At 42.5% G+C, this 125438-nt stretch overlaps 1 protein-coding gene across 1 annotated transcript; it reads right to left on the reverse strand.

Moving 5' to 3' along the window:
* Positions 1-26630: 26630 nt before the first annotated feature.
* Positions 26631-118992, reverse strand: LOC134350156 (suppressor of cytokine signaling 6). Its single transcript, XM_063055112.1, has 2 exons — positions 118483-118992; positions 26631-30683 (listed from the first exon to the last, which is right to left on the reverse strand). The coding sequence occupies exon 2, from the start codon at positions 30561-30563 to the stop codon at positions 28950-28952; it is 1614 nt and encodes a 537-aa protein (XP_062911182.1). The 5' UTR covers positions 30564-30683; positions 118483-118992; the 3' UTR covers positions 26631-28949.
* Positions 118993-125438: the final 6446 nt, after the last annotated feature.

Below are 125438 nucleotides of genomic sequence, written 5' to 3' on the forward strand. Positions count from 1 at the left end.
AGTAATTTTAACTCCACATCTGTCTTCATCCTTCTACAACGCTAAACACTAACTCCAATGCCATCTCATATTCCACTGCGTAGCCATTTTTTTTCAGTGTGATCACTTGAGTCAGGTGTTACAGTCTAAGGGGTTGGCTATTGGTAGATCCTCAGGTGGCAGAGACTGATCTGGAATCCACATATCCAGGATATTATGGTGGAATCCCTGAATAAAGAATGTTGTGCATGACTTTGCTTAGCATATGCACCACCACACAAACTGGGGTCAGGGTTCAGCAGCATGGAATGCAAGACAACTAGGGACCCTTCACGGCTACAGCCTTCTTCCACCTGTACAACTGTTTGTTGTGTCCTCATCTTCCACCAGCTCAACCGTTGAGGTCTCGGTTAGATTACTCCATGTCTGGAACTTTCCCCTTGACCTTGCCACCAAGGCTGAATTGCAGACAGTATCACTCTCTGGATCTCAGGAGCTCACAAGCCTGTCCAGCACAGGAAGGTGACAATCCTCCGAGAAGATTGGGTGGACTATAGAACAATGACATCAACATTGAAAGTACCAGTTTTAGATAACCCACACCCCCTGCGTTCCTTTCAGACTCCTACCAGCCCACCCAGTATCCCTCTTCCATTTTCCATCTTTTCCATTCAACTCCCCAGGCTACCTTCTTACCAAGACCTGTTAGCCTCTCAAAGGTGGTTCCAATTGCCCATCAGTCACCTAGGTCTCTTTTCCATTGGTTCTCCTTTCTTAACCCCTTCCCTCCTGTTTCTATCTGACCGTAATTCCATCTAACCTCACACTCTAGCTTATTGTGATCTTGCACCAAGCTCAAGGATACCTCCTACCCAGCTAGTGTGAGAACATTGAATGGGTTCTGAGTTCTTCACCTCACTATCTTCTTCTTATTGATCTTACGCCTTACTGTCTACTTGCACTGCACTTTCTCTGTAGCTGTTCCATTTTATTCTGTATCATTTTACTTTGTTCTACCTCAACACACTGTGTAATGATTTGATCTGTATGAATGTTAGGCAAGACAAGCTTTTGACAGTACCTTAAAACATGTGACAATAACCTTGTACCTGAGTCCGCGAGTGTCTGCAGATCTGCTGGGGGAGTCGAAGGTGCAATGTTTTTGATCCTCCAGTATGCAGGAAGCAGGAGGCTGGAGAAAACAGCCTCATCCTGGAGTTGGAGGACTGTATATTCACACCACAAGGGTGGTGTGGAAATTGCAGCAAGGCAAGGGTTAACATAATGACCAGGCAAGGATAGAATGCAGATAGAGTGCAGACAGCCCGGGCAAGAAATTTCTTTGAAAAACATAGCTTCCCTTTGCACAGCAGGTTACCAGAGCCATTTTGCTTACGGAGATGAGATAAGAATGTAGCAGGAGGATGCAAACCACACAGACAAACTAAGGGGCAATTACTTTACTAATGGCAGGATATAAACAGTTATCAGCTTGTAGATTCTACTGGCTTTTAACAACTCTATTGTAAACGGCGATTGATGTTGCAAAAAAGGAACTTAAACATACACAGTTCACCAAATGGTCACCGTCCATAACTGTTCGTCCAATCTGTATAAAAATAGCATTCTCCTTGTGCACAAGTAAAATCAAGTGTGATTGAGGAACGAGTGTGAGTTTTCAGAGTGCGGTTACTCGGTGACAAAAATGGATGGTTGGCATGGTGGAGTGGGGCTTGTTTTGATGTTGTTGCTTTGTAGCTTGTTGTGTTCTGTGATGTTCTACTAAGCAAGATGGGTGCGCTATGTTGGAACCAGAATGTGTTTCTGCTGCAAATCTTTCGATTACGCTGGTAGTTAACTCAATCAACATACTGTATTTCACTATATTAAACACACATAAAATGCTGGAGGGACTCAGAGGTCGGACAGCTTCTATGGAAAAGAGTGAACAGTCGATGTTTCAGGCCAAGTTCCTTCATCAGGTGTGGGTTGTTTAGCATTTCCAGCATCTGCAGATTTTCTCATGTTTGTGATATTTCACCAAATGCTTTGATGTACTGTACATAATAAATAAACATGAATCTGAATTAATCTGAATAATAAATAAATTCCAGTTTCCTTATCTGTTTCCCCTCTTACCTACTGACCTCAGTCTCAATACTCCCTCTCTCCTCTATATTTGGCTCTCATCCCTTTACGCCCTCAGTCTAAGGATCGCGACCCAAAATGTCAACCATCCCTTAGCCTCCACATCTGCTGTTTGACCTGCTGAGTTCTTCTAGCACTTTAAGTTTTGCTGCTGACGTCCTGCAGATTTAGCTTGGCTTGATCTTCAATTGAACTTTCAACAGCACATCCATTATTCAGAAAATAATAACCTTCCAGAAGAACTCAAAGGGCTAAGCTGTATTTATGGAAGTGAAAAGATGGTTAACATTGTTAGATTAGGGTGCAGTATTCTGCTTTTTTCTTGTTGATTTCTTGTAGTTTATATTTCCTACACATGCTTGTATTACAGCATCACCTATACACATGAAACTGTTCAGTGAATTTTCCAGTAATTACGATAGTTGTCTTGTATTTGATCAAGAAACTTCTTAGTTTTCAGTAACAGGCGTCGGGAAACTTGGATCTGCCAATTTACAGATTATTTTGTTATTACTCGAACTTTGGTCATCTCTAGCCTGAGTATGAGATGACCACACCTTATTTTTCCACTTTTTATTTTATTTATTCTCTTTGCTCCTCTTCCTTGTTTGTTTCCCATTCCTGTAACATCTAATAAAACGATTGTAAGTATTAAACGTTATGCTTATTCTTGACTTCTGAAGAACCTTTGGAATAGAAAAGCATCAGGATACAACAACATGGAGTTGACACTTCGGCCATAGAATCTATTATCCAGATTATCTAACTATTCCCTGAGGAAGTCCCTTAGGATGGACTCTAAGATAACTAGTAAGAACTGGACAAATGTGCTCAATAGGAAAGATGAGGTGATGCATTCCTGTCATTTATGTCAGGCTTCTGTGTATGCATAATTCTGAGGTCTGAATGCCATATCAAATCCTCCTCCTCCATTCTGATTAATCATTCGCCATGAATTCCCAAGAATCATTGAGAATGTTGGATTTTTTGAATCAGTTTTCAAAATACATCTAATTTTTAAAAAAATTTTTCTATATCCATCCAGTAATTTCTTTCTCAGAGAATAGGATAGAATGTCATGTTTGTCAGGCAGATGAATAATGTGCTTTGTAAAACATGAACATGAAAGGTAATTGGGGACTTTGGGCTGGGAGAGGACACTGACATTATCTTGCTGATTCTTGCAGTGGGTTTCTATATCTATCCAGTGCCTTAAGGCCACAGTCCAGATAGACCTGGTCTAGAAAGTATATACAGTACAAGGGCAGGGATCATTGGTGCCTGGTAGATCATTCACTTTGTACTAGGCTTGAGATCTTGACATAGTGATAGTTTTACAGGACAGAAAAGGGTCCTTCACCCCATCACACCTACGTTGCTCTTTGTGACCGTACTAGATCTTAATTCTTCTAGCCTTTGTCTTTCACATAAAGTGTAAAAGGGAGGTGAGAATGAATATTGGACCACTGGAAAATGATGCTGGTTGGTAGTAATGGGAGGAAAATGAAATGGTGGATGAACTGATGAAGTATTTTGCATCAGCCTTCACTCTGGCAGTCTAAGGCACTAGCAGTCTGGTAGAAGTTGCAGGTGTCAGGGGGCATGAAGTGTATGAAATTACCACAACCAGACAGAAGGTTCTTGAAAGGTAAATAAGTCACCTGGACCAGATGATGTACACCCCAGAGTTGTGCAAGAAGTAGCTGAAGAGATTCTGGAGGCATTAGTAATGATCTTTCAAGAATCACTAGATTCTGAAATGGCTCTGGAAGACTGTAAAGTTGCAAAGGTCTCTCCACCCTTCAAGAAGGGACAGAGGCAAAAGAAAGGAAACTGTAGACCAGTTAGTCTGATCTCAGCGGTTGGGAAAAAGTTGGGGTTGATTATTAAAGATGAAGTCTCAGGGTGCTTGGAGGCACATGATAAAATAGGTCGTAGTCAACATGGTTTCCTCAAGGGAATATCTTGCCTGACATGAATGATTTGGATGATGGAATTGATGGCTTTGTTGCAAAGTTTGCAGACAGTATGAAGATAAGTGGAGGTGCAGGTAGTTTTGAGGAAGTAGAGTGGCTACAGAAGGATTTAGATTGGGCGAAGAAGTGGCAGATTGAATACACTGTTGTAAAGTGTATGGTCATGCAATGCAGTAGAAGAAATGAAAGGGTACACAATTTTCTAAATGGTGAATATTACTCCACTGTATAGTTTTACACAAGGGGAGCAGGTACAGACTGGAATTCTGATCACCTTGTTCCAAGAGGTTGGTTGCCTTCAGTGTAATTTCAAAAACCTGTATTTTCACCTTTCTGAAATAACTTCCTGTAAATGAACAATGCTGGGAGCAATTATAAGGGGTAGATTAGAAAGATCTGCAGTCCTTTCCTTGACTATCATTTAATAAGATTTAATACATTCAATGCTTCAACACTCTGTACTATCAAAAGCAAGCAGAATGAAGCAGCCAAAGCGCTACTCCCCTGCTGAGTCACATTGGGATGTGCTCAAGAATCTGGAAAACTGATTGAAAAAACAGGAACTGCTTTTACAAAACATCATAACGTAATCCTGAGTAACCAGTCTCGTCTTGTTAAATAATTGATCTAACAGGCCCTCTTAAGAATCCTTTATTAAATCAGTGCCAATTAATCATACATTGGATAATATGCTTCATGGAGTTCTTGGAACGTCAGACATTCTCCATGTGACCGCGCTGGTTTCTTCCAGGTGCTCTGGTTTCCTGTTGGTAGGTTCATTAGTTGATGTAAATTGTCCTGTGCTTAGGCTGAGATTAAATCAGGGGATTACTGGATGGCATGGCTCTAGGGGCCAGAGGGGCCCATTCTGTGCTGTATCTCAATAAACAAATAAAACTATGGAGTGACATTGGTTAAAGGACAGAAAACAACGAGGAAGAATTAATGGGTCATTTTCAGGCTGGCAAACTGACCACAGGGGCTTTGCTACGCAGATCCGTTGGGGACCCTCACCCTATATATTAATATCAATGAAATGTTGAAATATAATGAACTTAAATGCACAGATTAGACAAAACTGGTTGAGAAAGTAAGCAATGAAGAGTCTGCGCAAAGATAATGGGCTCTGGGGAAAGTTGCAGAAGAATGAAGTATTTGATGTTGTGCATTTTGAAAGGAAGAATAGGAAAACAAGACAACGATGAGAAGCCTTTGGACAGAGAAAGACCTTGGTACTAGGTCCATGAGACACTAGAGGGTAAAGGGGAAGTAATTAGGAGAGCAAATACTTTGCTGGCTCTAACTGCAGGGGATCTGGAATACAAAAATGCTCTAACATTTCCTCTAGACTTTGGTTAATGCTGTGTGCAATTCTAATTTCAATACCAAAAGGAGGGAGTACTGGCCTTACGGAACCAGCAGATTTATTCCCGAAGTTTTGAGCTTGAAGAGAGATTAATTTATTTTTACTGTATATTTAAAGATACAGTACAGGATAGGCTCTTCTGGTCCAATGAGCCGAGACACCTAGCAACCCACCCATTTAACCCTAGCCTAATCATGGGACAATTTACAATTACCAGTTAACCTACTAACTTGTACAACTGTGGGAGGAGATCAGCGCTGTCAAAGGAAACCCATGTGGTCACGGGGAGAACGTACAAACTCCTTACAGACGGTGCCAGTATTGAACTCTGAACTCCAACACTCTGATCTGTAATAGCATCGCGCTAACCACTTGCTGGAAGTATCGAAGAATGTAAGTTGATCTCAAAGGGACAAAGGATGTCAAACTTGACACAATGGGGGCTGAATGCTTTCCGTTAACTGGAGACAACAGAAAAGAGATGAGGGGAACTACACAGAGGCAGAGCATTGCGAATGTTTGCCGTTCTCATCCAGAGGGGGCTGTAGCTATTCAGTTGTTGTGAACAGAGGGGTGTGATAGATAGAACTTTGCAAAGTGGGAGATCAGATGAAATAGGCATGCAGCAGAGAAGTGAATGAGCCATGGGCTTAATAAACAGCAGAGATAACCTTCACAAGGCAATGCCTCAACAAGACGGTATCCATCATTAAGGACCCTCCTGCCCATTCACCCAGGACATGCCTTCTTCTCATTTCTACCACCAGAGAGGTGATATTGGAGCCTGAAGACGCACACTCAATGTTTTGGGGACAGCTTCTTCCCTTCCACTATCAGAATTCTGAATGAGCAATGAATCCATGAGCCTCATCAATTTTTTACTTTCTTTTTGCGCTAACTTAACTTCTGATATATATTTATTATTATAATTTATTGCACTTTTTATGTATTGCACTGTACTGCTCCCACAAAACAACAAATTTCATAACACATGTCAGAATAACAAACCTGATTCTGATTCTGACCATATGATGAACCTAACAGAGAGAAAAAAGAAATTCTGGAACTAATCCAAAGATAATGTCGAAATCTCCAGGAGATTCAGTACTCTAGAGCATTGACAGATCCATTCTCCCACGAGATCAGTGTTGAACGAGGGGAAGAAAGGGATAAAACAATATACTGACAGTGTGAGAGGAAGTAAAGAGGCACGGACATGTGGAAGTTAACCATTAATGAATACTTTTGCTCTTGTTATGCCTCTACTGCACCAGCTTGTCAAGTTTGCTATTGAAAGCAGCAGCTGGTAAATTTATACTCACAACACATCTCTGATAACCTATTTCCAACATTTAATGATTCTGTAACAAGAAATCGATATCATCCAAAACTGATTTCACATTTTATGCTACCGCATTTTTGTATTCTTGTCCACAATAATCTGTCTATCCAGACAGAGTCCGTTCCTACCTCAGCTGGTGGAATTTATCCCACAATGAATGGTCCACTGGAGAAAACAAAACTTGAGTGGTACATAACATCCTAAACCATAAAATGTAGGAGCAGAATTAGGTAATCTGGTCCACCATTCCATCATGGTTGATTATTACAACTCTCAACACAATTCTCTTGCCTTCCCCCCATAACCTTTGACACCCTTGGTAATCAAGAGCCTATCAACCAACACTTTAAATATACCCAATGACTTGGTCTCCTTGACCTTCCATGGCAATGAATTCCATAGATTCACTGACCTCTGATAAAGAAACTCCTCCTCGCCTCCCGCACTGGCCCTAGACTCTCCCACTATTGGAAATATCCTCTCTCCATCAACTCTATTCAGGCCTTTCAATATTTGCTAGGCTTCAATGAGATCCCCCCTCATTCTTCTGAACCAGCGAGTACAGGGGCTTAGAACCATTAAACACTTGTTAATCTTCTCATTCCTGAGATCATTCTCGTGAGCCTCCTATCAAATGCCTCCATTGCCAGCACTTGCTTTCTTAGATAGCGGGCCAAAAACTGCTCACAATACTCTAAATATGGTCTGACCAATGTCTATTAAAGCTTCAACTCCCTCCTGAGGTTTTGGAGGAGGTAGGATTTGACATTAGAATAAAAGAGGAATCATATGAAGATCTTTATACTAGGGTCTTTAGTCAAAATGTATATACTTAAAATAAGCAATAGGGCAACGTGGACCTGAAGAAATGTTAAAAATATTCATGTAGACAGATGTTAGTGCACATGTTCCTTTGTGATGATTCAGCAACATAAAACTTCTGGGAAACTGGCCAGATTTGGGATATTGAAATAACAAAGTTAAGAATTGGGTAAAAGATTTGAAGTTTGCAGGCACGGTTAAAGAACATCAGTTGACTTTGCTATCTTCAATAGATCTGATGACTACTCTAAGGCATCATTTTTTATGACGTGTTTATCACAACCAGGCAAAATTGGGTCATGGTGATTTCTGTCCCATCAGCAAGATTCAACACCTCTGCTCAAAGATATAGGCAGCAATGGAAGCAACAAAAATAATTAGCTTTACCTTTAGATGAACCTTAGACCAGAGGTGACAAACTCAAGTACAATTATGAAGTAAACAAGTTAGTATACTAATACAATCACATCAATGTGGAGTTGAATGACCTCAAAACAGTGGAGACGCATATCAGCTTCAGGAGAAATGAGTCTCCTCTCCACCCACTCATCATCAACAACTCTACGGTTAGCACTGCTTCAACATTCAGGTTTCTGAGTGTCATTATTTCCCAGGACCTCATGTGGGAGTAACAAAAAGGTTCAGCAGAGGATGCACTTCTTGCAGCAGTTGGTAAAATTTCATCTTCCCCAGAACTTACTGGTACAATTCTACACTGCCGTCATAGAGAGCATCTTCACATCAGCCATTACTGTCTGGTTTGGAGCAGTGTCTTCTCACATTGTACAAAACTATAGTGGATTGCTAGGATAACAGAAAAGAACACTGGCTGCAGTCTACCATCACCGCAGGACTTGTACATATCCAGGACAATGAAGCAGGCAGTAAAAATCTTCGTGGATACTCTTTCCAAGTTGCTTTTTCCCTTCTGGAAGATGCTACAAGGCTATTGAAACAAAAACTTCACATCCCTTTAAAGCTTCTTTTAATCAGTTAATCTGATCAACCATTTTAGTTTGCCCCCCACCCCCATCCACTTATTGCCCCTGTCACTGCACTGGACTGTAAATACTGGTCCTGACGAAGGGTCTCGGCCCGAAACATCGACTGTACCTCTTCCTATAAATGCTGCCTGGCCTGCTGCGTTCACCAGCAACTTTGATGTGCGTTGCTTGAAATTCCAGCATCTGCAGATTTCCTCGTGTTTGCGTCTGTAAATACTAAATCAGGTTTTATAATATTATTTACATTGTTAATGCATGCTGGCAGTTTGGTATTTATGCACATTTTATTCCACATCACTTCTAACTTTATTTTTATATAGTATTTTATAATTGTTGAATGCTGTTGTTCTTTTTATTGCATGCAATGTCAACAGAGAATGGTGGCATCTCGATCAAAGGAGGTGCAATGCACTTCTTCCCTCCACTAGCCTGCAGATCGCCCTTAAGGTGTGGCAGCTGCTTAGCCCCAAGATCAGGGTCACGAGAAGCCAAGGGAGCAAGTGTTGAATGGTTGTATGAGCAACTGGTGCATATCACAAGTTCTCTTTATGTAACCACTGACGTCAGGCAGACAGTCTCTGAAGAGTATTGATAATGGCTGGGGTCACCCATTTTGTTAAGACACTACCCAGAAGACGACAATGGAAAATGAGTTCTGTAGAAAAGTTTGCCAAGAACAATCATGGTCATGGATAGACTATGATCGCCCACATGGCAACACGGAATGTAATGATGCTGAAGAATGCCACCACACCACAGCAATCTCCTAACACATGTAAATGTATATGACGAATAAAGTTGATCCTTAACCATAAAGAAAATAATTCAGGGTTCAAACATCAATAGAGGCCTCCAATCACAACTGAATGCAGTAATTCATTTCATTTATATGGGACACTTATGTCTGGAAGTTTCACTGCACACTTTGGAGTGCAACAGAGTATGGGTGAAAGATATCCAGAATCTGGTTATTGACTCACTGCATCTGAAAATGTGTTGTCCTCACACCAAGATGGGGCTGTGGCTAGAAGTGGCCTTGCTGGTGGGAATGTGATCAGCACAAGAACATATGTGCTTATGTCTGCTTGGACAAGTTTATTGTTGTTTTGTGATCTCAGAGAATAGGTTAGCTGTGAATATCCAATATAAACCACAGATTCCACACTGATATCAACTGCACCTCTTCCTATCCTATAAGAACTCTATTCCACAGTTCACAGCACATTTATTATTGAAGCATGCATGCAGTATAAAATTTGTCTTCCCACAGGCAACAACGCAACAAAGAAATGCCATGGAATCCATTCAAAGGGAACATCAAACACTCAATGCACAAAAAAAGAACAAAGTGCACAAACAGTAACAAACAGGTGATTAACACACAAAATATTAAACTTCAAACAGAGAACTTGAAACAGCCCAGGAATGTTCAGTTCAGTTTAGTACTGTGTCACTCATTGACCTCAGGCTGTCGAGTCGGTCCACTCTGATCAAAATGGTGCAAAATAGCAATAAAATGAGAGTAACCACAAATCAGAAACACATATAACATGAACTGCAGAATCCTCTAAAAATGAGTCCAATCCACAAAACACACCGATCAAAAGTTGCCCAATACCCAAGACTCTGACACCTTTCTCTGGCAGCAGCGAGCAAGAGGGAGAGGGAGACCAGTTAAACGCAGGCACCTGCTCACCTTCTGCACTCATCCTTGTGGACTTCAATCTTCATGGACTCCTAGGTTCCTTTGCACCATGGATTTTTGAATTTTCTCCTGGTTTAGAAAATAGATGACACCTTCTACCAAAGGGCATAACCATACACTTCCCCAAACTGTATTGCATGTGCCATTTCTTTGCCCATTCTCCTAATCTGTTTAAGTTCTTCTGTAGCCTCTCTACTTTCTCAAAACTACCTGCCCCTCCACCTATCTTCATATCATCTGCAAACTTTGCAACAAAACCATCAATTCCATCACCTAAGTCAGGGCTCCCTAACCTTTTTTATGCCATGAACCCCTATCATTAACTGAGGGGTCTGTAGACACCAGGTTTGGAATCCCTGACCTAAATTATTGATGTAAACTTATAAAGAATCAGTCCCAACACAGACCCCTATGGAACACTAGACACTGCCATCCAGTAAAGGCTCCCTTTATTCCCATTCCTTTCTCCTGTAAATTAGCCACGGCTTTATCCATGCTATCCATGAGCTCATAGCTTGTTAAACAGTCTCATGTGTAGCACCTTATCAAAGACCTGAAAATCCAAGTACACAACATCAACAGATTCTCCTTTATCTGAATGCCTGTTATTTCTTCAAAGAATTCCAATAGATTTATCAGGCAAGATTTTTCCTTGAAGAAACCATGCTGATTATGACCTTAATTATCAAGTACCCTGAAACCACATCCTTAATAATCGACTCCAACGTCTTCCTAACCATTGAGGTTAGACAAACTGGCCTATAATTTCCTTTTTTCTTCTGTCTCCCTCCCTTCTTGAAGAGTGGAGTGATATTTGCAATTTTCTCATCCTCCAAAACTGTGCCAAAATCTAGTAATTCTTGAAAGATCATTACTAATGCCTCTATAATCTCTTCAGCCACATCTTGCAGAAAGCTGGGGTGTACACCATCTGGTCCAGATGACTTATCTACCTTCAGACCTTTCACTTTCCCAAGCACCTTCTCTCTAGTAACGGCACCTTCACACACTTCTCACCCCTGACACTCTCAAATCTCCAACATATTGCTAGTGCTTCACTGTAGAAGACTGATACAAAATACTTATTCAGTTCATCCTGCATTTCCTTGTCCCTCATTACTACCTCTCCAGCAGTCTGGTATCTACTCTCACCTCTCTTTTGCATTTTATATATCTGAAAAAAAAGCTTTTGGTGTCTTCTTATATTATCGGCTAGCTTACCTGCACATTTCACCTTTAACCTCCTTATGGCTTTTTTTAGCTACCTTCTGTTAGTTTTTAAAAAGCTTCCCACTGACTTTTGCTCAATTATATGCCTTCTCTTTTGCTTTTACGTTGGCGTTGACTTCCCTGTCAGCCATGATTGCGTCTCCAGTTTTTAGAGTACTACTTCATCTTTGGGATGTATTTATCCAGTGCCTTCTGAATTGCTCCCCGAAACTCCAGCCACTGTTGCTCTGCTGTCATCCTTACCAGTTCACCCTTCCAATCAATTTTTGCCAACTTCTCTCTCATGCCTCTGTAATTTCCTTTAGTCCACTGGAATACTGATACATTTGACTTTGGCTTCTTCGTCTCAAACTGCAGGGTGAATTCTATCATATTGTGATCACTTTCCCCTAATGGTTACTTTACCTTAAACTATCTAATCTATTCTGGTTTATTACACAATACCCAATCCAGAATAGCTGATCCCATAGCGGGCTCAACCACAAGCTGCTCGAAAAGCCATCCCGGAGTCATTACACAAGTTCTCTCTCTTCGGATCCAAAATCAGCACCAATCTGATTTTCCCAATCTACCTGCATATTGAAATCCTCCATGACTATCATAACATTGCCCTTTTGACATGCATTTTCTATCTATTTTTATTTGTAGCCTTCATCCTGGCGACTGTTAGGAGGCAGATTATAACTTCAATCAGGATGTTTTTACCCCTGCAGTTTTTTAACTCCACAGATGACAATTATACATCTTCTGCATCTATATCTCCTCTTTCTAAGGATTTGATTTAATTTTTTTACCAACAGAGCCACACCACCCTTTCTGCCTATCTGCTTGTCCTTCGGATACAATGTGTATCCTTAGATATTAAGCTCCCAGCTATAATTGTTTTCAGCCTCGACTCAGTGATGTCCATAACTTCATATCTGTCAATTCCTAACTGCACCACAAGATCATCTACCCTTATTCCATATACCATGTGCATTCAGTCCTGTAATCATCTCTCATATCGATTTTGTACCTGTTATACTGCAACTCATCCCACTGACTGTAATGTTTCAATATCATCTGCTTGTCCTTCCTGACCGTATCACCACGCTCCGCTTCTGCTTGTATGCCAGCTGTCCCATCATCAGCCCTATCACTGAGCTTCCCACCCCCTGCCAAATTAGTTTAAACCCCTCCCCCACCCCAACTGCTTTAGCAAACCAGCCCACAAGGATATTGGTCTTCCTTGGGTTCAGGTGTAACCCGTTCCTCTTGTGGCCCATAGCCACTAGAAATGGTACACTTGCTCATTTCCCTCTTCTCTTCCTTCCAGCCAGGGCCCCAAATAATCCTTCCAGCTAATGCAGCAATTCACTTGCACTTTCTCCAGTTTAGCGTACTTATTTTTAAATTTTATTTATTTATTTTTATTTCAAGATACAGTGCAGAACAGGCCCTTCAGGCCCAATGAGCCTTGCCACCCAGCAACCCACCTATTTAGTACTAGCCTAAACACAGGACAATTTACAACCACCAATTAACCATCCGGACAGCAAAGATGCATACATCAGGATGCTCTTTATTGATTACAGCTCGGCCTCAATACTATCATCCACACAGAAGTAATCAATAGGCTTCAACACCTAGGCCTCAATACCTCCTTGTGCAATTGGATCTTCAAGTTCCTCACATGCAGATGTCAGTCAGTTTGGCTTAGCAACATCTCCTCCACAGTCTCCATCAGCACAGGTGCACCACAAGATTGTGTGCTTATTCCCTGCTCTACTCACTTTATACTTATTACTGTGAGGATAAACACAGCTCCAATGGTATATTTTAATTTGCTGATGACAATGCTGTTGTTGGCTGAATCAAATGTGATGGTGAATCAGCATATGGGGGCGGGGGGAGATTGAAAATCTGGCTGAGTGATGCCTCTTACTCAATGTCAACTGGACTGATTATTGACCCGCAGGAGGAAACCAGAGGTCCATGAGCCAGTCCTCATCAGAGGATCAGAGCTGGAGAGGGTCAGCAACTTTAAGTCCCTTGGCGTTATCATTTCAGAGGATCTATTCTGGGTCCAGCACACAAGTGCAGTTATGAAGAAAGCACGACAGTGCCTCTACTCCCTTAGAAGTTTGTGAAGATTCAGCATGACATCTGAAACTTTGACCAACCTCTCTAGATGGTATTGGAGAGTATATTGACTGGTGACATCACGGCCTGGTATTGAACACCAATGCCTTTGAATGGAAAATCCTACAGAAAGTGGTGGATATGGCCCAGTCCATCACAGGTAAAGCCCTCCCCACTACTGTGCACATTAACATGGAGTGTTGTTGCAGGAAAGCAGCATCCATCATCAAGGCCCCCATCACTAAAGCCATGCTCTCTTCTCACTGTTGCCATCAGGAAAAAGGTACAGGAGCCTCACCACCAAGATCGGGAACAGTTATTACTCCTCAGTAATCAGGCTCTTGAACCAGAGGGGATAATTTCAATGAACTTCACTTGCCCCATCACCAAAGTGTTCCTACAACCCATGGACTCACTTCCACGGGCTCTTCATCTCATGTTCTCGATATTTATTACACACTTATTTATTTTTTCTTTTGTATTTGCAATTTGGCCATTTGTCTATCCTGTTGGGTGTTGTTTTTCATTGATTCTATTTTCATTGAAAGAAAATGAATCTCAGGTTGTTTATGATAACATATATGTACTTTGTTAATAAACTTACTTTGAACTTCGATAAATTTGAATATCGAGTGCTTAAGATGTGAACTTGTTTTCCCCTCCACAAATGTGGCTATGCCTTTGTTTCAAATTATTTCTTTTTTTTTACCTAATTAATGTTTTAAACTAATAGTTGCATTGACTACTTAGGTTTGCATTCTTTCAACTTAAAATACACTTGTTTGCTCAATTTTCTGATTCCAATGCAGTCACTGAGTAAACCGTTTCTTCCCTGTGAATGCTTCCTGCCCTGCCGACTGCTCCTATCAATTTTCATTTTGGCTTTGCATTTTAAGCATCTGCAGTTTTTGTTGCAAAGTGAAATGTTGTCATTGTGAACAGAATAAAGAACAAGCTTTGAAATGCATAATTCTGTAAAAATAAATTCCATTTAACAACTGAATTTTCAGACAATACCCATTTGAAAATACAGTCCCTCACTGTGTTCCAGAGAGGTTGGCACAAACAGGTTATCTTGTTCAAATGCAGCTTCAGTTCAAGTAAGGTTAAGGGGTCGGTACAATTGGACCTGACTGAAGAAGAGGAAAGAAAAGGTTGTGAAGAAGTTTAGGGAGAATGGAGAAAAAAATAGGGAAGGAAAATAGGGGAGAATTAGAGTGTAAAGAATAAAAAATTATCCAAGGAGGATAGCGTCAAGATCTATCCTGGGACATGGAAAGTGGCGTGAAGGGGCAGGTGGAGTCAATTGGTTGTCTTTATTGCATTGAGACATGCACTTGACTTTATAGCCCTCTGTTAAATCCAGTACTTTATTAATTTGCATTAGGACTGTTTTTAACTAATTCCAAATGCAAGAAGAACATGGAATCCATGTCCTCTCTTTATACTGCTCCAAACTTCCACACATTTGGCCAATGAGAAATGAACATCTTGGAATAACTTACAGCAGACTGAGAAAAGTGACATGTTGGATTGAAGTGGAGTCCAGCAAGCTATAATGGAAGGAGAGAGTTTGAACAGCTTTCTAAATTCATTTACACTTCAATATTTGCCTTATTTATTTAGGCTACAGCCACGGTGTAGTGTTTTGGTCATTTTGAGATGGTGAGACGAGTGTTAAGACAAAGGACCTATTTCCATTAGCAGGGAAGTCAGTAACAAGAGGGCATAGGTTTAAGTAAATAAGCAAAAAGATTAGCAGGTAATCACAAAGAAAAAGAATTCAATGAGCGATGGTCATCTAGAACGCACCGCCTAGGGAGTGGAATTAACCCAAAGTTGTTCTCGACTAGCGTGCGCTCACTGACCACAAATTTATGAGATTCAATATTTTAGTTGCATTCAACTCTTGGTGTATCAAATAGTTCCTCTTGAATTAGCAGCTAATTTATAATATCAAAAAAGGTTAATGTTGACTATTGGGAGCAGCACAGCGGTGTAGTAGTTAGCATAGTGCTAGTTTAGCACCAACTGCATTGATTGGAGTTGGATTCCTGCTCCCGCTCCTGTCTGAAAGGAACTTACACGTTTTCTTTGTAACTTCATGGGTTTCCTCCTTATGCTCCTGTTTCCTCCCACATTCCAAAGATGTAAGATAAGGGTTAGTGAGCTGTGAGCCATTCCAATGTGTTCATCAAAAAAAAAACTACATCTGCTCCTCTTTTCTTCTCAACTTAAACCCCTCTGCTCTTTTTATCTTTGGCGATAATGGGTCGAGGTGAGGTAGGTTGCCTGTGTAGAATACAGACAGGAGGTATGTGTGTAAGGCAGGTGTTCTGTGGCCGGTGTCAGATGTGGGAAGTCCTAGAGACTCCCAGCCTCCTGGACGGCCACGTCTGCCCCAGGTGCGTCGAGCTGCAGCTCCTTAGGGACCGGGCTAGGGAAACAGAAATGCAGCTCAATGACCTTCGTCTGGTCAGGGAGAGTGAGGTGGTGATAGATAGGAACTATAGACAGGTAGTCACACTAGGGTCTGGGGAGACAGATAAGTGGGTAACAGTCAGGAGAGGGAAGGGCAGAAGTCAGAGGCTAGAGAGTAACCCAGTGGCTGTCCCCCTCAACAATAAATACTTCTGCTTGAGTACTGTTGGGGGGACAGCAACAGTGGCCTCACCTCTGGCACAGAGTCTGTTTGGTAGTTTGCCTCCCAGGTGCCAGGGTTCAGGATGTTTCTGATCATGTCCACGATATCCTGAAGTGGGAAGGAGAACAGCCAGAGGTTATGGTACATATTGGTACCAACGACATAGGTAGGAATAGGGAGGAGGTCCTGAAAGCAGACTACATGGAGTTAGGAAGGAAGTTGAAAAGCAGGACAACAAAGATAGTAAGTTCAGGATTACTGCCAGTGCCACATGACAGTAAGTATAGGAATAGAATCGGGCAGAGGACAAATGCATGGCCAAGGGATTGGAGGAGGGGTCAGAGATTCAGATTCCTGAATTATTGGGACCTCGTTTGGGGTAGGTGTGACCTGTACAAAAAGGACGGGTTGCACTTGAATCCCAGGGGGACCAATATCCTGGCGGGGAGGTTTGCTAAGGTTATTGGGGAAGAGTTTAAACTAGGATTTCTGGGGGGTGGGAATTGAACTGAAGAGACGGCGATAGGGAGGATAGGCAGGTGAGAGAGAAGGGACGCGCTCAAACCAATAGTTAGAGATGTATCTATTTTAATGTAAGGAGTATTATGAACAAAGCGGATGAGCTTTGAGCGTGGATCAGTTTTGGAGCTATGATGTTGTGGCCATAACAGACTTGGATGGTGCAGGGGCAGGAATGGTTACTTCGAATGCCAAGCTTTAGATGTTTCAGAAAGAACAGGGAGAGAGGCAAGAGGTGGGGGCATAGCACTGTTGATCAGAGATAGTGTCACGGCTGCAGAAAAGGAGGAAATCATGGAGAGATTGTCTACGGAGTCTCTGTGGGTGGAAGTTAGGAGGAGGAAGGGGTCAATAACTCTATTGGGTGTTTTTTTTAAATAGTAACAGGGACATCAAGGACCAGATAGGTAAACAGATCCTGGAAGGGTGTAATAACAACAGGGCTGTTGTGGTGGGAGGTTTTAATTTCCCAAATATCGAGTGGCATGTCCCCAGAGTGAGGGGTTTAGATGGGGTGGAGTTTGTTAAGTGTGTTCAGGAAGGTTTCTTGACACAATATGTAGATAAGCCTACAAGGGGAGAGGCTGGACATGATCTGGTATTGGGAAATTAACCTGGTCAGGTGTCAGATCTCCCGCTTGGAGAGTATTTTAGAGATAGTGATCACAATTCTATCTCCTTTACCATAGCTTTGGAGAGGGATAGGAACAGACAAGTTAAGAAAGCGTTTAATTGGAGTAAGGGGAAATATGATGCAATCGGGCAGGAACTTGGAAGCATAAATTGGGAACAGATGTTCTCAGGGAAACGTAAGGAAGAAATGTGGCAGAGCTTCAGGGGATATTTGCGTGGAGTTCTGCATAGGTACGTTCCAATGAGACAGGGAAGGGATGGTAGGGTACAAGAACCGTGGTGTACAAAGGCTGTTGTAAATCTAGTCAAGAAGAGCTTACGAAAGGTTCAAAAAACTAGGTAACGATAGAGGTCTAGGAGATTATAAACCTAGCAGGAAGGAGCTTAAGAATGGAATTAGGAGAGCCAGAAGGGGCCATAAGAAGGCCTTGGTGGACAGGATTAAGGAAAACCCCAAGGCATTCTACAAGTATGTGAAGAGCAAGAGAATAAGATGTGAGAGAATAGGCAATCAAGTGTGACAGTAGAAAAGTGTGTGCGGAACCAGACGAGACAGCAGAGGTACTTAATGAATACTTTGCTTCAGTATTTACTACGGAAAAGGATCTTGGCGATTGTAGGGATGACTTACAGCTCACAGAAAAGCTTGAGCATGTAGATATTAAGGAAGAGGATGTGCTAGAGCTTTTGGAAAACTTCAAGTTGGATAAGTAACCAGAACCAGACGAGATGTACCCCAGGCTACTGTGGGAGGCCAGGGAGGAGATTGCTGAGCATCTGGTGATGATCTTTGCATCATCAATGGGGACAGGAGAGGTTCCGGAGGATTGGAGGGTTGTGGATGTTGTTCCCTTATTCAAGAAAGGGAGTAGAGATAGCCCAGGAATTTATAGACCAGTGAGTCTTACTTCAGTGGTTGGTAAGTTGATGGAGAAGATCCTGAGGCAGGATTTACGAACATTTGGAAAGGCATAATATGATTAGGAATAGTCAGTATGGCTTTGTGAAAGGGAGGCCATGCCTTACGAGCCTGATTTAATTTTTTGAGGATGTGACTAAACACATTGATGAAGGTACAGCAGTAGATGTAATGTATATGGATTTCAGCAAGGCATTTGATAAGGTACCCCATGCAAGGCTTATTGAGAAAGTAAGGAGGCATGGGATCCAAGGAGACATTGCTTTGTGGATCCAGAACTGGCTTGCCCACAGAATGCAAAGACTGGTTGTAGATGGGTCATATGCTGCATGGAAGTTAGTCACCAGTGGTGTGCATCAGGGATCTGTTCTGGGACTCCTACTCTGTGATTTTTATAAACGACCCGGATGAGGAAGTGGAGGGATGGGTTAGTAAATTTGCTGATGACACAAAGGTTGGGAGTGTTGTGGATAGTATGGAGGACTGTCAGAGGTTAGAGCGGGAGACTGATAGGATGCAAAACTGGGCTGAAAAGTGGCAGATGGAGTTCAACCCAGATAAGTGTGAGGTGGTTCATTTTGGTAGGTCAAATATAATGGCAGAATATAGTATTAATGGTAAGACTGTTGGCAGTGTGGAGGATCAGAGGGATCTTGGGGTCTGAGTCCATTGCACACTCAAAGCTGCTCAGTAGGTTAACTCTGTGGTTAAGAAGGCATGATGAAGGTGCATTGGCCTTCATCAATCATGGGATTGAGTTTAGGAGCCGAGTGGTAATGTTGCAGCTGTACAGGACCCTGGTCAGACCCCACCTGGAGTACCGTGCTCAATTCTGGTCACCTCACTACAGAAAGGATGTGGAAACTATAGAAAGGGTGCAGAGAAGATTTACAAGGATGTTGCCTGGATTGGGGATCATATCTTATGAGAATAGGTTGAGTGAACTCAGCCTTTTCTCCTTGGAGTGATGGAGGATGAGAGGTGACCTGATAGAGGTGTATAAAATGGAGAGGCATTGATCTGTGGATAGTCAGAGGCTTTTTCCCAGGGCTGAAATGGCTAGCACGAGAGGGCACAGTTTTATGGTGCTTGGAAGTAGGTATAGAGATGTCAGGGGTAAGTTTTTTTTTTAAAACGCAGACAATGATGAGTGTGTGGAATGGGCTGCCAGCGACGGTGGTGGAGGTGGATATAACAGGGTCTTTTAAAAGACTCCTGGATAGGTACATGGAGCTTAGAAAAATAGAAGGCTATGGGTAACCCGAGGTAATTTCTGAGGGAAGGACATGTTCTGCACAGCTTTGGTTTTCTATGTGTCTATGTTTCCTTATCCTACAAGAACCTGAAACCCCATTTCTGCTTTTGGTTTCCTTGTATTGTTTCAAAGCAACAAACAGCATTATGTTGGATGTTTCAACATAAATCCTTATAACGGTTTCTCTCTCCAAACGTACTGTTTGACTTGAATAGCTCCAGTATTCCTTTCATTGCAAGTCTTACATGGTTTTAAAACTAACATTCAAAAGCAGCACAAATACTGCAATAAATGCAAAATGCTGGAGGAACTCAGCAGGTTTGGCACCATCTACAGAGATGATTCTGGCTGAGAACCTTCATTCGGATTGAAAAGGGGTGGGGGTGGGGAAGACTCCAGGAAAAGAAGGTGGATGTGGGTGGAGGGGAGGGAAAGGAGTACAAGTTAGCAGGTGATAGGTGAAACCAGGTGAGAAGAAAGATGGATGGGTGGGGCAGGGAGATGAAGTGAAAAGCAGGGAGATGATAGGTGGTAGAATGGCTGAGGGAGAAGGAACTGATAGGAGAGGTCATGGTAGAAAGAGGAGAGGGAGGGGCACCAGTGGGAGGTGATAGTCAGGTGAGAGGGAAAAGGTTAAGATGGGAGCCAGAACGAATGGGAAAAAAGGGCAGGGGAGGGTGACCATAGAGGCAGCCACAGACTGACGTGTCAGGATAGCATCCTGATGTACTGGAAATACTATTAACACAGCTGGGTTCCTAAGCACCGGAGCATAGAAACCACCTTCAAAATAGAATAATCTATCAAATGATAATGTTATATTTTAGCACAAACCATTGTAAGCTGTTTTGAAATTCTTTCCTCTCCAGACCGCTTATAGATGGATGCTTACATCTACTGGAAACTTAGTCAGTCAACACCAATGATGAAATTTTTGTGTAGTTATTATTTGCATTCAGTCAATGAAACCTACATTTAAATAAAGCTGATAATAAGCATCACCCTTGGTCAAGCACAATAATATTTAAGGAACTTCTCATTTGTTTCTTGTTGCAATGACTTCATTTTTGGTACTGGAGGTTGCCATACCTTGGTCTCTCTTAACCTTCTGGTATTCTGCAGCTGAAATCTTGTAGCTTGCAAGGATCACCAGATTTACAATGATTTGGAGTGGATTTTTAACAATGTATGAGCTTGCAACATAGGTCAAAAGCCCTTGAAGCATCTGTTCAAAGATTCAAAATTCAAGATTATTTGTCATGTGTGCATTGAAAAATGTGTCATTTGAGTTAACAACCAACAGACCTGAGGGTGTGCTGTGGGCAGCCTGAGCGTGTTGCCACACATTCTGGCACTGGCATAGCAGGCCCACAATGCTCAGCAGAATAACAAAGACCACGAGCAACTACACAACAGCAAAAACAAGCCTTGTTCCTTCCTTCCACAAACACAGTCCTTTAACACCAGGTCAGGCCTCCAGCAAACATGACTCAGACCTGAAGATACCGGACTTCGACCTCTCCAGCAAACACACAGAGACTCAGATAATGGGGCAAAATGATCAACCTACTTGTGGTAAATAGGAAATGAATGAATCTACACCCTGTGGCCACCTTCTTGTTAGTGCAAATATCTAATCAGCCAATCATATGGAAGCAACTCAATGCACAGCAGCATACAGACATGGTCAAGAGGTTCAGTTATTGTTCAGACCAAACATCAGAATGGGGGAAAAATGTGACCTCAATGATTCTGGGCTGAACTTGAATCAGAGGATGTTTGACAGCAGTGGCAGGGCTTGAATGCTATCACCTCCTACAAAGAGAAGGCAATTGACATAGGTGACCACAATGCTTCACTTCCATATGAGCTCAATGCCTTCTTTGCTTGTGTAAGGGGGTTTCGTCTTTTATGTTACTGCGTAGGCTAATTAAAATGGCTTCTTTGTTATGTTAAACGCTGAGAAAGTTCTTGCGCTAGCAGCTTGTTTTGGGTTAGACTGTGATAAGAAGATGCTACGAACCAATTGGGATAGTTGTTATGTTTTTGGTGTATCTGAAGATATTGTATGCGCGGGGTTTTGGGGGAGAAGGCGGGAGAGAGAGAGAGAGAGAGAGAGAGAGAGGATGGACCAGGTGCAGTGAGTCCGCTAACGGGGTCGGACCCCGAGCGGGGCATTGGGCGAGGACAGGAGACGGAGACGGACTCGTGTGGAGCGTCTGGTCGACCACCGTTGTTGGTCCCAGGCAGCCGGTCGAGGTGGTCCAAGGGGTCGCAGGGTGAAGAAGGGTCCTGAGCTCCAACTGTTTGTGCACGAAGAGATTGAACTTTGATACATGTGGCACCTTTTATTTTTTATTTTCTATTAATTATATAGTTCCAGTAATATCTATAAACTGTAAATCATTTAATCATATCTGGTGTATGGTCTGTTATTTGGGCGGGGTGGGGTACATCACACAGCATACACGCGAACTAATTACCCAGTTTGCCGGGGCCGAGGGATGCTTCCCTAGATGACAGTGAGCCAAGCGACCCGGAGGCTGGCCGGGGGCGGGGGGGGGGGCTACACTTGCTTTGACCATTAAAGCATGGAGGAACCATCACGAACTCCGAACTCCTACAGCCAATGATCCTGTGATTTTAGCCTCTGAAGCCAACGCAAGAGCATCCCTCAGAAGGGTGACCCCACAGAAAGCATCCAGTCTAGATGGGATACCTAGCCAAGTACAATAGACCTGTGCTTGATCTACTGGCTGGTGTGTTACTGAGATCTTTAACTCTCACTTCTGCAGTCTGAGGTACCCACCTGTTTTAAGCAGTCTTCAGTCCTACCAGTGCCCACAGAGAAACTGGTAACTTGCCTCAATAGCTATTATCCAGTAGCACTTACATACAGAGTCATGAAGGGTTTTGAGAGGTTGGTAATAAGACATATCAACTCCTGCCGGAGAAGGGAGATTGAAAATCTTGCTAAGTGGCCCCACAGCTACCTCGCACAGCAGCACTTCAACTTCCTTAGGAGTTTGTAAAGATCCTGTACATCTATAACTTCGTCAAATTTCAATGGGTGTGTGGTGGAGAGTATATTGACTGGCTGCACCACAGCCTGGTATGGAAACACCAATGCTCTTGAATGTAAAATCCTACAAAAAGTAGTGGACATGGCCTAGCCCATCATGGGTAAAGACCCCCCCCCCACTGGGCACAGCAGCACAGAGTATTGTCACAGCAAAGCAGCATCCATCATCATTCACCCCCACCACCCAGGTCATATTTTCTTCTCATCCCTGCCATCAGGAAGGTACAGGAGCCTACCAGGTTTTAGGAACCGTTCTTACCCATCAACCCTAAGGCTTTTGAACCTGAGGAGATAAGTTCACTCAATCCATCACTTAACTGTTCCAACTAACCTTGATTCAATTTCAAGGACTCTTCATCTGATGTTCTCGATATGTATTGCATATTTATTTAATATTATGTTTTTACCTTTCATATTTGCATTTTGCTGCCTTTTGCATACTGGTTGTCTGCCCTGTTGGTGTTGTCTTTCATTGATCTAATATGGTTACAGATATGTACTTGGATAAAAATTTACTTTGAACTTTATGTAATGATTGCTGGTGCCAGATGAGGTGGTTTGAGTACACAACTCAAAAATCGCTGATCTCCTGGGATTTTCATGCATGGTAGCTTCTAGTTTACAGAGAATGGTGCAAAAAACAAAAAAAATATTCAGAGAGCGGCAGATCTGTGGGTGAAAATGCCTTGTTAATGAGGGAGGTCAGAGGAGAATGACCAGACTGGATCAAGCTGACAGGAAGGATTCAGTAACTCAGATAACCACACATATGAACAATGGTGTGTAGAAGAGCATCTCTGAATGCACAACTTATCAAACCTTGAAATGGTTGGACTACTGCAATGGAAGAGCACAAATATATACTCAGTGGCCACTTCATTATGTACAGGAGTTACTTAATAAAGTGGTCACTGAATGTCTTTTTAATTAAACTTATGCTTTGGAATGAAGCAAAACTGTTTAAATTGTTTAATGAATTTGTCAGAATTATATCGTAATTGCTATTGCAGCAACACAATCAACACAGGCAGCTGAGGAATAAAGTTAAATGTCTTCTCCATCTACCCAGTTACTCGCTACAGGTTGTAAATATTAATAAAGAATAATTACTGAAAGCAGAAAATGTGAAAACGTGGTCTACGGGAGTTAAGCAGCAAGCAGAAGGGAAAATGAGGATCTGACAGTGATGAGGAAATTCCAGAGGCCAAAGTTAGGAGATGACTGTTGTCCGGTGGGGCCCATCTCAGAACAATGAATAGCAGAAGATGGAACAAATGGCTGAAATTGAGTGAGGCTAAGAAGTTGTGAACAAATTTTCCAATGGACTGGAAAACTTAATAGTTCACTGAATAAAAACACACAGCAGGTCAGATAGCAACTGTGGAAAGAGAACAAAATCAATTTCAGCGGAATCTAACAAGGGGTCCACTATATCCAGCATTTTGTTTTGATTTCAGCGTTCCAACATCTGCAGGTTTTGAAAACACAAGAGATTCCACAGATGCTGGAACTCCAGAATAACACACACTAAATGCTAAAGGGACTCAGTAGGTCGGGCAGCATTTATGGACCAAAACAAACAGTCCACATTTCAGACCGAGATCTCTTATCAGGACTTCTGTTCTTGGCCTGAAATATCGACTGCTTATTCCTTTCCATAGATGCCCTCTGACCTGCCGAGTTCCTTCAACTTTTTGTGTGCGTTATTCTGCAGGTTTTGATTCTGATGGTCACCATAGCTCCCTGATTAAATCAAATGCCTCAACTAACATTTTGCTAACAGGTGATTAAATAAGTGGGGTGGGATGGAGAGGGCTCGGGTATTGTTCCAACTTTAACTTTAATTGAATATTGGTCCTCTTCAAAGCATATCACACGCTCTCTTTCACATAAGAAACTCAATCCCATTTTGCATGGTGGTGATGGGAAACTTAAAAGCCATTCTTGAACAAGAAGGAAAAATCTGAAAAAGCAACAGATGAATTTAATTTAGATTTTTTTTAAAGTGTAAAAGTTGCAGAAAATAGACTTGCTTGTGATTCGGAAATGATTTCCATTACATGGACCTGCAAAAGTGATTGAAACCAATAATGTTACTCCTTAATCTGCAATTTGATTAGAATGGAATGTTCCAACATACCTCTAAGTCAATGCAGTCAGAACAAAATAAAACTGAAGGTGGCCTGTACTGGAGATGAAGGTTTGCCTATGTGGGTATACGAGTCGGTGGGAGGGAGGAAAGGGGCTTGTTTTGCTGTTGTTGTTCAGTTGCTCGTTGTGCTTTGGTTTGTTCTTTGTCATTGTGCGATGATGCTATATTGGCGTTGGTATGTGTGGTGACACTTACGGGCTGCCCCCAGCACAGTGTGCTGGTTGTTAATGTAAACAGCGCACTTCCCTGGATGTTTTGATGTAAATGTGATGAATAAATTTGAATCTTGAATCTTTTGCTGTGTGCTGATACTTACAGAACAAGTTAATGTCTTCAAGCTAAACATAGAAGATTTGAAAGTCGCTGAAAAAAATACACTTGGTTATGAGAAAGAACAGGGAGAAAATCAATATTGGATACTTTTCTACTACCCAAAATCATGTGGAGGGGTAATCATACCCTTGGTCACTTTAGGGTATGATTACAAGTATCAGTTGCTCTTTTATTTTGGTACTTCATTACAGATATAGGAAAAAAATGTCACTGTAAAAAGTTAGGATGTATCCTTTTTTAATGATCTTCCTTCTCTATCCATTGGGAATGTCATTTTTCTTTGTAATAAAGCTCAAATAATGCTGATCTTTTAGCAATTGTATCCATTATTGTTTTTCCTCAGATCACTATCGATCAACAATCACAGATTCAATGTCAATGAAGATTGAGACGTATACTGACACTTCTGGAATTTTGAGTACGAGTATCTTCCTTATGCCTTTCAGCTAAGTAATCTGGCAGCACCATTAGTCACCAGTACAACACCTTTTTTTTGTGTACCTGCACTATAAATAGGTGAAATTATGGTTCACTAATAATTTAATAGACACTCTGTCACCCTTGCCACTGCACTGCAGAGCAGGAGTACTGTAAAGACTTGGAATTTTTTAAATTTGATATCTTAATAATGTAAGAATCAAAGAGCACTACAGCACAAAAAGATGCCATTCAGTCCATCTACTCCATGCCAAAATATTCTTTGCCTAGTCCCATCAATTTACACCCGAATCATAACCCTCCAAACCTCTCCCATCATTCACCTATCCAAATTTTTCTAAAATTTTGAAATCAAACCCACATCCACCACTTCTGACAGCTTGTTGAACCCTCCGAGTGAAAAACTTCCCCCTCATGTTCCTCTTAAATATTTATCCCTTCACCCTTAACCCATGACTTCTAGTTGTAGTCACACCCAAGCTCGGCAGAAAAAAACCTGCTTACATTTACCCCATCTATACCCTTCATAATTTTGTACACCTCTATCAAAGCTCCCCACCAACATGAATTATCCGGTGGACTACTTTGTTGATCACCTCTGCTCCATCTGTCAAAAGCAGAATTTCCCAGTGGCCAGTCATTTTAATTCCTATCCCCATTCCCATAGTGACATGTCAGTGTATGGCATCCTCTTTTGCCACATTAATGCCACTCTAAGGGTGGAGGAGCAACACCTCCTATTCCGTCCTGCTCTTTCCAGTAACCTTTCCCCCTTCCCCCACCCTCTTCTTCCATTCCTCACTCTGGTCTCTTTCCCCTTCTCCTCACTTGCCTATCAGCTTCCTCCTTGTGCCCCTCCTTCTTCTCTTCCTCCCATTGTCCACTCTCCTCTGCTAACAGATTCCTTCTTCTCTATCCCTCCCTTCCCCTCTCCCCACCTTCGTATTCTAGCATCTTCCCCCTTCATTTCCAGGTAGGTAGGCAGGTGGGTGTGGGAGAGGGATGAAAGAGAATGATGAGAGAAGCTAGGAGGTTACAGACAAAGAGGCAAAGGGCTGAAAAAGGAGTCTGTCAGCCCCTTCCTATCCAGTCCCGATGAAGGGTCTCAGCCCTGAACATCAACTGCTTATTCATTTCGATCGATGCTGCCTGAACTGCTACGTTTGTGTGTGCTGATCTGGATTTCCAGCATCTGCAGAATCTTTTGTGTTTTCTTAATTATCCCAATTATAGTTGAATTAAAAAAAAAGGAAACTGTGGGTATAAAAATTGCTAAATTAATAATTCAAAGCTGAATGTTACTGGGCACTGAACATTTTGCGGAGTGAATTCCAAAGCACCCAGTCTGGTTAAGCCGCAGATATCATTTTCCAGCTGACTGGCTCTAATCCTGTGATTTCAGATTTGATAATACTTGAATATACAAAATGGCTTATTACTTATGTCACTCACAGGACATAGAGGAAGACCAATCAGAAACTGTTATACTGAGTGACGAATGACAATGCACACTAAGAAATGGTATATTATGAATGATTTTATCGGGACAATTTTGCCTGTACACTACAGAGATTTTTCTATATGGCAATACAGGGAAATGTGAAACTGAACACAACCTAAAAGTGCACAAAGTACATGAACAAAAGGAGGAAAAATAAAGGAAGGAAATTATTGATAAATTTCAGCCAACTGGTCTATTGAAATACAAATGAACTACAGGAATAATATGCCAACTGATTAAAAGAGAACACAAAAAAACATTCAATTTATCTCATTGGCATGATTAATCAATCTTTACCTGATGTCTACAAGGACACAGGGACATGAAGCAATTACTCAAAGTCCTCAATCATGATTTCCAAATTACAATTCGTGTAACTGAAAACAAAGGAATTCATAAAATTCTGTATTACCTCAAAGAAATGAATGCTGGTGCCCTACACCTTTCATCCAAAATGCACAGAATTTGAAGTATGCACATAAAGCTCAATAGTTCCCTTTAAAACCAGGGACAATACTTATCAATATTTACTGATTTCTATGTGGTGTCCCACTGGATTTTAAACTATTACTCAAAATACTGGCATAACAGCCTTTTACAAAATTGGTCCTGGGCTCACAAGCACAAACTGGCACAAGAACCTGATGTGCCAACCAGGGTGATTCAAAATAAATCTACATTGTGCTCTACCTTAAAAACACAATTGGAGACAATGTTTTGAATCAAACACAAAATATGAACAAATTTAAAATGCAAAAAGGACAAATGTTGGAATAATGTTTTTAAACTCTGAGGAGGAATTTTTAAGGAAAATAATTCCAATCGAAGAAATAGGGTTTGGACTTGCACAGAGGTCTGTACAAAAAAATTATGTAAGAAAGAGAAACAGAGTACAGTACATTGTCTGAAGGGTAAGTGGCACAAGGTGTGATCTTTCAGCCTGCCAGCAACTGTTTAGCTTAATATGCCAAACAGAAATAAAGAGCAAATTGCACATGGATTTATGAGCCCCTCTACCATCTGCTGAATTGAACACATTGTGTTGTTGTTTTTCTCCATTAAGCATTTTTGTTTTTAATTAAAAACAAATCCTAGCTTGATTTTAAAGCAGATAAATTGCCCAGGTACTACCTTATTTGGTGCACTTTTCCCTGGGAGGTCACTTGTCTTTGAGCACAGCTAATTTTGAATAGAAGCACTGACGTTAACATAGTGGGACTAGATTTTTTAAATGTAATATATCGAGAATATACCAAGATATTTATTCAATTTCAATGTATAAATGTACAGCTAAATAATTAATGACCAAAGCTTCAATATCATTCATATCATTACCAATTAGTGGGAGTTCAACAAAAGGTGTTGAGAAGCAAAATGTTGAGTTCCAATCATTGCTTTTAGTTATCTGATAGGTCCTGGGAGTTTATTCCACTGATTCTTTTATAGATCTGGATGGCAAGGATAGAAATCTGGAGTTAATAGTGTAAAATGTACAAAGATTAGGCGTGGACAAGCTTCAGTACTTTTTCCACAGATGAGAAAATACTGCTAGACCTCGACAACTTTACTTTGTAAATAGGCTGGACTTAGTTTTAGATGGGTACACGGTGGAAGGACTGGGGGGAGATTAACGAATAGAGGCCTGTGATTACAAAATGAAGGAACACCTTCAAATAAACAATGATTTTTTTTCAGCTAATTTTCGATAAATTATATTTAAAAAAAATATTCCAATGCATTCCAGTTCTGAAAAGTGCAATCTGCAAGACTTCAAAACTTCTCAGTAGTGCTTTTCCTGCAAATAATCCTTCATTTTGTTTGGCAGAGGCAATTTTTGAATTAAGTCTATTCGAGTGTATTGACGGATAACGAAACGGCACAGATATTGTAGTGAACGGACTTGCATGAACCGGGAAACTGGATTTGTTAGTCTTACAGGATACGTTGCAGAGCCAGGTAGGCGAGACCTAGAATAGCAAAATGCTCCATTTTCAGAGTCTTTAATTGAATGCTCAATCAGCTCTACAATGGATGTGTGTCCTTCCACATCTGGCTGTTCATAAAAGCTAAACCTGCCATTTGAGTGTTCTATTCTAGTGTGAAGAGTTTTGCCTTGGGAACGAAAACTCAGGCTTAAAAGATATCGGTCATCAGAACTATCACGCACAAGAAAAGATCCGTCAGGCACATTGGCGAGCTTCTCCTCTGCCTCCCACCGTGTTATGGGGCCCCAGTACCATCCTTGCTTTGCAAGTTTTTTCAGCTCCTCTGTGAGACTTGTAACCACCATCGGACCGTTATTTTGTACAGAGTCATAAACTCTTCCCACTCCTGGTGCAGAATTTGGATCAAAGTTTAGATGATGGCGTACTCTTTCTGCTACATGAGCTGCTGTACCGACAAATCCCGGAAACGTCAACTGCATTTGATTGGAGCCTGGAGGTAGGAGTGGAGACAGTGGAGGGATATCAGTGTGGTTGGAGCTTGAGTTCTGCAAGAGAACACCTGTAGTACCAATCAAAAGACCATTAACAGGGGGGTCCAAGAAGATATCAGAGGCAACCACTAAATCTGGAACTATATGTCCTTCATCTGTCTGTAGTGTGCTACTGCATACATGGGATGGCACTGAAGCAATTTCCATTGGCAATGGATTGTCAAGACAATAACTACGTGACCCTTCCATAGGATACATTCCCTCATCTAAAGGCATTGTGTATTGAATGTAGTTCTGAGGCATTAATCCAATTACAACAGGGACATGACAAGATTCATCAATATTTGGATGGGAGTTGCCATTTTGAGAGTCAATTTCCTTGACTGTGTTGCTCTGTTCTTGAAACATATGGTCCGTCTGCATGTCATGGAACTCTTTACGAACTCCATTTAATGCCTGATTCGGGCTATTATTATGAACCAATGCCTTAACTTTACCCTCCATCTTAATACAGGTCTCTTCAGAGCTAGTCGATCGCAATGGCCAAGGGGTAGGACTGTAATGGTGGCCACGAAGCGATGTGGACCTTAAGGGTCTTTGCGCTTTTAAATCATTAATGCTTGCAGGGGTCGAAGAGGAGGAAAATCGATCATCCTCCACAAAGCCGACAGAAGGAGAACTTCCTTTAGGCTTCTGCTTCTGCTTTGCAGAAAGCCTCCTTTTCAGCGTACCCATCAACCCTTCACCTTTTGTTTTATTTTTTGGTCCTTTGTCATCCTCGTCGGATTTGTTTATATCGTTACCAGTCAGATCTTTCCCATAACAACTAAACAGGGAATCTTCCTTCCCAAAGTCATTCACAAGCGACGATGGCTGGACGACCACAAATTCGTTTTCATCTTTGCCTTTGCTCAAATTGAAGGATTTTTTGATGGTTTTAAGGCTGATTTTCTTCATCCTGGCGAAGGTGTGCAATTCCTTTTGCACAGTAATGGCCTCAGTGATGCTCTTTGGATCAATCTAGCTAACGTTCTTTTCTTCTTCTAAATCACAGGTGAACATCATGACCTCCATATCCTGCAGAAGAACACAAAGACTTCATTACATTATACCATTTAAATATTTAAAAAATTAGGATATAATGAGCAGGTTTAGAGCATGTCATAGTGTCAAACCTATTCCTAGCATTAAATACAACAATACACAAAGTTAAATTAAATCTAATACTAGAGGGTAGGCATTTAAAGTGAGAAGGGGAAGTTCAAATAAGTTTGGGGCATGCTATTCTTGTTTTACACAGAATTTGTTGGGTGCCGTGTTGGAATGCACTGTCAGGGATGGCAATAGAGGCAGATGCAACAGAGGCTCTTAGATAGGTTTATAAATGTGCAGAGAATGCAGGGGTATGGACCACATGCAAGCAGGAGGGATTAGTTTAATTAGTTGTCATTAATTAATTTGGTGATGATATATATATACACACACACACAAATTTACAAACTCACTCTCTGCTCCGAGTTGACAATTATAGTACTGTGCAAAAATCTCAGCATCTGAGCTATTTACGTGTGCCTAAGACTTTCCCACAGTACTGTACATACACACTCTCAGCTTCTTCACACTACTTCATATCTTAAGACTTTGCTTTACATACAACTGTTCCAGGCCCAGAGGATAGGATATTGACCAGAATAAGTGGCCACTTTATTAGGTACACCCATACGCCCACTTGTTATTGTAAATATCTAATCAGCCAAACATATGGCAGCAACTCATTGCATAAAAGAATGTAGACACGGTCAAGGGATACACTGGCTGTTCAGACCAAACATCAGAATGGGGAGGACTGAGTGACTTTGACCATGACATGATGCTGGTGCCGGATAGGGTGGTTTTAGTATCTCAAGAAACTGCTGATCTCCTGGGATTTTGCACACAACAGTGTCTAAGGCTTACAGAGAATGGTGCAAAAAAAAAGAAATCCAGTAAGAGGCAGTTCTCCGAGAGAAAATGCCTTACTAATGAGAGAGGTCCATGGGGAATGGCCAGACTGGTTAAAGCTGACAGGAAAGTAAGATTAACTCAAATAACCATGCATTACAACAGTGTTGTGCAGAAGAGCGCCTTTGAACACAAATTACAACAGCAAAAGACCATGAACATACACTCAGTGGCACTTCATTTGGTAAAGTAGTGCAAAAAGACAGCAAAAATAGTGAGTTAGTGTTCATCAGTTTACTGTCAGTTCAGAAATCTGATTGTGGAGAGGAAGAAGCTGTTCCTATATTGTAGAGTGTGTGTCTTCAGGCTCCTGTACGCCTTTCTAATGGTAGTAACGAGATGAGGGCTTTGGACAGTAAAATGAATACACACTAGATTAGAGGTGGCGTATATTATCAAAGCAAACTTTCTACATAAATGACTGTGTCTAAAGGAATCTCTAATAATATAACATTAAAGAATAAACCAAACCAACTCAATTGGTAAACATAGCCAGTTCACATGAGGTAGGAGCATTTTTGTTACCTAAAATGAGAGCAGAACTCTTCAAGAATAAATCTTCTGCAGCTCAAACAACAGATGCCACAAGACAATCAGCTGAGAGGAAGTGAATAGGTTGCCAGCATGATAAACCTCAACTTGCCTGCAGCAATGAAAGATGTCTGCTCCGAAACCAGTGCAATGTGTTCAGTGCCGACAAGAGTCAAAAAGCAAATTTAAAACAAATGCTGTTTGCTGGATTAAATATAGTAATTATGTCAACTGTGCCTGAACCCTTAACAAACTTGTCTCACCAAGGAGTTACAAAGGGTTCAGTGACTAACAAAAGATACAGCAAGCTATATTTTTTTGGTTCACAATAATACATGTTTGGGTATTTACAGAAAGAATAATTTAGTCTTCATCAATCACACACATTCTGCTTTGAGTGAACCTGACAACTGCCTGACCCCCGCTCTCTGTCTCCCCAACTTTTTTTTAGTGAATTGAATGCAAAGGAGAGTTGTGAATGGAACTGCTACGTGCTGGGAAACAGGCTGTCGTGGACGTGATCACACAGACAGACTTTCATTGCATTCAAGAGACTCTGCAGATGCTGGAAATGTAGAGCAACACACACAAAATGCTGGAGGAACTCAGTGGGTTCAGCAGCTTCTATGGAGGTGAATAAAGAGTCAATGTTTCGGGCCACGACCCTTTATCAGGACTGGAAAGAAAGGGGGTAGAAACCAGAGTAGGAAGACTGGGGGGAGGGTGCGGGGGGGGGGGGTGGGGGAGAGCAGAATAGAAATACAAACTGGTAGGTGATAGGCGAAACCAGATGAGGAGGAAAGAAGGTGGGTGGGGAAAGAGGGATGAAGTGAGAACCTGGGAGGTGATAGGTGGAAGAAGGAGGAATCTGATAGGAAAGAACTGGTTATGGGAGAAAGCGAAAGAGGAGGCACACCAGAGGGAGGTGATGGGTTGAACAGTTTCCCAGCAGTGAAACTGATTGATAAATGACTCGGTGTAATCATGGAATGGCAACATCCAAAGTAAATGTCCAATCACTGCAAATTATTCTTTGAAGTATATACTCAGTGGCCTCTTTATTAAGTACACCTGCTCATTAATGCAAATATCCAATCAGCCAATCAAGTGGCAGCAACTCGGTGCATGAAAGCATGCAGCCCTTGTCAAGAGGTGCAGTTGTTGTTCAGACCAAACATCAGAATGGGAAAGAAATGTGATCTAAGTGACTTTGACTGTGGAATGATTGTTGGTGCCAGGTGGGGTGGTTTGAGGATATCAGAAACTGCTGATCTCCTGGTGTTTTCACGTATAGCAGTCTCCAGAGTTTACAGAGAATGATACACAAAAAAAAAACAAACAAAAAAAATCCAATAAGCAGCAATGAGAGAGGACAGAGGAGAATAGACAGACCATTTCAAGCTGACAGGAAAGCGACAGTAACTCAAATAACCGTACGTTACAACAGTAGTGTGCAGAAGACTACACCGGGTGCTACTCCTGTATCTAATAAAGAAGCCTTTAAGTAGACAGGTCATTTTTGCGGTGACTGAAACACAGCGCTTTCTCTACAATTGCAACAAGAAGTACATGCCATATAGAAGAGTTCCAATAAATAAGTGGAGCAGCAGAACATTAGTTACACAGAAATCAGATTCCTTTATTCTGGCAACAGTGAGGACAGGATAGGTGGATCAGGTGATAGAGTCCTCGCACATCTGAATCATCAATTGACAGCACTTAAGTGTCTAGATGAACACCCGAATCTCCTGGGCACAGAAGATTAGGATTAATATGGATGAGCATCTAGCAATGAGCATGTGGTGGGCCGAATGGCCAGCTTCCATGCTGTATTGACCCCACCTACATGTGGATCAATTCTCCACAAACATAGAATTTTACAGCTTTGAAACAAGCCCTCCGCCCATCTCATCCATGCTGACCACATTGTCATAGAACACAGAACAGGACCTTTAGGCCCACAATGTTATGCTGAACCTGCTAAAAAGTAAATTAAAAAAAAAACAAAAACTAATCACTCCTACCTACACAATGTCCATATACTTCTATCTTCCTCTAGTTCATGTGCCTATCTAAATGACTTTAAAAGCATCTAATGTGTTCGTCTTTGCCAACATACTAGGTAGTACATTCCAGGTATCCACCACTCTGAGTAAAACACCTACCCCTCACATCCCCTTTGAACTAGTCCCATTTCATGATGTTTGGTCCATATCAACTTGAACCTTTCTTATCCATGTATTTTAGGCAAATCCAAATGCATTTTAAATTAATTATTTAATTTATTTATTTATTTAGAGATAAAGTGAGAAACAGCCCCTTCCAACTCATTGACCCTTACTGCCTAGCAACCCACCTCTTTAACTCTCACCTAATCATAGGACAACTTACAATGACCAATTAACCTACTTACCAGTACATCTTTGGAATGTCGCAGGAATCCAGAGAACCTAGAGGAAACCCTCGTGAACACGGGGAGGACGTACAAATCCCTTACAGACAGCACCAGAATTCAACAGCCCTGCCCTGTAAAAACATTGTGCTAACTACCATACTACCGTAGCACCCTTCAACAGTTAAGTTTACAGCAGGAACACGAAGTGTAGCTACTGTAAACTTAACTGTTGAGGGTTCCTCATATTCGAAGCACACAACTCATCCAATTTGCATCTGTGCTTATTCTGGGAACATAATAAAATGCAACACGTCACGAATGCGACTGAAGAATTCACGCTAATTCAGCTGGAGGTCTGCTCTCCCGTTCAAGGGAGCAGCTTGCAACTCTGAAGGAACAGCAATCTGCTACATTGAACATCTTGGTGTCGTCATCAAGGAAGTGCCGTCCTAAGTAGTGAGATGCCATCAATGATTTCGGCTCTTAGTGAGCACACAATGCAACCTATAAATGTCTTGTGGTTGTCCACAGGAAAATGTGGATTTGTTGCACATTAGTACCTAGATGTCAATGAAACAATGCCAATTTAGGGCTAATTATTCTTTGCTCCTGGAGAGAAGATACTTAAATTTTCCTCTATTGGGGCAAAGACAAACTGCACCATGCTTTGACTCCCACTTGTAACCTTTTCTAATGTGAACAGAGTACTACTCAGATTGTGCAGAGATAACAGAGAAACTGGACTAGGCACTGTCTAGTTGCTAAATATGCAGATGCCACATCAAAAGCATCAAATCCCCTGCCATTACAACACCTTCAGCAACTGTGAGCCACAGACAGATGAGGCACCGGGTAGCAGTCTGAGGTCAGATCAAGGGAACAAGCTTTATATATGTTGTCACCAACATCTAATCAGACTCACAAATGAAAGCATTTCCAGCATTCAAACTACTGTTAGGCTGAAGATTCTGTGACTGAGCATTAGGACTGTGAAACTCACATAGTGTATAAGGTAGTGAAACCGAAAAGGAACCAAGTTCTGTCATTGTAGTGAAAACCATTAAAGTAAAACAACTGTTGAAAAATGTAATCTGTTTTTTCCTGTTATAAATGTTTCTGAGTTCAGTCAGGCAATTGGGATGTATCAATGTTCAAGGCAAGACATACCTTTTAGTATTCAGAAATAAATGACACTAATGTTGTGGCTTCTGGCTTAGACCATAAGACCATAAGACAGTGGAGCACAATTAGGCCATTAGGCCCATTGAATCTGCACCGCCATTCCATCATGGCTGATTTACTTTCACCCTCAAATCATTTCCCTGCCTTATCCCTGTGACATCCTACTAATCAAGAACCTATCAACCTCCTCTTTAAATATACCCAATGACTGGGCTGCCACAGCTGCCTGTAGTAATGAATTCTCCAGATTCACCAACCTCTGGCTAAAGAAATTCCTCCACATCTCTGTTCTAAAGGGATGTCCTTGTACTCTGAGGCTGTGCATTCTTGTCCTAGACTCTCCACGTCAACTTTATCTTGGCTTTTCAATATTTGGTAGTTTTCAATGAAATCCACACCCCTCCCATTCTTTAAAACTCCAGTGAGTACAGACCCATCGCCATCAAATGCTCCTCATATGTTAACCCTTTCATTCCCAGCATCATTTGCATGAAATCTGCTCTGGACCCTCTCCACTGGTAGCACACCCTTTCCTAGATAACGGGTCCAAAACCATTCATAATAATCAAAGCCAATGCACTAAGGCTTTGCTGTAAACCTTGCCTTGCCTCAGAGAAGAAAAGTTGTTAATGTTCTGCTGTTGGCTGTATCTATACTGAAGCAGACACGACTGAATTTGTCTAACTGCAGAAAGAAAAAAAAACGCATCCTCTTAATTTGTGTACACTGTGTGAACTTTGAAAGCCTTTTGAGCAGCACGCAGCGGGATCTGGAATTGTTCAGTCATGCTTCCTAAAGTCAGCGGCGTACTTTTAAGCAAACAAACTTAACGATAATGCAAAGGAGAACAAACAGAAAATGCTAGAAATGCTCAGCATGTCAGGTTACAACGAAGATAAACAGAGCCCATGTTTCAGATCAATTACAAACAAAAATACCTAGTCCAATTTTCCTGATGGGCACATTTCATTGGAAAAGATAACTAGCACAATCTATTATTTATTATTGGCACAGTTCCTCTCTTTTACACACTGGTTGTTTGTCAGTCTTTGCTTATGCATAGTTTTTCAAAGTTCTACTGTACTTTTTTTTATTTTCCTGCAAATGCCTGCAAGAAAATGAATCTCAGGGTAGTACATAGTGGCATATACATACTTCAATAATAAATTTACTATGAACTTTGAATTAACTTGGATCAATTTTCTCCTGGACTAGCTCATAAAATACTGGCAATGATGTGTCAGATTTTGGGGCATGTATGTGTTGAATGAAAATCCTGAACAACGTCTCTCATCTTTTTTTTCTATTCAGGTTTTGGACCTGCTGTGCAATTTAAACATTTTCAAATTTGATCTTATGGAAAGTAGTAATGTTTATTTTAACTCTTATTTTAACACTGCCTCTCAATATTCACTTCATTCATTTAGTAATGCTGCCACTGGCTAATAGATACAACTTTACCTGTTTCTAAAATATTCAATATGATAAAAGTCAGATTAATTCCTTGGGGGAATAGGCCAAATAAATTTTTAAACAACTCAGCTATGCCCCTCCCACAATGATATGAAGGTCAGCCCTCTACTCTTTCCCTGAAACCGTACATCCATACCTCTGATCAATCCTCACATTACAAACTTTCCTTCCCGCTTTGCCAGTCCACCCATCACCATCGCACATGTCTGACTGTGCTGGGGATCATTTTCTTGCCTGGTGCTTTGCTCAGTTAGAAGCTTCTTGCTTTTCAGGTGTCTTGATGTGCAGAAAAAAAATATTGGCAGATTCTGAATCTCCAAAATGGGAACTTGCATTCTGAAGTACTGACTGAGTTTTTAAGTTCCTAGTGCTGTAATGAGGAATTCTTTATCTGGAAGCGGTCTGTGTTTCTCTCTCCACGGAGCTGCCCCCCTTCAAAGCATCCCCAGCAGCCTCTGCTTTTATTTCGAACATAACAGAGCTTTTGCCATCGAATGCTACTAAAACTCTCATGCTCTGTCTGTCTGTTTGTGACCTCCAATTAGCGCAAACGGTGCATTACAGCGGCACTTTTTTTTGGCTAAATCGAATTAAAATGCGCTAATTTACAGAATGCAGGCAAAGTTCACGGTTATATATTCGTATAAAATTGCTCATTCGCCGAAATAAACAGGCTCCCTTTTAACCCGAGACCCGATTGGCCATCATGGAAATCGGGACGCGACAGCCCGACGCATGCACACGGGCAGTCTCAGCAGCGACACCTACCGGAGCAAAAGGGCAGGGCAGCTCTATTTCACAGGGTCACATTCTGCTAGTCACCACCATCAGCATGTGCAGGATTGGGACAGATCTAACTGCCATCCATCAATAAGAGATAATTAAATCTTACTGTAATGACATACTTCGAGACACCCATATAACCCTTGGCTGCAGTCAAAGGACAGCGGTGACTATATCACATCCATTTAGGAGAGCACCAACCACATCATCAAGAATAATCAGATTCCTTTGGTGTTACTGCTTCATATCTTCTATCCAGCATTAGGGTAAAAAAAAGTGGTCAGCCTAATTATGCCACGTGGTAAGGGAAGGGGGACATTATGGTCAAGAGATGACATCAAACGTCGTCGGGAAGCAGCAAGGAGAGGGAGAGAACAAGAATCGGATGAGGCCAGGGCCGCACGACTCCAGGATCAAACAGTCAGGACAAAATCAGATGAGAGAAGAAGAGACAGAGGAGGAGAGGCATGCACGTCTCCAGGATCAAAGATAAACAACAAACAGCAGAAGAGATGAAGAGACGCGGGGATGAAAGGGCTGCATGTCTCCAGAATGACAAGGAGAGGCACAAGGGTGGCAGATAAACCAGAAATGATGCCATCAAACGTGTCCTTTGTTAAATGAGGAGCAGCTATATTTGCTTTGCTACGTGTCGTTCTTCTTAAATAAACTGAGGTTTTCTACTTCAGTTTCCAAAGCAAAGCGATACCAATAGCAATCAGGAAAATTTAATGTTCATTCTGGTCACATCAGACTGCACTACCCTTCTCTCAAAGGGTGCCCCAACAGGTCACGCTGTTGTCTAGTTTTACTTAAATCTACAAAGCACAAATCCTATCCAGCCAGCAAATAAACTGGTAAACAAGAGCAGGATTTCAGTCACCCGAGTAAAGACAGGATGTCAGCAGGGGATGGGTGAACAGTAAAGCATTGTCGTGATTCCCCCCTCACAAGCACCACCCCACACCTACCACTGGGTCCACAAGGAAATCAGTTTTAAAAAATTGAAAATGAGTCTCCTATGGACCTCTTTGTTTTTTCTGCAAAAATGTACTCACATACAAATGAACCAACATATTTCTTAAAACAGGCAGGAAGAGGGATGAGGTCCTGAAGTGTGAGTTTCGGGAACTAGGTAGAAGGCTGAAGAACAGGACCTCAAGGGTGGCGTTCTCAGGATTGCTGCCAGTGCTACATGACAGTGATGGTAAGAAATGGAGGAGATGGCAGTTGAATGCGTGGCTGAGGAGTTGGTGCAGGGGGCAGGGTTTTAGATTTTTCTATCATTGGGATCTCTTCTGGGGAAGGTGTGACCTGTGCAGATTGGATGGGTCACACCTGAACTCAAGGGGGAGCAATATCTTTGCAGGTAGGTTTGCCAGCATGGTTCGGCAGGGTTTAAACTAATTTGCTAGAGGGATGGGACCCAGAGCGATAGAGCAGTGGAAGAAGTGCATGGAGTAAAGCTAGATCTAACATATAGAGAGGCTTTGAGGAAAGTGAAGCAGAATAAAGGGTGTAAAGGTAGTAAGGTAAAATGGCTAAAGTGCGTATACTTCAATGCAAAAAGCATCAGTAACAAAGGTGATGAACTGAGGGCTTGGATACATACATGGAATTATGATGTAGTGGCCATTACAGAGACTTGGCTGGCACCAGGGAAGGAGTGGATTCTCAATATTCCTGGATTTCAGTGCTTTAAAAGGGATAGAGGTGGAGGGGGGGGAAGGGGAGGAGGGGTGACATTACTGGTCAGGGGATACTATTACAGCTACAGAAAGGGCGGGTAATGTAGCAGCATCCTTTTTTGAGTCAGTATGGGTGGAAGTCAGGAACAGGAAGGGAGCGGTTACTCTATTGGGAGTATTCTATAGGCCCCCTGGTACCGCAGAGATACCGAGGAGCAGATTGGGAGGTAGATTTTGGAAAGGTGCAAAAATAACAGTGTTGTTATCATGGGTGACTTTAACTTCCCTAATATTGATTGGCACCTGATTAGTTCCAATGGTTCAGATGGGGCAGAGTTTGTTAAGTGTGTCCAGGACAGTATGTTGACAGGCCGACTAGGGGGAATGCCGTACTAGACCTAGTATTAGGTAACGAACTGGGTCAGGTCACAGAACTCTCAGTGGGTGAGCATCTGGGGGACAGTGACCACTGCTCCCTGGCCTTCACCGTTATCATGGAAAAGGATAGAATCAGAGAGGACAGGAAAATTTTTAATTGGGAAAGGGCAAATTATGAGGCTATAAGGCTAGAACTTATGGGTGTGAATTGGGACAACACCATCAAAGTTGCTGGTGAACGCAGCAGGCCAGGTAGCATCTCTAGGAAGAGGTACAGTCGACGTTTCAGGCTGAGACCCTTCGTGTGTTGCTTGAATTTCCAGCATCTGCAGAATTTCTCATGTTTGCGGTGTGAATTGGGATATGTTTTTGCAGGGAAATCTTACTATGGACATGTGGTCGATGTTTAGGGATTTCTCGCAGGATGTTACGGATAAATTTGTCCCGGTGAGGAAGATAAAGAATGGTAGGGTGAAGGAACCATGGGTGACAAGTGAGGTGGAAAATCTAGTCAGGTGGAAGAAGACAGCATACATGAGGTTTAGGAAGCAAGGATCAGAGGGGTCTATTGAGGAATATAGGGTAGCAAGAAAGGAGCTTAAGAAGGGGCTGACGAGAGCAAGAATGGGGCATGAGAAGGCCTTGGCAAGTAGGGTAAAGGAAAACCCCAAGGCATTCTTCAATTATGTAAAGAACAAAAGGATGACAGGAGTGAAGGTAGGACCGATTAGAGATAAAGGTGGGAAGATGTGCCTGGAGGCTGTGGAAGTGGAAGTTCCTCAATGAATACTTCTCTTCGGTATTCACCAATGAGAGGGAACTTGATGATGGTGAGGACAATATGAGTGAGGTTGGTGTTCTAGAGCATGTTGATATTAAGGGAGAGGAGGTGTTGGAGTTGTTAAAATACATTAGGACGGGTAAGTCCCCAGGGCCTAACGGAATATTCCTCTGGCTGCTCCACGAGGTGAGGGAAGAGATTGCTGAGCCTCTGGCTAGGATCTTTATGTCCTCATTGTCCACGGGAATGGTACTGGAAGATTGGAGGGAGGCGAATGTTGCCCCCTTGTTCAAAAAAGATAGTAGGGATAGTCCAGGTAATGATAGACCAGTTAGCCTTACGTCTGTGGTGGGAAAGCTGTTGGAACAGATTTGTAGAGTTAGGAACTATGGGCAGTTAGAGAATCATGGTCTGATCAGGGACAGTCAGCATGGCTTTGTGAAGGGCAGATCGTGTCTAATAAGCCTGATAGAGTTCTTTGAGGAGGTGACCAAGCATATAGATGAGGGTAGTGCAGTGGATATGATCTACATGGATTTTAGTAAGGCATTTGACAAGGTTCCACACGGTAGGCTTATTCAGCAAGTCTGAAGGCACAGGATCCAGGGAAGTTTGGCCAGGCGGATTCAGAATTGGCTTGCCTGCAGAAAGCAAAGGGTCATGGTGGAGGGAGTACATTCGGATTGGAGGGTTGTGACTAGTGGGGTCCCACAAGGATCTGTTCTGGGACCTCTACTTTTCGTGATTTTTATTAACGACCTGGATGTGGGGTAGAAGGGTGGATTGGCAAGTTTGCAGATGACACAAAGGTTGTTGGTGTTGTGGATAGTGTAGAGGATTGTTGAAGATTGCAAAGAGACATTGATAGGATGCAGAAGTGGGCTGAGAAGTGGCAGATGGAGATCAACCCAGAGAAGTGTGAGGTGGTACACTTTGGAAGGACAAACTCCAAGGCAGAATACAAAGTAAATGGCAGGATACTAGGTAGTGTGGAGGAGCAGAGGGATCTGTGATTACATGTCCACAGATCCCTCAAAATTGCCTCACCAGTAGATAGGGTAGTTAAGAGAGCTTATGGGGTGTTAGATTTCATAAGTCGAGGGATAGAGTTTAAGAGTCGCGAGGTAATGATGCAGCTCTATAAAATTCTGGTTATGCCACACTTGGAGTACTGTGTCCAGTTCTGGTCGCCTCTCTATAGGAAGGATGTGGAAGCATTGGAAAGGGTACAGAGGAGATTTACCATGATGCTGCCTGGTTTAGAGAGTATGCATTATGATCAGAGATTAAGGGAGCTAGGGCTTTACTCTTTGGAGAAGGAGGATGAGAAGAGACATGATAGAGGTATACAAGATATTAAGAAGAATAAATAGAGTGGACAGCCAGTGCCTCTTCCCCAGGGCACCACTGCTCAATACAAGAGGACATGGCTTTCAGGTAAGGGGTGGGAAGTTCAAGGGAGATATTAGAGCAAGGTTTTTTTTAACTCATAGAGTGGTTGGTGGTGGAATGCACCGCCTGAGTCAATGGTGGAGGCAGATACACAGGTGAAATTTAAGAGACTACAAGACAGGTATATGGAGGAATTTAAGGTGGGGGGTTATATGGGAGGCAGGGTTTAAGGGTCAGCACAACATTGTGGGCCAAAAGGCCTGTACTGTGCTGTAGTATTCTATGTTCTATGTAATATTATTGCTCACTCACATGGTTCTTCTCTGTCTCTGCCAAGTAAAAGCTGAACAACAACTTCCTCCAACCCATCTTCTCAAGCACTGGTTAGATTTAAGAATTTAAAAAGAAATACTTTTATGCCCTTTTCTGCCAACTTTGCAATTACACATATATTTTTATAGAGAAGGCGTATGTTAATCCTACATTAAAAATGCAAACGTCTAACTTATGAAATTTGTTTATCAAGCTGTGCACTCTAGAAGAATTAAAAGTCAAAGTTGCTGTAGAATCGTCTGCCAACCAAAGACTACTTAAACAAAATCTGGATAAACCTTCAGATTCTTTGAATATGCTGGCACTTTCATTGAGATAAAATGGAACTCTCTACTTTTTTAAATTATGGAAAGGATCCATGACTGTCATACAATTCTCTAAAAGGCCCATCACAAAAGATCACCTTCATTAAAAAGGTGAAGGCACGTAAATTTATTTAGAAGTTAATATCCAGTAAAACTCTTAAGGCACAAATCAAACAGCAAAGCTTGTGTTAACTGTGGATCACTGTTAGAATTGTCATCCTGGAGACATTAACTCATGAGTTTGAAGATTTGAACATCAAATTTAGACCATAATACGATAAGGCCATAATGTTATCCTATCTTATCTTTTCAATAAGACATTAAAGGAACTTCTCCACCCAATTCAAAATAGATAACTCATGCCATTACTTTGGATAAATACAGTGCCTTGATAAAGTATTCAGCCCCCAAAATATTTTAAGGTTTTTGTGTTTCATTTTCTATTGTTAAGATATATTGAAGTCAGAGTTTTTGAGCTAATCTACAAAACATTGTGCATCATGTCAAATCAAAAGAGAAATTCCAATATCTGTTAACAACTTATGAAAAATTAAAAATCAAAATTGTGAGGCTGAAAAAGTATGCATCCCCTTTGTAATTACTGCACTAATTTTCCTTAGATGCAATATACATAATACCTTACCAACTCACCCAATTTGTTGATGTAGAAAATTGTAGGATCGCCTGTTTTCAAAGAATTCATAAGAATTCTCTTTGTAAGGTCCAACATCAATAGATTATCAATAGACCAAACCAAAATGAAGACAAAGGAGCATTCAAGACAGGTCAGGGAAATGGTATTAGAGAAGCACAAATCTAGGCAAGGATACAAGACCATCTTAAAAGCACTGAACATACCTCAGAGCCCAGTGTAATCCATCAAGAAAAAGTGGAAAAAAGTATGAAACCACAGCCACACTAAGAAGCCCCTATAAACTCAGTCGCTGGAGAAGAACGGTGCTTGTAAGAGAGGCTACTGTAACACCAACTGTCATTGGATGAGTTGCAGAAGTCAGTGGCTGCAACTGGAAATGAAGTTCATGGCTCCAAAATCTCTAAGGCCTTGCACAAAAATGGTATTTATGGAAGAGTGATAAGGAAGAAGCACTGGCTAAAAAAAGCACATCCTTGTTCGTAAAAACTTTGCAAAGCATCACTTAGAAGATATTGTTAAGATGTGGAAGAAGGACTTTGTGACCGGATGAGACTAAAGTGGAAATTTTGGCTTCAACACCAAACAGTTTGCATAGTAAATCTAATACTGAGCATCGACCAGCTAACACCATTCCCACTGTAAAGTATGGTGGAGGTAGCATTATGCTATGGCAATGCTTTTCAGCAGCAGGGTCTGGAAATCTGGCCAGGATTGATGGGAAGATGAGCAATCTTACAAGGAGGAATGGACAAACCTTGCTCTACCACATTGAACAAAGCTAATAGAGACTTATCCAAAAAGACTACTGCTTGTAATAGCTGAAAGAGGTGGTTCAACTAAGTACCGAGCAAAGCAGAATGAATACTTCTGAACTGCTGACATTTCAGTGTTTTGAATTTTTAGTTTTCATATTTTTACAGCTTTCCCTATTATTTTGGGCACTACTGTGAATAAAAGGAATGCAATTCACAAGTAAAAATTCTCAGTTAATTTGATCAAAATCCTTTTCTTTTTCAATCTTTTTATTAGTTTCACAAAATATAAACATGACAAAGTAGTAATACAAAGTTATTGGGAATACATTGTTATAATTAACATGATTAATTATAAAACTAAAAAATTAATTGACAAAACTCCCACTCATAAAGTATACCAATGGATAATACAGAACAAAGAAATAACTAGACAAAAATCATGAAAAAGGAAAAAAAAACCCTCCCCACCAAAATAAAACTAATCTAAACAGAATTAATCAACTAAACTAAAAAAAGACCTGGGCTGTTTTAACATCATAAAAAATGGGAGAAAAGAAAATCTTAGTGTCGACGACTCCATTCCTCTCAACCAACATTACAGAGAAGTAAAATAGGTTTGGAAATGGTCAAATTACATCATATGAAAATGCTGAATAAATGGCCTCCAAGTCTTTTTGAATTTAATGGAAGGGTCATAAACCATACTTCTAATTTTTTTCCAAATTTAAACACAACAGAGTTTGTGAAAACCAGTGAAGTATTGTAGGGGGGTTAATTTCTTTCCAATTCAGCAAAATGGATCTTCTAGCCATTAAAGTGAGAAGTGCAATCATCCGACGAGCTGAAGAGGTTAAATGATTTAATTCTATCATTGGTAGCCCAAAAATAGCAGTACTAGGTGAGCTTGTAAGTCTATATTCAAAACCGTTGAAATAATATCAAAAATGTCTTCCCAATATTTTTTCAACAAAGGACATGACCAAAACATGTGAGTTAAAGAAGCTATCTCGGAATGACATCTATCACATATAGGATTTATATGAGAGTAAGAACGAGATAGTTTATCTTTGGACATATGAGCCCTGTACACTACTTTAAACTGTATCAACGCATGCTTAGCACATACAGAGGATGAATTAACTAATTGAAGAATTTTTTCCCATTTTTGAATCAGTATAATAATCTTAAGTTCTCTTTCCCGATCAGTTTTAATTTTATTAGATACATCAGGACATAAATTCATAATTATATTATGAATAATTGCTACAACACCTTTCTGACAGAGATTCAAATCTAAATTTTTTCCCAAAATATCCATTGAATATGAGTGTGGAAAATTAGGAGAAACAGTAATTAAAAAGTTTCTAACCTGTAGATATCTAAAAAAGTGAGATCCGGGTAAAATTGTATCAAAATCCCTGTTGGTAATACTCATTCATGTGAACAAAGGGTTGGGGGCTGAACATTTTTACAAGGCACTATAGCTCAATCCACTATTGACTGGGTCAATGCCAATCCACTATTATCAGGAAATTATTTGACTAGTATCACATTGCTTTCAGCAGAACCTGGACTTGGGTAAATTGGCTGCCTCATATACTGTATAAAATAAGTAATGTTACTTCAAAAACAATCACCAGAACTTAATCTCATGTGCAGCTCCCCTGATCCTGTTCCAGTGCTCCCAAATGCTTCAGACCAAAAGTAAATATCCAATTCTTCTCAGAATGCTCCTATTGAGTCTGCTACCTCTACCCTTCTAAGTAGTACATTCCAGATCAAAATAATTTTCTGGGCCAGATCTGGTGAATTAACTGGCGAGTTGCCTGACCTCACTAGTTGCCTGCCTTGCAAATCCACACTGATCAGCAAACCACAAGCCCTAAACAAAACATATCCAAACTTAAGCAACATACATCAAAGTTGCTGGTGAACGCAGCAGGCCAAGCAGCATCTATAGGAAGAGGTGCAGTCGACGTTTCAGGCCGAGACCCTTCGTCAGGACTAACTGAAGGAAGAGTGAGTAAGGAATTTGAAAGCTGGAGGGGGAGGGGGAGATGCAAAATGATAGGAGAAGACAGGAGGGGGAGGGATAGAGCCGAGAGCTGGACAGGTGATAGGCAAAAGGGGATACGAGAGGATCATGGGACAGGAGGTCCGGGAAGAAAGACAAGGGGGGCAGGGGTGACCCAGAGGATGGGCAAGAGGTATATTCAGAGGGACAGAGGGAGAAAAAGGAGAGTGAGAGAAAGAATGTGTGCATAAAAATGAGTAACAGATGGGGTACGAGGGGGAGGTGGGGCCTTAGCGGAAGTTAGAGAAGTCAATGTTCATGCCATCAGGTTGGAGGCTACCCAGACGGAATATAAGGTGTTGTTCCTCCAACCTGAGTGTGGCTTCATCTTTACAGTAGAGGAGGCCGTGGATAGACATGTCAGAATGGGAATGGGATGCGGAATTAAAATGTGTGGCCACTGGGAGATCCTGCTTTCTCTGGCGGACAGAGCGTAGATGTTCAGCAAAGCGGTCTCCCAGTCTGCGTCGGGTCTCACCAATATATAAAAGGCCACATCGGGAGCACCGGACGCAGTATATCACCCCAGTCGACTCACAGGTGAAGTGATGCCTCACCTGGAAGGACTGTTTGGGGCCCTGAATGGCGGTAAGGGAGGAAGTGTAAGGGCATGTGTAGCACTTGTTCCGCTTACACGGATAAGTGCCAGGAGGGAGATCAGTGGGGAGGGATGGGGGGGACGAATGGACAAGGGAGTTGTGTAGGGAGCGATCCCTGCGGAATGCAGAGGGGGGGGGAGGGAAAGATGTGCTTAGTGGTGGGATTATATTCCGTCTGGGTAGCCTCCAACCTGATGGCATGAACATTGACTTCTCTAACTTCCGCTAAGGCCCCACCTCCCCCTCGTACCCCATCTGTTACTCATTTTTATGCACACATTCTTTCTCTCACTCTCCTTTTTCTCCCTCTGAATATACCTCTTGCCCATCCTCTGGGTCACCCCCGCCCCCCTTGTCTTTCTTCCCGGACCTCCTGTACCATGATCCTCTCGTATCCCCTTTTGCCTATCACCTGTCCAGCTCTCGGCTCTATCTCTCCCCCTCCTGTCTTCTCCTATCATTTTGCATCTCCCCCTCCCCCTCCCCCTCCAGCTTTCAAATCCCTTACTCACTCTTCCTTCAGTTAGTCCTGACGAAGGGTCTCGGCCTGAAACGTTGACTGCACCTCTTCCTATAGATGCTGCTTGGCCTGCTGCGTTCACCAGCAACTTTGATGTATGTTGCTTGAATTTCCAGCATCTGCAGAATTCCTGTTGTTTGCGTTTAAATATCCAAACTTAACAGGCACTGCATCCATTTGTCTAAAGTTCAAAGTTCAAATAAACCTATTATCACACTACATATGTGTCACCATATACTACCCTGAGATTTATTTTCTTGCAGGCATTCACAGTATGATAATAAAATTAAATAAAAACCACACACAAAGACTGACAAAAAAAATCAATGTACACAAGACAAACTGTGCAAATAAACAAAAAACAAATAATAGTACAGACAGATAGAACAGTACAATAGTACAGATAGGCATGTCAGCCAATAGCATCCCCCAATGGGAATAAGGAAAGAAGCTGGCAGGTGAGTGGAAAAGGCAAACAGCTGGAGAAGGAGGAATCTGATAGAAGAGTGGACAGCATCGTGGGAGAAAGGGAGAGAGTGGCACCAGGAGGAAGTGATAGGTAGGTGAAGATGCAAGATGCCAGAGTAAGGAAATGAAGTAGAGGGAAGGGGAGGGGAAAAATAACCAGAAGTTAGAGAAACTGATACTCATGCCATTAAATTGGACAGAATATAAGGTGCTGCTCCACCAACCTGAGAGTAGCCTCATCGGGGCAGAAGACGGGACTATGGACAAAGGGTTGGAATTGGAATGAGGATAGGAATTAAAATGATCGGCCACCAGAAAATTCCACTCTTTGCAGATGGAACTGATGTGTCTGACAAATCTACGTCAGCTCTAGCCACTGTAGAGGGAGGCCACATCGGGAACACCGGACACGGCAGACAACCCCAAAAGATTCGCAGGTGAAGTGTTGCCTCACCTGAAAAGGGTGTTTGGGGCCCTTAATGGGGGTGAAGGAGGAGGTGAATGGGCAGGTGCAGCACTTCTGCCACTTTCAGGGAATAGTGCCAGGAGAGAGATTAGAAATGGATCAGGGAATCATGGAGGGAGCAGTGGCTGCTGAAAGCAGAGAGTGGGGGAAGGTACAGATGTGTTTGGTGAATGATCACCGGAAAGTGATTACCCCTGATGGACCCCATGATGAGTCTGTTAAGAGTGCAGATTCCTCAAGAGTGGTGGTCAACTAAACAGAAGGCTTGATCTGAGGAATTCAAATCTCAGGTGGGCAGAAATTAGTTGTTCTGATTGAACAGCAAATCCATTGATTGAAAGTTCTAAATACTATCCACATTACCTTAATAGCTGTGACCCATAGTTAACCATGCATATAATACTTTACCCTGTCCATCAATCAAAATCCTGCAAAACTGCAAATCTCACCCTCCACCCTTAAAAGTATCTGCTGTAGTATTCCCAAAGCTGTCATAGCACTCAACATATTTTTGGTAGCATTCCAGTAAATCTCCCCTCTGCATTCTCTATGGCCATGGCAACTTTCTGCACTTGTGGTATGCAGAGTGTCCAGGTGCAAATTTATCAATGATTTTTTAAAGTTTCTTCTTGTACCCGATACCTCCGGTTCTGAAGTTTATAAAGGCAAAGAGATGTGATTTAAACAAAAGATTCAAGATACAAGTTTATTAGTCATGTATACATCAAAGTGTAGTGAAATACACTTGAGTGTGTTCTAAAATGCATCGCTTGCATTAACAACCAACACACCAGAGGATGTGCTGAGGGTAGCATAGTGTTGCCACACATTTCAGCACCAACATAGCGTGCCCACCATGCTCAACACGACAACACAAAACACAACAAGCAACAACAGTAGCAAATCTCTTTCACACACACTTTTAACCCTGGGACACACCTCCAGACATTGAACTTTAACCTCCCCAGTAGACTTGTAGTGATTCACAGACTCGGCTCCAGACAAAGGGCCTACACTTTCAGGCTTCCACTTCGTCTCTCTGACCTTAACCCTCAGCAATGATCCAAGGACACGCCGATAACTGAACACCAGGCCTCACACTCCAAACTTTCCAAAGACGGTACACCAATCACTAGGCATCAAGACCATTCTCACTAGTTCACAAACCCATGGCGGCAGTGGAAGTTGTTCCTCCTGCCCGCATGAATCCAACTCTGAATTCACCGACAACACACTGACCTGAAGGTGACACGATCCAAGTCCATGTGAGGTCACACGTCCATGTCACTGGCCTTCAAGCACAGACCGGAAACAGATTCCAGCCTGACCTCTAATATCCCCACATCCATGTCCCTAATCCCTCACTTGAGTCCTAACGCTCTTCTACATCCCCAAAATCATTCCGATGAAACCCCAAAAAAAACTGTTAAAATTAAACAATTAAAAAACAACTAAATCTGAGATGCAACTCAACAGATGTCACAATTCAGTGTCATCTTGAAACTTGGATTAAATGCCAAAGTTGCTGCTAAAAGACAGACTGTGAATTATAGTCTTCTTATGGCCCAGTGTGAAATAGTTGTTAACCACAACAGTTTTGTTTTTGTCTCTTATTCATTTTTGGAACCAAACTGCCAACAGCTCAAATTTCACTGAAGAAGGCATGTCAATAAATGGAAACCAAACACCTTTTGTTAGTTACTGTGATTACAGCATCTTCCTGAAACATCTTACGCACTGGAGGGACTCGAGTTTGTTAAACATGATTTGCCATTAATAAATCTGTTGGTTGTCATCTATTAATCCACATTTTTAAAAATTTTAATTTTGAAAAACTTGCCCATGGTTTTTTTTTTAATGACAATTACGATTTCTAATCCTCTTATCCATGAAGAATTGAGAAGTCAGATCAAGGTATTTGTTTTTCCCCTCAATTCTCATGGCAGCCCAGACTGCATTTCATACTAGTTAAGTGACTTTTCTACTACTGAGAACCTTCGTGAATCAGTTTGTATGCTATCCAATTTTTCTAACCTTTCTTTTCAGTAAATTTACATCTGCTTTAATGAGCTAAAAAAAGCATGTGCCGAAGTACAGATTTAACACCTCAACCTGCCTCTGCACGATTTCCTTTCTGGGTCTTAATGGGCTCCACCCTTCCTGTCACTGTCCTTCACCATATGCGTGTTTATGACATGCTTTACTGTCCCCAAAGATGCTTTTCTTCTTTTCTCTTTATTTCTTTTCTCACTTCCTCTCTGCACTTTCTAGATTTGCCTGTTCTTCGTGCTGAACCGTAAAATTTAGCCTTAGCCTCTCTTTTTGCGCTTTCATTGCAACTTGCTCTAAGTAGTTCAAGCGTTAAATGCAACACACATAAAAGTTGCTGGTGAACGCAGCAGGCCAGGCAGCATCTCTAGGAAGAGGTGCAGTCGACATTTCAGGCCGAGACCCTTCGGCAGGACTAACTAAATAAAGAGTGAGTAAGGGATTTTAAAGTTGGAGGGGGAGGGGGAGATCCAAAATGATAGGAGAAGACAGGAGGGGTAGGGATGGAGCCAAGAGCTGGACAGGTGATAGGCAAAAGGGGATACGAGAGGATCATGGGACAGGAGGTCCGGGAAGAAAGACAAGGGGTGGGGTGTGACCCAGAGGATGGGCAAGGGGTATATTCAAAGGGACAGAGGGAGAAAAAGGAGAGTGAGAGAAAGAATGTGTGTATAAAAATGAGTAACAGATGGGGTACGAGGGAGAGGTGGGGCATTAGCGGAAGTTAGAGAAGTCGATGTTCATGCCATCAGGTTGGAGGCTACCCAGACGGAATATAAGGTGTTGTTCCTCCAACCTGAGGGTGGCTTCATCTTTACAGTAGAGGAGGCCGTGGATAGACATGTCAGAATGGGAATGGGATGTGGAATTAAAATGTGTGGCCACTGTCTCTTGCAAAAACGCCATCCCCTTCTCGCAATTCCTCCGTCTCCGCCGCATCTGCTCTCAGGATGAGGCTTTTCATTCTAGGACGAGGGAGATGTCTTCCTTTTTTAAAGAAAGGGGCTTCCCTTCCTCCACTATCAACTCTGCTCTTAAACGCATCTCCCCCATTTCACGTACATCTGCTCTCACTCCATCCTCCCGCCACCCCACTAGGAATAGGGTTCCCCTGGTCCTCACCTACCACCCCACCAGCCTCCGGGTCCAACATATTATTCTCCGTAACTTCCGCCACCTCCAACGGGATCCCACCACTAAGCACATCTTTCCCTCCCCCCCCCTGCATTCCGCAGGGATCGCTCCCTACGCAACTCCCTTGTCCATTCGTCCTCCCCATCCCTCCCCACTGATCTCTCTCCTGGCACTTATCCGTGTAAGCGGAACAAGTGCTACACATGCCCTTACACTTCCTCCCTTAAAACCATTCAGGGCCACAAACAGTCCTTCCAGGTGAGGCAACACTTCACCTGTGAGCCGACTGGGGTGATATACTGCGTCCGGTGCTCCCGATGTGGCCTTTTATATATTGGCGAGACCCGACGCAGACTGGGAGACCGCTTTGCTGAACATCTACGCTCTGTCCGCCAGAGAAAGCAGGATCTCCCAGTGGCCACACATTTTAATTCCACATCCCATTCCCATTCTGACATGTCTATCCACCGCCTCCTCTACTGTAAAGATGAAGCCACACTCAGGTTGGAGGAACAACACCTTATATTCCGTCTGGGTAGCCTCCAACCTGATGGCATGAACATCGACTTCTCTAACTTCCGCTAATGCCCCACCTCCCCCTCGTACCCCATCTGTTACTTATTTTTATACACACATTCTTTCTCTCACTCTCCTTTTTCTCCCCTCTGTCCCTTTGAATATACCCCTTGCCCATCCTCTGGGTCCCCCCCCCAACCTCCTTGTCTTTCTTCCCGGACCTCCTGTCCCATGATCCTCTCGTATCCCTTTTGCCTATCACCTGTCCAGCTCTTGGCTCCATCCCTCCCCCTCCTGTCTTCTCCTATCATTTTGGATCTCCCCCTCCCCCTCCAACTTTAAAATCCCTTACTCACTCTTCCTTCAGTTAGTCCTGACGAAGGGTCTCGGCCTGAAACGTCGACTGCACCTCTTCCTAGAGATGCTGCCTGGCCTGCTGTGTTCCACCAGCAACTTTTATGTGTGTTGCTTGAATTTCCAGCATCTGCAGAATTCCTGTTGCAAGCGTTAAATGCCTTATCTTTTCCCATGAGCCCTTCACAGTAATTTGCCAAACATGTAAAGGAAGCATTTCTTCCATTAAGCCCTCCTATCAGTTTTATCTGATGGACTCTGATTGTATTCCACCTAGGTCAGACCTACTCTACATTAATGAATTGAGCCCTCGAGATTCGACACTTCCACTCTTCTACGCATCGCTTCACTTTGAATATCCCACTCATTTTTCGCACACGTTCCAAACTTAATGGTGTGTGATCAATATTTTTCAGATGTTCTCCAACCAGAACATGCTCCAACTATCCTACTTTCTAATATTAAAAATAACATTGTAAACTGATTTTTCTTTAATGCTTCTGAAAGTTCAGACACACAAAGGTTGTTCTAAAATGTTTTAATGCGATATTTAATTAAAGATTTCACAAACATCCATACTTCCAGATGGATGTGTCTGAAAGCTGATGGAACACGTGTTCCTTCCAATAAAACTAAAGCTGCTGTAGTGTATTTTCCAGTATACCATGGTATACCTGTCTGTGAATTGAGGTTCACATGATATCGATATCCAAGTCAACTAGAATGGTGAGCAGTTAGCCGTTGTTACTTGAGTGAATAGACAAAAAGCAATTGAAATTTGCAGTCATTAGTCCTGCTGTTCTCATGAAATCATGTTTTCCAAATATGGGTACAGCTATGAGTGTTACCACAGACATCACTAAACAATCTAAAACTGCGAGAAGGGAATGAAGGTTTTAAATTCAGAAACCTTACATGGGTAATACATTTATTTACACTTGGCAAGTGTGGCAAAGAACTGTTATTGGTTGTAGCTGAATCTTGGCTCCTATAAGGTATCCACGACACTGGTATGAACTGCAGCAAATGATTAACACAACAGCATCAATCACCTTCCACCAAAAATAAATATCCTTATTATAGTGACAAGGAGAGGTTGCATAAATTCATATCAATAGCATTCTCTCCAGTGTGCTTGGCAGCTTCGTGAAGACAGAAGACAGTGCTTTTTAATTACACCACAATATCATCTAGTAACTTGGTTTCCTTGGAGCATCTTGTTTGGAAATCCGATACTAATTATGTAATGCTGCAAGCTGCTGTGGCTTGAGTCAGTGATTAGAGAATCCAAAGTGACTATATCAGTTTTATGATGGTAACAATGTTAGGGATAATTCCAGAATTATGAAATTGTGTGTAATTCAAGCAAGAACCAGTCTTCAATTCTTAATGCACTGCAAGCAGAAATCAGTTTGAAGTTAAAAGTGCAGCACTGTCTACAGATTGCAGGCTGCTGGCCCACAGGTTTAAAAACTGAAGGGGCCACGAGGCATTCTCATCTGCATCAGTCAAGCATAAAACAATGGGGGTATGTTAATTGGCCTGCATCGAATCAGGCAACACTTGAGTTATTTGCACCAGTGTGACAAAGTTCAAGTTGGCAGACCAAACTGATGTTATCACTTAGCATATCGAATACGGTCACAGGTATATTCATCAATCAATTCACCCTATCCTCGTTATATGCGTCCTCACACAATGCAGAACCAGAGTTATGCTAGGAACCCATTTCTACCAATTTCTCATTATATGCGTCCAAAACTTAGTTATGCGAGGAGCACTGCTTTTCCAAAAATACAAGTCACGTGCGCACGCCTCACAGTCTCACTCCCGCATTGGTTTCGGCAACGTAAGGACGTGCAATCTTGCGCTCTTAAACTTTTGTGTTTTTACCTACGGTGCAGTGATTTTGTGCTTGAAATATTTAACTATGCCTCCTAAGCGTCCGATGTCAAGTCCTGGGCCATAAGCCAAGCGGCAGAGAACCGCTTTAACACTTGGAAAATAAGTTGGAAATTATAAACAGGGCAGCGTCAGGTGAAGTTAACACAGCTCTGGGACACTACCCTGTGCAGTTACTGGCTATGATAGCTGAATTAGGCATCATACCAAAGCAGGTGTTTAATGCAGACGAGACCGGGCTTTTTTGGAAGCGTATGGTGAAACACATTTACGTAAGTATGGATGAAAAAATGGCCTCAGGTTTCAAGGCAGCAAAGGATAGATTGACTTTGCTTATGTGTTCCAATGCCGAAGGAGACTGTAAGATGAAGCCTCTCTTAGTTTACCATTCACTAAACCCCCATGCCCTTAAGGGTTTGAGTAAGAATATGCTTCCTTAACAAGAAAGCATGGGTCACTGGTCAAATCTTTGAAGATTGGTTTGCTAATCATTTTGCTGTTGAGGCTGAACCCTACTGCCGGGAACAGAATCTTGCCTTTAAAGTTCTTTTGTTGCTTGACAATGCGCCAGCCCATCCTAAACATTTGGACAGCATTCATCCTAACATAACAGTGCGTTTCCTGCCGCCTAACACAACATCGCTGATTCAACCACTCGACCAAGGTGTGACATCCACATTCAAGGCGTTTTTTTTAACGGAGAACTGTCTCTCAGATGCTGCAAGGAACAGACCATTTTGAAAATCCTGGGAGTTTACCAACGGTGAGGGAATGGTGGAAGTCCTTCAACATCAGACATGCCATCAACAACGTTGATGAATCCTGGAAAGAGCCAGGTCTTCCACTCTGAAGCAACTGGCAGAATTTTTTTTAAGGCTGTGGAACACTTGGCACAAATGGCGATGGACATGGACCCAAGTTTAGAACGGAGTCAGCATTTCAGTCGTTCCCTGCAGTCAAGCTTTCTTCCCTACAAGCAAATTTATGCTGAAAAACAAAATGCTGCCAAGTAAACAGTCCTCAACCACTTTCTTCAAACTGGTGTCATCTCCTGTTGCCAGCAGTACTGAGAGTTTTGTGAGTCTTCCTTCACCCCTTGCTGTCCTTGATGATCCTGACGACAGACAACCATCCATCTCATCCATGTAAAGCTGCCCGACACCACAACAACCAGTCATCTCCCGGAGTCAACACACCTGCCACTGTTGGTGAGTACTGTACACCCTAGTATGTTAACTTTCTATGATTTATTACGTTGAATATGACCTTAAATTGATGAAATATAATACGAATATTGCCTTGTGGTACTGCTTTTGTGTCATATTGGTATGAAAATGTGAATAAATTACAGATAAAACATATTTAGGAAGCCCTCAAGAACGCATCCCTATTTTCTCTATTTAAATAATTATTCACATTCTGCATTTTCACATCATGCGTCGACTTCGAGAACATATTCCCCGCATATAACGAGGATAGGGTGTAGTTGGGCTACTTGAGTCAGCCCAGACAACATTAATTTTAGATGTTTGGAATCTTTTAGACCATCTGTGTGAATTACATTGCCCAAGCAAAGGTCTTTGAACTTCCAGAGATGTCTCCCACTGTAGATATGTGATTCAAAAGAAGCACCTGAAGTAAATAAGATCATTGCAATGATTGAAATTGCACTGAATCATCGGCTGTTATCGTTGATCTTTGGAGTTTCAAGTTTTGGAGACTATCAAGAGGGTGTCCGGGAGAATGCCTGCTTCTGATGAATCAAGGCCTTTAAATCACCAGCTTCAGTCTCTCTCTGGCGATTTCCAGTGCCTTTTAAAATTATTCAGCCCCCACAAATAGTTTCACATTATACAGTCTCATTTTCTAAATTTAAAATATATTGGAACTTTCCTCAGGTCCAATACTATATACTACCTTACCAACTCACCCAGTTTGTCGATGTTGACAATTGGAAGACCACCTGTTGTCAATGAATTCGTAAGAATAAATACCCTCTCTCTCAGTATGGTAGATTTTCAACAGACCAAACCAAGATGGCAACCTCAAGATTGCTGTCCACCGATGCTCCCCAACTAACCTGGCAGAGATTGAGAAATTTTGCAAGGAGGAATAGGCAAATCCTGCTCTATCACATTGTACAAAGCTAATAGAGATTTACCCAAAAAGACTACTGGCTGTAATAGCTGCAAGAGATGCTTCAACTAAGTACTGAGCAAAGGGGAGATGAATATTTTTGAACTGCTCTCATTTCAGCTTTTGAATTCTTATTTTGTGATGCTTTACAATTTTCCCTGGTTTTTTTCTTGGGCTCCACTGGGAAAAAGGAGCATATGATGTACAAAAAAAAATCTCAGTTATATTGATCAAAATCCCTGGCTGTTTCACATACCTTGGCGGTGATCATTGCTTGTGCCTCACAAAAACCTCCCACAGGTTCATAAAAACACATCGTAACACTGATTCCCATAATAAGTTCAATTTTGTCAGAGTATTTAGCAGTTCAGATATACATTCACATCATTTAATTTTCACATTGTGGCAATGAAGCCCCTTGAACACCTGCTTAAAAACAATGTGTGACGAGAATACACATAAAAATTAAGATGTTTGCTGGCCTGGGTTAGCATCAGTAACATCAGCAAGTGGTCTGCCACCTGCCCTCAGGGGAAGGAGAGATAAGGAACAATGGAGCAGTGTCTGGAGATGTGTAATGAAGGGACGTGGAAGAGAGAGAGCTGTCTGGAGCGGCTCCCCCTTTGAACCCTGAACTGTTTGAAGTGATGGACAGGCGATGCCCCAGCAGGGGGATAAAAAGGGACAGGTTCGCTAAGGCAAGACACACACGACACCCGAGGTAACGAGACCCTGGAAGCGGTGCGCCTCTCACGAGTGGGTGAGAAGTATCAGACAACGGCCAGGGTGGAAAGGTACAATCAGCGGGAACCCGGTGTGTGTCCGCCCTTGCCTGGGTGCCGGGTTCACTGCAGAGGATTGACCGCATCTGGAGGAGGGGTCACAGTCGGTGACCTCAGGTGACATCACCAAGGACCCGCCCAAAAGCTGCTTGTGAGCCATCTCGCCGGTCTGTGAGTGAAGCCGTGTCTGAATGATCAGTTGTTCCTGTTCTCTCTCTCTCCCCCCGCAGGTTGTCCATCGCCATGGCAACGATTACTGCGAACTGAACTACTAAAACTGGACTGAACTTTGAGTCACTTTGAAATTTGGTCATTTACCCCTAGACAACGATAGACCTTGATTGATGCTGTTATCTTAATTCTGTGCACATGTGTGTTTATCATCGCTGAACTGTTGCATTTATTATCCTTTCGATTACTGTGTTGCTTGTTTCTTTAATAAAACTTTCTTAGTTCTAGTACTCCAGACTCCAACTGAGTGATCCATTTCTGCTGGTTTGGCAACCCAGTTACGGGGTACGTAACAAATGTGAAAAAGTATCTGCTGCATTAACCACAAGTATGAAGAGATCATTTTGGTTATTGATATTGTATGCTCTCTAATGAAAACATGATTTCATATTAGCAACTTGGAAAACAACTGTGTATAGTGCATGCCTTTATCTGTGAAGTAATGTTGATTATCAATGTTTAACTGAACCTGTGTGCACTGTACGAGGTTGAGAGGAACTTGGCTGCTTACAGATCTGCAAAGAGATCATGAGATGTCAACATGGATATTGCTCACCACTGGCTACCCAGCTATGAGTAATTTTATGATCAACTCATAATCTCATTGCTTATCAGTCCTGGATACTGCCACAATTTGGATTGCCCATACGCTTTGGGTAACTTCCACCAAGACAGTTTTATTTTCTAATTTGTACTGCTCTACCTGTTTTTTTTTTCCAGTGAATATGGCAGAGGCCATGGTGTATAAGATCACTCTTATACCTTGCAGCTTATAACATCTGTGAATGTTTCTTTAAAAATCTCACTTCTATTGTGGAATGTACAATTTCAGAATATTCCCATGGACCCGAAACATACCCATCCAAGTGAGCTTCAGATTTCTTGGCCAACTTCTGCCTTGAAGCACTGTTGTTCGGTACATTCTGTCAAGCTAGCTAACTGAATTCTGGCTCCCTTCTCTTCTCCTCACCTGCCCACCACCTCCCACAGATGCTCCCTCCCCCCTCCCTTTCTTCCATGATCCACGCTTCACTCCTATTATTGGATTGCTTCTTCAGCCCTTTACCTCTTCTATTTATCCCTACCCAACTTCTCATTTAATCCCCACTCCCACCCAACTTCCCCCTCACGTGATTTCACCTATCACCGGCCAGCTTATACTCCTTCCCCTCCTACCTTCTTATTTTGGCTTCTTCCTTTCCAGTCTTGATGTAGGGTCTCAGACTGAGACTTTGACTGTCTATTCCCCTCCATAGATACTTCCTAACCTCCTGAGTTCCTCCAGTATTTTGACTGTGTTGCTCTAAATTTTCTCCTCTTGTTCTCTCTATGCAGGGCAAAACAATCAAGCAATGCATCAATTTACGTTTTTACCAAATGAATATTGATTTGTACTGCAATGTTAAAATTTCATTGCTTTCCATGAGTCGCACAGATGATGTACACCAATGGCTTTAAATATTTTTTTCCTGGATTTTCTTGTCATAAAGAACATTTTCTTGGAAGAGAATTCCCTTCATTGCACAGGTTGCATAAGCAGGCATGCTAGGAGCCACACTCACGTCCCCACCTACATCAACGGAGCTGTAGTGGAGCAGGAATCAAGCTTCAAATTCCTTGGTGTCCACAGTTCCAAGGATCTCACCTGATCCCTGAACTCCTCCATCCTGATCAACAAGGCGCAACAGTGCCTTTATTTCCTGTGGAGCATCAAGAAAGCTCACCTCTGTCCCAGAACACTGACGAACATTTACCGCTGTACAATTGAGAGCATACTCACCAACTGCATCTCAGTGTGGTATGGCAATTGTCCCGTATCGGACCGCAGAGCACTCCAGCATGTGGTGAAAACTGCCCAGCGAATTATCAGCACCCAATTGCCCACCATTGAGGACATCTACCATAAACGCTGCCTGGGCAGGGCGAAAAGCATTATCAAGGATTCATCTCACCTTAACCATGGACTTTTTACTCTCCTCCCATCTGGTAGGAGCTACAGGAGCCTCCACTCCCACACCAGCAGGCACAGGAAGAGCTTCTTCCTTGAGGCTCTGACCCGACTGAACCTCACATCACAACGCTAAGCAGTATTGCCCCATATTGTACTGTCTCAGTACTTTTATATTTGTGTGCTGTAGCACTTACTTTTTATTCACAGTTATTTTGTAAATAACACTCTTCTTTGCATTTCTGGTCAAATGCTAACTGCAATTCATTGGTTTTATATCTGTACTCAGCACAATGACAGTAAAGTTGAATCCAATCTAATAAGTAGCACTGCTCAGTTTAGCTGATCCGGGTCTGGATTTACATACTCTGCTGAATGCCCATTCACTCAGTCGGCCACCAGTACACCTGCTCAGTAACACAATCATCTAATCAGTTAATTATGTGGTAGCAAGTCATTGCATGTAAACGTGCAGATATGATTGAGAGGTTCAGTTGTTGTTCAGACCAAACATCAGAATGGGGAAGAAATATGATCTGAGAGACTTTAACTGTGGAATGTTTGTTGGTGCCAGACATGCTGGTTTGAATATCTCAGAAACTGCTGGTCTCCTGGAATTTTTACACATAACAGTCTGTAGAGATTACAGGGAATGGTGCAAAAAACCAAAAAATCTGGTAAACAGCAGTTCTGTGAGCGAAAACTGTCAGAGAATGGTCAGTTTGGTTCTAGCTGACTGGAATGGGACAGTAACTCAAAGAACCGCATGTTACAACAGTGGTGTGCAGAACAGCATCTCTGAATGCAGCAGATGATGAACGTACACTCACGCAAATCTGGCTACTTTATAGGTTAATTATTATCACTGGAATTTGCTGTTATCTCTACTCTGGTATAAGAAAACCATGACTTCCAAAGAGCCTTTAGATTGCAAAAGCATCAAGATCCAACATCATCATACATTAACAACTCCAGTGAATAGGTTACATTGTTTACATGCCAAATATCCAACTCCAGAAACAAACATATTAGGAATGATTTTCCATGAAAGCAAAGAGAGGTCTTCATTGCTGTTAAAGTTTCCTATAAAAATTGCAACATCCAAGCCAGTTTATGGGAATCTCTGGCCTCTTACTATCCATAATGGGAGATCAACAATTACTAAAGGCATAAAGAGTCTTCCTTGGGAGTATGGAAGGCCAGGCACAAAGTACAGAAGCCCAAAGCCTCCCAAACTACATGACTATCCAATCCACATGGCAAAATATGTGAATGAAATACAAGACTCTCCTGGTACCTCAGGACCATAAGCACTGGAGTGGAGGAAGTCACTTTTAACCCTGATGGGCTGACTCATAGTCCTGTGAAGAATATTCTTATTGCTTTCTAAGTATATAGGCGAAACCCTCCCAGTATTGATCACATCTATAACGAGCACTGCCATTAAGAAAGAAGCATGCATCATCAAGGACCCTGACTAACCAGGCCATGCACTCTTTTCACCACTACCATCAAGTCGGAGGTACAGGAGCCTTAACGATTATTACCCTACAACCATCAGACCCCTGAACCAGCATGAATAACTTCTCTCATCTCAACTCTGAACTGATTCCACAACCTACAGACTCACTTTCAAGGACTTGACACTTCATGTTCTCAGTATTAGTTTTTTTAATCTTCACAATTTGTCTTCTTTTGCACGTTGCTGGTTTGTCAGTCTTTGTGTATAGTTTTTCATAAATTCTATTGTATTTCTTTATTTTCCTGTAAAGATACTAGGTGATGACATATACGTACTTGGATAGTAAATTTTCTTTAACTTCCGTATACTTTCCAACATGCAGACAAAATCAATTTATGTACATCTGTAAATATGGAACCTGTTCATTACTATGGGTGGCTTGTATTTTTTTTAAATATATGGACCAACAACAATAGCACGCGATAATATAATCACCTTACTTATACATATTTACATTCGCCTATACACCATAAGAAAATGGCAGGAAGCAGTGGGCTATGACTATCAGATGACTAAAATTAGTTCAACTACAGCCATAACAAGACAAAGTCAAGGACATTGTTAAGAGCATCACCCAATATATATTGTTTGAGAAATATTGAGGTTTCACTATGACTTACCAAAAAGCACCAAATTTTTACTTTTGATAAACTGCTCCACAGTGTAAATGACCCAGAGTTGTTATGTTAAAAAAAACAGAAAATTCCAAAGATTCTTCACCTTTAGGAAGAAGTAATACCTGCATACTTTGTAAATGACTACACCCTTATCAGTGGAGGCATCAAAAATATTGAAAACTTTGTTCCAGTGCTAATATAATTTCTGCTTTTCCAAATTAAATTTCTTGGAAAACGGGAAGGAAATATAAATCTGATCAGACATAAAAAAGGAACTGACTAATGCTTGGTTTCCCTTCATATGACCGCTATCTTTTTATATCGACCTATAACTACACAGTGGGTAGCTTTGGAATATTGTAAAGTGATTCAATGACTAATATGAATTACTTGAAGACAAGATTATTCCAATGGACTCAACAAGGTTTCCCTTTTCTATTATATTAATTAATGCATGCCAGCACTTCAAACAGAACCTCAGCAAGTACATCTCAAATTGAAACTTGCAAGATAAATTGGCTACAACTAACTAACAGCATTTAACAGATTTAACACTGAATCCTGCTATACAGAATACTGAAACACAGCATACATCATATCTCAGTTTCTCATCTTCACCCTCCTGTATTCAGTTTGTTAACTATGCTCTACTTTGAAATTGTCAACACTTTTAAAGAAAACAATTACTTTGATTAATTCAAATTGGGCAAGATACTTATAAAAATTGATACAGATTTATTAGAACAAACACTTCCAAAGATTCAGTAACACAAGAAAGCCCCCGACAAAATAAATTACCATATACAGTGGATTCCGGTTAATTAGGACACATCGAGACCAGTACATTTTGGCCCCATTATGCAACTGCCCATTTAGCCAAAGTTTCATGGAAACAGATAAAATGGTATAAAAAAGACAAACTAAAGGTTTAAACATTTATTTATTACCAAAGTATGTACGCAGTATACAACTCTAAGATTTGTCTTCTCCAGATAGCCATGAAACACAGGAAACCACAGATGTTGTTCAAAGAAAATGATCACAGCACAAAAAAAGGGCAGTAAGAACATCAACCCCCCAAGCCGCCATCCCCAGCACAAAAAACTAACAAAATGCAACACAAATATCCACCCCCAAAACCCCTGCCCCTCACACAAAAAACCACCAAAACTGCACCACACAGCAATGAGAAAGAATGGGCGAATATAAAATCATAAGACTGAAAAAGTCCATAGTCCAATCCATAAATGCAGAACCTCGGTAACATCCCCTGACAACAGACAGAGAGAGACCACTTGAGCACAGAGGCCTACCCTCCAGCAACAGCAAGCAATAGACCGCCACACAGTCTCCTTCTCCGGCAGCACAGAGATCTGTCTCATCGCGACCAAAAGGCAGACAGTCGTCACTGAACCCTCGCTCGCCTTCCACACTCACCTTGATGCTTCAATTTTCGATGCTTTACTTGGCAATTAATGGATTGTTTAATCGGCAAAATGGAGTCTCAAAGCTTCATCGCCTCGAGGCCACTCAAGCTTGCGCTTGCTTCATTGAAGCTTCTTGGAGACAGCAAAGCACTAGATCACTCAGTTGATCTCCGAACTGTATATTGCAGGTCTTACAACTCCATAAACACATTTAAGATGACAAGCAGACATAAAAGAAGTGAAATAAGCAGTTTTTGGGACTATCTGGAAGATGTTGACCAAGGAAGCATTGTACACTTGAGTCATCGTGACTGGATTCAACTACTCTGACAAATTGTGTATTTAAATGAAATACAGAACAAATTACAAAACTACCAATATTGCTACTACAGTCTTATAGAACTGTCTATTGGTTCCTTATAGTAACCGATGGAAGAATTCAACTAGTATACACTGCCGTGTCCTCCTGTAAACGAACAAAATCAACGCGCACACTGAGTGTAGATAATGGACTACCTTCATACAATCCTATCAACAACTGCATCTTCTAAATCTTAATTTTCATTCTAACATTCAAACGATTGTCGATATTTTCAAATTCTTTGTAGTTCCTAACTTGCTGAAGCAGTGAAATAGTTTCATTTTCACTCCTGGCTGTTTCTGGCATCTCCAAGCCTGTATGCTTGAAACCGCAGTGAGCAAGACAGTTCTGAATTGTCTAACTGATTATTTCTCACCAACTATCAGTGATAAAATCACAGCTTTTTGAACACAAACACATGCAGCTGATGCTATTTAAAAACTGTTTGCTCTAAGCACGGTATAGTGTCTAACAGCCACGCAAGTGCCTGCGACTGATGCTAATTCAAAACTGTCCAGCAACAGTCTCCTGACCCAATTAAGTGGCATAGTGTCCCAAATAAACAAGGGAATCCCGGCAAATTTCTTGATTAGTTTTTGTTCTTTAAGATTTGTCCCAAGTGGCTGCTCCGATTAACCTATGGCCCAATTAACCAGAATCCACTGTACATTGAAATATGTTGTAAATAACAGTAGTATGATCACTTCAGTATGATGTTCTCCTAAAGGGTTATCTAATGTTGAGTCCTCAGGTGGCTCCATAGGCCATTCCAGGATCCACATATTTGGTGCTTTTTTGTGGGCATAGTAGGGTAATAAAAGAAGTCATGAAAAATGCATGACTGATTTGCTTCTCCACATATCTTTTTTTATGAAGCCCCAAAAGATAATTTAAAAAATTAACATTATCCAGCACATCATTCTCTGCAAAGTCTTCCACCTTCAATGCGATCCTACCACCAAACACATCTTTACCTCACTCCCATTCTCTGCTTTCCACAGGGATGACTCTCTCCACAACTCCCTTGGCCATTCATCCCTCCTCACTAACCTGGAACTCATCCTTGCAAGCAGAAGTGCTACACCTGCCTACTCACCTCCATTCAGGCCCCCAAACAGTCCTTCCAGGTGAGGAAACATTTCACCTGCAAATCTCTTGGGGTCCTATACTGTATCTGACGCTCCTGATACAGCCTCTGCTACTTTGATGACATTGGTTAAGGTGTTGGTCTAGTGATCTGAAGGTCGCCAGTTTGAGCCTCAGCTGAGGCAGCGTCTTGTGTCCTTGAGCAAGGCACTTAACCACACATTGCTCTACGACGACACCGATGCCAAGTTGTATCGGCCGTAGTGCCCTTCCCTTGGACAGCATCGGTGGCGTGGAGAGGGGAGACTTGCAGCATGGGCAACTGCTGGTCTTCCATACAACCTTGCCCAGGCCTGCACCTTCCAAGGCGCAAATCCATGGTCTCACGAGACTAACCGATGCAGACTGTTGAGCACCTTCAATCCCTCTGCAACGAGCAGGATTTTCTGATGGCCAAACATTATAATTCAACTCCACACTCCCATCCCAACAGGTTGGTTCATGGCTTCCTCTATAGCCACGATGAGGCCACGCATAGGAGAGACAACACCTGATATTACGTTTGGGGAACCTCCAACCTGATGGCATGAACAATGACTTCTCTCATTTCCGGTAATTTCTCACCCTCCCCCCTTCTTCCATTCCCCACTCTGGCTCCCCTCTTACCTCTTCTCACCTATCACCTCCCCCAAGTGTCCCACTTCCTTCCCTTTCTCTCATGTCCACTCTCCTCTCCTAACAGATTCCTTATTCTTCTTCCTCACTCCTATACCTTTTCCACTTATCACCTCCCACATCATTCCCCCTCCCCCATCCACTAGGCTCCACCTATCACCTGCTAGCTTGTACTCTTTCCCCTCCACTCACTTACTTATTCTGACTTCTTCCCCCTTCCTTTCCAGTCCTAATGAATTGTCTCAGCCGAAAATGACGATTGTTTATTCTCTTCCATAGATGTTACCTGACCTGCTGAGTTCCTTCACCATTTTGCTTGTTATACAACCATATAACAATTACAGCACGGAAACAGGCCATGACGGCCCTTCTAGTCCATGCCGAACGTTTACTCTCACCTAGTCCCACCAACCTGCACTCAGCCCATAACCCTCCATTCCTTTCCTGTCCATATAGCTGTCCAATTTAACATTAAATGACAATATCAAACCTGTCACAATCACTTCTGCTGGAAGCTCATTCCACACAGCTACTACTCTCTGAGTAAAGAAGTTACCCCTCATGTTACCCCTAAACTTTTGCCCTTTAAGTCTCAGCTCATGTCCTCTTGTTTGATTCTCCCCTACTCTCAATGGAAAAAACCTATCCACGTCAACTCTATCCCACTCAAAATTTTAAATACCTCTATCAAGTCCCCCCTCAACCTTCTATGCTCCAAAGAAATAAAGACCCAACTTGTTCAACCTTTCTCTGTAACTTAGGTGATGAAACCCAGGTAACATTCTAGTAAATCTTCTCTGTACTCTCTCTATTTTGTTGACATCTTTCCTATAATTCAGTAACCAGAATGGTACACAATACTCCAAATTTGGCCTTACCAATGCCTTGTACAATTTCAACATTACATCCAAACTCCTATACTCAATGCTCTGATTAATAAAGGCCAGCATACCAAAAGCTTTCTTCACCACCCAATCCAAATGAGTTTCCACCTTCAGGGAACTATGCACCATTATTCCTAGATCCCTCTGTTCTACTGCATTCTTCAATGCCCTACCATTTACCATGTATGTCCTATTTTGATTAGTCCTACCAAAATGTAGCACCTCACATTTATTCAGCATTAAACTCCATCTGCCATCTTTCAGCCCACTCTTCTAACTGGCCTAAATCTCTCTGCAAGCTTTAAAAATCTACTTCATTATCCACAACTCCACCTATCTTAGTATCATCTGCATACTTACTAATCCAATTTACCACCCCATCATCCAGATCATTAATGTATATGACAAACAACATTGGACCCAGTACAGATAACTGAGGCACACCACTAATCACTGGCCTCCAATATGACAAACAGTTATCCCACCACTACTCTCTGGCGTCTCCCATCCAGCCACTGCTGAATCCATTTTACTACTTCAATATTAATACCTAACGATTGAACCTTCCTAACTAACCTTCCGTGTGGAACCTTGTCAAAGGCCTTACTGAAGTTCATATAGACAACATCCACCACTTTACACTCGACAACTTTCCTAGTAAACTCTTCAAAAAATTCAATAAGGTTTGTCAAACATGACCTTCCATGCACAAATCGATGTTGACTGTTCCCAATCAGACCCCGTCTATCCAGATAATTATATGTATTATCTAAAAGAATAACTTCCATCAATTTACCCACCACTGACATCAAACTCACTGGCCGATAATTGCTAGGTTTACTCTTAGATCCCTTTTTAAACGATGGAACAACATGAGCAATACACCAATCCTCCGGCACCATCGCCGTTTCTAATGACATTTGAAATATTTCTGTCAGAGCCCCTGCTGTTTCTACACTAACTTCCCTCAAGGTCCTAGGGAATATCCTGTCAGGACCCAGAGACTTATCCACTTTTATATTCCCTAAAAGCGCCAGTACTTCCTCTTCTTTAACCATCATAATTTCCATAACTTACCTACCTGCTTCCCTTACCTTAGACAATTCAATATCCTCCTCCTTAGTGAATACCGAAGAAAAGAAATTGTTCAGAATCTCCCCCATCTCTTTTGGCTCCACACATAGCTGTCCACTCTGATTCTCTAAGGGACCAATTTTATCCCTCACTATCCTTTTGCTATTAATATAACTGTAGAAACCCTTTGGATTTATTTTCACCTAACTTGCCAAGGCAACCTCATATCTTCTTTTAGCTTTTCTAATTTCTTTCTTAAGATTCTCTTTACATTCTTTATATTCCTCGAGCACCTCGTTAACTCCATGCTGCCTATATTTATTGTAGATATCTTTCTTTTTCTGAACCAAGTTTCCAATATCCCTTGAAAATCATGGCTCTCTCAAACTTTTAACATTTCCTTTCAACCTAACAGGAATATGAAGATTCTGTATCCTCAAAATTTCACCTTTAAATGACCTCCATTTCTCTATTACATCCTTCCCATAAAACAAATTGTCCCAATCCACTCCTTCTAAATCCGTTCGTATCTCCTTAAAGTTAGCCTTTCTCCAATCAAAAATCTCAACTCTGGGTCCAGACCTATCTTTCTCCATAACTATATTGAAACTAATGACACTGTGATCACTGGACCCGAAGTGCTCCCCAACCCATACCTCGGTCACTTGACCTATCTCATTCCCTAACAGGAGATCTAACACTGCCCCTTCTCCAGTTGGTACCTCTAGTTGGTAGTTTCTGTTGTTGCAAAAAACTATCCTGCACAGATGTTACAAACTCCAAACCATCCAGCCCTTTTACAGTATGGGCTTCCCAATCTAAGAGTGGAAAATTAAAATCTCCCACAATCACAACCTTGTGCTTACTACAAATATCTGCTATCTCCTTACAAATTTACTCCTCCAATCCTCGCTCCCCATTTGGTGGTCTATAATACATCCCAGTAAGTGTAACTACACCTTTCCCATTCCTCAATTCCACCCAAATAGCCTCCCTAGATGAGCCCTCTAATCTATCCTGCCAGAGCACTGCTGTAATATTTTCTCTGATAAGCAATGCAACACCTCTCCCTCTTGTCCCTCTGATTCTATCACACCTGAAGCAATGAAATCCGGGAATATTTAGTTGCCAATCACACCCCTCCTGTAACCATGTTTCACTAATAGCTGCAACATCATACTTCCAGGTATCAATCCATGCTTTAAGCTCATCCACCTTTCTTATAATGCTCCTAGCATTAAAATAAATGCACTTAAGAAATTTTCCACCTCTTACTCTCTGTTTATCACTAACGGTGCAAACAACTTTACTATTTTCTTTTTCTTCCTTCTCCCCTACATCTGTTCCGACACTCTGGTTCCCCTCCCCCCTTGTATCCAGTTTAAATCCACTGGAGCCTCTCTAGCAAACCTACCTGCAAGAATATTTGTCCCCCTCGAGTTCATATGTAAACTGTCCTGCCGGAACAGGTCCCACGTTCCCTGGAAAACTGCCCAATTATCTATAAATCTGAAGCCCTCCCTCCTGCACTATGTCTTCAGACACATATGGATCTGCGCTATCTTACTATTTCTAAACCCGCCCGCACATGGCACTGGTAGCAATCCTGAGATTACTATCCTGGAGGTCCTATCCTTTAACTTGGCGCCTAACTCCGTAAACTCGCCTTTCAGGACTTCCTCACTCTTCCTCCCCATGTCATTGGTCCCTACATGGACCACGACATCCGGCTGCTCACCTTCCCTCTTGAGAATACTGAGAACTCGATCCGAGATATCGCAGACCTTGGCACCAGGGAAGCAACAGACCATCCAAGATTCTCAATCTCGTCCACGAAACCTCTTATCTGTCCCCCTAACTATCGAATTCCCTATCACTACTGGTCTCCTCTTTTCCCTCCTTCCCTTCTGAGCTGAGGGTCCTGTCTCGATGCCAGAGACGCAACCACTGCAACTTGTCCCTGGTAGGTCATCCCCATCAACAGTATCCAAACTGATATAAGACCATAAGACAAAAGAGCAAAGTCAGCCATTCGGCCCATCAAGTTTACTCCGCCATTTTATCATGAGCTGATCCATTCTCCCATTTAGTCCCAATCCCCCCGCCTTCTCACCATAACCTTTGATGCCCTGGCTACTCAGATACCTATCAATCTCTGCCTTAAATACACCCAATGACTTGGCCTCCACTGCCACCCGTGGCAACAAATTCTATAGATTCACCACCCTCTGGGTAAAAAAATTTCTTCGCATCTCTGTTCTGAATGGGCACCCTTCAATCCTTAAGTCATGCCCTCTCGTACTAGAATCCCCCATCATGGGAAACAACTTTGCCACATCCACTCTGTCCATGCCTTTCAACATTCCAAATGTTTCTATGAGGTCTCCACTCATTCTTCTAAACTCCAAGGAATACAGTCCAAGAGCGGACAAACGTTCCTCATATGTTAACCCTCTCATTCCCGGAATCATTCTAGTGAATCTTCTCTGTACCCTCTCCAACGTCAGCACATCCTTTCTTAAATAAGGAGACTAAAACTGCCCACAGTACTCCAAGTGAGGTCTCACCAGTGCCTTATAAAGCCTCAACATCACATCCCTGCTCCTATACTCTATTCCTCTAGAAATGAATGCCAACATTGCATTCCCCTTCTTCACCAGCGACTCAACCTGGAGGTTAACCTTAAGGGTATCCTGTACGAGGACTCCCAAGTCCCATTGCATCTCAGAACTTTGAATTCTCTCCCTATTTAAATAATAGTCTGCCCATTTATTTCTTCTGACAAAGTGCAGAACCATACACTTTCTAACATTGTATTTCATTTGCCACTTCTTTGCCCATTCTTCCAATCTATCCAGATCTCTCTACAGACTCTCTGTTTCCTCAGCACTACCGGCCCCTCCACCTATCTTCATATCGTCAGCAAACTTAGCCATAAAGCCATCTATTCCATAATCTAAATCGCTGATGTACAATGTAAAAAGAAGCAGCCCCAACACAGCCCCTTGTGGAATACCACTGGTAACCGGCAGCCAACCAGAATAGGATCTCTTTATTCCCACTCTCTCTTTCCTGCCAATCAGCCAATGCTCTATCCACGTATGTAACTTTCCCGTAGTTCCATGAGCTCTTATTTTGTTAAGTAGCCTCATGTGTGGCACCTTGTCAAAGGCCTTCTGAAAATCCAAATTTTCAAAATCCACTGCCTAGCCTACTTGTAATTTCCTCAAAAAACTGTAATAGGTTTGTCAGGCAGGATTTTCCTTTAAGGAATCCATGCTGAGTTCTGCCTATCTTGTCATATGCCTCCAGGTACTCTGTAACCTCATCCTTGACAATCGACTCCAACAACTTCCCAACCACCGATGTCAAGCTAACAGGTCTATAATTTCCTTTTTGCTTCCTTGCCCCCTTCTTAAATAGCAGAGTGACATTTGCAATCTTCCAGTCCTCCGGAACCATCGACTTTTGAAAGATCATCGCTAATGCCTCCACAATCTCCACAACTACTTCCTTCAGAACACGAGGGTGCATTCCATCTGGTCCGGGAGATTTATCTACCTTTAGACTATTCAGTTTCCTGAGTACTTTCTCTGTCATAATTGTGACCGCACACACTTCTCTTCCCTGCCACCCTTGAGTGTCCGGTATACCGCTGATGTCTTCCTTAGTGAAGACTGATGCAAAATACTCGTTCAGTTCCTCCGCCATCTCCTTACCTCCCATTGCAATTTCTCCAGCATCAGTTTCTATTGGTCCTTTATCTACTCTCATCTGTCTTTTACTCTTTATATACTTGAAAAAGCTTTTAGTATCTTATTCGATATTATTTGCTAGCTTCCTTTCATAGTTCAACTTATCCCTCTTAATGACCTTCTTAGTTTCCTTTTGTAAGCTTTTAAAAACTTCCCAATCCTCTGTCTTCTCACTAATTTTTGCTTCCTTGTATGCCCTCTCCTTTGCTTTAACTTTGGCTTTGACTTCTCTTGTCAGCCACGGTTGCATCCTTTTTCCATTCGAAAATTTCTTCTTTTTTGGAATATACCTGTCTTGCACCGTCTTCACTTCTCGCATAGACTCCAGCCGCTGCTGCTCTGCTGTCCTTCCCGCCAGTGTCCCTTTCCAGTCAACTTTGGCCAGTTCCTCTCTCATGCCACTGTAATTTCCTTTACTCCACTGAAATACCGACACATCAGATTTCGGCGTATCTTTTTCAAATTTCACAGTGAACTCAATCATGTTATGATCACTGCCTCCTAAGGGTTCCTTCACCTCAATCTCTCTAATCACCTCCGTTTCATTACACAATACCCAATCCAGTACAGCCGATCCCCTAGTGGGCTCAACAACAAGCTGTTCTAAAAAGCCATCTTGCAGACATTCTACAAATTCTCTCTCTTGAGATCCAGTGCCGACCTGAATTTCCCAATCCACTCGCATGTTAAAATCTCCCACAATTATCATAACACTGCCTTTCTGACAAGCCTTTTCTATTTCCTGTTGTAATTTGTAGTCCACATCACTGCAGCTGTTTGGAGGCCTATATATATAACTGCCATCAGGGTCCTTTTACCCCTGCGATTTCTCAGCTCAACCCATAAAGATTCTGCACCTTCTGATCCTATATCACTTCTTTCTAACGATTTAATATCATTTCTTCCCAATAAAGCTACGCCTCCCCCTCTGCCCACCTTCCTATCCTTCCGATACACCGTGTATCCTTGGACGTTCAGCTCCCAGAGACATGCATCCTTTAGCCACGTCTCAGTGATGGCCACAATATCATACCTGCCAATCTGTAGCTGTACGACAAGATCATCCACCTTATTCCTTACGCTGCGTGCATTTGAGTATAACACCTTAAGACCAGTATTAGGTACTGTTCACTTTGATTTCACTGCAACTTCATTGCACTGCAACTCATCCCAATGGCTGCAAATTTGCCCCACCACCTGCCTGTCTTTCCTGACATCTTTACTGCTCACTATCTTAGATTTAATTCTGTTTTCCCCTTCCTCTGCTCTATCATTCCGGTTCCCATCCCCCTGCCAAAATAGTTTAAACCCTCCCTAACAGCTCTATTAAACCTTCCCGCCTCCCAGAAGAGATCCCAATGATCCAGGAATCTGAAGCCCTGCCCCTGCACCAGTCTCTCAGCCATGCATTCATCTGCCTGATCCTACCATTCTTGCCCTCGCTAGCACGTGGCACAGGTAGCAATCCCGAGATTACTGCCCTGGACGTCCTGCTTCTCAGCTTCCTTCCTAACTCCTGGAAATCTCTCTTCAGGACTTCCTCCCTTGTCCTATCTATGTCATTGGTACCAACATGTACCAAGACAACTGGCTGCTCACCCTTCCCCTTCAGAACATTCAGGACCTGATCCGAGACATCCCGTACCTTGGCATCTGGGAGGCAACACACCATGCGGGTATCTCTATCAGGCTCACAGAATCTCCTGTTTGTTCCCCTGACTATGAAATCCCCTATAACTACCGCATTCCTCTTCTCCCTCCTTCACAACAGTGTCACGTTCAGTGCCAGAGACCCGGTCACCGTGGGTGTCCCCTGTCAGGTCATCCCCCTCAACAGCATCCAGAACAAGATACCTGTTGCTGAGCGGGACAGCCACAGGTGTGCTCTCCACTATCCGGGTAGTTTCCTTCTCTCTCCTGACAGTCACCTAATTTTCTGACCCCTGTAGCCTAGGGATGACTACCTGCCTGTTGCTCCTGTCTATCACCTCTTCCCACCGATAATAATATACTTATTGTTGGTGGGAACAGCCACAGGGGTGCTCTGCTCATTGCGTCTATTCCCCTCCCCTCTCTTGACAGTCACCCAGCTACCTGTCTCCTGACTCTTAGGGGTGACTATCTCCCTGTAACTCCTCTCTATTTCTGCCTCTGCCTCCTGAATGATCCGAAGTTCATCCAGCTCCAGCTCCAGTTCCCTAACTCGGTTTGTCAGGAGCTGTAGCTGGATGCACCTTTCACAGGTGTAGTTATCAGAGACAATTGTGCTGGCCCTGACTTCCCACATACTGCAAACAGAGCACTTGACTGCCCTAACTGATGCCTCCATTACCTACTCCTAAGGTAATTAAATTAATTTAAGGAACTTACCTGGTCTTACCTCACTTGGAGTGAAGCCAGTCCTCAGCCTCTGCTCACTGAAGTCTCTCAAGCCAAAGCCTTCCTACTCTGTCTCCCTCTGCTCCATTGTCCACTACAATATCACCCACTCCGTTAACCTGCTCGCTTTTTAAATCTCTCGCTGCCTCACGGTTCAACTTCCATGTGCTTGCGCAGTCGTGCCCCGTTCAACTGCCAAAGTTATTCTGCAGAATCTCATGTTTAACATTACAATCATATTTATTGTTTTATAGATAGATAGATATACTTTATTAATCCCAAGGGAAATTTGGTTTCGTTACAGCCGCACCAACCAAGAATAGAGCGTAAATATAGCAATACAAAAAACCCCAACAATCAAACAACAAAATACAAACTATGCCAGATGGAAAGTAAGTCCAGGACCAGTCTATTGGCTCAGGGTGTCTGACCCTCCACGGGAGTAGCTGCACGTTCGATGACTACAGGATAACCTACAAGTTTCTATCAGACTTTGACCCCCCAATGAACAATCTGCTGTATCCTGGAACTGGTTACAAGCCAAGCTTCCTTTTATAAGAGAGCTGTGAAGAAAGGAGCTACATCATTTCAGCAGAAACAGATAAGCAATTAAGTTATGCTACATTTTAACTCCACAATTAATCTTGATAATCTACTTTCCGCCATGGGTTAAACTTTCAACCATCTCAGAAAGCAACTGATTTCAGTTCTGCTAAAAGATGGCTCGTATGTGCATGAGTAACACACACAAAATGCCGGAGGAACTCAGCAGGTCAAACACCATCTATGGAGAGGAATAAACAGTCGACATTTTGGGCCAAAACCAAGACCCTTCATAAGAGGTTGGGGGGAGGGGGAGGAATGAGTACAAGCTGAAGGTGATAGGGGCAAAGGTAGGTGGGTGGAGGAGGGGAATGAAGTGAGAATCCAAGAGGTGCTGGATGGAAAAGGTAAAGGGCTCAAGCAGAAGAATCTGATAAACGAGATAGACCATAGACCATGGAAGAGAGGGAAGGAGCAGGTGATCAGTAGGTGAGGATGAGGAGTAAAGCCTGGTTTATACTTTTGCGTCAACACGTCGCCGTAAGGTCTCCGTCACCGCAAACCCTATGCAAAGCCGACGCGGAACCCTACGCGAGAGCCTGCGTTGCTGCGACATGCACCTCTCCCAAAATGTAACCGCGCGTCGCTGCAACGCAGAATGCAACAGCTGTGATTGGTCCGCTTGGTAACATCGCATTTCATCCTACACTGCAATAGTTTCCCATTGGGCGATTGAAGGGCAGGGAAGGAACTCTGGCTGCAATGCTTTCCATTAAGCTTTACAGACCTCCGAAATTATGGAGGACACATTTGCTTTTACGAAAAAAGACGCTCGCTTCTTGTTTACCCCAAGAAAGACTACCATGACCATGAAGCCTTGCGCGGGCAGGTGAGTGCACATGTGTGACGTGCGCAAATTGCAGAGCAGTGCAGACACACCAATGCACAAGTATAAATGCTCACAACGCGCGTAAGTCACTTGCGTAGGTTACGGCGTCCAGTTAACGCAGAAGCAGGCTTAAGAGGGCCTTATCGGGGAATGAGGAATCAAAAAACAGAAGAGGAAAGAGGGAAAAATTACCGGAAGCTAGAGAAATTGATGCTCATGCCATCAGACTGAAGTCCACCCAGAAAGAATGAAAGGTGTTGTTCCTCCAGGCCGAGGATGACCAACTTTTTCAACAACTGCAGAATCTCATGTTTATGATTTTCCAGTTAAGACATAGCCCACTGCACTGCATATTCAAGTGCAACTTATGGTCAAACAATATCTTTTTCACACAATTTACAAGTGTCCAGCATTACAAATTTAAACAAAGGAATTAGCTATAATTTTGTAAGCTTGCTGTCAACTTGCTCTCTGCAATAATGCTTTTGGAAAAACAAAATGTGCAGAAGAGATTAGAGAAACAAATGTCTCAAACTTCTTCCATGATTTAACGCTTAAATTCTGTGCTAATTATGGCATGTGATAAAGAAACAGGCTTTTAAACATCCATCCCACCTTTTCAGAATAAAAACTAGCTGCAAGCCAATTCAATATGTTTTTTGACTTCTCCAGTGCGTTCAACACAATCCACCCTGCTCTCCTGGGGGAGAAGCTGACAGCGATGCAGGTGGATGCTTCCCTGGTATCATGGATTCTTGATTACCTGACTGGCAGACCACAGTACGTGTGCTTGCAACACTGTGTGCCCGACAGAGTGATCAGCAGCACTGGGGCTCCACAGGGGACTGTCTTGTCTCCTTTTCTCTTCACCATTTACACCTCGGACTTCAACTACTGCACAGAGTCTTGTCATCTTCAGAAGTTTTCGGATGACTCTGCCATAGTTGGATGCATCAGCAAGGGAGATGAGGTTGAGTACAGGGCTACGGCAGGAAACTTTGTCACATGGTGTGAGCAGAATTATCTGCAGCTTAATGTGTAAAAGACTAAGGAGCTGTTGGTAGACCTGAGGAGAGCTAAGGTACCGGTGACCCCTGTTTCCATCCAGGGGGTCAGAGTGGACATGGTGGAGGATTACAAATACTTGGGGATACGAATTGGCAATAAACTGGACTGGTCTAAGAACACTGAGACCGTCTCCAAGAAGGGTCAGAGGCGTCTCTATTCCCTGAGGAGACTGAGGTCCTTTAACATCTGCCGGATGATGCTGAGGATGTTCTACGAGTCTGTGGTGGCCAGTGCCATCATGTTTGCTGTTGTGTGCTGGGGCAGCAGGCTGAGGGTAGCAGACACCAACAGAATCAACAAACTCATTCGTAAGGCCAGTGATGTTGTAGGGATGGAACTGGACTCTCTCACGGTGGTGTCTGAAAAGAGGATGCTGTCTTAAGTTGCATGGCATCTTGGACAATGTCTCCCATCCACTACATAATGTACTGGGTGGGCAGAGGAGTACATTCAGCCAGAAACTCATTCCTCCGAGATGCAGCACAGAGCATCATTCCTGCCTGTGGCCATCAAACTTTACAATTCCTCCCTTGGAGGGTCAGACACCCTGAGCCGATAGGCTGGTCCTGGACTTATTTCATAATTTACTGGCATAATTTACATATTACTATTTAACTATTTATGGTTCTATTACTATTTATTATTTATGGTGCAACTGTAACGAAAACCAATTTCCCCCGGGATCAATAAAGTATACTATGAAAATAATTCTCGCCTTTTCAAAAATGTAAATTACATAGCTTAGGTCGCAAGATATCCCAGATGACATTCTGGAAGCTCTTTTACATGCAAGCTTTTCTGGAAGAAAATAATGTATGTACAACTTCAACAGGAACGTGAACTAGGACACAACCACTGTCAAATCACTGCAGGATATCGCCAGTTCCTTACACTCCTCTATAAACAACATTCCTGATGCAAGCACTCACAATTTCTAAACTTTATTCAATTATTATTTCAAAACTGATGCATTAATTGCAACATTCTATGTTTGGGGAAGCTTGAAATTTGAATATTTCAATCCCTCTTTTTAAAAAACACGAGAGACTTTACAAATTAGTTATTAGACAAAATAATCCCAGATTATGGAGGCTTTTGGACTAATTTGATCATTAAATCATTATCCAAAAATCAACAACAAATTTGTGACATCCAAGGCTGTTGCTGCAGCATGGTTCCTGGAAGTTTAATACATATTTCCCCCCCAGGCGGACGTGGAGCGTGCTTTGAACATACTGTATGCCAACATCAGTGAACTTGAGACCAGGTATCCGGAGGCTTTGCTCATTACAGAAGGGGACTTTAACCAGGCCAACCTCAGAAAGGCGCTGCCAAAGTTATACCAACATGTCTCCTACCCCACTAGAGGCCCGAATATACTTGACCACAGCTACACAGCAGTCAAGGATGCCTACCGTTCCGTCCCACGACCTCACTTCAGAAAATCCGACCATCAGGCCATATTCCTCCTCCCGGCTTACAAACAGAAACTGAAGGAGGAGGTAATGGCGTCAAAAGTGGTGTCGCATTGGACGGAGGAAACAGATGAAGTCCTCTGTGACTGCTTTGAATCGGTGGACTAGTTAGTATTCAAGGACTCTGCAGCTAACCTTGATGAGTATGCCTCAGCTGTCATGGACTTTATTTGGAAATGCACGGAGGGCTGTGTGTCTCGCAAGATGATCCAGATATTCCTTAACCGGAAACCTTGGATGAATTATGAGGTCAAGTCCCTTTTAAAGGCTAGAGCTGCAGGTTTTAGGTCCGGGGATACCAGTCGCTACACGGAATCCAGGCGTGAACTCCGAAAAGCCATTAAGGGCGCCAAGAGTCAATATCGAGCCAAGTTGGAAGCCCAGGCTAACCAAAGGGATGCCAGTAGACTATGGCAGGGTCTAAATGAGATCACTGGGCGCTAAGAAAAGGCTGGGAATATCAATAACTGTGGTGCTTCTCTCCCTGACGAACTTAACGTATTCTACGCAAGATTTGAACAGAAGAGGAGCGTCCAGCTCCTTCCGGATGAACCGGACCTGGTGGCATCGAGATTCATCATCACCGAGGAGGATGTTAGAAGGGCCTTCCTGAAGATAAATCCAAGGAAGGCGACGGGCCCAGATGGCGTCCCAGGACGGGGTCTCCGGGCCTGTGCTAGCTAGCTAGCTGGAGTGTTTGCTGACATCTTCAACTGCTCCTTGCTTCAGTCTAAGATCCCCTCATGTTTGAAGAAGGCAATGATAATTCCAGTGCCAAAGAAGAGCAAGGTGGCATGCCTGAATGACTATCGACCTGTGGCTGTGACATCAATTGCTATAATGTGCTTCGAGAGATTGGTTATGGCACACATCAACAACAGCCTACCGGTCAACCTTGACGCTTTGCAATTCGCCTACTGGAGCAACAGGTCAACGGCAAAATTGATTTTTTAACATTCCTCCTTAGAACACCTGGAGAATAAAGACACATATATAAGGCTCCTTTTCATTGACTACAGCTCTGCCTTTAATACCATCATTCCAAATAAATTGATTCCTAAGCTCCGGAACCTGGGCCTTAGCACTCAGATCTGCAGCTAGATCTTCTACTTCCTCACAGACAGGACCCAGGCTGTAAAAATAGAGGACAAGCTCTCCTCTACAATCATTCTGAGCACTGGTGCCCCACAAGGCTGTGTACTCAGCCCCCTGCTGTACTCACTGTACACCCATGATTGTGTAGCCAAGTTTCTAAGTTTCCATCAAACTCAATATACAAGTTTGCTGATGACACAACAATTGTAGGCCGTATCTCAGGTAATGATGAGTTTGAGTACAGAGAGGAAATTAAGAACCCCGGCATGGTGTGAAGACAATAACCTCTCTCTCAATGTCAGCAAGACGAAGGAATTGGTTGTTGACTTCAGAAGGAGTAGCAGACCGCACGACCCAATTTACATCAGTGGTGCGCAAGTGGAATAGGTCAAAAGCTTTAAGTTCCTCGGGGTCAATATCACAAATGACCTGACTTGGTCCAACCAAGCAGAGTTCACTGCCAAGAAGGCCCACCAGTGCCTTTACTTCCTGAGAAAACTGAAGACATTTGGCCTGTTCCCTAAAACCATCACTAATTTTTATAGATGCACCGTAGAAAGCATTCTTCTAGGGTGCATCACAACCTGGTATGGAAGTTGTCCTGTCTAAGACCGAAAGAAGCTGCAGAAGATCGTGAACACAGCCCAGCACATCACACAAGCCAATCTTCCATCCGCGGACTCACTTTACACCGCACGCTGTCAGGGCAGTGCTGTCAGGATACTCAAGGACACGACCCACCCAGCCAACACAGGTTTCGTCCCTCTTCCCTCCCGGAGAAGGCTTAGGAGCTTGAAGACTCATACGGCCAGATTTGGGAACAGCTTCTTTCCAACTGTGATAAGACTGCTGAACGGATCCTGACCCAGATCTGGGCCGTATCCTCCAAATATCCGGACCTGCCTCTCGGTTTTTTTTGCACTACTTTACTTCCCATTGTTCTATTTTCTATTTATGATTTATAATTTAAATTTTTAATATTTACTAATTGTAACTATTTTAAATATTTTTAATATTTAATATTTGTAATCCAGGGAGTGGGAAGCGCAGAATCAGATATCGCTGTGATGATTGTACGTTCTAGTACCAATTGTTTGGCGACAATAAAGTACAAAGTATTTGGCCTAAATGATATTGAAACTATCACAAACAAGAACCAGCAAACAGTGTCAGTAACCACAATGTCCAGATTGTCAACATTTGGTTAGTTTAAAATTCACTGATATTTGCTGTGATTCAACAGGCCTCTACTGGATGCACTTTTATAAACATTCTCTATTGCAATCCGAAAAGGACACAACAGCAGATGTCGTTTAGGATATTCATACAGCAGTTCCCTGAAATATTATCCAGAAAATCCTATGCTTAATTAGTTGTATAAACAAATAATAATTACTGCAAACTACCTAAGAGCTAAATGAAAAAAATAGCAAATGTAAGTTCCCAACATAAATACTTAAAAAAAAAATTTTTAAACATTGCGCTTGTAAGACAGAAAACAAACTAGTGCAGCACAGTACGTGCCCTTTGGCCATGATGCTGTGTGACCTTTAAACCCATTCCACAATCAATCTAACCCAACATAGCCCATAACCCTCCAATTTACTTTTATCTGGATGTCATCTAAGAGCCTCTTAACGATCCCTAATGTATCTACCTCTACCACCACCCTTGGCAGTGCATTACAGGTCACCACTCTCTGTGTAAATAAAAACATCCTCCCCCAAACCTTCCTCCACTCACATTAAAAGGATATCTTCTAGTTTCAGCTATTGTATCCTCGGGAAAAAAGCTACTGACCGTCCTCTCCATGATGCTTCTTATAATCTCTATCAAGTCGTCTCTCATCCTTCTTCATTCCAAACAGAAAAGTTACAGCTCATTCAACACCTCTTCATAAGACATGCTCTCTAATCAAGCAACTAGAACTGAACAGAATATTCCAAGTGTGGCCTAATATAGAGGGTTTTATAGAGCTGCATGTTTCCTTAAAGTTGTTATAGCTGTACGCCCTACCTATAGCTCCCCCTACCTATTAAAAGCTCCGAATGGCACGCAATTCAAACAGCCTCTGACAACTAGGTCTAACACCTGGCCTTCACGGATGGCTTAGCAAACCTACTAAGCCCAGCAGAACTGTTTCTACTGACAGAAGAGGCAAAGGTGGAATACTGGTGCCTTAAAACCAGTTCCTTCAGGCAGATGTGGCTTGTCAGCTGTGGTTGGCAGCTCATCTAGAAGAAAAACTCTGATCTCAAACCTCCGCTGCCTTGTGGCTATACCCACTCGTGGGGAAGGCTTCAGGAGTGAACCATCAGGGACAAGTCAGTGATGCTGCTAGTGCCGAACTGTATCGGTCTCTGCCGTTCCTTTGGATTCATCATATGAGTGGAGAAGGGCAGCTTGCGACATATGCAACAGCTCGCTCTCCATATTGTACTACCCTGGCTCGGGTATCTAGACAGTGTTACGTACCCCGTAACTGGGTTGCCAAACTAGCAGAAATGGATCACTCAGTTGGAGTCTGGATTACTAGAACTAAGAAAGTTTTATTAAAGAAACAAGCAACACAGTACTCTAATCAAAAGGATAATAAATGCAACAGTTCAGCAATGATAAACACACATGTACACAGAATTAGGATAACAGGATCAATCAAGCTCTATCGTCGTCTAGGGGTAAATGACCAGTTTCAAAGTGACGCAAAATTCAGTTCAATTGAATTCAGTTCAGTTCGCAGTAATCACTGCCGTGGGAGATGGACAGTGGGGGGGAAGGAGAGAGAGCGCAAAACAAATGAACATTCAAACGGCTTCCACACAGACCTTCGATATTCTTCGCAGTCAGCTTTCGGGCGAGCCCTTTGTGATGTCTTCTGAGGTCACCGACCGTGACCCCTCCGTTTCCAGATACGATCATTTCTCTGCGGTGAACCTGGCACCCAGGCAAGGGCGGACACACACAGGTTCCCGCCGATCGTGCCTTTCCACCCTGTGCGTCTATGGCTTAGTCCCGCAACCAGCCTTCCAAAACTTCCCACCGACTTGTGGGAGACGCACCGCTTCCAGGGTCTCGTTTCCTCGGGATGTTGTGTGTGCCTTGCCTTAGCGAACCTGTCCCTTTTTATCCCCCTGCTGGGGTATCGCCTGTCCATCACTTCAAACAGTTCAGGGTTCAAAGGGGAAGCCGATCTTGACAGCTCTCCTTCCGTTACTCTCTCCCGTCCCTTCATTAACATCTCCAAATGCTGCTCCATTGTTTTCCTTATCTCTCTCTCTCCTGAAGACAGGTGGCAGACCAACTGCTAATCCCACTGGTGCCAGCACAGGACAGCTAACATCTCAATCTGTGTGTATTCTCGTCACAACAGCTAGGATACAATAGCCATGGTCAACCCTGACCAATTTAGCCCTCATATAGAGCTGCAAATGAACGCAGCAGGCCAGGCAGCATCTGTAGGAAGAGGTGCAGTCGACGTTTCAGGCCGAGACCCTTCGTCAGGACTAACTGAAGGAAGAGTGAGTAAGGGATTTGAAAGTTGGAGGGGGAGGGGGAGATCCAAAATGATAGGAGAAGACAGGAGGGGGAGGGATGGAGCCAAGAGCTGGACAGGTGATAGGCAAAAGGGGATACGAGAGGATCATGGGACAGGAGGTCCGGGAAGAAAGACAAAGGGAGGGGACCCAGAGGATGGGCAAGAGGTATATTCAGAGGGACAGAGGGAGAAAAAGGAAAGTGAGAGAAAGAATGGGTGCATAAAAATAAGTAACAGATGGGGTACGAGGGGGAGGTGGGGCATTAGCGGAAGTTAGAGAAGTCGATGTTCATGCCATCAGTTTGGAGGCTACCCAGACGGAATATAAGGTGTTGTTCCTCCAACCTGAGTGTGGCTTCATCTTTACAGTAGAGGAGGCAGTGGATAGACATGTCAGAATGGGAATGGGATGGGGAATTGAAATGTGTGGCCACTGGGAGATCCTGCTTTCTCTGGCGGACAGAGCGTAGATGTTCAGCAAAGCAGTCTCCCAGTCTGCGTCGGGTCTCGCCAATATATAAAAGGCCACATTGGGAGCACCGGACGCAGTATATCACCCCAGTCGACTCACAGGTGAAGTGTTGCCTCACCTGAAGGACTGTTTGGGGCCCTGCATGGTGGTAAGGGAGTAAGTGTAAGGGCATGTGTAGCACTTGTTCCGCTTACACGGATAAGTGCCAGGAGGGAGATCAGTGCCCTGAGGTGTTGGAGCCGGCGAGATCAATGGCAGGAGCCGCAATCTGAAGTTCATGCCTGCTAGTTTCAGGGCCAGCAGGCTCTGGAGTCCGTAGATGTAGGCCGGCTCCAACACCTCAGGGCATATTCAAAACCCGGACTCCAGCAACGACCATGGCCACCTTCACAGCGATTGCGCAACCACCAACTGCAACTCCAGCCTTGAACTCCAGGCCGGGTCTTTATGTGCTGCTGTTGTGACTCCCGTCTCCCCTTCCCCCACCACCACTCCACAGCCCCGTCTTCCTCAGATCCCACTGTCAACTCCTGGGCCCTCAGAGGCTCCATCTTCCTCTCACCCCAACCCTCCCCTCTCCATTGACACCCCCAGCCTCCCCCCTCCGATCCCAGCTCTCATCCGTGCCGGGTCTTTACCATCCCCTCTGACTTTCAACTGTCGGAGGCAGAACGCTCTGTTCTCAGTAAGGGCCTCACGTTTGTCCCCCTTCACCCACACCTCAGCGAGTTCCGTGTTTGCCACGATGCGGAACTTTTCTTCCGCCGTCTCCGTCTCCGAACCTACTACTTCGACAAGGACTCTTCCACCCCCACCGATGATCCCTTCTCCCGTCTTCAACCCTCCTCTTCTTCATGGACACCCCGCTCTGGTCTTCTGCCTGCTCTGGATCTCTTTATCGCTAACTGCCGACGGGACATCAACCGTCTCGACTTCACCGCACCTTGTCCCCATTCCAACCTCACTCCTTCGGAACGCTCTGCTCTCCACTCCCTCCGCACTAATCCTAACCCCATTATTAAACCCGCCGATGAGGGGGTCTGCTGTTGTAGTCTGGCGTACTGACCTCTACCTTGCCGAGGCACAGTGACAACTCGTGGATACCTCCTCTTATTTACCCCTCTATCGTGACCCCACTAAGGAGCACCAGGCCATTGTCTCCCACACCATCACCGACTTTATCCGCTCAGGGGATCTCCCATCCACTGCTACCAACCTTATAGTTCCCACACCCCGCACTTCCCGTTTCTACCTCCTACCCAAGATCCACAAACCTGCCTATCCTGGCCCACCTATTGTCTCAACTTGCTCCTGCCCCACCGAACTCGTTTCTGCATACCTCGACACGGTTTTATCACCCCTTGTTCAATCCCTTCTCACCTATGTTCGTGACACTTCTCACGCTCTTAAACTTTTCGATGATTTTAAGTTCCCTGGCCCCCACCGCTTTATTTTCACCATGGATGTCCAGTCCTTATATACTTCCATCCCCCATCAGGATGGTCTCAAAGCTCTACGCTTCTTTTTGGATTCCAGACCTAATCAGTTCCCCTCTACCACCACTCTGCTCCGTCTAGCGGAATTAGTCCTTACTCTTAATAATTTCTCCTTTGGCTCCTCCCACTTCCTCCAAACTAAAGGTGCAGCTATGGGCACTCGTATGGGTCCTAGCTATGCCTGCCTTTTTGTTGGGTTTGTGGAACAATCTATGTTCCATGCCTATTCTGGTATCCGTCCCCCACTTTTCCTTTGCTACATCGACGACTGCACTGGCGCTGCTTCCTGCACGCATGCAGAACTCGTTGACTTTACTAACTTTGCCTCCAACTTTCACCCTGCCCTCAAGTTTACCTGGTCCATTTCCGACACCTCCCTCCCCTTTCTAGATCTTTCTGTCTCTGTCTCTGGAGACAGCTTATCCACTGATGTCTACTATAAGCCTACTGACTCTCACAGCTATCTGGACTATTCCTCTTCTCACCCTGTCTCTTGCAAAAACGCCATCCCCTTCTCGCAATTCCTCCGTCTCCGCCGCATCTGCTCTCAGGATGAGGCTTTTCATTCTAGGACGAGGGAGATGTCTTCCTCTTTTAAAGAAAGGGGCTTCCCTTCCTCCACTATCAACTCTGCTCTTAAACACATCTCCCCCCTTTCACGTACATCTGCTCTCACTCCATTCTCCCGCCACCCCACTAGGAATAGGGTTCCCCTGGTCCTCACCTACCACCCCACCAGCCTCCGGGTCCAACATATTATTCTCCGTAACTTCCGCCACCTCCAACGGGATCCCACCACTAAGCACATCTTTCCCTCCCCCGCTCTCTCTGCATTCCGCAGGGATCGCTCCCTCCTCAACTCCCTTGTCCATTCGTCCTCCCCATCCCTCCCCACTGATCTCTCTCCTGGCACTTATCCGTGTAAGCGGAACAAGTGCTACACATGCCCTTACACTTCCTCCCTTACCACCATTCAGGGCCACAAACAGTCCTTCCAGGTGAGGCAACACTTCACCTGTGAGTCGACTGGGGTGATATATTGCGTCCGGTGCTCCCGATGTGGCCTTTTATATATTGGCGAGACCCGACGCAGACTGGGAGACCGCTTTGCTGAACATCTACGCTCTGTCTGCCAGAGAAAGCAGGATCTCCCAGTGGCCACACATTTTAATTCCACATCCCATTCCCATTCTGACATGTCTATCCACCGCCTCCTCTACTGTAAAGATGAAGCCACACTCAGGTTGGAGGAACAACACCTTATATTCCGTCTGGGTAGCCTCCAACCTGATGGCATGAACATCGACTTCTCTAACTTCCGCTAATGCCCCACCTCCCCCTCGTACCCCATCTGTTACTTATTTTTATGCACACATTCTTTCTCTCACTCTCCTTTTTCTCCCTCTGTCCCTCTGAATATACCTCTTGCCCATCCTCTGGGTCCCCCCCACCCCTTGTCTTTCTTCCCGGACCTCCTGTCCCATGATCCTCTCGTATCCCCTTTTGCCTATCACCTGTCCAGCTCTTCCCTCCCCCTCCTGTCTTCTCCTATCATTTTGGATCTCCCCCTCCCCCTCCAACTTTCAAATCCCTTACTCACTCTTCCTTCAGTTAGTCCTGACGAAGGGTCTCGGCCTGAAACATCGACTGCACCTCTTCCTACAGATGCTGCCTGGCCTGCTGCGTTCACCAGCAACTTTTATGCGTGTTGCTTGAATTTCCAGCATCTGCAGAATTCCTGTTGTTTATAGAGCTGCAATGTTACTTCGTGGGTCTTGAACTTGATTCCCCAAATAATGAAGGCTAACAAAGCCAACGCCTTCTCAAACACCCTATCAATTTGCACAACTTTCAGTGTATCCCCTTCTTCACACAGCTAAGAATTCTGCCATTAACATTGTATTCTGCTTCTGTATTAATCAAATATTTTTTTTATTCTGGTTAGAAAGCTATTAAAAACTGCTTTGTCCTATTTAAACTCTGGACTGAGTATGGCTAGCTGACCAGAAGCCTGATGATATTACAGGTGGTGGGCTCCCTTGAACTGATGCATGAAGTTCTTGTCACAGATTCTGCTAGATCTTTGTGGCAGAGTTTTCTCACATTCAGAAGCAAAGTGACAGCTGGCACTATTCATTGCAATTTTTGACTCAATGAATTTTTTATCTGATTGATTTTTTTTCCAGCTATCAGTGCACCAGTCCTAAGATCTGTTTGAATCTATATCACCTGAAATACTTATTATAATTGTGGGTAACATAATGCTGTTACAGCACCAGTGAATTGGGATCAATTTTTCTGATGCCTGTAAGTAGTTTGTACGTTCTCCCTGTTGTAACGTGAACAATATCACCTGACAGACACTAAAGCTAGTGGACATAGAAGTATTTTATTCAACAAAAACGAGCAACAGGCATAATATTGAGACACTCTTGGAGGAAGAGGCCTCTTGACCCAACATTACATGACTTTTATTATGCTAAAAGGTCAAAAGTAACAGCAGGACAATTCTATAGTTACAATGCTTCCTTTGAATTACATATAGTTCTTGCACACTTCCTTCTTCGCACCCACACTGCAGACACGCAAAATTGATGTTAATCAGCATTGCCTGGTTTGCAATCAACTCCATCCACAGATCCGGAAAAACTACTGTTCAGGGCTGCATTTTAAAATCAGGCTACAATCTACATTCATGTTTGAAGAGTGGTTGCTGGTGAAGTTAATATTTGCTATCTATCCTAACTCCAGAATATTTCCTAACACTCCCTGTGACCATGTAGATTTTCTCCAGATGTTCTGATTTCCTCCCACATTCCAAAGACATACGGTTAGGGGTAGTAAATTATGAGCATGCTATGTTGGCACCGGAAGTTTGGTGACACTTGTGGGCTGCCCCCAGCACAATCCTTGCTGATTTGATTTGACCCACAGACAGCACCTGAAGTCAGATCAAGACCACACGTGGAAGGGCATTCAAAGCACTCACCCTGCTCTATGTAAAAAAAAACAACTTGCCTCTGACATCTTGCAAACACAAGGAAATCTGCAGATGCTGGACCCAACGTAGACTGGGAGATCGTTTCGCTGAACACCTACGCTCTGTCCGCCACAGAAAACAGGATCTCCCAGTGGCCATACATTTTAATTCCGCATCCCATTCCCATTCTGATATGTCTATCCACAGCCTCCTCTACTGTAAAGATGAAGCCACACTCAGGTTGGAGGAACAACACCTTATATTCCGTCTGGGTAGCCTCCAACCTGATGGCATGAACATTGACTTCTCTAACTTCCGCTAATGCCCCACCTCCCCCTCATACCCCATCCGTTATTTATTTATTTATTTACACATTCTTTTTCTTTCTCTCCTTTTTCTCCCTCTGTCCCTCTCACTATACCCCTTGCCCATTCTCTGGGTTTCCCCCCTCCCCCTTTTCTTTCTCTCTAGGCCTCCTGTCCCATGATCCTCTCATACCCCTTTTGCCAATCAACTGTCCAGCTCTTGGCTCCATCCCTCCCCCTCCTGTCTTCTCCTATCATTTTGGATCTCCCCCTCCCCCTTCCACTTTCAAATCTCTTACTAGCTCTTCCTTCAGTTAGTCCTGACGAAGAGTCTCAGCTCGACTGTACCTCTGCCTAGAGATGCTGCCGGGCCTGCTGTGTTCACCAGCAACTTTGATGTGTCTGACATACTGCCTATACTCTCCTCCAATCACCTTAAAATTATGCCCTCTCGTATGAACAACTACTGCTTTGGGAAAAAGTCTCTGGCAAAACACACAATCTATGCGTCTTATCTTGTACATCTCTAAAAAATCATCTTTCATCCGCCTTCACTCAAAAGAGAAAAGCCCAATAAGACATGCACATATAGAATGTACCTTTATGAAAGGTACATTCAGGAAGTTAAATGCTCCATATTTCAATTTAAACTCACGGAATAAAGCTGCAGGCCAACCAGACTATTCTCAGTTTCCACAGGTTCAAGGCTTTTTATTCTTCCATGCTGCTCTGAGCAACTTACTTTCAGTTTAACTAACAAAGATTCCACTGCCATTTGGCAAGGTTTCCCAGCAATAAAGCTATTTCAGCATACTATGCACCCATGATAAAATGAACAATTAATAACACAGATGTTGTGCTACAATCAGAAGAAAGCATGACAAAATAAACACACAAAATTCTCTACGCTTTTGGAGATCAGCACAAATTTGTATATGAAGCTTTTTCATAGAAACACATTGTTAATATTATTTATGGCATAAACAGATAATCATTACCTTTCCTAAATTACACCAATGATGACACTTCCTTCGTTGGCAACAAAATGCTTTAGAATGACTTCTTGTAATAAAAGATGCTACAATGAACGTATACCTTGATCTCCTTCACATATTCCAGCTTATTCCTGAAAGCCCCGTCAGAGGAAGAACTACACTTCTGTTATGTTAAAGTAAAATTATTATCAAAGTACATATATGTCATCATATTCTACCCTGAAATAAATTTTCTTGTAGGTATTTGCATTAGAAAGAAATATAATGGAATCAGTGAAAAGCTACACACAGAGACTGACAAGCAACCAATGTGCAAAAGAAGACAAATTGCAAATACTGGATGGATGGATAGATATTGGATAGATAAATATTAGTTACACTAGCTAGGCTTAAATAGAGTACAGACTCTTATTCTGGATTGTTCTCAGGCAGTCTGTTGGGATAGAGGATAACTTCCTTGCATCCTGGTTTTTGGGTGGCCAATGCAGGAACCAGGGTGCAACTACTTCAAATGGGGCTTAAAGTGTCTGACAGAGCAGTCGGTAAAGTACTGCACTACTGCCTTTCAAGCTGGGCATTTCAGATACTGCATCAATAAACTGCTGTCCCAAAAGGTACAAATTAAATTTACTAGAATGGTACCTGGAAAGAGAGACTTCAGAAATGTTAATCTGGGAATCTTCTCATCAGAGAATGTTAAGTACAGATTTTATGAACACTTATACAATCTATGAAGGACTTTGACAGAAAATGATACCTTAGACCTATTCTTGTTCTCAGTTTCTATAAGGCATCATTTATTACATCAATAGGAAACAGAATTAATTTAATGATACACTAGAGTAAAGCACCAAGGAGAATGCACTAGTTTTGGATCACTGTTTGATTCAGAAATGAGAAAATTATTTTTTACTTAATAATGTAGATTAAGTCACACGGATGAAAGAAAAATGGAGAGCTATGTAGGAAGGTAGCGTTAGATTGATCTTCCAGTAGGTTAAAAAGTTGAGGCAGCATCATGACCTGAACAGCCTGTATTGTACTGCAGTGTTCCACTACATATACCAGTTTGAAATACCACTCTGGTAAGCTCATAACACAACAAAGCATTAGAATGGAACTTTCAATTCCCTGTACAGTAGCTTCTTATCTTTCATGCACAAATAATACCAAAACTCTGAATTGTCACAATAAGCTAATGAAAAAGAAAACTTAAAAATAAACATTTCAAAAATAAACTGAATGTCATGCAGGTCTGAGTTTCAGCCAAATTGTCTGGAATCCAGGAAATGCTCAGTGGCTGCAGGAACCAGAATGAGAAGGTCACAGGGCCCTGAGCATTATAATCAACTTTACCTCTATTTATGTATGTATCAGTGTATTTATTAATTAATTACAACTGCACTAACCAATCATTGCTGTGAGCATAAATGTGTTTATTTTTATATATTGGCCTGAAAAACTGTGTGGCAACAAAGGCTATGTACGCGAGAGCATTTCAGTTACTGCGTGGCCATGCACCCACACAGTGTAAAGGGAACAGTGATTATAATCGGGACTGACATTGCATTGCTCAGGATGCCATCCCTCAGATAACCCATATAACCAAATGCCCTCCTACTTGTGAAAATTATTATAAAAGATCCAAGGAAAAGCACAACTTCTATTTCTCAATAATGTCCCAGATTTATTAGTCATTACTACAATGCTGTTCAGTAGACTGGACCGCATGGTAGTGTCGTGGTTGGCATAGCACTATTACAGCACTAGTGACATGGGTTCAATTCCCACCACTGTCCGTAAGGAATTCTCCCCGGGACCATGTGGTTTTCCTCCAGGTGCCCCAATTTCCTCCCACATTCCAAAGGTGTGCAGGTTAGTAGATTAATTGGTCACATGTTAGTAATTGGGAAGCGTGAACTCGTTGGGTCTGTTATCCTGCCTTACCACAAAATAAATTTTAAAAAATACACTTTTCTATCGTATTTAACATCAGTAAGGGCTGGATCTCCCCAGTGATATAACTGTTACTTTGGTACATCTCCGGGACCCAAAAGGCATTTTATCAACGCACTTCCCTCCTCAAACGATTTCTTTTGCCAACAGAACATAATTTGTGGCTATTATTAGCAGCTCTAGCAGAGATACTTGTAAAATTCATTTAAAGAGAAGAGGTATAATCATGAAGATAGCCCTTAAAGACTAAAAATCAGGAATTAAAAATAGCCAGGGAAGTACTTCAGCCATCAGCAAAACCTTTAACTCAAGTGGTCAGAACAAACTGCCACTAACATCCTTACTCATTATTGGTCACAACGCAGTTTCTGGGGGAACATATGGTGCAGATTTGAACAATATGTCAATTTACTTGGCTCACATGAAAGTTGCTTTATCTTGAGGAATTTTGCTATGCTTTATAAACACAAACTATTATGTTAAAAAGTTATGTTTCCTGCACAGGTAACAGTTAAAAGGAAAGCTATAACTACAAGCCAACTCCCTCATTACAGCCTGCTCCAAAGGAAAAAAAACAATATGATCTCATTGGAATATGAAAGCATATATTTCACCTGTAGTGACATCAAGATAATCCTAATCCGCCGCTAACTGGTGTTTTGATTGTAAAACTGCAGGGTGTTTTAAATTCTTGGTGTTCTAATTCCCAGCTGCTGATCAGGACTCAAGTATGCTTTTAATCCTCCCTCAGAGATACAACATAAACAGAAATAACTTCGAAAGACAAATGTTGTGGAATTAAATTCAAAGAGTTTTAAGTTCAGCAACTGTGACCAAATGGAATAAAAATGTGCCACAAACCGGTGATTAGCATGATATATTTACCCCTGCTATATGTTACAAACAACAGAAACACCACAGGGCCAAAAGTCTGATTTTCTAACTGGAAATCACTTCACACTCCAACAATGTGAACGGTCATTATCAACTTCTTTCACCAATCCTGTCGAAGTCCCAGCAGGAGAACCCTCCAGGACCTTCTCTTGGACCAGGTTACTAAATACTCACATTATCAACCACAGGGTCATACTGTTGCCATTACACATTTGTACAGCCATCTGTCTTATGTGCAAAATTGAAACTTACATCCGAAAAACTGATAACAAATAACTAATGGTAAGGTGGAATAAAAATCAACAATCAAGTATTTCTAAAGAGTTCCAAAAGGCAGATGCTAACAGTACCCACGGGGCGGGGGTATAGCAACCAACTGATTTTTTTTTTAAACTTAGTTTCTCATGTTTGTGAACTTAATTTTCTATTTAAGCCGAGTACCACTACCACAAATTTTTTGTTTGAGTGAAACCAAAAATAGAAGCACTCAACCACAAAGGAGTAACCTCTGCTTCAAGCATGAACAGTTCCATATTTCACAAAAGTACCAAAATTAACCACTAGAATACACATGGCCTGATAATATTTCTACCACTTACCCAGTTATTTGAAATTCAATACACTGGGATCCAATGCATAAGAGCTTTAAATTTGTTCACCAAAGGTGTTGTTTTTCAGAGATGTGATATATCAATAGATAGAATCTGCACCGTAAACTCATACCATCCTTTTCTCATTTATATACGACTTCATGCTTATGACAAGCCCATTTACTGCCCACATTTATGTTATAAATCAAACTAAGATTTCCCATTCATCAATCTGAGTCACTCTTATCACTTACCGGAATACAAAACTAAGATGTGTTTACATAACCCTTTGGATCGAACGTTAGGCTTAGTCCACACTAAGTGCTGTACTCACAATTCCAACACTTTGAGTCACCAGATATTAATCTGTAAGATGTTTGCACAAAACAGCACAGCTAATAGCAACTGTGTGTAACAGAAGCAAGATCCTTGCTAAAACATACTCACTGGGACAATAGTTAGAAAAAGACTTTCATTTATATAGCACATGGCATTTACCTTTCAGCCAATGTATTCTCAAGTCATCATTGCTAACACAGTAAATGCAGCAGCCAATTTGCATGGAACAAACTCCCACCAACAGCAACACGGTAATCACCATCTGTTTTAGTAATATTAATTGAGGAATGAATAATGGTTTGGATTTACTTTAAACTCATAGGTTCCTACATTATATCAAAATGAGTAGACATAACCACAATTCAACATCTCACAAAAGGCAGTGATCAACATTCCACTGTAGTTTCTCTAGATTATTGTACTCAGAAGAATCCTACCAATTGAAACACAGCCGATACTCTGATACTAGGGGCAAAATAGTCAGGTTACATAGATAAATGTTCCATTCTCTTGAATATTGAAGATTAAGTGGTGATTGAACTCTAAAGCAGTTTGACAGATTTTATATGGTAGAGGGAATCTAATCCTTAGATTTGAGACTCCAGAACAAAGAAGCATAACCTGTTGAAGGGTGAGATATTGAAAAAAGACTTCGCACAGAGTGATAGAAATCTGGACCTCTGTCCAGTGAAAAATTATATGATCAAGCACACTTATGCCATAATGTTTTTCAATATGATAATGCAATTAAATTTGCAGAAACTTTTTAAAACATTGAGAATATTCCAATAGTTGCTTTACTTAGGATGCTTTTGGCCTATTTTTGAGTTTTCAGATTGTCGTATTTGACCGTATTATATTACCAGTTTTAATTGAACCATGAATTCTTGATGAAGGTTTTCTATGCCACTACCTGTCCATTTGCGATGTCTACTCTTTTGTTTAGTTCTTTTTTTAAAAATTAAAATCACAATCTCAGTTCCAGCTATGCCATCACTCATCCTTTCTGGACTCTCCCCAACAGGAATACATAAGCTCACTGGATTCCAAAGCTAAAATTAGCCAGTTAAACAGGGATGAAGGCCCAAATCAAGAAAACCTTCCTACTTGAAAGGGATGTGGAAACAGATTCAAGTAAAAACCTTCAAGACAATGTCTTAAGGGATAACAAGTGGAGGTAAAAGATCAGAGAAGTAGAGCTACTTATAAACACAAGTGATTCTGCAGATGCTGGAAACTCAGAACAACACACAATTTGGGCTGAGACTCTTGGTCAGTCAACGATTTGGGCTTCATCAATTGTCTGTTTATTCCTCTCCAGAGATGTTGCCTGACCTGCTGAGTACCTCCAGTATTTTGTGTTGCAGTAGATCGACTTATGTTTTTCAAAGAGATGGCACAGAACAATGGACCACATTTTCTATTATGCGGCATCATATTATGTTGCTAATAATTGCTGCAAAATAGGCTACTTAAAGGGTGGCATAAGGAATCTGATGTGATTATAAGAACCGATGATAATAAAAGGCCTGATTATGCCATGGGAAAACAAAAGAATGCCTGCACAATGGAATTTAACTCAAGGCCCATTGGTTCAGCAACTGAGCTTCAGAAGTCTCAATAAAATGTGTTTATCATACAATTTCACATTTTGACAGAACATTTATAACAAGAGCTTAGAGAAACACACTTGATATAGACTGTGCAAGTACAAGAAGTGACAGACAGTAATCATTAGCAATAACAGGGTTTCAGTTTACAATCCAAAAGCAGCCTGCGGCCCAATCAACTGCATTATAATTAGTTAATGAACATTTGAAAGATTATCACATTCAAATGATAACGTGAAGCCTGGAGTCATTACTAAGCTGATCTATTATTTATTACCATTACTTGAACAGACCAACTGGCAGACACTCAAGGAGGCTACCACAAATAGAACAGACACAGATCTTGAGGAATATGCCTCATCTGTCAGGAGCAACATTAGTAAGTGTGTAGATGACTTTGGTACCTCAAGAATGGGCAGCTCACAACCCAGCCAGAAGCACCGGCTGAATGCAGAGGTGCGCTCCCTAGTAAAGGCCTGGCACGCAGCCTTCTAGTCCGGTGACAGAACAGCTCTCAGAGCAGCCTGGAGAAGACAGTCTGCACACAAGAAATTCAGGAAAACTTGTCTGATAACCATCCCTGGGTATGTGGCTGGGTATCAAGGGCATTACTGACTACACAAGGAAAATCAGCGTCGGCTGAACCAGTGATGCCCCCCTCTCTAATGCTCTACCAACTGTTATGCATGCTTCGAGGCACGCAACACAATGCCAGATACAAAAGCCAGCCTCCTCTCCTGTGAGCAGCCACTATCTGTGACAGCAGCAGACGTGACAGGGACTGTGTAGAATCAACCCCTGTAAGGCAACTGAGCCAAACAACATCCCGGGGGGTGCACAACAGCTCACTGACTTCTTCATGGACATCATCTCCCTCCCGAACATCCTCAAAATGGGTGTCCTTGCAGCACAGTGTGCTGAGTCCATTTTGTTCACGTATGACTGCATGGCCAAAGACCAGAGCAATCACATTGTCAAGTTCACTGATGACAGGACAGTGGTCACACTCATCACCAACAATGATGAGACAGCCTACAGAGAGGAGGTGGAAGAGCATGAGGCTTGGTGCCAGGCAAATAACCTCTTCCTTAATGTCAACAAGACAAAAGAGATGGTTATCGACTTCAGAAGAACTCACACCATTTACATCCCTCTTTATATTGGTGACACAGCAGTGAAAACTGTAAGTAGTTTCAAACTCCTGGGAGTACACATCACACACACCCTCTCATGATCCCAGTAGTTAAGAAATCTCACCAACAACTCTACTTTCTGACGAGGCTGAAGACAGCCAGACTATGCACATCAATACGCACATCATTCTACAGATGCGCAGTAGCAAGCATTCCAACAAGCTGCATCACTGCATGGTTTGGAAACTGCACTGTGGCAGACAGGAATACTCTACAACAGGTAGTCAAAATTGCCCAATGCACTACTGGCACCTGCCTACCCACTATCAAGGACATATGTACAGAAAAGGTGTCGGAAAAGGGCCAGTAACATCATGAAGGACCCCCACATCCAGCTCATGGACTGTTTGTCCCACTCCCATCAGGGCAGAGGCTACGTAGCATTGACACCAGGACCACCAGACTCAAAAACAGATACTTTCAACACCTCTACCCACTAACTCTACCCTCTACCACTACTTCTTTTATTTCCCGTCAGGCACTTTATGTATATCCTAGCCTCACTTTATGGACATACAATCAATCTACGTCTATAAGCTATCTTATGTATTTACATTTATTGCGTTTTTTAAATTATTATTGTGTTCATTATATTGTGGGTTATTTTGTGGGGTTTTTTGTGCTGTGCCGGATCCGGAGTAACAATTCTTTCATTCTCCTTGCACTTGTAATAATATTGAATTCTTGAATTAACTTGAAAGTTCTTACCATAATATAAAGGGATTTAACTACTAAAATTACACATCATTCTCAGGGCTAAAGCTATCATCATCATCGAGGACACTTTCAATGGGTGATGCCTCAATAAGGCGGTATCCATCTTTAAGGACCCTCACCATCCAGGACACGACCCGTTCTCAAAGTTCAAAGTAAAATTTATTATCATTGTACAAACATGTCACCACATGCTAGAGTCAGTTATCAAAGATGTGATAACAGCACATTTGGAAAGCGGTGAAATCACCAGACAAAGTCATCACGGATTTATGAAAGGAAAATCATGTCTGACAAATCTCATAGAATTTTTTGAGGATGTAACTAGTAGAGTGGATAGGGGAGAACCAGTGGATGTGGTATATCTGGATTTTCAAAAGGCTTTTGACAAGGTCCCACACAGGAGATTAGTGTGCAAACTTAAAGCACACGGTATTGGGGGTATGGTATTGATGTGGATAGAGAATTGGTTAGCAGACAGGAAGCAAAGAGTGGGAATAAATGGGACCTTTTCAGAATGGCAGGCAGTGACTAGTGGGGTACCGCAAGGCTCAGTGCTGGGACCCCAGTTGATTACAATATATATCAATGATTTAGACGAGGGAATTAAATGCAGCATCTCCAAGTTTGCGGATGACATGAAGCTGGGCGGCAGTGTTAGCTGTGAGGAGGACGCTAAGAGAATGCAGGGTGACTTGGATAGGTTAGGTGAGTGGGCAAATTCATGGCAGATGCAATTTAATGCGGATAAATGTGAGGTTATCAACTTTGGTGGCAAGAACAGGAAAACAGATTATTATCTGAATGGTGGCCGATTAGGAAAAGGAGAGGTGCAACGAGGCCTGGGTGTCATTGTACACCAGTCATTGAAAGTGGGCATGCAGGTACAGCAGGCGGTGAAAAAGGCAAATGGTACGCTGGCATTCATAGCATGAGGATTCGAGTACAGGAGCAGGGAGGTACTACTGCAGTTGTACAAGGCCTTGGTGAGACCACACCTGGAGTATTGTGTGCGGCTTTGGTCCCCTAATCTGAGGAAAGACATTCTTGCCATAGTGGGAGTACAAAGAAGATTCACCAGATTGATTCATGGGATGGCAGGACTTTCATATGAAGAAAGACTGGATGAACTAGGCTTGTACTCATTGGAATTTAGAAGATTGAGGGGGGATCTGATTGAAACGTATAAAATCCTAAAGGGATTGGACAGGCTAGATGCAGGAAGATTGTTCCCGATGTTGGGAAGTCCAGAATGAGGGGTCACAGTTTAAGGATAAAGGAGAAGCCTTTTAGGACCGAGATTAGGAAATACTTCTTCACACAGAGAGTGGTGAATTTGTGGAATTCTCTGCCACAGGAAACAGTTGAGGCCAGTTCATTGGCTGTATTTAAGAGGGAGTTAGATATGGCCCTTGTGGCTAAAGGGATCAGGGGGTATGGAGGGAAGGCTGGTACAGGGTTCTGAGTTGGATGATCAGCCATGATCATACTGAATGGCGGTGCAAGCTCGAAGGGCCGAATGGCCTACTCCCACACCTATTTTCTATGTTTCTATGTTTCATACAACCCAGAGATTAGTTTTCTACTGGCATACTTAACAAATCTATAGAACAGTAACTGCAAACAGGATCTATAAACTGTAAACAAACTGCTTACAGATAATAAATAAATGGCAATAAATAATGAGCATAAAATGACATGGTAAGACTCGTTAAATAAGTATAGCTTTGTTCAAGAGCCTGATGGTTGAGGGGTAGCGACTGTTCTTGAACTTGGTGGTGTGAGTTCTGAGGTTCTTGTATCTTCTATCTGATGGCAGCAGCAAGAAAAGAGTCTGGCCTCGGAGTTGAGCATCTTTGCATCAGGGAGCAGATGGAGGAACCTGAAGCACACACTCAATACTTTAACAACAGCTTCTTCCCCTCTCTGTCAGATTTTTGAATAGATCATGAAACACTAACTCCATGACAGACCGTCAGTGATAATCAAAGTAATTGATTTTGCAAAACACTTCAAAACTGTAACTTGACCCTGCACTATGTTGTCCAAATAGAGCCATCAAAAAATTACCAAAACTCTAAACAAGAAACAGAAAAGGCTTGAATGGGATAGAAGCACATTATGTGTTGCTTTAAGAACATTCAAAAGCACATGTCAAGAGTTTTGAAATATAGTCATGTGAACACTATGAAGTAAGGACACCAAGGTCCCAAAAATACACAGGATGTATACCCAAATCTATTGGGTAGAACTCTCCTAATCATGAATACCCACTTAACCACAAAAACAAAGTATCATTTTTTTTCACAAATGCCTGCAACTGCAATACTCATCAATGTATCAGGCTACCTCATTGTACTCAGCTTCTGGCTTGGCAGTAATCCTGTTAGTTGAGCTCCAAATGGCTGACCCTCCCTCCCATTCAAAGCGAAGAACGACTTGAGGTTCGGACAATTTGAGCGCCAGGCCAGAGTGAAATGGTCACGATGTTGGGGTCAGAGGCGAGAGACGGGCCGGTTTGGCTCACTGCGCTGCTGGGTTCACTTGTCTCTGTGCTGGACTGAGGCTATGGCCTGAAACTAGTGGACTTCTGGTTGCAGTGATGCCTAGCTTTGTGAACTGTTATCATTTACTTCTATTGTTTGCACGATCTGTGTTTTTGTTCTTTCTCTGCACACTGGACTTCCTTTGTTTTTAATGGATTCCATTGGGGTTCTCTGGTTCCTGGCTGCCTGTAAGGAGGTGAATCTCAAGGTTGTATACAGCGCTGAAAAAGGAGGAATCTGATTGGAAAGGAGAGTGGATCATGGGAGAAAGGGGAAGAGGAGGTACCCCAGAGGGAGGTGATAGGCAGGTGAGAAGCAGAGAAAGTTTCAGAGGGGAGCCAGAATATGGAATGGAAAAGGAGAGAAGGGGGAAGGGGGAGCAATTACCACAAGTTGGAGAAATCAATAAGGTTGGAGGCTATCCAAACGGAAAATGGAGTTGCTCCACCAACCTGAGAGTGGCAGCATCACGGCAGTAGAGGAGGCCATGGACCGACATGATGAAATGGGAATGGGGAGTAGAATTAGAATGGCTGGCTTTTGGGCCTTCTCCTCAGGCAGTCTGTTGGGTTTGAGGATGATTTGATTTCACACAATTTTTTTGGAAATGAACACAGTAATATACAAATTTTTTTAACAAGAGCCAGTCACCACAGTTCACACAGACCCCCTAGGTTCTGGAAAACAAACCAACATCAACATTCTCTCCCAGAACACCATCTCGAACATTGACACCCCCATTACACTCACCAGGCCTCGTCATTTAGATGCTAAAACCAGATTCATAAAACTGCGCTCTACTTCAGGTTCTATAGTAGGAAGAGATTATGTTGCAGTCAAAGGAAAAGATTCAAGGACATTCTGGGAAGCTTCTTGAAAAAAAATACAATGACCCAAACTACTCATGGGAATTTCAAGCCCGTGACACTCAAAATGAAGAAACAGCATTTGGTATTAAAATCCCGAAGTTCATGCCTTGGGGGTACACAGCATGACAAAATAATAACATAACACACCAGCATTAATAACATAAGTACCACTTCATCTTTCAACCCACTGCTTACCGGCATCTCCTTACAATATTACTCAAGTATTACAGAAATGTTAAATACACAACAGCTACCTTCAAATTTTTCATAGTTCCTGAGTTGTTCAAGTAGTTTCATTTTCACTACTGACCATTTCTGGCATCCCAAAGCCTGAAAGCTTGACACTGTAGTGAGCAAACCAGTTCAGAACTGTCTTGCTGCTCTTTCCTCTCCAACTATCAGAGACAACAAACACTGCTTTTTGACAAAAAACACATGCAACTGGTGCTACTTAAAAACTATACCCTCGAAGTACAGTGTAGTGTCCAACAGCCACACAAGTGCCCACAACTGATACTAGTTAGAACCAGTTCTGCAAAAGTCTCCTGCTCCAATTAAGCAGCATAGTATCCAAAATAAATGAAGGAAAGGAATTCTGGCAATTTTCTTTGTTTAGTTTTGGTACTTTAAGAGTTATCCCAATCAAGCAGTTGCCCCTATTAACCAATGGCCAAATTAACCAGAATCCAAAGTACTTTGAAATATTAGGTGCTTTTACAACAACTTATAAATTATTTTTTGCCAAATATGTCAGGAATAATTATATAAAATTGAAATATACTATCATTTTTCTCACCATCTTTTTCCAATGTACTTAAAAACTTGGGATGTGGAAAGAACTGTAGTTCTTGCTTACCTATGCCTTCCATAGAAGTAACCATACTAACTAAAGCAGCTGAGAAGTTGTAACACATACAAAAACGCACGTAAGACAGCAGTCATGGAGAGGAATAAGCAGTTGATGTTTTTTTATGCTGAGACCCTTCATCGTGACCTGAAATGCCTTGGCCCGAAATGTTGACTGTTTATTCCTCTTCATAAATGTTGCCTGACCTGCTGAGTTCCTTCAGCATTCTGCGTGTGTTTCTCAAGATTACCAGCAACTGGAGAATCTCTTGTGTTTATGAACATTTGTAATGATATGACAATGACAGTAGTGAAATAAAAACTTACATATGAGTAGCATCTTTCATGGCCTCGGATTTGATGACTCAGGAACCTCTCGGTGGACAGAAACCTCAACACTATAGGACCTTGCAAGATGAATATTTGTACCATTATGGGCTTGATATTGAATTTCAGTCCACAACTTTTAAATGACTTTCTAGTCTCAACTAGTAACAATAATGCTCCCTAAAAAGAGAAAAAAATACCAGGCTGCAACATGCTTTGCATTGCCTTTAAAAATTTTTTACTTGTTAGCTAAATGTCCTGTTAGGAGATGTCCAGATGTTGCCATCCCAATTCTTTTGGTCAAATGATGCAGTATAATCTTGCACAATTATTGTGCCAAAACTGGTTAAAAAAGTTACAATAAATTCATGGTAGAAAAAGATAGAGTCCCACAAAGTAGGGATCCTACACATCTGAAGTGAAAGAAATGTTAATCTGGGTAGGATTTGTGGCTGTGGCAATCAATGCACAATAATATTCTCTGATTAACAAATGAACAATAAGCTCTCCACAATGGAAAAATACAGTGAAGTTGCTGGAATTGACTTTCAACTTAAAGATTCCACATGCACCAGCTTCCCATTTTTAGACATGGGATTTTTAAAGAAATACATGGAGATCATTTAGGGATAAATTTACAACAGTTGAATCAACCAATCCCAGAGGAGCTACATTTAGCGTTAGATTCAAGATTCAATCTATTGTTTGTTTTATCAACCCAGACTGAAAATGGCAGAGGCAAAGTATAGACAGAAAAAAAAATGCAAAGCAATATTAAATTAGTAGGGATAAGGGACTCATAAAATAATTATCATGATTTCCAGTCTGAATTGCTGTCACCTGATATGCATTGAAGAGGAATAATACTAGTACATTTTCATTCCCATTATGGCGCAAGTTTGTAAAAGAAACCAACTATACAGCAATAAGTTCATAAATATTGCAATAGCTAATATAGATTACAAATAAAACCTGTACTTCCACAATTTAAGCCGTTGAAATTCTGCAGTGCCACTACATGTCCTACATTTTGTGCCCAATTCAATTTTCACAGTAAACAATCTATCATTGATTATCAACCACAATATCACTCTTTTAAGCTCAGCACACAGAATATCTCTGTGCTCCCAAGGAAAAACAGATTGCTCTGGATGCCTCTTATCCCTTGCACTTCAATTAAATGGCTTAGGCAGCAAAATCAAAGATGCTCCCAGCACTGCAGAAAGCAATTTCTTCCGTTCGGATACACTACTTCTGCCAAGCCAATAATCATGCATGATCATCTCCATATGTATAATGCTCCACAATGATCTGAATCAAAGCATATGAAGTGTCGATATGGGAACAGAAACCACAATGAAGTTACTATAATAGTTCACTGGTACGTTCAGCAGGCAAGGGACAACCGGACTTGGTCAAACAAATTGATCACTGTTTTCTGCTCAGATTGTATGGAATACTTGTATACTTTATTGCAGTCAATCAATATACTCCCCACCACACATCTATAGAAGTTTGTCAAAGTTTTAGATGGTATGCCAAATTGTCGCAAACTTCTGAAGAAGACAGCTACATTTGAATAAGTCCGTTTTAAAACTGTACTAATTACTTTTAGAATTATGTTAACATTACAATATCCTTACAATTGCTGAAGTGGCTAAGGGGAAGACCTGATAACTGTCTGGCTTCCTTTGCCAATGTAAAGTCTAATATAAGATAAATCTACAGTTGGAGGAAAGGTGAAATATTTTGGTTGGTTAAAGGTACTTAATTCTAGTCAAAAATGGCCCAACGCATCACTGGCACCAGCCCACCCTCCATCAAGTACAAGTATACAGAAAGGTACCCGAAAAGGGCCAGTAACATCATGAAGGATTCAACACACCCTGCTCATGGACTGTTTGTCCCACTCCAGTCAGGGAAGAGGCTATGTAGCATCCGTGCCAGTACCACCAGAGTCAAAACCAGTGAAGCTGCTCAATGCCTCCACCCACCAATTCCACCACCACTTTTTTTTATTTCTTTATGTACACTTTATGTACAACCTAGTCTCACTTTATGGACATACAAGCAATGTATATAAGCTATCTTATATAATTATATTTATTGAGATTTTTTTTAATTGTTACTGTGTTATCTTCTGCGGTTTTTTTATGCTGCAATGGATCCGCACTAACAATTATTTTGTTCCTCTTACACTTCTGTACAGGAAATGATATTAAACAATCCTGAATTTTGATTAGTTTATAAATTAGGGTTATCAAGAACACCAACTACCTCACCATTTTCAACATATTTCACTATATTTTATAATTAATAATCGAGGAGGAAGTACAGAGGCCTTAGGTCCCACGACAGCAGGTTCAGGAACAGTTATTACCTTACAACCATCAGGCTCCTGAACCAGCATGGGTAACTTCGCTCACCTCAACACTGAACGAATGCACAACCTATAAAGGACTCTACAACTCATGTTCTCAAAATTATTATTTATTTATTCATTATTACTGTTTGTTTTGTATTTGCACTGTTTGATTTCCTTTGCACACTGGCTTTTGCCCATCTTCGTGTGTAGTATTTCATCGACTCTGTCGTGTATCGACTGTGAATGCCTGCAAGGAAATGAATCTCAGGGACATTTACTATATGCACTTTTACAATAAACTTATTTTGAACTTTGAGTCATCCTTACAGTCACTCCAAGGAAGACTGCCAACTTCTGTACAACATTGTGTTGAAAAGTGAAGTGAGACTATGCTGTTTTCTCAATTTAAAAGCCTCAAGAAAATGTCAGTGGGTTCAATACCACCGCTTGGTAATATAATTTGTTTTTTTAAAATAAAATGAGAGTATATTCAAAGTTTAAACAGAATAACCTATATTTCCCATGAAAAAAATCCTCCTAGTCAGGAAAAGAGATTGTTAATTTTGCAGCAAGTGTAGCATGATACTTTCAATACCAAATTCAACCTCAAAGCAGATTAGGCTCTTATAAAATGACTATAATAGATGATACCTCCATGAGTTATATAAATATACTCAGGGACCAGGCTATTTTTAAAACTGCTGAGCAAGCCAAGAGCTTAAGTGCATTTTTCTTTGAAGTACCTCTCCATACTTAGTGGCCACTCTATTAGGTACAACTGTACTGCTACTCGTTAATGCAAATAACTAATCAATCATGTGGTGGTAATTCAATGCATAAAAGCATGCAAACATGGTCAAGAGATTCAGTCAACACACACAAAAAATGCTGGTGAACACAGCAGGCCAGGCAGCATCTATAGGAAGAGGTACAGTCAACGTTTCGGGCCAAGACCCTTCGTCAAGAGATTCAGTTATTGTTCAGATCGAACAACAGAATGGGAAAGAAATGTCATCTAAGTGACTTTGACTGTGGAATGATGGTGCCAGATGGGGAGGTTTAAGCATCTCAGAAACTGCTGATCTCCTGGAATTTTCATGCACAACAGTCTCTAGAGTTGACAGAAAATGAAGCAGAAAACACAAAAAAATCCAGTGAGCTGCAGTTCTGTGGGTGAAAATGCCTTGTTAACGGGAGAGGTTGGAGGCAAATGGCCAGACTGGTTCAAGCTGACAGGAAGGTGGCAGTAACTCAAATAACCTTAAGACTATAAGACCATAAAACAAAGGAGTAGAAATCGGCCATTCGGCCCATCGCGTCTGCTCTGCCATTTTATCATGAGCTGATCCTTGCATTACAACAGTGGTGTGCAAAATAACATCTCTGAATACAGAAAACATTGAAGCTATAGCAGCAGAAAACTACACTGGGGTGAAAACGGCACCTAATAATGTGGCCACTGATTAAAAATGCTTCTCCTTCTTTCCTCAATGATTGCCCCACATCTTCACCGAGTCCATCATCACGGTCACCCTGAGCATGCAGGTTAGACATTAAAACAATGAAGCCTGGTCTCCTTACCAAGATAACAAATTACTTGCTCTCTGATTTCTCACTTCCCCAAAGGCACATGGTCAAAACTGGCAATGTGGTGGCAAAAGTAATCACACTAGCACAACTGCTGCTGCAAAGCGCCACAATCTAAGTAAATCTTTGTTAAGGCGATTCATTACATGGAAAGGAAACTATACTTGGCCATCAGCAATAAGGTCAAAGCTTACCCTGTTCTAGTCCCATAGGTTAGTTCAGTTGACCCACCATTTGTACAGGGTGTCCACCACTAATCGGGAATGATTGGGACCTCTACAGTGCTGGATTAGTGATTTTGCTGAATCACAGGTGGTTAGGTTACGATTAAATAAATAAACACCTCTAACCCATTTGATGATCACCTCACCCTTGGATAAAGAAGAAAAAAAACAACAAATGAAAAGCAATTCCTTCACAAATTCCTATACTGGTCTGCCAGAATCAACTGCACTCAGCAGCTGCTTCATAAGCAGGGAGCAATATTTAGCCTTCAAAGAGCTAATATGCCATTGTCCAGGGATTGAATTAATGACGTACAGTTAGGTGGCAGGTAGATACTATACACATTATTCTTTACCAAGAGTTTGGCTTTTGGATGCGCAGAGCAATTATCTAAAATCAGCAGTAGCTTAAAATTTGTGTCCAGACCATCAGAGTCACAGAGAGCTCTTGCTTCTGGAATAAAGATCATTCCAACGTAAGCAACACACACTAAGTGCTGGAGGAACACAGCAGGCCAGGCAACATCTATGGTAAAAATTACAGTCGACGTTTCGGGCTGAAACCCTTCAACAGGACTGAAGAAAAGAAACTGAGTAGATTTGAAAGGTGGGGGAAGGGGAGAGAGAAACACCTGGCAATAAGTGAAACAGAGGGGGAGGGGTGAAGCAAAGAAGCTGACTGGTGAAAGAGACAGAAGGCCATGGAAGAAGAAAGAAGGGGGGGGGGACGCACCAGAGGAGGCGATGGGCGGGCAAGGAGATAACATGAGGGAGGGACAGAGGGATGGGAAATAGTGATGGGGGGGTGGAGGCATTACGGGAAGTTTGAGAAATTGATGTTCATGCTATCTGGTTAGAGGCTACTCAAACGAAATATAAAGTATTGCTCCTCCAACCTAAGTGTGGCCCTATCCTGACAGTGGTGGAGGCCATGGATGGGCATATTGGAATAGGAATGGGAAATGGAATTAAAATGGGTGGCCACTGGGAGATCCCGCTTGTTCTGGCAGATGCTCAGCGAAGTGGTCTCCCAAGCTACATCGGGTCTCATCGATGTACAAGAGGCCACACCGGGTGCACCGAACACAATATATGACCCCAGCAGACTCACAGGTGAAGTGCTGCCTCACCTGGAAGGACTGTTTGGGGCCATGAATGGTAGTGAGGGAGTCATCTACTGTATTTTTTTCCATACATGCTGCCTGGCCTGCTGAGTTCCTCCAGCATTTTGTATGTATTGCTTTGGATTTCCAGCACCTGCAGATATCCTCTTGTTTGTCATTCCAATGCAATGTCAGTTGTAATGCATCCTTTTCTGTTGGCATGATAATTTACTGGAAACTGCTTTGAAAGCTCTGGGATGTCAACTTTTGCTGATGACTAACAACTTACACCTGTGGGTTCCTGCAGCCCAACACAATGCCACGATCTTTGGATGCTTTATAGCCTGTTGGCAATTCTTCATCCTCGGTAGTCCACATTCGTCTTGGAGTACAGCGCCAATATAACGCGGTTTCGTCCGCATTGCAGACTGACTCAGGACCTAAATTTTCATCAGAAACTAACTTAGCAAACCCAGCAGCTGCTTCCTTCTCTGCTGAACATGTTTCACAACACACTGCACAAAATGTTATGCTATGTCACTGCTTGAAACACTGAAGCCACCCTTCACTGTAGTCACACTCATAATCCAGTCCTAATTCTTCAGGACAAAATTTTGCTTGCTCATTCACCATTTCTCCTGACAGTTCTACCTTCACTGATGTGGATTTAAACCACTTTATGAGAACTTGATCTAGTTCTGAACATCTTCCATCTTTCATCTTTCATTGTTTTCTTTATGGACATCTGTTTTTTTTTGATTTGCTGTCAGCAAAGAACTGAAGCAACTTTTCTTTTTGTTTCTTTATATCATAAACTGTGGAAGAGCCAATGTTATACAAGTCACATATGATTTTCACAGACACACCACTGTCAAGTTTTTTCAGAACTTCCACCTTATCTTGTATAAATAACATATGGTATTTGTGCTTCACACCACAATAAGACCATAAGACTAAGACAGAGGAGCAGAATTAGGCCATTGGGTCTATCGAGTCTGCTCCACCATTTCATCATGGCTGATCTGATTTTCCTCTCAGCCCCAATCTCCATGCGTCCCCCTGTATCCCTTCATGCCCTGACCAATCAAGAATCTATCAACCTCTGCCTTAAATAAAGACCTGGCCTCCATAGCAGCCTGTGGCAATGAGTTTCACAGATTCACTACTCTCTGGCTAAAGAAATTCCTCCTCATCTCTGTTCTAAAAGGACACCCCTCTATTCTGAGGCTATGTCTTCTGGCCTTAGACTCTCCCACCATAGGAAACATCCTCTCCACATCTACCCTATCAAAGCCTTTCACCCCTCATTCTTCTGAATTCTAGTGAATACAGGCCCAGAGCTGCCCATGAAGCATAGGTCATGAAAATAAATGCAGAATAGCACAGAAGAACAACTTACTTCTTTTAAAGACCATGCCAATAGCTAACTCTGCTAATGGCACCACCAAAACAGAGGCAACGGATTGGCGCAGTGACATGGGAAATTTGAAATTCGGCTGGTGAAATTTATGTCCGAACCAGCGGTGGAACCGGATTGCTAGATTCGAGGCAGTCAAAGATGGCTCAACTGCAGGAGAATAATTGAACTAATTACCACACTATAACTTAAAACCAACTCTCCCACCAAGTTCAGGCAATTAAGAGATGTGGTAATGAGTTGCAAAGTCACAAACTTACTGGTCAATATATATATGGCATTTGATGGCATATAAATATATCTGCCTTTTCCTTCATACAGATAGCCCACAATCACAACTAACACTTAAGATGATCAAACCTGGTAGGAAAATGAAACTGACTGATGCAAGTCTCCCAACAGATAACTGAAAGTATTCCAATAAAATTGAACACAATTGCCATCCTGAGGAAGAATGCCTTTTTATCAACAGAAGGTGATAGGGAATTTTACCTTCCATATGTTGGATTTGGTAATACCCTGATACCATCAGATGAAGACAAGACAACGAAGGTCCAATATTATACATATCGGGTTGGAAAGGTTAGAGGCATTCACAGTATCAATCCTGGAATCTCAATTATTAGCAATCTGGTGAATCGTGGATACTGGTAGGTGACCCCACTGAAAAGGAATCACGGACCAGGCCATGGAAACTCCCCTCCGGATCCCTCAGGAAGATGGCTGAAAAGGTCTGGGAAGGTTTGGGCGCTCACAGTACAGGAGGTGGTGCAGCTGGGAAGGTGGGTGATTGAGTTGGGAGGATTTATGAAAAGGACAGGATCAGTGATATATTCGGGAGTGCAGAAGACTATTCAGGATTTTTTTTTACACTGAGAGTGATTGATATCTGGAACATCCTGCCAGAGGTGGTAGTGAAATTGGATACAATATTTAAGCAGCATTTTATCAGACACTTAAATAGGCAAGGCATAGATGGATACACTCCTAATGCAGGCAAATGGGTTAGTGTGGATGGGAAAAATGGTAGTCATCAACATGGGACAAAGGGCCTGTTCCTGCACTTTACAACTCTATGGCTGTAATGTTAATTAACCCTTCTTGCCAAGGAAGAGGCCAGTTCAATTGTCTCATTACTGCTTCATGGGGATTAAGATTTTTTAAATATTTCCATTGTCATTTTTCACTCTTCTTCAAATCAATTTTCATATCTCTTTTTCTCACCAACTTGAAAACTAACTTACCTTGTGCATCCTACCTTCATTTCTCTCTCAGTCTTTAAGACTTAGCCGATAAGAAAATGCATTAGTGGTGCCAGGTTGCCCCAATATCCCAGTATCCTTGACACCCTCATGGAAATAAAAAGTTTCCACGGCCTCTGGTTAACTGAGACCACTTTATTACCAGTGCAATCACATCTTTAATGGAACCAAACTCTTCAACGATTGACTAACACAAAACTGTCAAAAACAAGATAGTATTGATACATTATGTTCATTACGTACTAAATATTGAACAAAATACCATGGATGCTTAGAGTAACATATACAAAACGCTGGAGGAACTCAGCAGATCAGGAACTGATGAAGAGTCTTGGCTCAAAGCATCAGCTCTTTATATCTCTTCAAAGACACCGCCTGAGTTCATCTAGTATTGTGTGTGTGTTACTCTGGAATTCCAGCATCTCCAGAATCTTTTGTGTGGATGCTTACTTGCTCTTTTATGAAATAATACCATTGAATCTTATGTCCGTTGTATGAGAGGGCTTTTGTTTAATACTTCATTCAAAAAATGGCACCTTTACATGTGCACAGCCTTGCAACTAGCAACAATATTTGACCAAATACATAAACATACACAATACTCTTGTTCTTTAAGATACCATATTCTCCAAATATGCTCACCTCAAAAGCATCAATTGGCCTCAGTTTGGGTCAATTGCTGTCCACAGTCTACATACGTTTGTACTTCAGTAGACTCTTCACCTTAGGTTTCTTAGCTTAGAGCTGTAACCTTCAGGGTGAGATTTATTTTTCACAAGTCACTATTTACAAAAATTTATTTGGGCAAGACGCAGAGTATCTTAGAAAGTACTTTGGTGACTGCATAGCTTTGAGTACCATCATTCCAAAGCCAAATGCTGACCAAGAGTCCCAAGTTACAGGAGACACTTTCATGGAAACCAAGTTCCATATGATCAATGTAAAGACTTCTGGGTGGGCACTATGGTAAGAAACACACCATCAAGCACTAAAGATCATATTCTTACTCTAGAGATGTGTCCCTTGCATTGTACACGATATTATACCATTAGTTTCAACCAAACATACAGTACATTAAAACAACACACACAAAATGCAGGAGGAACTCAGCAGGCCAGGCAGCATCTATGGAAAATAGTAAACAGTCAACGTTTCGGGAAGGTCGACTGTTTACTCTGTTCCATAGATGCTGCCTGGCCTGCTGAGCTCCTCCAGCATTTTGTGTGTTGCTTGGATTTCTAGCATCTGCAGATTTTCTCCTGCAGTGATTGGAATACATTAAACCTGCTTTTTGGAAATCTCAATGCAAGCAGCTTGGGCAATAGAACAACGGTATCCAAAGCACAAGAGATTCTGCAAATACCAAAAACTCCAAAGGAACACACACAACATGCTGTATGAATTTAGCAGGTCAGGCAGCATCTATGGAGAGGAATACACAATCAATGATTCAGTGTGAGACCCTTCATCAAGACTGTAAGGAAGGGGAAGAAGTCAGAATAAGGTGGTGGAAGAGGAGGGAAGGAGTACAAGCTGGCAGCTGATAGCTGAGACCAGGTGAGCGAAAGGGGAAATTAAATCAGAAGCTGGGAGGTGATGGGTAGAAAAGATAAAGAGCTGAAGAAGAAACAATCTTGAATCAAGAGAAGAGTGAACCATGGAAGAAAAGGGAAGGAGGAGGGGTATCAGAGGGGAGCGGTAGGCAGGTTAGGAGAAGAGAAGGGTGAGAGGGGAGCCAGAATTCAGTTAGCTAGCTTTGGCTGAATAAACATTTGGCCAGAATGGCGAATGGAAAGAAGGGGAAAGGAGAAGAAATTACTGGAAATTAGAAAACTCAATGTTCATGCCACCTCTAGCCTCAGGATAGATGCTAATCAGCCAGAATATGAGGTGTTGCTCCTCTAAACTGAGAGTGACTTGTCCAAAGTACTTCCAATAATTTGCCAATAGCATTAAGGAAAAGCCAATTTTCCTCCAAATTCAAAAGAAACAGATCCCAATGGAAAAGTTCATCCAGAAATTTCTGAAAACACACTGTTCTCCACTACACCAGAAAACAAAGTATATTATCATCAATTCTCTGCAAAGGAATTCAGAGGTTGACTATTTCAATCTCAACTCCCTGCAGAATCTCTAAGACCCTCAATCCTAAATGGTGCATACACTACTCTTTTAGAATCTCGAAAATCATTTTACTCATCACCTAGCGAAAGTCAACAAATACAATTTGCATAGTTATTGTTAGGTCTGTACAACTACGTTTTAGGAGAGTTGCAGAAGCCAGTCTTATCATACGCCAAAGTAATATTTAGCCAATCAGCAGGTCAAGAAACTTGCCATATGTAGATTAGTTCAAAGTATAAAGTAAACTTGTTATCAAACTATGTATATGACACCATATACAACCATGAGATTCAGATTCTTGCAGATATACTCAATAAATGTATAAATAATCACCGTAACAGAATTAAAGAAAGATCACGCCACCGTGGGCACTCAGTGTGCAAAAGACAACAAACTGTGCAAATACAAAAAAAATAATAATTAAGCAATAGATATTTTGAACATGAGATTGGCTGTGGGAATATTTCAATGATGGGGCAAGTGAAGTTGAGTGAACTTATCCCCTTTGGTTCAAGACCTTGATGGTTGAGGGGTAGAAACTGTTCCTGAACTTGCTGGTGTGAAGTCCTGAGACTCCTGCACTTTGCTCCTGATGGCAGCAGTGAGAAGAGAGCATGTCATGGGTGGCAGCAGTCCTTGATATTGGATGCTGCTTTCCTGTAACAGTGTTTCACATAGATGTGCTCAATGGGCCGTATCCACTACTTTTTGTAGGATTTTTTGCTTAAGGGCTTTGGTGTTTCCGTACCAGGCTGTGATGCAGCCAGTCAATATACTCTCCACTACACATCCATAGACGTTTGTCAAAGTTTTAGATGTCATACCGAATCTTCGCAAACTCCAAAGGAAATAGAGGTGCTGTCGTGCTTTCTTCATAATTGCACATGTACTGGACCCAGGACAGGTCCTCCAAAATAATAGCACTGAGGAATTTAAAGTTACTGACCCTCTCTACCTCTGATCATCCAATGAGGACTGGCTCATGGACCTCTGGTTTCCTTCTCCCAAAGTCAATAATCAGCACCTTAGTCTTGCTGACATTCAATAAAATGTTGTTGTTATGGCACCACTCAGCCCGATTTTCAACCTCCCTCTAATATGCTGATTCATCACCACTTTTGATTCGGGTAACAACAGTGGCGGTCGCCAGCAAACACAAATATGACATTGGAATTGTGCTTAGCCTCACAGTCATAAGTGTAAAGCGTGTAGAGCAGGGGTATAAGCACAGTCTTGTGGTGCACCTGTTTTGATGGAGAACGTGGAGACGTTGCTGCCAATCTAAACAGACTAGGGTTTGCAAATGAAGAAATCAAGAATCCAATTGCACAAGGACATATTGAGGCCAAGGTTTCGGAGCTTATTGATTGGTTTTGAAGGGATTGTATTGAATACTCAGCTGTAGTCGATAAAGTGCATCCTGATGTATGTATCTTTGCAGTCCAGATGTTCCAGGGTTGAATGAAGAGTCAATGAGATGGCATCTGCTGTGGACCTGTTGTTCCATAAGGCAAATTGGAGCAGATCTCAAGTTGCTTAAGACAGGAGTTGATCTGTTTCACTACCAATCTCTCAAAACACATCATCACTTTGGATGCGAGGTCTACTGGCCGATAGTCATCGAGGCAGGTCACCACGTTTTTCTTGGGTACCGGTATAACTGAAGCCTGGTTGAAGCAGGTGAGTAGTACACACTGCCAAAGCGAGAATTGAAAGATCTTAGTGATCACTCCAGCCAGTTGATCAGCACAGGTCTTGGGGACTTGGCCAGGTACCCTGTTGGGCTGGATACTTCTTGTGGATTCAACCACCTGAAGGCTGCTTGTACGTCAGCCTCAGACTGAAATCGTAAGTTCATTGGGGGCGGTAGGAGTTCGCGATGGTTCGCCTATGTTTTGAAGGCCAAGGCAAGCATGGAAGGCATTGAGCTCATCCGGCAGCGAAGCCCTACTGTCGCCGATAAGATGTGATAGTATTCAAGCCCTGCCACAGCTCTCCAGCACCCTTCATTGATTCACTTAGTCCAGATTTGCCATTTCACCTATGAGATGACTTTTCAGAGATCGCACCTGAACCTCTTGTAACATCCCTGGTCATCAGAGCTGAATACCTCTCATCTGGCTTTCAGCAGATTGCAGATCTCATGGTGCAACTAGGGCTTCTGATTAGGGAAGACTCTCAATGATTTTGTGGGGGCACACTCATCTACAAATGTTTTAATGAAGTGCGTGGCAACCATGGTGTATTCATTCAGATCCACAGATGAGTTCTTAAACACAGCCCAGTCCACAGACACAAAGCAATTCCACAGCCACTCTTCTGCCTCCCGCGACCAACTCTTTGTTGTCCTAATCTCTCGAGCTTTGCTCTTTAGCTTCTGCCTGTATGTGGGTAGGAGGGGAACAGCCAAGTTATCAGATTTACCAAAATGTGGTCTAGGCATGGAATGGGAGGCATTCCTTATCTTAGTATAACAGCGGTCTAGTGTGCTGGGACCTCTGGTGCTACAGGTTATTTGCTGATGGTAATTGGGCAGGATTTTCTTCAAACAAACCTGGTTGAAGTCCCCGACTATGATTTGAAATGCTTCAAGATGGACAATTTCTTGTTTGGAGATGGCATCATGCAGTATCTATTATTAATAAATTAATATATAAAGGCTTGACCACAAGCCAATGCTCTCTTTGGTAAATATGATGCAAATATTTGAGAGCTGCTGGCTGTCAGAACACATAAAGCACAGTTGGAGCTCATCAAGTACTCAACCCCACAGCAACTTTCCCTCATTGCAAGCTTCTGTAGTGCTATGAATTCAATAAAAGATTTATTAGTCAGTTCTCAGCACCTCACTTCCTAAAATCCAACAAATTCCACTAAATATTCAGATAATATAAACCCTAATCTAAAAATTAGGAGTTTATTACCCCTGTCAGTATCTAAGACATATAAATATATATATATAAATATATATATATATACTGCAGAAGAGTTCTCCGTAGCACAGCATATTAGAAAGTTAAAGTTGATGTAGCTGCTATATAACAGTTTCTAGTAGTTAAGTGAAACAGATGCTGCAGATGCAGGAAATCCTGAGTAACACACACACTGAATGCTGGAGGAACTTAGCAAATCAGGCAGCATCAATGGAGGGAAATCAACAGTCAATGTCTCTGGTCGAGATCCTTCATTGGGACTGGATAGAAAAGGGCCAACAAATTCCTTCTTTTCAGCCCTTTGCCTCTTCCTCCTATCACCTCCTAGTTTGTCACATCATTCTCTTTCATCCCTCTTCCCCCACCCACCCACCTACCTTCTCCCTCTCACCTACATCGTGCCAGCTTGTGCTCCTCCCTTTGCCTTTTTATTCTGGCTTCTGCCCCTTCATTTCCAGTCCTGATGAAGGGACGCAGCCCAAAATATCGAGCGTTTATTCCCCATTATGGGTGCTATGTGACTGCTGAGTTCCTTCAGCATTGTGTGTGTGTGTGTGTGTGTGTGTGTGTGTGTGTGGTGCAGTAGTTCAGGAAAATTGCATTTAGTTTTCTGCTGCTGTCATTTACTGTCAAATTCAAGGGTTGGTACATGTTAACTGCCTCATGACATTTACACCTTTAATGTAAGGGTCCTTTTTTGCAGCAAATTCAAAAGCCCCACGAAAGTCTGGGTCAATGATCTACAGACAGGATGAGGACATTGGTTTTTTGTAGTCAAGAATCCATTCAGAGAACAGAAACTAAAGAAATATCACATGATCATTGGTTATCTATTTTTTTAAAAATCAGGTTGAGAGAAATATTGACAGATTAATCTCTGCTAACATCCTGGGTCCTGATCCTTTCTGGTCTCTTTTCTTGGGAAGGAAAATTTTAGCAGTCATATAACCTTAAATTAAGAGTACTTTATAGTCAACTAAAGGAAGTCTAAAATAGGAATATTCGACAATTATCAGAGATGTTATGATAATCAACTCTGGCACACCTCAAGGATGTGTGCTTGGCCAACTACTCGACTCTGTCTACACTAGGGTTTCTCAACTGTGGTTTCATGGAATCCTAGGGTTCCGCGAGAGATCGTGATTTAAAAAAACATTGTTCTTTGAACTTCGCGCAATGTGCAATGCTAGCGCTCGCAGTGGTAGGCAGCCCCTCTAGCAACCTCGCTCACAGTCTCTCAGCCCAGTATGGCAGTGCACAGCAGAACCATGTTTATTAGGTGAGTCCATTCTCAGCTTTTGATGCAAGAGAGGGGAGGCCATTGATAATTGGTGAGTACGGTACTGCACAGAGGGAGGACTGTAGGCTGATTGTGAGCGCTATATTGCACGGAGAGAGGACGGTAGGCTGATGAAGAGCGTGAAATGCATTTCCCAAGCATTAAATAGACTTGCCCAACTTGAGCTGTGACACCAACCTTTCCCTCCCGAATTATCTCCCCCAACTTCCCCTTATATACCGCTGACTAACTTATTGGAGCAAACAAACTCTATCGGTGTAGTAAAAAATTAAATCTAGTGTGCCTACCTTTAGAAAAATTAAATCCCACTTTGGCTTGCCAGTTATTTAACAGAAATTTATTATGTTTGTCTTATGAGTTTTTCAAATTTATGAAAGGGAAAGAAAGAGAGATTAATTTCAAGAGAGGTAAGCTAAGCTTAACTACCTTCTATTTTTCAAGAAAGGATGGCTAAAAATTCATCCTCTACTTAATTGAACATTGACAATTATTTTTGGATTATCATATCTACACCTTACTGATCTCGCTAGCGTGAACTGTAGATATAATAATTTTTAGAGCGGTTTCCTGAGACCTGAAAATTATCTCAAGGGTTCCTCCAGGGCAAAAAAGTTGAGAAAGGCTGGTATACACACATGACTGTGTGGCTAGGCACAGCTCAAATGCCATCTATAAATTCACTGCCGACAAAACTATTGTTGGCAGAACTTCAGATGGTTACGAGAAAGCATCTAGTAATCAGATATATCAGCTAGTTGAGTGGTGGTGCAGCAACAATCTCGCACTCAATGTCAGTAAGACCAAAGAATTGACTGTGGACTTCAGAAGTGCACAATCAGTTCTTGGTCTTATGACAGTGGCGATATTTCATTAGGAGTTTCAGGAAATTTGGTATGTCACTAAAGACATTCACAAATTTCTACAGATGTACTGTGGAGAGCATTCTAACTAGCTACATCACTGAACCACTGAACACGATCAAAATAAGCTGCAGGAAGTTATAAACTCAGCCATTGCCATCATGGGCACTACCCTCCCCAACATCCAAGACATCTTCAAGGAGTGACGCCTCAAAAAGGCAGCATCCATCATGAAGGACCCCATGAGCCAGGACATGCCCTCTTCTCATTGCTATCATCAGACAGGAATCCAAGAGCCCGAAGACACGCACTCAATGATTCAGGAACAGCATCAGATTTGTGAATGGACATTGAACCTATGAACACTACCTCACTTTTTTAAAACACTTTTTGCCCTACTTATTTACAGTGTACATACATGTATACATCTTACTGTAACTTAGTTTTTATGTATTACAACATACTGCTGCTGCACAACAAATTACACAATGTATGCCAGTGATATTAAACCTGATTCTGAAAAAAGTTGTTTTCTAACTCATTCAAGCAAAACAGCTTCACAGCAAAAATAATGACATCTAACTGAAAATTGCTACCTTGTTACTTCACTAAATACTGTTTTAAGTTATTAAATGCAGAATAACATAACCAATGCTCATAATTTTCAGCAGTCCAAACCTTAAAATAATACTTTCAGATAACCTATGTATTTGCCTGCCAACTCAAAACCAGAAATGGCCCAACATGCTTGCTTCTAATTTTAAAGAAATGTGATATACACAAAATTGCTGCAACTTTTTAAAAAGCTGGATTCACGAAGAATATAGTCAAGGATAAGGCTTGCAAAGAAGGAACATTAAGCATGACAAAGTGAAGATTTTACTCTTAGCCCAGGTCACTGTTTAAAACAGAGAGAAGCCTGATTATATTCCTGAAAAGCTTTATCTGACTCAGTGTGGCAAGGGCATAGTTTTATGATCCAAGTCATTTAACCAGAACGCGAAACAGGGTGGAGGAAAAACTGATAGAGGAGTTTTGAAATCAATATCTGAAATATTTAATTTTCTATGAACAGAACACAAAGCTTAAGAACAGACACTCGACTTCAATGACACACAACAGACTACCGTCACAGTCCGTGTGGCCCAAGTTTATTTTCCTTATGACCAGTCAAGTTCCTGTTACAAACACTGCTGCTAGAATTAAGTTATTCAGTACAGGGTTTTGCTCCCTCATTTCAAACATTCTTTCTGGGCCCCACTCACAGCTGTAACGTTTGATATTTGGACCCAGAATAAACCTCATAGAAAAAAAATATACCACCGATAGAAAAAAAACTCTCACAATGAAGTTAAATACATTAGATTCCAGTCAATTGGGCCAGCGGCTAGTTGGGACAGCTGCTTATTCGGGACAACTCTAACTAATCAAGAAGATTACTGGGATGTATTTGGAACATTATGCCACTTAGTTGGGGCAGGAGACTGTTGCCGAATGTTTTAACGGCCACACAAGTGCATGCAGACTAACCAGGGTATGTGGCCATTAGAGTGAACAGTTTTTCAAGTGTCAGTTATGTGTGTTTGTATTCAAAAAACAGTGATTTTTGTCACAGATAGTTGGCAAAAAATAAGCAGTGAGAGAATTCTGAACTTTTTTTACTCTCTGCAATTTCAAGCATTCAGGTTTAGAAGTACCTGAAACAGCCAGGAGAGAAAATGAAATGACTTCACTACTTCACTAGTTAAGTACTAAGAAATGTGAAGGTACTGACAATCATCTTGAATGTTACAACAAAAATAAAAATTTGGAAGATGCAATTGTCAATAGCATTGCATGAAGACAGTCCATTATCTGCACTGATTTTGTTCATTATCTACACTGGATGAATTCCTCTGTTGATAACTATTAGGAACTAATATACAGTCTTATAGTAAACCACAAACAAGAAAAAATCTGCAGATACTGGAAATCCCTTCGACTGGTTTCGGCCCGAAACGTCGACTGCTTTTTTCCATAGATGCTGCCTGGCCTGCTGAGTTCCTCCAGCACTTTGTGTGTGTTGCAGTCTTATAGTACTACTGGTAGTATTTTATTTTTTTTCTGTATTTTATTTAAATACATAATTTGTTACTCAGTTAAACGGTAGTTTGTCTTCTTATACATTTTTTATCTACTTCCATGAAACTTTGACAAATGGAGCAGCCACTTAATTGGGTCAAAACATACTGTTCCCGAAGTAGCCCAATTAACTATAATCCACGGTATTAAAATTGTGAGTAAAAACGAGGGTGGAAGGTTGGATGAACTCACGTGGGCAGAGCTGCAACATTACTGAAATGTTTTAAGGGATTTCTCCCTCCACTCTGCACAAAGCAAAGAGCTAGAGTTTCCCCTCCCCCAGGGAATTTTAACTCAAGGGCAAGAGTTGCATAACTTTACTGCGAGCAAGCGGGGTCCCGGGGCGGAACCCCCTATCTCACAGGACCAGTCACTGAGCTGAGGGCCGATCCCAGCACCCACAGACCTCGACACCGATTTCCAGTGTATCGTCCTTTACCACCCCGACCCTTCTCCTAGCTCGGGCCAAACCTCTCCACCCCGTCTTGGGCCAAGGCTCTATCGGCTCCCCTTCCCCTTCTCGGGCCCAGTGTTCTCCTCTCCTCCCGTTCGTACCTCCCCCCAGTATACTGGCCCACCTCTGCTTCCCCGCTTCACCTGCCCTGCCACTCGGGTCGCCGAAACCCCTCTCCTCCCAACGCAAGCACACACACTTCCACTCGGGACCCAGCCCCTGGAACCACGGTCCTCCTCCCACCCCCGGATCCCAGCTCGCCCCCACTTCCACCCGGGACCCAGGCCCTCCTTCCTCTGCCTGATCCTCCCCCTGAGACCCAGACCCTTCCCCCCCCATCACACCCCAATTCCACAGGAGACTAGCCTCCCCCACTTTCCCTCATTCCCCTGCCCCTTCCCTCGGGACCTCGGCCCTGCCTTCCTGCGTTCGTCCCCCCAGGACCCAGGCCCCCTCTCCCGCCCTTCCTTCGGGATCTCGCCCCCGCTTCTCCCAGTTCCCAGTCTCTCCTTCCCCCTGGCTCCCAGCTCTCTTCCCCTCGCCCGCCGGAGACGTGCTGCCGTGTTGCGACGGATACCACCCCCCAGCACCACCATCATTCTCCCCGTGGGCCTGAGCCGAGTCCGCTCCACGAGCTCCGGCGCCCCGGTTTGGCCAAGGCCGCTGAACGAACCAAGCCGGCCCAGGAGAAGGCCCCAGCCTTTCCCCATTTCCTCCCTGCACTCCGGATCATCCACCCAGTCGCCACCTCCCCCTCGCTCCCGGCCTGCTCTCTTACCTCGGAACATCCGCAGCAGCTCGTCTGCGCCATCAGCGCGGCCGGTCCTGGAGCTGTGGAGGGGCGGAGACAGGCCCGGCCCGGCCTGGTCCGGGACACCCAGGCACTCCCAGCCCAGCAGCCCAAGTTGCAAAGGACCCGGAGCCACCGGACACGGATTAATGAACCGACCGCCTCCCCCTCTCCTTGTTATCAATTCTCGCTATTTCGTCCCTTTTCTCTTTACTGATTCTCTGCCATACTCTCTCAGAAACTGACTGTCTGTCTCTCTCTCTCTCTCGCTCGCCCTCTCTAAGGCTGTTACTGATTCACTCACTCTCTCCCCCTCCCTGTTAACTGACTTCTCTCTGCACAACTCTACAACTGACTCTATATCTCTATCTCCCCCCTCTCTCTCTCTCTCTCGCTCGCTCTTCCTGTTCCTATTCCCGTAACTGATTCTCCCTCTTAACTGACTCTCTCTATTCCTGTTACTGATTTATTCCTCTATCCCGTTCACAGTTACCGATTCTCTCCACCCATCAAGTTACTATTCTCTCAATACCATTCACTCTGCCCACCCCGTTACGAAACCCTCTGTTACCCATTCCCTGTTTTGAAACTCTGTTACCCCCTTCCCTGTTACGAATCCCTCTGTTACCCCTTCCCTGTTATGAATCCCTCTGTTCTCCCTCCCTGTTATGAATCCCTCTGTTCCCCCTCCCTGTTATGAAACCCTCTGTTCCCCTCCTCAATATGAATCCTTATGTCCCCCTTCCTGTTACAAATTCTTCTGTCCCTTCCTTTTATGAGTCCTGTCCCCCATTAAAAATCCTTTTCTGTGTCTTCACCAGTATGAAGCTGTCTTGTCCCACCCACCATTATGGATCTTGCTTCCCTATTACGAATCCTTCTGTCCCCCATTCTAAATACCACAGACCCCTTCATGTTACGCATTCCTGTCCCCCTCCCTGTTACAATTCTGTGCCTGTTATGATTTTCTCCAACCCTCTCCCTGCCCTGAATCCCTCCATTCTTCCCTTTCCTAGTTCCTTCTGCCCCCTCCCTGTCATGATTCCCCTTATCCCTCCATTACTGATTCTATCTCCCTTTCACCGAGCTTGTCCATCACCTAGCTACTATTTTTCATTCTTTGCTCTCTGTTAGTGATTCCCCCTCATTTCTCTGTTAGTGTTTTCCTCTCCTTCAGTTGCCCTGATTCTTTCCCCAATTTTTGTTTCTTCTTCATTCTCCTCTCTACATCTCTCCCTTTCATTTCTCTCCTCTGATTGCTCTCTCTCTCTCTTTCATTTCTCTTCTCTGATCTCTCTCTCTCTCTCTCTTATTGCTCTGTTCTTATAACCTTTATAACCATACTGAAGAAGGCATATGTTGTCCATCTGCATGCAACAGTATTTTTTTCCTCTTGCCTCCCCCTGCTGGTTAACTACTTGTCAGCCAGCACACCAGCAATGCAGGGCAGACACAATAAATTGCAAATATACAACACTCCTCCCCTTTAAATCAAACTCTCCTCATGAAGTGTAGATAAAGTGGACAGCCAGGGCAGAAATGGCTAATATGAGAGGGCATAAATTTAGGGTGATTGGAGGAAAGTATAGGTGGGATGTCAGAGGTCACAGTGTTGGGTGTGCGGAATGTGCTGTCAAAGTTATATGCATAGGGACATTAAGAGACTCTTGGACACATGAATGAAAAAAAAATGAAGGGCTCTGTGAGAGGGAAAGGTTAGGCTGATCTTGAAGTAAGTTAAAGGGTTGGTACAACGTCATTGGTCCAAAGGGCCTGCATTCTGCCATATTCTATGCCCATCAGTGCTGCAAATAACAGACACCTGGGACTGAAGTTTAGGCGCAGAACAAAATCAGGGAATTATTTTGTCTCATACTATTTTAGTTTGCCATCATGTTCAGCACCGACATCAGGGGCCAGAGGGCCTGCTCCTGTACTGTACTGTACTGTACTGTTCCATGTTTATGTTCAGGCAAAACAAAATTAGATATCTCCAGTTTACTCTCTCTAGTGCCTAAGCTTGCCTTGTAGAGTTTGTGTTTGGGAGTAAGGGATGCTTACTAAAAATTCCACATGTATCTTGGATGTCTCTAATCACCCTCTTCTTGGTGCTGGATATAAGGCCAGACTGGTCGTCTTGCCGTGAGTTCACAGCAGATACATGGAAACAGTGGAGGACAAATCAGGTTTGATCTAGGCAGACTAATGGGAAGTTGCAGAAACAACCCAACAGGCGTCCTTTTGGTTGTGCAAGTAAGAGCCTTAGCCAACCTTTGGGAAGAAGAACTGGAGTGAGGCTTTATAAGGCATTGGTCAGATTTGTGAGCAGTGTTAGGCCCCTTATCTAAGAAAGGATCTGCTGGCATTGGAGAGGGTCCAGTGGAGGTTCACGAGAATGACCCCAGGAATGAAAGGGTTAAAGTATGAGGAGCATTCAATGGATCTGGGCATGTACTCATTGGAGTTTAGAAGAATGAGGGGGGATCTCAATAAAACCTATCGAACACTGAAAGGCCTAGATAGAGTGGGCGTGAAAGGGGACATTTCCTATCGGAGTCTAGGACCAGAGGGCACAGCTCAGCACAGAAGGATGTCTCTTATGAAGAGAGATGAGGAGGCATTTCTTTAGCCAGAGGGTGGAAAATCTGTAAAATTCATTACTACAAACGGCTGTGGAAGCTAAGTAATTAGGTATATTTAAAGAGGAGGTTGATAGGATCTTGATTAGTAAGAGCACCAAAAGTTATGGGGAGGAGGCAGAGGAATGAGGTTGAGAGGGATAATAAATCAGCCATGATGGAATGGCGGAGCAGACTTAATGAACCCAATAGCCTAATGCTGCTCCTATGACTTATCATCTTATGGACCGAGAATCATAAATATTCTTGACAGTTTATGCATCTGCTCTAGTAATTGCAGCAAGATATGATGGGGGATCAAATAAGACAGACCACACTTCATTTCAGGAAGGGTCCAAATTTCTACAGATGTACTGTGGAGAGCATTCTAACTGGTTGCATCACCGACTGGTATGGAAGGGCCAGTACACAGGATCAGAAAAAGCTGCAGAGGATTGTAAGTTTAGCCAGCTCCATCATGGCCATTAGCCACCGCACCATCAAAAGCATCTTCAACAGGCAATGCATCAGGATGGAGAAGCAACACCTTATATTCCCTCTGGGTGGCCTCCAACCTGGTGGCATAAATCTCCTTACAATAAAAAAAAATCCTCTCCTTCCCCTTGTATTCTATTCCCCACTCTGGCCTTTTTACATTTTTTCACCCCCTATCACTTCCTCCTGGGTCCTCTTCTCCTCTGGTCGACTCTCCTCTTCTATCAGATTCTTTCTTCTCCAGCCCTTTACCTTCCCCAGCGAACCTAGCTCCACCTTCTAGCTAGCGTCCTTTCCTCTTCCCCCCCCCCCCACAACCTTTTTATTCTGGTGTTTTCCCCCTTCCTTTTCAGTTCTGATGAAAAGTCTTGACCCAAAATGCCAACTGTTTATTCATTTCCATGGATGCTGCCTGACCTGCTGAGTTCCTCTAGCATTTTGTGTGTGTTGTCTTCTATATTTGTAAGTTTGCCTGCTGGTGCTCTTGGAGACCCCCTTCATTTATCTCTCTGTCCTACTTAATCTAACTGATTTTCTTCTCTATGCCAATCATTTTTATTAGTTTCCTTCACTATCCCTTTTACGTATTTTATATTATTCTCGTTCTTTTATCGGCAAGATTTTTATTCGTTCCTTAAGGTTAATATAGCAGGGAAAGGTAGTAGGGATAAGCTCCCACTACCTGTTAAATGCTCCCAATGGCGTGCAACTCAAATAGCCTCCGACAACTAACTCCAGCTCTTGACCTTCACGTGTGGCTTACCTACTAAGCCCCACAGAACTGTTTCTACTGACTAGGGAAGGGGCAAAGGCGGGTTACTGGCACCTTAAATCCAGTTGCTTTAGGCAGATGGGGCTCATCAGCTGTGGTTGGCATCTCATCTAGCAGAAGGAAAACTCTGACCTCAAACCTCTCATGCCCACTCATGGGGAAGGCTTCGGGAGTAAACCCCAAGGAAAGAATCTGGAGCAGGAGTCCCTAAGGCAGTCTTATGTTATATTCAACACTGCCTGGCAACTCCTGTGTCACCGCAGCTGCCAAATTGTATCGGTCTTGGCTGTTATCTTTGGATTCATCAACTGCTTGGAGCGGGGCAGCCTGCTGCATGGGCAGCAGTTTGCTCTGCATGTCGTACTACCAGGCTTGTGTATCACATATTGGTGACATCTACAATGCAATATTCATGGTCAACCCCAACCAATGGAGGCCTCACTCTTTTAACTGCATGAATTGGCATCGAGTGGCCACTTTTCACACACAACTAAACCGTCTCAGAAGTTTTTCACATCGCTTTCATGATATTAAAAAAAACACCCTGTGGCTCCAACACTGTCTGCTTTTGTTTACTCTCATGAGAAAAATAAGTGAATGCTTGTAAGCAGCAAGTTCTGAAACCTTTTTTATAAATAGTTTAGAGATCAATCTTTGCTGTGAGATACGTGTACTCAGTATATTTCTCATAGCTAAAGAGCCACATTGTATTGACTCACACATAGGAACAGAAAGAAAGTTCACAAACACAGTAAGATATAGGAGCAGAATTAGGCCATTTTGCCCCAACGAGTCTGCTCCTCCATTCCATCATGGCTGATTTATTATCCCTCTCAGCCCTATTCTCCTGTCTTCTCCCCGTAACCTTTGATACACTTACTAATCAAGAACCAATCAATCTTTGCTTTAAATATACCCAATCACTTGGCCTCCACAGTTGTCTGTGGTAATGAATTCCACAGACTCACCAATCTCTGGCTAAAGAAATTCCTTTTCATCTCTGTCCTAAAGGACAAAAGAGATTCTGCAGATGATGGAATTTTTGAGCAGTAATCACAAATGTTGGAGGAACTCACCAAGTGAGGCAGCATCTATGGAGGTGAATAAATAGGTGAAATTTCAGTCTGAGACCCTTCATCAGAGGCATTCAAACAAGATACTTCCAGTTTATTCAAAGTTTCTTCACCGATTGCCTTTGGAAATTTCTATTCACACTGCTGCAGCCCGGATAGCAGTTGGTTTCCTGACATGATCTTTAAAGGCGTCACCGCCCTGAAGCGATAGTTATTGTTTGTTACCAATATTACATACACCAGAGGACAGATTGTTACGAAAGAAAGTGCAAAGAAATGACATTTTGAAAATGAATGAGTCATTTATCCTGATTCTTCTCTCCATGCTGCTAAATCAATGACTTTCTCACGGTTACTTTCATTTCCCCAGGTCCCCAGTCATCGTGCATTCTATGACACTGGAACCTGACCCTGATCTATCAAAGACCGTGTGGAGGCTACGGATGCATCAGCCTCCCCACGTTAAGCAAAGTCGTGCACAGGCATTCTTCATTAAGGGAATCGACCCTGACATTACGGATTAAGTCCAGTGGCGATCAGCAAGTGGAGAAAGCGGCAGGATTGTGAGGTCTGGAACCCTGGATCCACAGCCGCCGGAGACCTACCAACAGAGAACCCCTGAGGGGAAACTCATATTCAACTCAAGTGATCACAGGAGTACTATTACTACTATTACTTTCACTTCTACATTCTCTCATCTTTATTTCAAACTCTTATGTAGAATGTTTTCAAGTAATTTTGGAGAGCTTGTATGTACAACACATTTTGACTCTTCCATTCCTGTCATATAGAATGGCTGCTGTTCAAAGTCAAAGTAAAATTTATTATCATCATACATGCAGTATATGTTACCATGAACTGCAATGAGATTCAGTTTCTTGCAGGCATTTATAGGAAAACAAAGAAATGCTAAAGAATTTATGAAAAAAAACTAACATAAGCAAAGACTAACAAACAACTGAAGTGCGAAAGAAGATGCTGTAGTTAGATTTATAGTGACAGGTTTTTGGTCTTAGAGTAATCTCAATTTTCTCTGCATTCATGTTAGTTTCTACTGTCATCTTCACAACTTCTTTTATTTTCTTAGGCCTCGGTTTATTCACTTCAGGACTATGAATGATTCTAAGTTGGCTCTTATATACTAAATCTAACATCTGGCTTGGCATTCTACTATGTGCAAACAAGAAAATATTTGCCGTCATTTCTTGCCCCACTAGATCTTTGTACTTTGCCTGTGGGATATTGAAATCCCATATGACTATCAAAATATGTTCTGTAGTTTCATACATGCCTGGACAGCACACTGGCTGATCTGTTCATCTGGTGCTGGCAGTTAACTGAGTCTATTGTGTCACTTTATCATTAATAATGTCAAGCCAAATTGTTTTTGCTGTCTCATTTCCAGGCAATATTCCTTCTCTTTGAGTACTTGTTATATTATCCTTTCTCTATAAATCCAATCCTTCAGATAGTAAGACCATAAGGCCATGAGACATAGGAGCAGAATTGGGCCATTTGGCCCATCGAACCTGTTCTGCCATCCCATCACGGTTGATTATTATTTGTGTGGGTGGGTGGGAGGTAGGGAAAGGGCTTATTTTGCTGCTGTTGTATTTTTGCTTTTTATGTTCTGTTTTGTTGTGTCCTGTGTTGTTCTGCTGAGTAATGAGGGCATGCTATGTTGGTGCTAGGATGTGTGGGCAACACTTGCTGGCTTCCCCCAGCACAATCTTAGGAAAAATAAGCCCTTTCCCTACCTCCCACCCACCCATATACAGTCCTCCAATTCCAGGACAGGCCTCTTGACTCCAGGCTGCAGTCACCGGGCTTCAAATTCTGGACTCCTGATTGACCGGCTGGCTTCAATCTCCAGTATCAACCCCCAGACTAGCTGAAGATGGCTCCCTGACTTCCAGTCTCAAACACTAGGCACACCAACTCGCTGGCCGCATGTCTCCGGCTTGCATGGATATTTGACCCCTGGGC

This window comes from Mobula hypostoma, chromosome 1 (assembly GCF_963921235.1).
Source record: "Mobula hypostoma chromosome 1, sMobHyp1.1, whole genome shotgun sequence".
NCBI classification, from domain to species: Eukaryota; Metazoa; Chordata; class Chondrichthyes; order Myliobatiformes; family Myliobatidae; genus Mobula; species Mobula hypostoma.

Excerpts from the sequence above, each read along its gene's own strand:
- LOC134350156 (XM_063055112.1), bottom strand. The coding sequence starts at position 30,563 with ATGAAGAAAATCAGCCTTAAAACCATCAAAAAATCCTTCAATTTGAGC.